This window comes from Camelus ferus, chromosome X, assembly GCF_009834535.1.
Source record: "Camelus ferus isolate YT-003-E chromosome X, BCGSAC_Cfer_1.0, whole genome shotgun sequence".
NCBI classification, from domain to species: domain Eukaryota; kingdom Metazoa; phylum Chordata; class Mammalia; order Artiodactyla; family Camelidae; genus Camelus; species Camelus ferus.
Window position 1 is genome coordinate 89,818,900 of NC_045732.1, and position 144,179 is coordinate 89,963,078.

Below are 144,179 nucleotides of genomic sequence, written 5' to 3' on the forward strand. Positions count from 1 at the left end.
ACGATAAAACCTGAGCTGACCGCTGTTCTAAACAAGCAGCTTTCACCAAGATAATTGCTCCCTCAGAAAGGAGAGGCCTTAGAGGAATTAATAGATTCCTCTCAGATTGTTGTTAACTGTCAGAAATTGTTGTTAACTGTTGTTAACTATCAGAGAGAAGCCCTGAATTTGGAGAAAAGATACCTGGGAAAAACTGCATAGAGAGAATACTTGGTACTCTCAGTATAGCTAACTGGTAGTGCCAAATCCTTTAACATTGATTTTTAGCAAGAATTCTTCATGATTTAGCTACAGCAGCAGAGATAAATTGGCCATGATGTTGTACTAACATTGGTGGGTTAGGGTAATTTTTAGAGATATTGTCAAAGATGTTTCCAAAAGATGTCCTACCTGCTAACAACACAATCCTGGTTAAACTATAAAGGTGGGTCACGGTCAGGAACCGAAGCCTGGAGGGTCCTTTGAATACCGCCATATGAACTTTATACAGATGTCTCTGCAATGGGCTATACATACATCTGGTTATTGTTTATTTTCTGGGTGGGTTAAAGCTTTTCCTGTCTGAGGGCTACAGCCCTCTGTGAGTTTGCTAGGCCTGCTGTAATCAGATACCACGGACTGGGTAACTTGAACAACAGGAATTGGCTGTCTCATGGTTCTGATGAGCTCGTTTCAATGTAACTAATTACATCTGCAAAGACTTTATTTCCAAAAAAGAGCACATTCTGAAGTATGGGGGTTAGGACTTCAACATATCAATTTTGGAAGTGCACAATTCAACTCAGTTTTCCTAAACTGTGGAAAAAAATAAAATCTTGATCTCATTTTTTTCCAATCTGGGCCATTCCAATTTATCTCTGTAGTGACAGAGGAACTCATTTTACCAGCACTGTTGCTAAGGAGCTCTGTAAATTTCTCTCTTTTACCCAGAAACTCCACTGTCCTTATCATCCAAAGTCCTCATAAAAAGTAGACAGAATTAATGGGATACTAAAAGTAAAACCAGCAACGCTGTCGGAAGCTCTGTAACTTCTGTGGCCTGAGTTATTACCACTAGCTGTAACGTCTGTAAGATCAACCCCCTCGGGAACCCACAAGTTATCTTATGAATTAATAAGGGTTAATAAAATAATAAACCTTATGTGTTTGGGAATTGCTCGCTCAGCCTCAGTTTTACCCTATTACAAGCAGATAGGATTAGTTAATGTGAGGGACTCATACAATACCTCTGGTTTTATCACCAACAGGTACCAGTCACATTTCCAAACTGCCTACCTGAGCAGCCTCTACCTACTCTGCAACCTGGAGATTTTGTCTTCTGGAAAATGCACCGGAGAAAAACTGGTCTTGTGCCTTGACAGAAAAGACCTTCTCAGATACTGTTAACTGTCACAGCAGTACAGCTCCAAGGTATACATCCTTGGATTCATGGTTCCCAACTCAAAAGATATATTGTCACTAGAAAACAAACTTATGGTTACCAGGGGGAAAGGGGCAGGGAGGGATAAATTGGGAGTTTGGGATTAGCAGATACAAACTACTGTATACAGAATAGATAAACAACAAAGTCCTGCTGTATACCACAGGGAACTATAGTCACTATCTTGTAATCACCTATAATAAAAAAGAATATGAAAATAGGGGGTATAGCTCAAGTGGTAGAGTGTGTGCTAAGCATGCATGAGGTCCTGGGTTCAATCCCCAGCACCTCTTCTAAAAATAAATAAATAAATAAACCTAATTAACCCCCCCAAAAAAAATCTAAAAAAAGAAATGTATGTGTGTGTGTGTGTGTGTGCGTGTGTGCGTGTGTGTGTGTGTGTGTGTGTGTGTGTATCTGATTCACTATGGTGTATACCAGAAACTAATACAACATTGTAAATCAACTAACCTTCAATTAAAAAAAAAGATACGCCACTTCATGCCAATTATGGGCATCCATTCCACTTGCAAGCCTGAAACTTTGGATTCTTAGAAATCTTCCATTGACACAATACTGTAAACTGACTGTGCTTCAATATATATATAAAAGAAATCTTCCAAAGCCTGTTGACTTGAGGTGGAAAGCTTCTACCCAAGATGACAGGACAAGCTGCTGACCTCAAAAGTGAACAGCTTCTGCCCAAGATGACAGAACAAGATGAATTTTCTGAGTTTTTGACACTCTTTTCTATTCCTTTATTCTTCCACTAAACTTGCCTGTTATTCTACTTTGATACCCTTTAGAACACTAATGTGACATCTCTTATCTCCATTCGATTATTTTTGCCTCCCTATGTCTTCTTCTTCCACTCAAGAAAAAACCCAAAACTCTCTTATGTGTTTTTCTCATAACCACTGCTCTGAATTTAACTGACTGCTGGATCTATTACCCCTTACCTAACCCCCCTGACAAAAATTTAATAGCTGCTCCTTTAAACACTTCAGGAGGTAGATTTCCTTTTAAAGATCCCTTCTGGTACCTGTTTTCCTCACAGCGTTAATCTCAATCTTTAGTCTTGTAAAAATTGGACCTTGACCTCACATCAACAAAATGCTTCTGCTGAAGTTAGTTATTATAAGCCTACCAGCAAGGCCTAGTCAACCAGGAATAGACACGAATATTGTGGATATTCTGATTGCAATGATCTGTTCATTCTCTTCAACTTGCTTTGTACGAACCACTAAAGGGATGGGTCCATCTTGAGAGAAGCAAATTGGCTCACTCTTATTGCAGTAAATGATAGTTATATTCCTAGTACAGTCTGTGCTCCACTCAGTACTACTTCTTATGTGGACGTCAGTCTTAGACTTTAAAAAGGACATCAGAAGCCTCCAAAATGAGGCAAACATAAGTTATTCAAGAGAACTTCCAAGAAGAGTCATTGAGTCCTTCTTTATGCCTACGCTATGACCTGTAATTCCCATAATGGGGATAATTCAACTAAAAAGGGGGTCTGAAACTTGTCTCTACCCCTAATGGAAGTTATAAATGGCACACTTCTGCCCTGGAAGCTCAACAAACTCATCTAAATTTATTAGCTAGAGTTATCATGGATAATCACATAGCCCTTGATTTCCTCTTAGCCAGCCAAAGGGAAGTTATTGCTATAGCAAGTATTACTTGTTACAGTTATGTAAGTACTACAGGGCAAGAAGAAGAATTTGTGACCAGGCTAAAGGAAAAAGCCACCTGCTTGTCTAAAACAGACTGGATTGGATTCTGGAACATGTGTTCATTACATGGGTTTTATTCTAGGCTCCTGACCTCAAGATCTGTTATTGACCTGTTTCTGATTATTGCTTGTGTTACAGTTGGCTGATACAAACTGTCCAGGGTCTCTTTATGTTGACTTCCTACCGTGCGGCCATTTCCATATCAGAGAACGTGGCAACTCATCCTGCAGCAAGCAGGAGAAACTAGCCCCAGTCCAAGTACAGACTACGTTTTCTACACAACCTCTTGATCAGCAGTGGGGAAATCTGGATATCATAGAGTCATGCCCTGCAGCCTGACTTCATCTGCCATGGGCCACACAAGAAGGAAAGAAATAACCCCTGACAGCCAAGAAGTGGTCTGATGCTCACAGCATGGGCCCGGTGTTGGTACAAGCTGGCCTGGTACTCACAGCTAGACCATGTTCTTCTCTTGGGAGACATAAACAATCTTACAGAACACCAGTGTCAGACAAGGTTACTTGAAGACCATGATCAAGTAAGACAAAACAAGGCCACTTCATAGTTTTGTCTAATCGTGGACAAAAACAAGGTCACTGTGCACCCTACAAAACGCCAAACATCGCCCTCTCCTGGCTAACCTGAGTGACCGCTGCTTTAACAAGTCTACCAATACTAGCTTTACCCTCGCTCTAGTCAGCCCTCCCTATAGATAAGATTTGCTGAGATATCCAAATGATAGAATTGTCCCCACTTTCTGAGAGCATGTCATCTAAAGCGAACCCTTGCTTTCTTAAACGCTCCCCAAATTACTCAACCAAAGCCCAAATCCTATAATAAATCTTTTCCACTCTCTCTTTTTTTTTTAAATAAAAAATTTTTTTTAAATTGAAGTCTAGTCTGTTTACAATGTTGTGTCAATTTCTGGTGTACAGCATAATAGTCATACATGTACATACATACATTCGTTTTCATATTCTTCTTCACTATAGGCTACTACAAGATACTGAATATACTTCTACTCCCTCTTACTGAGACACCTCATGGTTCCTCCTTGGTGTGTGTTCTCCTTTGTTGCAACAGGTAATAAACTCAGCTTCCTCAACTGCAGCTGTATTCCTGGTGGTCTTTAGCTGGAGGGCATTGGCACTAGAGAACTTTGATCGGGACCCAAGAGCTTCTAATGAGACTCATCCCCAAGACCTTGAAGGAAATATTTCAGAAAGCTAGACCTTTGCAGGAGGACTAACTGAAGGCATCTTACACAGACTTCCAGCTGGCTTAAAGGGTGTGACCTATCTGGATGACCTTAGCTCACAGTCAGATAACAAGAGGAAAGAAGTTATTATTGGGCTCCAATAAGATTTGGAGGACACTAAGGGAAGGGGCATGTTCTTACAGGAGAAGGCTCAAAGCTCAACTGAATGTCTTCCAATTAGCCAAGTCTACCTCCCTCTTCCCTGTGTCTCAGGCCCCTTTGAACTCTGACCTGCCCATATTCCCAGGGTTGTCTGAGCAGACCTGTGCTCTCCTGGAAGTCCTACTACCCTTGTATAATCTCCAGTATTCCAGTCCCCCAGCCTTGGGGATTCACTTAAATTCTGAGGCCAAGCCCTAGTGAACCTGAGCTTCCTGAGGCCTCATTCCAAGAGTCTAGAAATGTGACTGAAGGAGTGGCACTATGTTCCCATGATGGCCTTGAAGGGTGAGTAGAAAATCACCAGATGGTCAACGGGAAGGGGAACAGGCTTTGGAAAGGATATTCTAGGCAAAGGGAACAGCATTTGCAAAAGCATAGAATAAAACAGAATAGTGCCTTTGGGGAACTCTACATGGCTCACTATAGGCAAAGAATAGAATTTGAGGAATGGGAGCAGTGGGGGATGAAGGGAGAGAAATCCACAGGGACCAGGCCATGGAAGAGCTTTCTTTGCAACACCATAGGGTGTTAATGTTATAAATTATGTTATCTGTTGAAAAGTTTTGGTGAGTCACATGGTCAGGTTTGCATTGCAGAGAAAGAAGTCCACTCTGTTAACACCAGTGCATCTTCCTGCTTTCTCCTTAGTGCCTTTGAGTCCTTTTTCAGCCCAGCAGTCTGAGTCATCTTTTTAAAACATGTCAGATCATGTTATTTCTCTACTCAAAGCTCTGTCGAGACCCAGATCTTGGACTCTAGACTCGATGATCCACTAAATGGAACCAGGGATCCCAAGAGAAATGGTGGATTCCAGGTCTGAGGCAGGGAAAATGCAAGATAATCCTGGAGTATCTTGTGCAAGAAAGTAAGGAAGTGCTCAAAGACTCATAAGGATATATCAAAAGTACACAGAAGCCACTTTGAAAGAGTGCCTGTTGGACAATTTTTCCCCTCTAGGACAATTTGAGCATCAAAATAGTGATAGTAATAGATTGTAATCCACCAAATAAAATAAGAATCCATGAGTTCATATTGATAAAAACGAATGAATGAATGAATATGGGAGAAAGGAAAACTCTTCCTTTCTGTAGAAAGCTGACAAATAAATGTAGGAAAAATGATAGAAATAGAAAATTACCGTTTGGCCACCATCAGACAAAAATAAGCAATGACTGCTAGAACTACTGGTTGAAGGTTTGAGGAGTACTATGCACTGAATGTTTATGTCCCCCCCAAATTCATGTGTTGAAACCTAATCTCCAATGTGATGGTATTAAGAAGTGAGGCTTTTGGGAGGTGATTGGATCCTGAGGGTGGAGCCCTCATGAATGGGATTAGTGCCCCGATGGAAGAGGCCTCAGAGAGCTCCTGCACTCCTTCTGCCACGTATAGACACAGGGAGAAGACAGGAGTCTGTGAATCTGGAGGTGGGCTCTCACCAGACACCGAATCTGCTGGTGCCTTGATCTTGGGACTTCCCAGACTCCAGAATGGTGAGACTTAAATATCTGTCATTTATAAGTCACCCAGTCAATGGTAATTTGTTACAGCATCCTGAATGAACTAAGACAAGGGGAACAGGGTATTTACACAGACTCTATGATTATTTTCCCACAGGTCACTTACAAATTAGAAGTGGAAAAAATGATAACTTTTCCATGGAGAAATCTGTCAGATGTCACCTTAATCAAGTGACCATAGTTAACATCCTCAATAAGGGGACAAAATTCCATCGTGTATACCCTGATAGATGCACTAAGGACACGACATCACTTCTGTGCTCTTCCTGCCGTAAATATAGGACCTGAACTATGAGGAAAGATGAGACAAGCCCAGATTGAAGGACATTCTATAAAATAGCCGCCCATACACTTAAAAAATGCCAATGTCATGAAAGTCAAAGAAAGGCTGAGGAATATTTCCAGATTAAAGGAGACTAAGAATTAAAGACAGTTAAAGGCAGTGTGTCATCCTAGATTGGATCCTGGAGCAGAAGGAAAACTGCAAGAAAGGACATTAGTGAGACAGTTGGCTAAATGTGAACATGTACTGTATAAGAAGTAATATTACATCAAGTTAATTTCCTACTTTTCATAATTTTACTGTGGTTATGTAAGAACACTTTGCTCCACAATACCTTAGCTGGCATTTTCCTAAAAATATTACATGTTGTTAATGGGTGCCCACATATGTAGCAAAAGTATGAAAGTATGCACAGAAATGACACCCAGCAGGGAATTGGTTGGATGGTAGTATTAAAGGTAGCAAACAAATATAATCAAAATTGTCGTTTAAAATCTCTTAGGAAGTCACCAACACAGATGATTTTTCCTCCATCATTGTACCCTTTCACTGTTTTTTTTTTCCTTTTCCTTTTTTTCTTTTTTTAAGGGGGGAGGTAGTTAGGTTTTTATTTATTCACTTATTTAATGGAGGTACTGGGGATTGAACCCAGGATCTCGTGCAAGCTAAGCACGCATTGTACCACTGAGCTATATCCTGCCCCCCTCACCCTTTCACTGTTTCTATGGTTGAGCTCTGAATTCAGTAGCCAGCTTGTGGTTGGGGGCCATGTTGTATGCAAATCATCAGAATCCCAATTGGCCTGGTGGAATGCTCACAGCAGGAAAGAGGAGAGGGAATGATGACAGCCTGGACCTTCACCTAATTAAGGGTCTATTCTATTGTCAGAAACAGGGGCAGAGTCTCACCAAGCTCAGCACTCTGTGTGGGAGGACACTTAAATCAGCAGAGCCATATGGCTATCTAGACCTTCAACTTTCCAGGGATGGATGGCTCATAACATCCCGTGATAGCCTTTCCTGGTGTTTATCAACTCCTACCGTCAATAATCACTTATTTATGTTTACCTCATATCTCCCAGTGCAATTTCAATCTATTTTTCTATTACTCTGTAGATACAGAGAACAGATGGTCAGTGCTCTCCTTAATAACCTTCCTGAGAATGGAAGATCACCACTGAAGCCCCTCCTTCTTAGGTGGCACTATTCTTGACCAAAGGGTTCCAAACTCTTCATTGTTTTGCACGTTTCACTTTTGAGTCAATTATTTCATTTGCACTACATTAGATATTTTGAAAACAGTGTTTTTCTTTGAAAATGTGACACATACAGATGATTATAATTCTAACAGTACAAAAGCATATGCAGAGAAAAGTAAGTTTCCCTTCCATCCAAGACCTCTCAGTGTCTTTTTCTAGAATCAGCTATTCTCACTAGAGTCTCCTTCTAGAGAATTTTCTTACCATAGCCAAGTATATATAAATTCATTCTCCTCTAAATTCTTTTTCAATTCAACAAATGTTCATTAAGCACCTACTATGTGCCAGGCCCTGTGCTAACTCCTGGGGCAGAGCACGAGGAGAACAGAGATGTGCTTTTCTGTCTTTAGGGAAGAAAGGCATAGTCATTCATTCATCACATCTCCATTGAGTGCTCCCAAAGTATGAACCACTGCAGAACTTGGAACCCTTGCCCTTCCACAGCTCAGAGTGTATGGAGTTGAGAGGCAGCCCAATGAGCAGGCATAGTGTGAAAGATAAACCACTGCCAGGAGAGCATCAAGATGATCCTTAGCAATTGCCCCACATCCCCTTGTAAGCTGTGTGGACCCATATGGGGAGCAGGCCTCGAAAGCCAAGTGGAAAGGAGTGGAGTTCTTGGCAAAAGCAGCAGCACTGGAACCCTTGCCAGGCCCTGGGCTAAGCCCTTTACACACACTGTCTCATGTAATCTTCACAGTGATATGAGGTGAGTACCTTTATCCACGTTTTACAAATGAGGACACTGGGGGCTCCAAAGATGTTAGGGAGCTGGACCTGAATCACACAATTGAGGTTCAAACTCAAGTCCATCTTTTGCAAAGCGTGGGCTCTCAAACACTATCTTTTTTTTTTTTTTAAATTGAAGTACAGTCAGCTACAGTGTGTCAATTTCTGGTGCACAGCACAATGTCCCAGTTATGCATATACATACATATATTCATCTTTACATTCTTTTTCATTAAAGGTTACCACAAGATACTGAACTGAATATAGCGCCTTGCTCCATACAGAAGAAACTTGTTTTTTTTAAATCTGTTTTTATATATAGTGGCTAACATCTGCAAATCTCAAACTCCCAAATTTTTCCCTTACCACCCCTTTGCCTGGCAACCATAAGATTTTTACTACGTCTGCGAGTCTGTTTCTGTTTTGTAGATGAGTTCATAGTGTCCTTTTTTTTCCCTTTTATTTTTAGGATTCCACATATGAGTAATATCATATGGTATTTTTCTCTCTCTTTCTGGCTGACCTCACCCAGAATGATGATCTCCAGGTCCATCCATTTTGCTGCAATTGGCATTATTTCATTCTTTTTTATGGCTGAATAGTATTCCATTGTATAAATATATCACAACTTCTTTATCCAGTCATTTGTCGATAGACATTTAGGTTGCTTCCATGTATTGGCTATTGTATATAGTGCTGCTATGAACATTGGGGTGCATGTATCTTTTTGAATTAAGTTTCTCTCTGGATATATGCCCAGGAGTAGGATTGCTGGATCATATGGTAAGTCTATTTTTAGTTTTTTGAGGACTCTCCATATTATTTTCCATAATGGCTGCACCAAAATACATTTCCACCAACAGTGTAGGAGGGTTCTCTTTTCTCCACACCGTCTCCAGCATTTATCAACTGTAATCTTTTGAATGATGGCCATTCTGACTCATGTGAGGTGATACTTCATGGTGGTTTTGATTTGCATTTCTCTGATAATTAGGGATATTGAGCATTTTTTCATGTGCCTACTGGCCATTTGTATGTCTTCATTGGAGAATTGCTTGTTTAGGTCTTCTGCCCATTTTTGGATTGGGTTGTTTGTTTTTTTCCTATTAAGTTGCATGAGCTCATCTACCATCTTGATCACAGTTTCTGAGCTTGGGAGTGAGTAATGGATGATTCTGATACACCCCTTCCTTCCCCTTGTCCCCATGGAGAACCTACAAATAATAGGTTGACTCAGTCTCTTTTTAGAGTGACTTTTTCCATTTAAGGTGTGAGGTGTAAAGGAAAATGCATTGGTCTGGGAGTCAGGAGCCTTGGTTCTAGCTCCCGCTCTGCCTCTCATAATCTCTATGACCTTGAGCAAGTCCATTCTACCCTGTGGACCTCAGGGTCCTGATCTTGGGAGGGCAGAGGGCGGCAGAAATCATCTCTGGATGGTTGATGGGATTTGATCTTTCCATCATCCCAAAAGGGCTGTAATGACACCTCTGGGGCAAAAACTACATCCCCTATCTTGAGAATGACATAAAAGCAGCTCAGTAAATCTACTTATATTTGAGGTGATGTGAAGAATGGATCTGCAGTGAGGGTAAATAGCTAGCTTCCCCTTTCTGACAGTGTGAGATGTCAATATGTTAACACTTCCTTGGCCTCTGCTCTCTGCTCATAGTTCTGAACCCCACTGCCCCCTCTTCCCCATTTTCTCAATAAAATGAAATGAGCTTGAGTTAAGTAAGCAAGGACCTGTTTAGTAGAGCCAATTTAATTAAAGCCATAATCAACTAGCAACTGAAGAAATCATTAGAGAAAACTGGGAAAGAGCTCTAAAATTAATAAGTTATTGCAGATGTGTAATAACCCGAGAACTTTGCTCATGCTGATTTCATGCTCTGGAGAGCAGCCCCATGACGTGCTACAAGCCACGAAAAGAGGATGTGCCCCGGCCAGGAAGCCCCATAAAGCTAAGAGCAGAGAGGCTGGTCTGGTCCACAACGGAAGGTGACTGAGGCATGGCCAGCAGATAATGAGCCTCCTGCTTTTTTGCTCATTTCATTTTACATCAAACGTGGGGATTCAGAGACCAGATCTGATCTTTGGAAAAGCAAATCCTTCTTCTGGACCCCACAGTGACACAGGAGTGGGAAGCTAAAGGAGTCCAGTTCTCAGGTAAGTGTTTTCCTCTCTTCTTTCTTTCTTTCTTTCCTTTTCTCCACTTCCTTTAAATTTCTTTAAATTATAAAAGCAACAGAGATTCATCATTAAAAAAAAAACCCAAATTGCATTTAATTGTATGAGGCATAAAAGTCCTTAACCTCTTCCCTCCCTTTCTCTCTTTTCCTTTTCTTCCTTCCTTCCCTTCTTTCTTTTTTTTTTTTTTCAATTATGAAAGTAATGCATGCTCACTGTAATCAAACAGCACAGAATGGTATGAGGGATGCAGGAAAACTATTTAATTCCCATTCTTCCTTCCTATCTCTCTCTTCTCCTTCCTTCCTGTTTTCCATCCCTTCCCCTCTCCCTCTTCCCTCCCTCCTTTTCTTTCCCCTTTCCTTCCATTTTCAAAATTACTTAGGTAACATATGATAACTGCCAAAGAATCGAGCAGTACAGAATTGTATGGTATATAAATGAAAAGTCCTCCATCCCCACCCCCTCTTCCCCAACCCACCTTTTCATGCCTGATAGACATATTATAGACTTACCTTATTCCTTTTAATGGCTGCATAGTATTCTGTAGTGTGAATGCCCCATGATTTATTTATCAGGTGTGAGGTAAGTTTATGAAACATACCTTGGAATTGTTATAAAAGTTTAGAGGAAATGCAAGGAAGGTACGAATTGGATTGTTTGCTGCTGAAAATTCTATTTTATAGATAGCAATCATATCCATTTCTATAGCACTTTATATTCTGAAAATTGCCTTTGAAATATCACCTCATTTGATCCTCTTTTAGAGCAGCTCTGGGAAATAGGCAGATTATTATCTCCATTTTTACAGATAAGGAAACTGAGGCCCAGGAAAATGAAGAAACAGAAATACAGGCTCAAAGCTAGTTACGGATTCTCAGCCTGGTCCTCTTACAGCACTGTAAATTTAAGCTGCATTTCATCTTGCAAGTCGTAAAAGATTTAGACATTCTTTTACTTCTAAGCTTGTAGTTTAGAAAATCCATCCAAGTCATACAAATTCCCTTATTATTCTAATGAGAGTGGCAGTAGAACACTTGGTAAATATGAAGAGCTTTATTAATGGCTGGCACTCATAGCGAGCCCAAGACTCATTTGGTTTCCTAATTGGTTTCTGTTACTTTAAATGTAAAGTGAGTCTGTTTGCTCCCAATCCTGTTTAGAAGTGGAAAGAAATACAATATGTTGCATTATTCTATGGGGAAAAATGTTTAAATCAGTAGTAAATCATTCAGAAGTGTATTCTATTTAAAATCAGAAAATGCCCATCAGCATCTTACTGCCAAGCTCCTGTAATACGTTTCCGTGGGATTTGTAGTTTTAATACCATTTTAGTTGGAGAAAGGGGGACTCCCAGTGTGTCTCCCAGATCAGCAGTTTTAGTTATGATTACTTAAGGAGAGAAGCTGGGTAGACATAATGAGATGGTCAGATCGGCTTTATAATTTGAAATGAGATGCTAAATCGATCTGCTTTAAAATTAGAAATGATTTGATGAGTTACTTTTGTCAATAAGATCTTCTCGCATAATGCTTCTTCCACAAAGTTTAGGGTCATTAAAGCTGCCAGTTGTTGGGCTGAAGTTGTGTGCATTATGGTTGAATACATCACATTGTGTAATTATGCATTTAATGACTGTCTTCCTCTCTGGGCTAACAACTGCTTCATGAGGGCGAATATCTCTGAGTTGTCTTCCCAGCGCTGTATTTCCAGTGTGAAACACAGTGTCCGGCACAGAGTAGGCACTCAACAAAATGTGTTAAACGGAGATGCAAATAAATCCATTGGTGAGGTTGTAGCCAGGCTCAGGCAGGCGTCTATATTGTGGCTGGTTGACATGGCTTTAAGCAGTAGGGAAAAGCCTAGCGTGGGATGCAAAGCAGTATGGTCACACGCACTTGGAAATCGTTTGTTCTGAATCTGAGCTGGGCATATTTCTTTCTGAATGCAGGTTTAGACAATGAAAGAACACATCACATATCAGAGGCTTTTTGGATTGATTCTCATGTCGAGTTTGATCTTTCTGTCAGGTAAGAAAATGTATTTTTATTATCTCTTTCAATAGCTCATGTACAGTAGGTTACCGAAATAAGCCATTTGAAAAATTGCTGGTCCATCTGTCTGTAGGACACGCTGTAGCTTCAGTAAATGAATCCATTCACTCAGGATTACTCACGACTGATGGAGACCTGGCCCTCAATTATACAGTATCTTGGACTACTATCTTTGACATTTCTTAATGAAACTCTGAAAAGCCATTTGGTGGCTAATGCACACCTAACCAAAATGTTGCATTTTCTTTTCTTTTTTGGGGGGGGGGTAATTAGGTTTATTTATTTATTTATTAATTTAGTTTTTTTTTTTTTAATGGAGGTACTGGGGTTTGAACCCAGGACCTCATGCATGCTAAGCAGACACTCTACCACTGAGCTATATCCACCCCCTGTGCTTTGCATTTTCTTAGGCTGTTTTCTCTTAGGCATAATGCTTTATTTAAAGCTCCCAGGAGCATTAGGATACCGTCTTTCTCCATTATACATATATGGCAACAATCATAGAATATAGACGGGAAACTGAGGTGTGCTAAAAGCTGGTCACTGACTCACAGTGACAAACAGGCATCTATCTGTTCTGGGAGACCCAGCCCTTGCCTAGATTCTGTGACTGGAATGGGGATAGAGTCTGTCTTTGTTTCTATTCTGCAGTAAATAGGTGATTGAGACAGTTCAACTGAAGTAGCTAGTGATTTGGAGACTTGAGAACAAGGTTGTCTTGAAAGACTAAAATCCCATCCGTGTTAAATAAATTCAGTTGATGACGTTGCTCATTTAGCACATCAGTCTTTAGCTGAAAGGCCACACATGTCAATGAGTGAAATTCCTTGATGAAATAGACCCGGGGTTTAATTTGAACAACCCTCAGATTTGAGAGCTAATCTTCTGGAAATATACCAAATCATCATCACCATCAACAGCTAACACTGACAGGTGTGTGTAAGTCCTGATGGGAGACCATGTTTCTTATAACAAATTTGAAATGGGACCTATGGGGACCTATTTGCTGAGTTAATAAGTTAATGCAGTTAATGATGGTGGTGGTGTACATGACACAAATTCTAAGTGGATTTTTTTGGGTAAAGGGCATGGGGCATGGATAAGAGGGATCTAGGAACAGAGGGATCTACAAGTCTTTACTGTATCATGGAAGGAAAAGTGGAAGGGTGTCTGATATTGAAAGGTTAGAATGGGTTTTGTAAGGAATGTCATTGGTCAATGAAAATTACGATAGATGTGCAGATTTTAAACCTTCAGAGGTCACTTTAAAGCAGTCCCAGGTTTTCCAGACTGAATCTCAAATCCCCGAGTCAAGGAAATAATTTCTTTTAGGTTATCAAACAATTAGGTCTAATTGTCCTTTGGCTGGTGAGAAATTCATCATTTTCTTTCTCGAAAAAAATTTGGTTCTTGAAACAATGGTTCACTCCCCTTCAGGCTCCAGACTGTGAAGGTCATTGCGGGAGAGCAAGGGCCAAGCCTAGATCAGGCAGAGGGTGATTCAGATGCTGTCACTGGATGAAGCCAGAGTGTGGCGCAAAACCATGTCTGTGGAGGGAATACCAAGGGTCAGGAAAAGCAACCAGATCTCTCATAAGGACTAAAGGGTGAGAGCAGTGCCAGCAAGAAGGGAGGAAGACTGAGGTCAGGAATTAATAGTTGCAGAATGGAGCGGGGGTAAGGAATAAAGCAGAAATAGCCTCTCACCTCCCTGCTTTTACTCTTGCTCTGCGGTAGCCTGTTCTCAACACAGCAGCCAGGGCAATCCTTCAATGGATCAAGTCAGATCACATCACTCTTACTCAAAACTTGCCAATAGTTGCCAGTTGGTGCTCAACGACCACTGGGGAGGAGTAGGTAATTCCTCTACTCTTAATCCAAGAAGAACTCTTGGCAGGCTACATACATGGTCAGCAACCTGCTTACCGGAAGAGGGGACGTGTTGGATACCTCTGTGACTGGTGACTGGTGACTGGTGACAGAAAGGATGCTCAAAGTTGGATGCTTCTATATATGACAGGTCTGGTTTATCTAAAGGTTAGTTGGTTACTCACTAGACCAGTTGGAAGTAGAGGCAGTGGATGGCAGTAACTCCGGGTCTCTGTGGTTGTCCACATTATGGCCATGGTGATGTGGGTAGTGGAACTCCCCAGGATCAAGCACCTATCTGCTATATCTACTCAGCCATGAGTCTGCTAGATGAGGACCTGGTCTTCATCTTTTCAGTGCTCCTGGACATTCTTTTGCAAGGATCGGTGATACTAAGAGCCAGAACACCTTTTGCTCAGGTAAAGGTTTCATATAATATGGAAATGAGCATTTGCTCCCTCCCCGTTTATGAGTGAGTAATGACATCTCCTAGTTGAGGCAGGCATGGTGTACCCTCAGCAGAATGCTCACCTTCAGAATGAGCAGATTCTCCACAGTATAAATACAGCCAATGCCTCTGGTGGGCCCCTTCCCCGACATCTGCTCTGCTTCCTCTCTCTCCTCCAATAGGAGATTTCACCAAGATGTTAGCTGGGCCTTGAGCCTTATGGAGTATTATGAGTTGAATTGTGTCCCCCAAAATTAATAGGTTTAACTCCTAACCCTCAGCACCTCAGAATGTGTTCATATTTGGAAATAGGTTGATACAAATGTAATTAGTTAAGGAAAGATGAAGTCACACTGGAGGAATGTGGGCCCCTAATCCAGCATGACTGGTGGTTCTTATAAAAAAGGGACATTTGGACACAGACAGGCACACAAGGAGAAAGCCATGTAAAAACAAAGGCAGAGATTGAGGTGATGCCACAGAAGCCATGGAACACCACACAGTGCCAGGAAACCACCAGAAACTAGGGGAGAGGCATGGAACAGATTTTCCCCTGAGCCCTCAGGAGGAAACAACCCTGCTGACACTTTGCTCTCAGACTTCTAGTGTCCGGAACTGGGACAGAATCTATTTCTGTTGTTTGTGGTACTTTGTTGCAGCACCTGAGCAACGAATACACTCAGACACTGATGTGTCTGATGATCAGGGTCCCTGGACCAGAAATCTTGGATAAAGTAAAGGAAAACAGGTCACCTCATGGGGGAGAAACAGTGACCAGGTCATGATCACAGTGCTGCACGATGGACGAACATTATTTGTCCACTCCGCCTAAGGTGGTGCAGGGCAGTGCACCTAGAATCTCAGCCCCCTAACCTTTGATACATTTTCACCTTTCAAGGAGAAACTGCCAAGAGAGGACAGAAAAACAAGTATAGAATATATCTGATGATTACTAATGCTGCCTTCAGAAAATAAAGGGACTTTACTGACAAAAAAAATCATATGGAATGTCTGTCTCTTGGAATTCTAAGCTTTTTACTCACTAACTTTTAAGATGAATTTATTAATTTTGGGGTCTGATAGGGAGAGGGAATGCTCTCCTGATCTTTTGCCGAAAGTTCTCTAAAACAAAGGGCAGGGCCCAAATTCATTTTGCAGTTCAGAACCTCTTATCTTGTGTAGGGTGCTTCACCCACATCTCTGATACTTTTGTACTAAGGACAACTTTCCATCTGTCCACCCATCAGCCTCCAACTCAGTGCCCTAATATAGGGCAAAACCATTATATTCAGTAAATAGTGATAAAGGACCTACTATGTGCCAACCATTATGCTCAGAGCTGGAAACCGGCAGTAAGGGCCAAGACTCCAGTTATGCTACTATGCTGAAAAATCAGATAATACAAAATTCAGAGCATTCTGGGAAAACCTGGCTTTGTTAATGGCCAATCAATTCAATTCTGCTTAAAAATTGCTTAAGATTGGCATCATCAGGCAAAGCAGCTTTGGAATTTAGCAAAAAGTAAAATAAAATTACATATTGAGTAACTATTGTGGCAAGAGTATTATTTCCCCCCAGGCTTTGCCAGAGAAAGCCCTGGGGCATAATCTTTCCCTGTATCTGTCTGCTAGAGTGAAAAAATGGTAGCTGGCAGATAAAACATCATGAGAAAAGAAAACTACACACCAATATCCCATATAAACCTAGATGAAAAAATTCTTAACAAATTATTGCAGACTAAATCCAGCAGCATATTAAGAGGGTTATCTACCCTGACCAAGTAGAATTTTTACCAAGAATGCCAAGGTGGTTCAACATATAAAAATTGATCTATCAATGTAATACACTACATTAATAGATTGAAGGGGGAAAAATGATGATCTTAATTGATGCAGAAAAAAGCATTTGACAAAATCCAGTGCCCTTCATGATAAAAGCACTCAACACACTAGAAATAGAAGGGAACTTCCTCAACCTGTAAAGGGCATCTATGAAAACCCCATAGTGAACATCATACTTAATGGTGAAAAACTAAAAACTTCTCCCTAAGATCAGGAACAAGCCCAGAATGCCCACTGTCATCACTTCTATTCAATATTAAGCTGGAAGTTCTAGCCAGAGCAACTGGGCAAGAAAAAGAAATAAAAGACATTCAAACTGGAAAAAAAAATGAAGCAATCTTTAGTCACAGATAATATGATCTTACATAAAGAATATTCTAAAGAATCTGAAGAAAAGATATTTCAGCTAACAAACAGATTCAGCTAAGTTGCAGGATACAAGACCAATGCAGAAAAATTAGTAGTATTTCTATGTGCTAACAGCAAACAATCTGAAATGAAGTTAAGAAAACAACTTCATTTACAATATTATCTAAAAGAACAAAATATCTAGGAATAAATTTAATGAAAGAGGTGAATGACTTCTCCACTCAAACCACAAACATTGCTGAAAGAAATTAAAGAAGACCTAAATAAATGGAAATGATCCCACATTCACAGATTTAATATTAAGATGGCAATATTCTCCAAAGAGATCTATAGATTCAATGCAAACTCTGTCAGAATCCCAATGGTCTCTTTTACAAATATGGAAAAGCCAGTCCTACAATTCATATGGAATTGCAAAGAACACTGAATAGCCCAAACAACCTTGGGAAAAAAAAAACAAAGTTGGAGGACTCACACATCCTGATTTCAAAACTTACTATAAAGCTACAGTAATCAAAACAGTATGTTATTAGCATAAGGACAGACATAGATTAATGGAACAGAATTGAGAGTCCAGAAAGAAAGCCATAAAAGTATAGTCAATTAATTTTCCACAAGGGTGACAAGACCATTCAATGGGGAAAAAGAGTCTTTCCAGCAAATGCTGATGGGAAAACTGGATATGTAAACATATATCCATGGACACATGTATACATGCAAATATATGTAAACACATGTAAAAGAATGAAATTTGACCGCTACTTCACACCATATACCAAAATTAACTCAACATGAATGAAAGATCTAAATGTAAGAACTACAACTATAAAACTCTTAGAAGAAAGCATAGAGGTAAATCTTCATGACCTTGGATCTGACAATAGATTCTTAGAAATGACACCAAAAGAACAAGCAGCAAAAGAAAAAATAAATTGGACTTCATCAAAATTAAAAACTTTTGAGCATCCAAGACACTATCAAGAAAGCTAAAAGACAGCCAACAGAATGGGAGCTATATGCAGGTCGCATATCTCATACGGTCCTAGTATCCAGAATATATAAAGAATGCTTACAGCTCAACAACAAAAAGACTAACAACCCAGTTAAGAAATGGACAAAGGACTTGAAGACATTTCTCCAAAGCAAACATACACATGGCTAGTAAGCACATGAAAAGATGCTCAGTGCCATTAGTCATTAGGGAAATGCAAATCAAAACCACAATGAGATGCCACTCACACCCTCTAGAATGCTTTTTTAAAAATTCTTTTTTCTAGGGGTGGGTAATTACATTTGTTTATTTGTTTATTCATTCATTCATTCATTCATTCATTCATGGATATGCTGGGGATAGAACCCAAGACCTTGTGCATGCTAAGCACACACTCTACCATTGAGCTATACCCTCCCCCCAGAATGCTTTTAATACTAATTTTGAAAAACCAGGAAACAACAAGTGTTGACAAGGAGTCAGAGAAGTTGGAACCCTCATACGTTGCTGATGGGAATGTAAAATGGGGCAGCCCCTGTGGAAAACAATCTGGCTACTCAATAAGTTAAACTCAGAATTACTATACGACCCACTTCTAGGCAGATACACAAAAGAAATGAAAACATGTGTTCAAACAAAATGAATAGCATGTATGTTCATAGCAGCACTGTTCATAACAGTCAAAAGGCAGAAACAGCCCAAATACCCATTAACAAATGAATTAATTTTAAAAATGTGGTCTATCCATACAATGGAATATTATTCAGCCATAGAAGAGAATGAAGGACTGACACAGGCTACAACATGGATGGACCTTGGAAACATGATGCTAAGCGAAAGAAGCTAGACACAAAAAGTCACATATTGTAGTATGATTTCATTTACATGAAATGCCTAGAACAGGCAAATCCACAGAGGCAAAAAGCAGATTAGTGACTGCAAGGGGCTGAGGGGAGGGGCAAAAGGGGAGTGACTGCTTGATGGGTACAGGGTTTCCTTCCGGGATGATGAAAATGTTCTGGAACGAGATAGCAGCGATGGTTGTACGCCATCGTGAATGTACTAAATGCCACTGAATTGTACACTTTAAAATGATTAAAATGGTGAACTTTATGGTCTGTGTATTTTCTCAGGACAAATACAATGGTGCCTGGCACTCCTAGGGGCTGTAACATAGCCGTTTAAATGAGGTTTATGATAAGTTTTTCCTAACACGGAAAACACTTATGTCATAACATAGAAACAAGCAAAACCCATGCACAGAAAAAGAAAAAAAAATAAGCAAAGGAAATATTCTTAAGTGTTAAAGGTCTCTGGGCGGTGGGGTTCTGGCTGACTTCATTCTCATCTTTTTACTTTCTAATATTTTCCATTTTTTCTTTTAAAAAGCATGTGCAGTATCACTTTTATAAGGGGAAAAATACCTCTTTTTTAAGTGGGGGAAAACAGTCAATGTAATTTTGAATAAAAGGAAACAGGAGAGAGGCGAAGAGACACAGAGGAGCCAAATCAAGAGAGAACACGCTTCAGGGGAGCAATCACGTAATTTGAACTTGAAAATTGCCAGGGAACAGATGGCCGCGTCCAAGCAGACATCTGCAATGGATAGTTAAATCATATGCAAAGACACAAGTGGCCTTTGAAGCAGACCCTGGAGAGGCGCGGCAGACAACGCTGCTCGCCCGCCCGGCCAAACAGAAAGGCAAAGCTCCTGCCCCGCCTCGTCACAGCCCAGCCTCCTCCCAGCCCTGCTGGGGGTCTGGATGTGCTTGCACGCACGCGTGAGGGTGCAAAAGAGGTTGTGGGAGAAGAACGGGGCCTCTAAGAGTGACGAAGGCCAGCATGCAGCTGACATTTACCTGGGTCTCCGCGGTTTGGAAACTTTCTCACCTACGTGACCTAAACGTTAGTTATTGCGTCAGTTTCATACCTAACGTCCCTGCGAGGTAGGTGATTAGTACTCCCATCTTACTGTGAGGGACAAGGCACAGGGAAGTGGCCTGAGCTTGCTTATTTAACATTCATACAGCGCTCACTATATGCCAGGCACAGTCCTAAAACCTTTCACATGCATTCATTTCCCATGTTCACACAACTAGGAAGGGGCAGACCTGGGACTTAAGTATGGCCTTTTGGACTCCACTGCACTACACTTCTGCTCAGATCTAAGCAGAACTTCCCTCTGCCTGCAGGACCTCAAGAATGGCCACAAGTGATTTTTTTCTTTCTACCTACCAATCGATCTATGTATCCACCCATCTTTATTTTTCTGATTATGAATGTAAAACACTATTTATAAAAATGCAAATATCACTGAAATAAGTAACACAGAAATTAAAAACCCCCCTCAATCTCAAACCTAGAGATACTCATTCTTAACTGTTCGGTGTGTTTTCTCCCAGATTTTTTTCCTAGTATATGCTAACACACACATTTTTCTCTTATTTTTTAAATAGGATAATACTATATTTACACTTATGTAACTCCCATTTAACATAATATTAAGCCTTGGAAATCTCCCCATGACAGATCTACCTTGTTTGTTTTACTAGTCCATTGTATAGAGGTAACAATTAACTAGTCACTTATTGATAGACACACAGATTTTCCTGTTTTTTCTCAATTACAAACAATGCTGCAATAAATATCCTGTACTTACATCTTTGTACACATGTATATTTGCCTAGAATAAATTGATAGAAATGTAATTGCTAGGTCAAAAGCATATACACAATTATATACAATTAAAATTTTCATAGATATTGGCAAATTGGCCTTCAAAAAGAAAAAGACTGTATTAATTGGTACTCCACCGGCAGTGTTTTAAAGTGACTTGTTTTGACACACATTACTCTATATAAAATAAACAACAAGGACCTACTGTATAGCACAGGGAACTATATTCAATTTCTTGTAATAACATATAATGGAAAAGAATCTGAAAAGAAAATATATATTTGTATATGTATAATTGAATCACTTTGCCGTGCACGTGAAACTTACACTCTAAATCAACTACACTTCAATAAAAAATTAAAAAATAGAATGACTTGTTTCCCCATAGGCTTGCCAATGCTGGGTATTACCAGTCTAAAGTGTTATCATTCTAAAAGGTAAAAATGGTATCTTATTATCATTCCAATGTGTGTTTTAAACACAGTGAGAAGCCATCTTTTTATATTTCTGATTTAGGAAGTTTCTTCTTCATGTCCTTTGACAACTGGTTTTATATTAGCATATTGCAGATGGTAGAGGCCCTTGTAGACTATGTGTGATTATGATACATTCTCTTTTAAGGGACAAATAAGCCCTGGAGATTTAAGCTCACCATAAAACCCATTCTTAAATGTTGTATATGATGTCATTTTGGAGGGCTGAACAGAAAAGCAATGTTAACCAACCATAATTGAGACTTGGGTTTCAGACCAATTATTGCCTTGTGAGATTAACTCTCGATTTATTAGCCACATGAATGATGATAAAATAATATAATCACAGAAGCCAAGGACAGAAATGAGCACTAGAAATAGCTCCCTGGCAGGTGGATGCTATGAGTTCTGGCACCTGGGTGCGTGTCTGTGCAGGTGAGTGTGTGTGTAGGCAGACACATATTTGTTTGCTTTGGGAAGATGTTCAGTGGAGGAATGGAGGGAGAGAATACTGTAGGGCTAGGGACTAGCTAGAAGCTTTCATTTGGGGACATCTCCCAGAAGCAGGGAAGTAGTCACTGCCTGTCAGCCTCTGTAGTGTGCGGTCAGTTTTACAGTGGCAGTCGCAACATTACACCCTTAATTCAGAGGAAGGTTGGCGTTCCATTCCGCCGTAAAGCTCTTTTTGGTCTGTCTTGGGTAGTGCTGGGACTAGAATTAGGCTGATTTTCGGCAATCCTCAGATATTTCTCTAGTGGCCTGTGTTGTGAGGTTTGCAATGGTGATGGTATCACAATTCATCCATAGATACCTATGAAACGAAGGGCACACTCAATTTAAATTTTCACAGACATTGCCAAATTGCCCACCAAAAGACTGTACCAATGGATGTGTCCTTCAGCAATGTTTTAGAGCATACAGCATCTCAATCTTCAAACAGTCTCGTAAGGTCAGTAGGTAGGAGTGTTACTTGCCATAGATGATAGAAATGGCCCTTGGAACTGTGTATGTATATGACCCTGTAGCCCTGAAATCCCATTTTACTGAAGCAAAGGTTGAGGCATCAGGAGGTTATGTTACTTGCTAAAAGTTACCCACTTTTTGAGCGTCAGAGCCAGGATTCCAACCCACGTTGTCTGACTCCAGGGCCAATGGTAACCAGGCCCATGGCCATCTTGAGCCTCTTAAAGCTACTACAGCCCCCTTAGTGAGGAAATGGAAGGAGGGAATCAGGATACACCCCGGCAGGGCTGTTGCTCCCAGTCCTGAATGCAAACAGAAGCCCCGCAGCTTCGCTGTTGTCCATCTTTCAGGCCCCTGTCAGTGCCTCAGTGAGAAGCAGTCTCCAGAGACAGAATAAATCAGGTAATTTGGCTCAGGAAAAGGCATTGGAGAAATAAATTGCTGTTGCACCGTGAATATAATAAGGCAGTTAGGTAGATGGAAATAGTCATCTTTTTATTATATGAATGAGGATCATGTGCAGCAAATTTTAAGTACAAGCTGCCTTTTCCTTGGTCTCCCCCCCACCCCCACCACTAGCCACACACTTCTAACTGCCTCCCCAAACTGTTCAGTTGGTGTGTGCTCTGGGAACACTAATCTAACTTTTCATATTAGCCCAGGCAAAATATAATTAGAAAGAAGCTCTTCTGCCTAAAAAAGGTCACATGTCAATGTCAAATAGAGATGATTTTTGTATATTTACTATTTTGGCTTACTTGTACCAGTATTGATTCATAATAATATTGTACAACCTGGATTTGACTATATGGCTAAAGAAGATGAGAAAATTGATTTTTTTTTTGTTACTGAAATTTCATTTGTTTTCTCTTTTCCCTTCCCTTCCCCAAACATGGGCAGATGCACTTTCACTAAAAGGAAAAAGGCTGGACTTTTACAGAGGAGCTGACACCTATGTAAGCCTGGCTACCACCATTCCTGAACTCAGTCGATTCACCGTGTGCATTGACCTGGTATTTGTGGGTGGCAAATCAAGTGGTTGGATGGCCTTCTCCTATATTACTAATAACACCTTCCTGGGTAGAGAAGACATAGACCTTGGACTTGCAGGAGACCATCAGCAGCTAATAGTGTACAACTTGGGCAAGACCTTTTACATCCGTTACCAATTGACTCCATTTCAATGGCACACAATATGCTTGATATGGGATGGTGTGAAGGGCAGATTAGAGCTCTTCCTGAATAAAGAAAGGATACTGGTAATGATGGATCAACCACAACACTTGACGCCTAATGGGACTCTGGTTCTAGGACATTTTCTCAAGAAAGGGGACAACCAGGTTAAAAGCATGGTTCCTAGGTTCACCAACAGTTTGTACTACTTTCAACTTTGGGACCACATCCTGGAAAATGAAGAGTTTATGAAGTGTTTGAGTGGAAACGTGGTTAGTTGGGAAGAAGATGTTTGGCTCGTCAACAAGATCATTCCAACTTTTGACGTGAGACTGCGCTGCTGTGAGTAACTTAAGAATTGTCTTCCTTAGCAAGGGTACTAGTGACTTGGTACTCTTCTGCTCACTACTCCAAATAACCCACTCCTAGACCCAGGCTCTGTCTTCCTTGGAGGGGCTCAAGGTTGCGACAGTTTTGTTGTCTACTTTTTAACATAGAGCAAATAGTACTTTCTGCCCTGTATTTTGATATGATTTCAAACTTATACAAAAAATTGCAACAGGAAAAAGAAGCTCTGTATAGTCTTGCCCAGCTTCACTGACTGTTACATTTTCCCCACATGTTTTATCATTCTCCCTCTGTCTTTTTCTCTTTCCCTCTGCACAGACACACACACACACACACACACACACAGTTTCTTAATAATTTGAGATTAAGTTGCAGACATAATGCCTCATTTCTCCTATGTGTAATTTCCTAAGAAGAAGGACATTCTCTTCTATAACCACAGTACAGTTGTCAAAATCAGGAAATTTAACATTGATACAATATTAATATCTAATTCATAGTCCATATTCAAATTAGGCAATTGTCTTAATAATTTCCCTTTTTCTCACTTGGTCCAAGAGCCAATTCAGGATCATGCATTGCATTTAGTTGTCTCTTTAGATTCTAATCTGGAAGGAATCCTTAGTCTTTCCTTGTCTTTCATGATGCCAGTTTGTTCCATTACCGGTGATGATAACTTTGATTACTTGATTCAATGATTGCTAGATTTCTCTGCTGCAGAGTTACTATTTTTTCCTTTGTAGTTTGGAATAGGTAATTTCCAGGGAGATATTTGGAGGCTGTGTCAATATCCTGTTTTTATGAAACTTTCACCCAGTAGTTTTACATCTATTGATGATTCTTGCCTCAATCACTTATTACTATGAAGCTTGCAAAATGATGATTTTTAAAACTCCATCATTTTTTCTACATTTATTAATTGGTATTCTATTGTAAGGAAGAGTGTTCTCTTCTTGCACATTTGCTTATTTATTCCTTCAGTTGTTTATGTGTTTATATCAGCATGAACTCATTGATTCTTATTTTATTCAATGGGTTACAATCTATTACTATCATTTATTTTCATGCTCAAACTGGCCCAGATTTGGCCAGTGGGAGTCTTCAATCTGGCTCTTGTGTCCTTTTGACACCTTCCAAGAATTTTTCAAGCCCTTCCTTACTTTCTAGCACAGCAAGATGTTATGGGCTCATCTTGTACTTTTCTCACTCAGCCCAAGAATCGGCCCAAGAATTTTACCAAAGAGCCACATTCCTCCTTTCAGTGGGGAATGGTATTTATAAACCTATTCATTTTTTTTTTGAAAGCAATGATGATGTTGAAGAACTGTTTGGAATGGAATTCTTGTAAGAAAACTGGGTTTTGGAATTACACATGTAATCTCCTCCTTCTTTACAGTTTTTAGGAGGAAATGCAAGATTGTTTTTCTCTCTGCAACCCCACTCTCCCCTCAAATCCAATCTTCTCCATCAGCAGCAGTCCTGAAGCCTGGGTAAAGTCAGTGATAATAGCATCAAGACAGGATTATTTTTCTCACTTTTGGAAATATTCACTTATTCTTGGAGGAATATTATTTACTGTTCTTATGGATTTGGGAAGTGGGTACCAAGAGAATGGGGGCTGCATCCATGCCTAATAGATGTGCTTTCACCAACAGTCTGGATTCTGTTTGAGTTAATGGAAGAGGCACATTCAGGGGGTTTGGGGGTTTCTGTGTTTCTTTGAGACCAGAGTAATGCAAAGGAACAGGAAAGCTGCTCCTTTGAGCTACTACCTGAAGGTATTTGGTTTTTCTATTTTCTAAAGACTTGAAAATAAAAGAGAAGAGTCCCAGCTGGCTCTGATTACAACACTGAACTAGGGACTAGTAGGTTAAGACTGGACCACTCACTCAAAGCAGTTTAAAGTAACTTTATCTTTGATCTAAGGAACCAGAAGTATGGCTCCATTAAATCCATATGCTTAGCAGTTGTCTTTGAAAACCTAAACTGGCCAGTGAATTGCTGCGGCCTTTCCTACCGCTTTGCTGGTAAATGGCTAAATTGAACTGATGTGTTAAAGTGTTAGACAACCTTCATTTATTTTGCCCTTTTGTACACTTTTTTTAGTTTAAATTTTTCTATTGAAGTATAGTTGCTATACAATAGCATATAAGTTACAGGTATACAATATAGTGGTTCACACCTTTTAGAGTTTATACTCCATTTATAATTATTATAAAATATTGGCTATATTACCCATGTTGTTTTTGTACACGTTTTAATGTACACTCTATCTTCTTGGTCTGATTAAATCCTGGTAGGCATAATATACAAATAATACATACAATACAACAAACAAGCAAAAGTACTGCCTAACTCAGGGAGCTATATTGATACCTTGTAATAGCCTATAATGAAAAAGAATATGAAAAGGAATATATATATATATATATATATATATGTAAATCACTATGCTGTACACCAGAAATGAACACAACATTGTAAACTGACTATACTCCAATTAAAAAAAATCCAAACAAGTAAAAGAAAACACAACCTAAAATTACAGTCAGTAGAAGGAGTAGAGAATGTTATTTCTACTATTCGGGGTTTCTCCAAATGTTCTTTCCAAACCTTTGACCAGGGGTTTCTAACCTGAGGTCCAGAATGGCCTTGACGGGTGGGCAAAGCCCTTGAAATTGTATGCACCGTTCTAAAAATGCAAGGTGGATTTTTTTTTTCCTATAGAGAGTCTATAGTTTTCATCATATTCTAAAATAATATGATAATTGCTGCCTTTGACTAAGTTCTTGCCATTATCTCATTTTATAGATGAGGAAAGAGATGCTCTGATAGGTTCAGTAAATTGCTTAAGGTCAACCATCAAATAAGTAGTGGAGCTGGGATTTGAAGAAAAATTTGTCCGGTTGCAAAGCTCATATTCTTTTCACTTACACCTTGCAGGATTACCCCAAGGGAGTCTGGAGTCCCCAAAAGGTTAGGAGCCACTATTCTAGAAGCTTCCTTTGAAGGGAATTGCTGCTGCTGATAACCCACCTGGGGAAATTAGGCTACCAGCTGTAGTCATTACCTGCTCACCACTGCACATCTCAGAATTTCCTCTGCCTCCATCTTGCTGTATGACCTCTGGGAAAAAGAAGGCAATTATATGAATAAATAGGAGTGCTTTCAACATGTCTAGCTTCAGCCTTTGCCTAATAAATTGGTATTTATGGTCCACAGAAGGATTATGACCTTTAAAAATAAATTTTAATGAGCATATTGCTAGGTTACAAATCTCAATAAATCTATTTACACATAAATTATATATTATGTATTTATATATTCATGAGAACAAAGTTTTTGGGGAACATTTGCTGAAAACCATGATCCCTACCTGAGTTTAATAAACAAGTATTCACTATGGATGGAGATGTCGCAGGCATATTTAAACAGACCAGTGATAAATAATAATAACAGCAAAGGTGCTAGTCATTAGTCATTTAGTTTTGGAGTAGTTTTCAAGCATCTTTTGTTTATTTTAAAAGGTTACAAATGGAATACACATGGTTGTGAATAAAATAAACTCAAACAGTACGAAAGTACATGACGTATAAAGTAAAACATACCCTGCATCCTCTCCACAGAGGTGTTTTTTTTTTTTTTTAGAATTTTTTCTTGTGGATTTATAATAAGTGTGTTTATGTATGCATGGGTATGTATGGGTGTATATAGTTAAAAACCAAAAATAATATATGCATATGTACATATGGTTCTACAATTTGATTTATTTTAACTTAATATTATGATGGACATATTAGTACATTTATATCCACCTCATTGGTTTTGAGGGCTTCATATATATATCCATTGTATAGGTGTACTATTATTTATTTAACTAACTTACCATCAACGGGCATTTAAGTTGCTTCCAAATGTTTGCAGTTGCAAATAATTTTCTTGTACTCACATCTTGGTATGGGTGAGCTTGTAATTTCATAGAACATATTAAAAGTACAATTTCAAGAGAAAAGGATATAAGCTAGTATAATTTAAATTGATTTACCATTTTTGCTAGTGATTTTATTAATTTAACTATTCAGTAAAATGGATTTTTTAGTGTAAAAATAATAGACATGCACGGTCAAAATTTAAACAGTGCATAAAGATATACATGAAAAGTAAATGTTTCCTTTCTCTTCAATTCCTTATCCCAAGTACTTCTCCCTAAAAGCAATAATTGTTAACAATTTTTTATATATCCTTGCAGAAACAATTTAAAACTTGAGTTTGCATGTAAATATTCTTTTTCTTTTTCAAAGTTGGGATCATCATTATAGGCATAGTCCTCTGTCTCTTTTTTAATATTTAATAGTATATTTGGGAGATATTTCCATGTCAGAAATACAGAGCTATCTGATTATTTTCAGTGGACTTTGAAGGTGTTTCCAGGTTTTAGCTGTGACAAAAGACTAATGTATTTTTAAAAGGAATGGATGGTGACAGGAATTTGTTGAAGTGACCATTAGGGACTGATCACAAGCTAAAATTCCTCTCTAGGTATGTTGAACATAATTTCCTAATCTCCGCTCAGACGCATGATCCTACAAAGAATTCATTCTGACTTGTGAAGGCATGAAGACGAGTCTTCCTAAAGATTAAATTAGATGAAATCACTCTTGGTTATGCATTTGTGAAATTCCTTCTTGGAAAAGAATGAAGTAACATGAATTGAGTCCATCCTGCAAAATCAAAACATAGGGTCCCTGTTTGTGTGGAGCTATTGATTTGCTGAGATTTATTAATTGATCTAATGCTCCAGCTGCTTTGAATTACTTTATACACGAACCATTCTTAAAAATATGCAGAGATTGATTATACAGTTTATGTAATTCCTAAAGCCTTTGTCTGGCCCGCTACTAAGCCCTCTACTCAGTTATCAGCTCTGATAAGAAAGGCTCCATCATGATGGGCTCTTCTAGGTAAAAGGCAATCTGATTTTGCCCCTGTACATCAATTCTCTGTGCTATCCTCATTTTTCATCACGAAAGATAAGCAAGAGCTGTTTGTAGTTCCTTCAAACCCACTTATTTGTATTCTCCTGCACAGGGTGACACTCTCCTGTAGATTCAGAGATGGAAGCGCTAGCCTGTCTCTCTCCCAATCACAGGGTTCATTTTTCATGTCCTTGCCTGGAAACTGAATACAGACACCATTTGAGAAAAAAAATTTTTCTCGTCATCTTAAAGATGTTCATTTCATATTTTTTTCTACCCCACAGGCAGATGTGTCTCTGGCAGTTTCTGGTCACCATTATCTCTCACAAATCTAATAAACACACTCTGAATTATACTTCCAGAGGTCGTGATTGAAAGAAAAACCAGATGCAAAATGTGGCTAGAAAAACGCAGAGATTTAATATGAGGTGATATACCCAAATCACAAGCAGAATTTGGTACCTTAGCAAATGTTCCACTTAATATTCTGTTGGCAGGTACATCTGCAACAAAACGCCTCATAAATATTCAGCTACTCTATACCTCTGTCCTCCAGCTCCCAACAATTACAATAATACAATTTTGTCTAAAGTGAAGGAGCAAATGGCAATTAAGCCCACAGGCCCCTGTGGGTTAGCATGGGTTATCCCCACTTTATCGTACAGAAACAGTAACGTTCATGCAAATTATTTGTGCAAGTGATCACTTGTTCACAAATGGGAACAGAACCGATGTGGCAAAACACGTTTGCAAGCCCTTCAAAGATGAAGGCCAGATGCCACGGCTTCTGTGGTCCCTCCAATACAAATGGATATTTAGTAATCGTTCAACTACCTGCACAGTGTGGGGTTTTTGCATTTGCGTTTTTTAAATGAAATTTTTCTCCAGATAATTGTAGATTCACACGCAGTTGGAGATCCCTTGTATACTTTGCCCAGTTTCCCCCAATGGTAACATTTTGCAAAGCGATAGTGTAACAATCAGAATATTGATATGGATACAGATTTCTCTTATTCAGATTTCTCTAGTTTTACTTGTACTCATTTGTGTGTGTTAAGTTCTATACAGTTTTATCACCTGTGTAGGTTTGCATGCCCACCAACACAGTCAAGATACTGAATGGTTTCAACACCGCAAGGATCCGTCAGGTTGCCCTTTAATAAACACACCCACTTCCCTCCCTCCCTTTCCCCCCACCTCTGCTTCCCATATCTCTGACCTTTGACAACTGTAACTAATCTGTCTGTCCTCTGTTTCTAAAATGTTGTCATCTCAAAAATGTTAATAAATGGAATCATACACTATGTAACCTTTTAGGATTGGCTTTTTTTTTTCCCACTCAGCATCATTCTCTGGAGAGTCATCCAGGTCGCTGTGTGTATCCATAGTTCATTTCTTTCCATTGTGAGTGGGATTCCATGGTGTGGATTTATCAATTTGTTTAGCCATTCACCTGTTAAAAGGTATCTGGACTGATTCTAATTTTTGGCTACTACCTAAAAAACCCTGCTATGAACATTTGTGTGCAAGTCTCTGTGTGAGTATAAGTTTTCATTTCTCTGGGATAAATGCCCAGGTGTGCAATTGCTGGGCTTTATGGTAGCTGCACATTTAGTTTTATATAAAACTGTCTGACTACTTTCCAAAGTGGCTGTACCATCTTATATTCCCACCAGCAATGTAGAAGTGATCCAGTTTCTCTGCATCCTCACCAGCATTGGGTGTTGTCACTATTTTTTAATTTCAGCCATTCTGGTAAGTGTATAGTGATGTTTCACTGTGGTTTTAATTTGCATTTCCCTGATGCCTAATAATGTTGAACATCTTTTCCTGTGATTATTTGCCGTCTATGTAACCTCTTCAGTGAACTGTCTAGTCATGTCTTTTACCTATTTTTTTAAATTGGATTTTTTTTCCCTCTGGAGTCTTGAGAGTTGTTTATATATTCTAGTCTTCTGTTGGACACATGTTCTGCAATTATTTTCTCCTAATCTGTAGATTACTCATTTATCCTTTTCATATGGGCTTTCACAGAGCAAAAGCCTTTAGTTTTTATGAAGTTCAATTTGTCAGTTTTTCTTTTTGTGGATCAAGCTTTTGGGATCAAGTCTAAAAATTCTTTGTTTAGTGTTAATTTTGTATCCTCCAACCTTACTGAACTCACTTTTAAGTTCCAGGAGGTATTTATTTTTAGGTTCCTAGGAATTTTCTACATGGACGATCACATGATCTCCAATGCCTTTTCTTTCTTTTTCTTTTCTTACTGGAATACCTCCAACTTTCAGGACTACGTTGAATAAGCTGACGTCCTTGCCTAGTTCCCAGTCATAGTGGGAAGACATTCAGCCTTTCACCATGATGGTTGATGTTAGCTGTAGGTTTCTGGGTGATGTTCTTTATCAAGTTGATACAAATACCCTTCATTCGTAACTTGCCAAGAGATTTTTTTCATGAATGGATGTGGGATTTTGACAAATGATTTTTCTGTATCAATTGAACACGTTTGCTAGCAACTGTAATTAATTGCCAGATTTAGAGTTTGGAAGAATCTTTGATTCCTATGGATCCTGGTTAAAAAGCTACTGACTTAAGATCAGATTGCTTTTACTTGGGATATGAGCGATTAATCAAGGAATATCGTTTCAGGGCATGGCTGTAATTTGGGATCCCCACTGGCTTTCAGTGCCTCCCTCAGCTTGCAAGGGCGCCTTCGTGTTTTGGTTTAGCACCGTAATGCTCTCTTCTAAATTTTATGTCTCACTGTTTATTTCTTTATTTATTTTTGTCTTGTGTGGAGGTAATTAGGTTTGTTTATGTACTTATTTATTTTAATAGATGTGCTGGGAATTGAACCCAGGACCTCATGCATGCTAAGCACGCACTCTACCATTGAGCTATACCCTCCCCCTATGTCTTACTATTTTGAGTGATTGCTTTCTCTTGAGCTGTTCAGTATTTGCAGAACTTGACTTTTATTATCTGAGTTTGTCAATCTTTGGTTCTTTTAGGTAGAGTCTCTTATTTCTTCAGGGTTTGCGGTGGCATAGTGTAAATTGAGGGCATGCACTTATGGCTACTAGATGGGTACTAGATAATTGAAACACGAGCACCCACTGTCTTATTTCTTCTCTACATCGTTCACCGGTGGAAATCTCATCTTCTCAACCCTGCACCTCTCTGGGCCTAATCTCTAAATAAGGGGAGGAAATACAGTCTTTATTTCTAAAATTCTGTGATTTCATTAAGGAAGACTTGAGTCTTTATCAATACGAGTTTAGAGGGAAAACTTGAGACAGTAATCCCTCTGGGAAAAAACCTTTCATCTGAAAGATTCAATGGGAGGTTGGCTGAAATATACAAGTCCAGGCTTTAGGTTAAAATGAAAGTTGCATTATTTCCTAAGAGGTATCTGGTACTGAGAAATGTCAGCTGCTTGGCAATTTTGTTCAAGTCATTTTTTTCTCTTTTTCTAAGTCTTGGGCTTCTTTTTGAGATGCTTACTGAAAGTGTTAATAACAATTAACAGCTATAGCTATAGCTGAAATTCTCCTTTTACTTGTAGTTATGGACAAATTTGAAGACAGAAAGCTTGAAAAATAAATCTTGTGCTGCTGAAATATACTGGTTTCTTGATACAGCCTAACAGAATGTGAATCTCTGGTCATTGAAAAAAGTACTTTTTATATAACTTTGAGTTTTCTCTTTATAAATGTGTGTACTTTTGTCATCTCAGTTGCAGGTTTCTGACTGTCACTCATTCTACTTGCTAATGGTCACAAAATCCCAAAGAATATCCCACAGACATCTCAGAATTCCTACATATGCAAATTAAAAGTAATTTTAATGCTCAAGACAGTGAAACAAGCTCGTAGATTGTCTACACCATAATTATTCCTGCACCAGAGATATTATGCTTCCCAGGTAGATAAATTCAAAATGCTAATTTCCCAATTGTAAATATGCATGATTTCATTTTGGGCGATTTGAACTGGAGAAAAATTATGACTCAGTCTTGAATTTTACTATGCACCATTTTCACTTGGATGTTCCACCCATCATTTCAAATTCCACTTTCCTAAGCCTGAACTGGATGTTTTTCTTCCAAGTGAGGCTGCCTTTCCAATTTTCCTATATCTATGAATATCAGCACTTTTCTCCAGGTAGCCCAAAAGCAAAAGTTGAGTTCTCTGAGATTTCTCTGTCTTCTTCATCTCTTATACATCTTTGTAACAGAACCTGTCCCCATGCTATTCTCATCTCATTCCAAGCCATCATCATTTCCACTTGTTCAGTAAGCTTGTAAATATTTATTGGACATCTACCACGTGCCAGGCTCTGTGCTAGGCACTAGGGATACAATGGTGAATGAGCAAAGAAAGATGAGGTCCTTGTCCATACAGTGTAGTGAGGAAGACAGACATTAATAAGCACACACAAATGTAACACTGCAGCTGTGACAAGTACTATGAAGAAGGGGTATGTGATGTCAGAAGAGCCTAGAATAGATTGGTTTGACCTAGTTATGGAGGCAAAGGAAGACAGTCTTCCCTGAAGAAGTGATGCATGAGCTGAGATCTGAAGGATAAATAGAAGTTAATCAGCTGAAGAAGGGTGGGAAGATCATTCTATGAGAGGTGACAACACACACAGTGGTGTTGTAGTAAGAAAAAGAATGCCAAGTATTGGGGGAGTAAAACAGGGCTGATGGGCTGAAGGCCAGAAAACAAGGGAGAAACTTAGTACAAACTGAGCCTGGAGAGGTAGATAGGGACCAAACCATGCATAGCTTTATAGGCTCTGTTACTCTGTTAAGAAAGTTTTTTTTTTTTAATCCTATGAGTAATACAAAGCCACTAAAGGGAGCTGAGTTTGTGAAGGTGGTGTGTGTGATAAGATTGAATTTACATGTCAAAAAAAGATCATTCTGATTGCATTATGGAACAGATTGGAGGGGCCCAAGAGCAGAGGCAGAATCTAGTTGGGAAGCTACTGTAGTAGTCCAGGTGAGAGACTGATGATGGTTTGGTCAGAGCGGTAAGTGATAAAGATGAATTTGCAGCATCATGGATGGACCTAGAGATTATCATGCTAAGTGAAGTAAGTTAGACAGAGAAAGAAAAATATCATATGATATCACTTATATGTGGAATCTTTAAAAAATGACACAAATGAACTTATTTACAAAACAGAAACAGACTCATAGACATAGAAAATGAAATTATGGTTACCAAAGAGGGAAGGAGGGAGGGATAAATAAGGAGTTTGAGATTTGCAGATACATGCTGCTATATATAAAAGAGACAAACAAGGTCCTACTGTATAGTACAGGGAACTATATTCAATGAAAAAGAATATGAAAAAGATTATATATAAAAATGTATAGCTGAATCACTATGCCATACACCAGAAACTAACACAAAATTGTAAATCAACTATATTTCAATTAAAAATAAATAAATAAAATTTTCAAAAAGATGAAGAGAAACAAATGGAGTCAAGAGATATTTAGGAGATAAGATACATAGGACAAGATTATGGGTTGGCTATAGCAGGTGAAATAACATGAAGGAGACAGAGGGAGAGGGTTTTGGCTTGCACAATAGAATGTATGATGGAACCATTCACAGAGGGAATACTGAAAGAGGACCCAGTTTAGAGAAAGTTCAAGTTGAGGCATACTGAGTTAATGAGATATCCAAGAGATAGTGTCAAGTGAGCAATTGGTTATATAAATGTGGAGCTCAGAATAGAGATCTTGTCTAGAGATAGAACTTAGAGATTCATCTCTGTATAGGTGTTAACTGGAATCCAAGGCATGGAAAAACTATAGAGTGAGAAAAAAAAAAGGTGCTAGGACCAAGCTTTGGGGATCCCTAATATTTAATGACCAGTTGAAACAGGATGTGTCTGCAAAGGCAATAACCAGAAAGAGTGGCCAGAAAAGTAGGAGAAAAACCAAGAGTGCATTACATCATGGAAGTCAACTAAAAGAGCATTTTAAGAAGGAGGGAGTGATCAACATTAACAAAGGCTGGTGAAAGGTCAAGTAAGCGGAGGACTGAAAAAGTACGCATAGTATTTATCTACATGGAGGCTATTGGTGGCCTTAGTGAATGCTGTTCAGTTGAATGATGATGGCAGAAGCCTGATTCCTGTGAGCTAAAGAATGGGTTAGAGGAGCATGGAGACAGCCAATATAGATAAACTTTCTTTAAAGAAGTTTGGGTGTGATAGGAGGGAGAGTCATAGGGCAGTACCGCAGAGGGATGTAAGGTTTTAATTTTTTATTTCAAGAGACTGGAATATGTTTTAAATCAGGAGGGAAAAGCTCCTTAGGGAAAGGAGGGATGACGGCTGGTGTGAGCTTTCTGAGACGGTAGCACAGCTAAGTTTCTATCTGATGACTTCCATTGTTTTTTCCTATGAAGTCAGAGGTATGGCTACTTGACAAAGATGGGAGGGTAAAGTTTGAGAGTGGGGAAGATTTTCAATACTTATTGCAGAGATTAGAGGCATACATTGACCAGGTAAAAGTAGTAGGCTGGATCAGGAGTGTGAAAAGCTTCTCTGAAGTTTGGTGATCATGAATTTATAGAAACACTAATTCATCCTCTTGTGTGACCGTGGCTGCTCTAATGTAGATATGGAGGCGATGGATAGTTGGATTAGCCTACAGTTGGCGGGAGTGCGGTTGGGGAGAGGACTTTATCAGTGCCTTAATGAGTCTCCTTGCCTTCAGTTTCTTCCCATCCCTACCCATCATGTACACTGCCACAAAATTCATTTCCTTTAAGGACTACTTTTTATCAACTCATTCTCCTAGCTCAAGAATTTACATCTTTCCAAATGGTGTAGTCGTTAAGAGCATAGATGATAGATCTTGGTCTGAAATTCGAATGTGAATTTGAGCAATTCATGTAAAGTTTTTGACAGTTTCTTCAACTCTAAAATGTAGGTAATTGTAATATTTACCTTATAAAGTTGTTAGGTGCATTAAGTGAGATAGCAAATTGCACAGTGCTTGGCTTGTAGTAAGTACAGGAAAGCTGCTGTCTTGTCTTCTCTTAGCTGTCTCTCCACCCTTCCCTTCAGGTCTCATCCTAGTTGGACGTTCTTTCTCACCCTTATCCAACAGAATCCCTCCCAACTAGACTGTTTCACAACCTCCATTATTCATTGCTACATGTGCTTGCCTTCTGTACCCAAACTCCATCATTTCTCAAAAAGCCTAAGTCTTCTAAGAGAAAGCTTCCTCATTAGCTTGAAGCCAGTGCACTGATCTCCGATGATACTTTAGAGACGTGTGAAACCTGAGTATATTCCATTATTCACTTTATTATAAACTATATTATTTTATTGTGTTTTTATTGTTTAAAAAATATTATGTTATATTTTGTCTAAAAATATTTCAATAATGTAAGACTTTTCCAGTAAGCGTGTGAGCTCTTTAAAGGAAGAAATCATGCCATAAACTATGCAGTTCTCACAGGACCTAGAATAGTAGTCACAATATTTGTTACATTTAATTGGACTTGAATTGAGACATAAGCTAGGCTCCAGTAGTCTTCAAAGTGGGGTGCACAATTCTAGGGGTACTCAGACAATACATTAGAGTGCAAGGAAAAAAATATTGTGAAACTTCTATTTATATTTATTTTTATCGTGTTATTTTGCCATTTATATTTTGTGTATATTTATAATGTACATAACATAAATTTATTATATATATTTATATACATTATTGATAAATGTATATACATTAATGGCATATGTTTAAGAAATTTTAATCTTGAGGTTCCAGATCAAAACATTTTCAATCGATAGTATTGAGATGAGTGATAGAGATTTGACAACAGGTAATCATTTTTGAGCACTTACTGTGTGCCAGATGCTATGCTAAGTGTTTTACATGCATTAAGTCAATGCTCCAAACAATTTTCTAAGGTCTGTGTTATTATCTCATATTACAGAGGAGGAAATTGCCGCACAGTGAGGTTAAGTAACTAGTCCCAGATTACATAATGAATAAGTGAGGGAGCCAGGATTTAAAAATACATCTATTTGAATCCAAAGCTTGTCCTCTTTTTTGGAAGATTTTAACTACACAATCCAATTTCTGGAATAGATATAGAACTCTTCAAGTTACCTAGTTCTTCTTAAGTTAGTTTTGATTACTTGTGGCTTTCAAGAAATCAGTTCATTTTCCAAAGTTAGTCCTAATCAGTGTACTACTCTAGCATGCACCCCTCTTTTAGGAGTGCCCATATTTTTTAGTGGAGACATTATGGAATGGATGTCCTACTTGTTACTTAACCAGGACATTATGAGAACCATATATAGATTTTGGAAAGTAGAAAATCATCTTAAGAAAAGCTAAGTACAGTTGACCCTTGAACAAAGCGAGGGTAAGGAAAGTCAACCCTCTTGACCAGTGAAAATCCCAGCACAATTTATATCTGTGGTTTCTCCATATTTACTCTTCTACATCCAAGGATTCAACCAACAGTGGATTTAGCACTGTAGTACTTACTATTTAAAAAAAAATCCGTGTATAACTGGAGCCACATGATTCAAACCCTGTTATTCAAGGGTCAACTGTAATCACATGATTTGATTTATATCTGATACTTCTTTCCTTTTAAAAATATGAAAAAAAAATTATAGAGCTCTTTCTTAAAGAATTGTCTCCGACCTCTAAAGTTGAATCCAAAATAACACATGCTTGGTAATTTTTCAGTTGTTTATGAAAATATAACAATTCAAGAAACAAGTACAACTCTTTCACAACAAATAGATTTGACAACTCCATCCCAAGTTACTGAACTAAAACCGCAAAAGACTGTCTATTTTTCCACAATGACGTCTAAAAGCATGCCTGTATTTGCAACTGATTATACAACTAGATCGTATTCCAATACAATATCTCCACCTCTGGAAACAATGACTACACCAAATTCTTTAAAGACACCCATAGCTGAGACAGCTACATTTGCAGCAGACATTTTGCCTACTTCAGCAGCCATTGCTTTGTCTACCAAGAGTACTTCCATTGGCCCTACTACCAATTCTGCGAAAATAACTAAATCCACATCTTCAGAGAGCACAAGGACAGCAAGAATGGCTGAATCAGTTGCTACTGAGACCTTTCATCCAACTGTAGCTACTAATTTCCTGTACACATCTGAATTTACCAAGAATTCAACTGTATCCAAAACTTCAGTAACTGGATCTCAGTCGGCTGTTATGAGGACAACATCTTTATTCTCATCTATTGAGTCCACATCCATGCCTACAACATCTCGGCCCAAACACAAATCCACAGGTATTGGGGCATCTACAGCTTCTGGAAGTGTACCTTGGTCCACTGTGGAACAGACCTCAGCTACAACTACTCACATTGGGACTGCATCAACACTGCCACCTGAGTCTGTGCTCATCTCTACAGCCACTCCAGTGGATTCTGTATTTCCTGGAAATCAGACAGCATCTATGTTGGCAACAACTGATATGGAAATACCCTTTACAGTTTTTCCTACTGAGTCTATTGAGATGACACCTGCGTTAAGAACAGCTGAAATAGAATCGACATCTATAAATTTCCGGGATGTCTCTTCACCCAGAATGGAAGATACAGTATCTACCTCCGCGCCAAAAGAGGCCTCTTCTATGGCCCTTTCTTTCAGGACATCGTCTCCATTCACCGGAGCTCAGAGTGTACAGACAGTTATTGATGCTGAGACTACACACACAGCCGGGACTCCCGGAGTCACACTTGCACCTACGGTGGCCCAAACTATGCTTTCCCCCACAATCACTGGGCCAGAGTACACCCAGAATACACCCACAGGTGGTGAGAACATGCTTCCTTTGATTTCCACTGAATCAGCTTCCACATCCAAGGCATTTCAGTCTGGTCCCACATCAATAACTGATGAAGATGACCATCTACCTTCTACCAATGAGATCACTTGGACTTCCAGGCCAGACCAGACCCTGTTGACATCAGCATTCCATGGGAGTACTTCTAATACAGAACATGCATCCACAAATACTAATACTATCATCCCACCAGAAACATCCACAGAGAATGAGGCTACCACTACCGCTGATGCTACCACAGACAGATACACAACAGTTCTATCCAATTTGACATCTCCAAGGTTTGCTAACTTCTCCACAGTTACTGGAACCACAAGTGTAACCAAACTGCCTGAGTGTAAACTTACCACTTTACTACTAAAAACCACTCCTACGTCCACAGTAGCTGAAAATGAACTTCTTTCAACACCAAGGGAGACAGTTGTTCTGCCAGTAGATATAGTATCTACCCTTGCTGACGTTGAACCGAATTTTTCTACTGAGGAGAGTGCTTCTGAGAACACACAAACAGAGACAAATGGTATAATTGCATTTGGAGAGACAACAGACCCTGTACCAGAGTCTGCAACAACAGAAAGATTCAAGACTCCTGTGACAAGGGAAGAAACAACTTCCCATTATCTTAAGGGAAAATTGACTCTAGCAGCCACAACCGAGGTTTCTCCATTTGCAACAATGCTGGAAGCAACAGATGAATCTGTTTCCCCTTTTCTTGATTTAGAAAAGCTGACTGCCCGGTTGGATAACAAAACTGCAACTACTGAGGTGAGAGGAAGTTGGTTTTCTACAAAATTGGTAAAAACCACACCTAAGAGTTCATACAATGGAACTACAGAAATCTTTAATTCCACCCACATCTACACAGCAAACTGGACTTCAGAGACTCTACCCGAGGGGAATCCAACTCCATCTCCCACTTCTGGGAACACACAGTCACTTCCCAAATCCCTGGATGCTTCCACCACACTGGGGACGAGTTATGTCACTATCCCTAAAGACAGGACAGCTGTGTCCTTGTCTGCTGGAACCTTCCCTCCACAGCCTGCAGCTAGCCATTCCTCAGCACCCCTTGTGCCTAGTACCCATATGTTCTCCCTGCCAGTTCATGTCTCTGCTGTTGCCTCTATGGTGGTGTCTGAGGAGACTAAGGCTATCACGCCTGAGCCTTCTACACTGGCCAGGGCTTCCTCCACATCTATGCCCTCAGATGTCTCAACTCTGTCATCAGCTATGGTGACCACAGCATCAGTGCCACCATTGGATCAGACTGCTTCCACCACCAGCGACACCGTACCTACCCACAGAGACTCTCTTCACACGGCTTCAGAGGCCACAGTGATCTCTGTCAGGATGACACCCACACCAGTTCCCTCTCTGACAGAGACTCTCATCCCCTCGCTGAGACCTCCCACTCCTGTGGCGACTAAGGCTGAGACCACCCTTCTCTCCACCTCAGCTGATGCAGTAACCCCTTCCAGACCAATACTTGCCTGCTCTAAATCTCCTCCTGACAACACTCCTGTGGTGTCCTCCACTCATGTGACCTCAAGTCTGTCTACACCATTAGCAACCCAACCCATATCTCAAGCAGAGGAGACTTCTACCCATGCTCTGAGCTTTCCATATACTTTCAGTGGTAGTGGAGATGCTGGCTTGGCTACTGGCACCACAGAAACTTCTGCTGTTGATGAGACCGTGCCCTCACACATCTCTGCCAACAAGCTTATTACTTCAGGAGATGGGTACATCTCTCAACCTTCCACACGTCTTGTAAACACACGGGTCCCCACCCTATTAGTGACTGACGATTCTACCTTATCCTCTAGCAAAGAGCAGATGACCACCTTCCTGGGAAAGACCCCTAGAACTCCAAAGATGACAGAAATGCCCCCACCAAATAATCTTTTTATTTCAGTCTTCCACAGTACATCATCCTTAGAAATGACAGATACAGGATTTTCTGAGACCACAGAAGTTTCCAGTCATCAAACACATTCACATTCAGAGATTCCATTTGTGACTCCACCTAACAGGAGTTCGGCTTCATCTCCCACTTCTGGGAGTACACAGACTATACCTACCTCGACCTCAAGGAACACAGTAGATGTCCACGTTTCAGAAATGTCTACTAGTCTTGGGAAAACAGCTCTCCCTACACAATCTCTGACAATCACCTCACTTTTGTCTCCTGAAAAAGAAAGCCTGAGTGTCCCCTCAGTATATATCCCCAGGACTGAAGAAACGATAGTAAGCCCCACCCCTGTGACTCACCCTTTCTCACACCGCCAGGATACTTCATTTGTAGAGCCCATAACTTCCGGGACCACCAGAATATCAAATTCTGTAAATGTCAACACAACTCTTTCACACTTGCTTTTACCTAGGACGCAAGCTGATGTGTCTTCAGTTGCCTCTCTCATTTCTGAAAGCACACAGACCTCCCCCGAGTCCCTGTCTCTTTCCACAGCTCGGCTCTCTAGTGCCAGTTTTACAGCTAGCTCCCCTGACAGGGTTGCTACAGCCCTTTCCACTCCAAATGTACCCACAGCACTTCGTGGGGAAACCTCTATGGCAACGTCCATTCCTATCTACCAGATGTCCCCACTGCCAGTTCGTGTCACTGCCTTCACCTCTAAAAGAGTTTCGGACACTCCCACAGCACTAACAACTAAATCTTGTGAAACAGCACACCCGGATTGTTGGAAAAGTTCCTCTGTAGTCACTTCTGGGCCTATGTCTGAGATGTCCTCAATGTCAGTTCATGACTCTTCTCTCTCACCTCCAGCTGTTTCTTCTGATGCTTCCACAATGGTTGGATCATTTTATACTTTATTGTCTGCAATTATCCCTAGGACTTCTAGGACCACACAAACATCAACATTGGATGTCACACCTGGGACATATGCTGGACCTACTTTAAAAACCACAGTGGTTTCCTCTGCTTTCACTTCTTCAGAAATAACAGACGTGTCCTCCAGGATCACACCTACATCCTTTTCCTCCTCAACAGACCCAGCTTTTCCCTCTGTGAAAACCATTCCAACCACTATTATGGCTGAGATAGTGACTCCATTCATAGGCACCACTGCCTCCTCTCTACTCAGTTCTAAGAACATTGAAGCTATTTCTTCCATTCCAAAGACCACATTTTCACCATTTCTATCAACAACCCAACAATTACCCCAAGGAGATGAGGCCACCACTCTGGGCATATTATCTGGGATTTCTAACAGCTCTCTAGCTACTGTAAACAATGGTAAAGTGACAGCTCTTACAAATACTTATTCCAGGCCTGTTGACTCTGAAAGTGTGCTTTCATCTACTCCTTCAGAAAATCTCCATACTTCCTTAAATATTCAGGTTTCTCCATCTTTGACTAGCTTTAAGAGCACTCCTGGACCCACAAAAAGTGTAAAAGCCACCATTTACCTTTCTTCGAATACAGAAAAGACGACTTCTTTGTCAGAAAATACTTCAACGGCTGAACTAACAAAAGATGCCATGTCTGTGAACACACCTGTTTCATATCCTCCATGGATTCCATCCAGTACAACTCCACCCTCTTTGACGTCGCTTCTTTTTTCACCTCATAGTCCTGAAGCCGAGTTCTCCTCTCCAAAGACTTCCCTTCCTCCTACGTCTCAAATGGTTGAATTTCCAGTTCTGGGAACAAGAACCTCATCTAGTAACACCCAACTTCTGCTTACGACTTCCTGGAATACACCTACAGCTCAGTTTTCAATTTCCAGCGCTACTCATGTCCCAACACCTAGCAAGATGGAAACAGAAAGTTCTTACCCTGTTCCAGAGACTTTGTCAACTCTCACAGCCTCTCAGACTGGTCTTGTGTCTGGAGATGTTATGGCAATGTCAGCAGTTTCCACAAGAGGAATTCTTCCCACCTTGGGGTTGTCTGAGAGCCCTTCATTGTCAATATCTTCAAGATCTATCCTTACTACTTTGGCTGACATTAAGCACACGTTTGAGAAGACAACCACATCTGTAACTCCTGGGACAACGCTCCCATCACATCCTTCTGGTGCTCCTTCAGGATCTATAATTTCAAAGGTTACTACTTCACCTATGCTGACTTGGATCTTATCTAGTCTCCCTTCAGGTTCCCCTCTGGCAACTATGTCAAATGCTCCTCACTTGATAACTTCCTCTACTGAAGAGGTGCCAAAATCCACAGTTCTGACTTCTGACATAACACCAACACACCCGTTCACTAACATTACAATACTACCCTTTGCTGGTTTAAGTGCCATACCCACCAGAACTATCCCTACACCTGTAGTGGGCAGTCTCACTACTGGCTTCCCAACTTCTTTCCCTATGTCTATAAAAATCACAGATGACAGTGCAAACATTTCCAAGTCCCCTGAAGAATTTGCCAGAATCACTGTGACTGCTGACTCCAGGACCGTGTCTCAACCTCTATTCTTTAGCAGAATGAGTAAATCACCTCCTACAATTGACTACACCCTATCTGTTGGTTCCATGCTTCTCCCTAGCTCTACAGCAACATCTGCATGGAGCAGAATCCCAGCTGCATCAGCATCCCCTACTTTAGTTCTTCCTAAGCCCACACAGGACTCCCTTCTAAACACAGCCGCCATGACATCCACTGCTACTGGAGCCTCATTTCCACTTATACTCACTGGAGTAACACATCCTTCTACAGCAACTGTGTCTTCACTACCCTTTTCCTCTTTTGAGACAACCTGGCTGGACTCCACACCTTCCTTTTTGTCTACAGAAACTTTGACTTCACCTATTGCCGCTATGGCCAAAGGTATGTTCCACGATGTGTGTGGCATAACAGAATGTGTGCATAATGGGACATGTGTTCTCCAAGATAGCCAGTTCTCTGACGGCAGAAAGGGAAAAAGAAGGTACAGGTGTTTCTAATCTTCAGACAGTGGGTACCTTGTCCAAACATAGAATTCTCTAGCCGTGTTGCTTACCTTTGCTTTATTGAAATGTAATGCAAATGTACCTTTTCACTCAGTATGACATTTCTAAGCCTTCTTTCTTTCTTTCTTTTTTGCAGGTGGGGAGGTAATTAGGTTTGTTTGTTTGTTTGTTTGTTTGTTTGTTTATTCAGTGGAGGTATTGGGGATTAAACCCAGGACCTTGTGCATGCTAAGCATACGCTCTACCACTTGAGCTATACCCTCCTCCCCAAGCCTCCTTTCCATCCTTTTCTTCCTGATGCTCTCACTCTGACTCTGTCAATGTGAACATGGATCAGGACCCTCATCCCCTTCCCTATAAAAGGATTATATGCCCTTACATCTGACGTGTTGACCACATACCAGAATACACCAGAAAGTATTCTAGTTTGCTATTTTTGAATTCTTTTCATGTAGGTCCAGTCTCTACCTCCAGCTGGCTTCAAATGCTCATCTGTGGCCAATGAGTATTTGGCTTCCAAATTATTCAAATATGGGATAGATACTCATTCAACTTTTAATATTCCAAAGTTGAAATTTGATAGTACAGATAAGAGAAAGAAGGAAATAAAGAAAACCCCAAAATAATAAAGAAGGACACAGGAAGAAATGAATATTTTCTCAGTACAAATGAACTTGTGAGATAATGTTCAGCTTGGCCATTAAATGGACTGGAAGTCTGTTGGCCAATGAAAACTAACATTTGGGGGATTTGTAGAATGTCTATCAATTGTGTAGAAGTCAGGGAACAGCCCAAATAATTAAAGCAAAAATCCGATGGTACATCCTGGTTTGCTTTTTGTATATGGACCTGAAGGTACTGGTTCTTGACCTTGGACCTAAATTAAACAAAGTTTAAGAATGAGACTTCATTATTTGGTTTCTTCAAACTGAAGAGCATTTTAACCAAACTTACAGAAATTAAATTTCTTGAACTAAATCGATGAAATTAATCTCCTTATTTTTAATTGCAGTTTCCTTCTACAATACTGAAATGAGCTTGTCTGTCTTTGATGAAAAGCCAAGGATCCTTATCACTGATGTTGTAAAGGAATTTGCAGAAAATTGGGTAAAATAATCTTTTGAATATTTATGGTACATATAAAATATGTGAAAAAATATATATTAAAGACCAAGTAGATTAAAACTAGGCTGCACTTTTCTCTACCCATAATACATTTCACAGAAAATTGGTTCTGATTCTTTTTGTTGCTGCAAATCTATCTAATCTGTAAGCGACACCATAAGGATGTATGTAGTCTCTCTTTCATAGTGTCAATGCTGAAAGCTTTTATGGGATGTTATTATTTTAATTTGTTTAAAACTGTACATTTCCTTGCACCAACACAAATTCTGGGTCTTTGCCAAATTTCCCTTATTTGGGGGATGTAGGAGAGCAGTGATAACATAGTCTACGCCATAGTACTTAAATATTTTTGTTTTCTGCATTTTGATTTCTTTTCTGTCCTACGCAATAAATGTTTTATTTATTTTTACATTTTTCTAATAATAAGAGCAATACCTACTGTCTGTAAAAAAATTCAGACACTGAAAACTGAAACCCAGAAAGTAAATGTCCTCTCTGTTATCCCTTCTTGTATTAATTCCTCTTAACAGTCTGCAGTATATTCTTTCCGATTTTTTTCTATACATATAATAGCATTGATGCATGTATTTTTTTTACAAAAATAATTGAGCTCATACTAAGTGTGCTATTCCTCAACTTGCTTTCTTTTCACTTAACCACGTATCTTTAAGCGTATTCATGCTGATAAATATAAATCTACATCATATACATTAACAAATGCATAGGAGTTCACTAGATGGTTGTGATGTAGTATTTCTTTTTTTATTAAAAATTTTATTGAGTTATGGTCAGTTTACAATGTTTTGTCAACCCTTGGTGTCAGCATGATTCTTCAGCCTGTGTTTCTTTTAATCCAAATATCCTTTGGTGAACATTTGGGTTGTTTCTATTTTTCTCTTTATTTGGAAACAATGCTGACAGTAATGCCGTTGCAATAAATTTGGGGGACACTTAAGTATTTCTATAGGATAAATCCTAGAACTGAAATTGCTGGCTCAAAGGACATGAATATCTCACATTTTAATAGCTATCACTAAGTAGCCTCCCAGATAGGTGATACCAGCTTGCATGCGCACCAACTGTAAATGATGTCTGTTTCCCTCCTCCCCGTCAGCATTTATTTTCAAGTGTATACGGCATGATTATAAGTGCTTGAAAATGGATGGGTATATTCATCCACTAGGCTTACCATAATAAAATAGGATGCATTGGGTGGTTTAAACAACAGGCATTTATTCTCTTACCATTCTGGAGGTTGGAAGTCCAAGATCAAGGTGCTGGCAGGGTTGGTTTCTGGAGAGGCCTCTGTCCTTGGCTTGCAGATGGCCACCTTCTTGTGTCCTCACACATGGCCTTTTCTGTGTGTGTGCACACAAAGAGAGCAATCTCTGGTGTCTCTTCCTCTTTTTTGAGGACATCAGTCTTATTGGATTAGGGCTCCACCCTTATGACCTCATTTAACCCTAATTACTTCCTTAAAGGCCCTATTTTCAAATACAGTCACATTAGGGGGTTAGAGCTTCAACATATGAATTTGGGGTGGGGGTGTGGTGGGGGACACATTTCAGCCCATAACAATAGGTAAAATGTACATTGAAAAACTGAGTGGAGTGGGAAGGGATAAACTGGGAGTTCGGGATTTGCAGATACACACTACTATATATAAAATAGATAAACAACAAGGTCCTACTGTTTAGCACAGGGAACTATATTCAACATTGTGTAGTAACCTATAATGAAAAAGAATATGAAAACAAATATATGTATGTACATGTATGACTGAAACATTATACTGTACACCAGAAATTAACACATTGTAAACCGACTGTACTTCAATAAAAAATGTGGGAAAATTATTTGAAAATAATTAAAAAAAAAGATGAGCAGAACAGTTGGAAATGTTGAACCAACTGACATAATGAACAAACTTAATGATCACATCATCTCAGGTTAACTTTGCTGGATTAAGAAAGACACACAGAAATACTATAACTGATATGTTTTGTCTTTTACAGTTGAATTCTATATTTCAGGACAGTGAATTTGCTCTTGCTAATTTGGCTGTTCAAATTAAAAGCAGGTATGTGAGTCTGTGGGTCTGTTCTCATCCCGAGAGGATTTCCTTTGTTTTTGTCTGAGCCTTAGAGACTGCTACATTTTGAATTGTATCTTCCCTTCTGAGTGAAGGTTCTCTTCGGAATGAGGAAGAAGTTTGTATTATTACTGTAGGGAGAACAAAACATAAGAAAATAAATAGGGGAAACAGTGGAATTGGACTCAGTTACTCCTAATGCCCCCCTTATCTTTAAAATGTTACGATTCTGTGACTTAGAAAAAAAAATCATGCCTTAAAGGGATGAAAGGCTAGGGCTGGCCAGTGCGTGAGGATTTATAAGGACTTTTATTTTTGGATAATGCACTTTCAGGAATTAGAAATTCCAAGGGAACTTGAAATGTTTAAAGTGAGGAATACTGACTAGTTCAAGACTTGCCTGGGGCACAGATCTGGAGAGGTGATTGCAGTGAAATTGGCAGGCACTGAGTAGTATCAAGAAGACCATGACAAAGGCAACTGGTCATCTGAGGAATATTTTCTCTGCTCTTGCCCTGCACATATACTAGTCCTCTGTTAAAGGAACATCCAGAAGAATCCCTTTGAAAAATAGGCGTGGCTCTGGTATACCATGGTTGGCTGATTTTTAAAACATTAAACATGACTGCCTGTCTTCCATACACTGGGATTTGGTTTCTTTTGAATGTTCAAATATAAATAGGTTCAGGAAGGTTCATAAAAAGTAATAGAAGTAAAGCCATGATAGGTTATTAAAAGAAAATTGGAAATGTCTGGCGTGTACATTCTTTAAAAAACAACTGTGTCTATTATTTTTCCCTATTACAAAGATGATATGTGGCCATTGCAGAATCTCAGACCTTTACAGAAATGTATAACATGGATAGCAAAAATCTCCAGAAACTTGCCTTTCCCCGCCTACTTTAAGAACTCTGGTTAACAGCTTATTTTGTATATTCTCCTAAATTCGTTGCCATGCGTTTACTAAGAGAATGGGATCCTACTCGATATACTGTTTTACAACTTTCTTTTCTTGCTTTAGAACACATCATAGCCATCCTTTCAGGCCAATACATATAGATTTAGCTTGTGCATTTTAATGACTGCATAAGATTCTTTTGTGTGGGTGTGCCACAGTGTATTTATCCAATTACTTAGTGATGGACATTTCAGTTACTTCCACCCTTGTACATATATCTTTATTCATCCCTGCTGGTACTCTTATGGGGTAAGTTACTGGAAGTGTGATTGCTAAGTTAAAGGCTTACCACCATTTTGGTATGCAAATAATGACCCAGCTCTTTTAAAGTGTCTTCTTGGAGCCCTAGTATTGTTCAGATTCCAAGCTGGGGGATTCTACTGTTCTGCCTCAGAGTTCTCTTTCTCCTGAACTTGTTCCTTCATGTATTTGGTGCTATATTTAATTTTTTCTATACCTTTTTGATGCTTTTGGTACAGAGACACTACTGAGGAAGAAATAATCATGGACCGAACGTTTGTAAGTAATTTTTCAAAACAAATATACTTGTAACCGATCTTAAACCTGATTAGATATAAGTGAATAGCTCTTCCATCCAAGTGTGTATTATCAGGCAAGGTTCAGTTGTGATAACTGAGGGTCAAATTACATTATTTTCTTTGGAATCTGCATAAGAACCCAGTAAGAAAACCATCCTCAAACAACAAGGTCCTACTGTACAGCACAGGGAAATATATTCAATACCTTGTAATAACCTATAATGGAAAAGAATCTGAAAAAGAATATATATGTATAACTGAATCCCTTGCTATATACCTAAAACTAACACAACATTATAAATTAACTATACTTTAATTTTTTAAATGGTTAAAAAATAAAAAGAGAAAAAAATCCAAAAAAATTAAAATAGACAAAAAATTTTTAAGTATATAATCTATAAAAGTTTAAATTATATAGACTATGACCAACAAGAAAGTAAAGATTGTTTCACTAAAAGCTATGAAAAGAACTTCTTTTTACTTTAATTAACTATTTGAAGTTAGTAAACATTTCACAAGCCAAATGTTACCAATTTTTATAATTTCAAGGAGTAAAATAACTAGATAGGCACTGTTTTTTAAATTGCAGTTATAAAGAATTTATTAAAGAAATCTTTATTATTTAACCAATTAGATAGGAAGAAATATAGCTTTCTATTTATTTTATTGAGTGGGAGCCCCTGTAAAATTAGTGCATTAAAACTATAATTATTGGTAATAACAATTATATTCTAACAAACTAAAACTGTAATTTAAAGTTAAAAAAAAAGAAAACCATCCGCTCCTTTTCTGAACTATTCATATGGCAGTTTTCTGAGCCACATTTTGTGGGCTATGGGAATGTGGAATGATTTGGGGATTGTAAATGGCAAATGGAATTTCTTGGTTGTTGACATCTTGTTAAAAGAAGCCTGTTTTTTTCCAAGAGTGACACAGTTGTTTGTAAGACTGGCATTCACATAATATATCTACTTTTTTATGTGTATAGATTTAAAATCAGAGTGTGATAAAACTATCTCCATCATCTGTTCAGTACCTCAAATCTTTACAATGTTAGACTCTGAAAGGCTTAGTAAGCACATGGGTTTTAAGGTATTTAAATCTGAGATAAATATTTTGACTATACAAAATACAATCAAGCCTACAGTGCATTCCGAATTATCTACCATCATTTAAAATATTTCCTGTAAATTCCTGAGTCGGAATTTTAAAAGTTAATGCATTATAGATAACATGACACAACTAAAATTCTTCTCAAATAATAAATATAAAACTCTTCTGGGGATAATGTGGTCCCCAGAGTCAGGCTGCCTGGGTTAGAATCCCTGCTGTTCCACTCCTGACTGTGAGACCTTGGACAACTTAATTAAACTCCCTTGCCTCAGTTTCCTCATCTGTCAAATGGGAATAATAATATTACCATTCCTCAGAGGGCTCTTGGAAAATGGAATGAGGTAATTTACATAAAGTGCTTAGCACAGGACATAGAGCATAGTAAAATCTTGGTAGTGTTTAACATTGTCATCACCATGCTTAGATCCCAAAAGCTTTGATTCTGCTTCCAGTTCTGTGACTCATCAGCTATAGGATATTGGACAGATCATTTAAGTTCTCTGAGACTAGAAAATGGAGTGACAATCCCTGCATTACCCACCCTAGAGTGTGGGTGTCAGGACTAAATACGTTGGTGTTTTTGAGAATTGATTTGTAGGTGGCAATGGGTGACATGAATGTAAAGTGTAATTAAGATTGTGGTTGTTAACGATAAGACCTGTAGTCAATTGTGACATTTGTTTAAAGATTTCAGTGACTATGTACTGTTCTTTTGCGTTATTTGGAACAGAGAGAAGGGCAAGGAATGGCTACAATTTCCCATGTACCATACAGGTAGGAGCTGAGTTTATTCATAGCTGGTACATTTTGTTCTGATTTTCCTCCCATTTAATTCTGCACATGCATCCTTTTGGCCAGAGTTGTCAGAAGGAGATCAAAGTACCTGGTGGTTATTTTACAGATGCTGTAATTGGGCTCTTCCCTTCATAAAATAAGTTGTTTTGGTTGGTCACGGCACAGCCTAGCAGCCTGCCTGCTGCCTCTTTGTAGTGAAGAGAAAATGGGGTCCAAAGTGGTCATAATTTGGGGATGGGGGAAATAAAGTGTTTGCTGTCGTCCACAGAGTCCATGAAAGACGGAGCAGGGAAAGTGAAAAACAATGGGGAAACAGCTTTGGTCTGGTTCAGACTTGTGGTCCAGCTCCTCCCGGAACACTGGCTGTTGTTGGTCTGCTTGATGTAACTCAAGAAGGACATATCCGGGTAGAAGGCTCGTGGAAAGGTCATTAAAACGTTCAGGGTGCTAAGAGGAGAGGGTCTGTTGCAGCAGATGGAGAGGTTTTAACAAAGAAGAGTCCTCTTCAGACTGGAAAGATGAAAGCTGAGAAGAGATAAACTACAAATGGAGTGGGTAGGATGAGCAGGGACCTCACCAAACACGGGTCAATGGAGGGGGAGGCTTCGATTGCACATAGAAATTTTGAGTAAACACAGGCATATCTAACTTTCAAGGGCTGATAGGAAATATGGAAAATGTGTTCTTCAAAAAGATGTCTACAAATGGGAATGGAGAAAATGTATAGGTAAGTGTGTGAATCTGAAATGTGCTCTGTAATGAAAGAGTAGAGGAATTTAGAATGTTCGAGAACTGTGCTACAGAGGTGGAGGTTAAAAACAGCTCTATTCTATTTCTACAATATATCTTTTAGTGGACAGAATATTCAGAAATGAAATATTAGGTTTTTGTGACCTTGGCTAAGCCTCAGTTCCTTCATCTGTAGAATGAGGATAATAATAGCACAATCTCATAAGGTTTTTGTGAAGACAACATGAATTAAGAGGGGGGAGGGTGTAGCTCAGTGGTAGAGCATGTGCTTAGCATGCACAAGGTCCTGGGCTCAATCCCCAGTACCTCCATTAAAAATAAATAAATAAGCTTAATTACCCCTCCAGTAAAAAAAAAAAAAGAAAAAGAAAGAAACTGTCACTTTAAAAAATTAAAAAACATGTGGAACAAGAGCTCTACAAATGTTGGCTACTATTATTATCATTATCGTCATATTATTCTATTATAGAAACAGGCCTTCTGCAGAACACAGCTTTATAGATTAACTGAGCATGTACCTCTTTGCCTTATTACTAATGATGGATAAATTAGAGACCAGAAGGATAAAAGGTTTTCTCTGAAGTAATATATCCTGAGTACTCCATCTTCTCATTAATTATCACAAACTCCTAGAAATCATAAGGCTAGTCGATTTCAACATAACGCAAATGTTGCTGACTGTTCTTTTGAAAATGGGTTTTGAGTTGTTTGTTTTGGATACGAGAAAATTTATCAGAAGACTTCAATATGCTGTCTTCTATCGTTTCTTAAGATGTGCCACTTAATAGCTGTAAAGTACCTGGTATTTATGGACTACCAATTAAGTCATCTGCACAGAATTACAGCATCACCAGCCAAGACGTACTCTGTGGCCATAACCGCAACATCTTTCTTTCTTTCTTTTTTTTTGCTCTGCTTTTTAGCTGTGCTTGTCAGGTCATCATAAAGGCCAACTCTTCCTTAGTGCCCACCGAATTGATCAGCAGGATCAAAAGTAAAATACATGGCAACCGCACGCATGGAAACTTCACACAAGATCAATTGACGTTATTAGTAAAGTCTGAACACGTTACAGTGAAAATACTAGGTAATTTGGTGGGGGGGTCCATATGAGTTTACTCCCTATAGCTCAAAATGCATACATAGTAGAGACCCCGAGTTCAGAGGGGAAACAAATTGTCTTCGTGTCCCCTTTCCCGTCCTCATAGCTCACGTGCCCTGACAACCTAGAATGGTAAGAACTTGTTAAAAAACAAACAAACTGAGTACCAGAGGGGTTACCAGAGAGCAATTGATCGGCTCTGGATCGTAGCAGTGGCCAGCTCATCAATGCAGTCGGAAGACCTGGAGAGCTTCCTCATTACACACAATAGCTGCCCAATAGATACTTGTTAGTTTATTGATTGATTCAACCAGCTTATTCATCTTGGAAAGTGATCTGGGAACAGTTCAGAATTTCTCTCATGGGCATTTTCTTTTCAGATTAGCAAAGCTTTAATGGTAAAGAGAAAGTCTGCAGGGCTACTCTGCATCCTTCCCATTGCTGCCAGCATTCTTCCTATTCCCTAATAGACTGAGGGGGAAACGTGGAGCTAACCCAGATAACACACAGAAACCTGTAGAATGCACAGTCCTTGGCAACAGATGTGTTAAGTAGCAGAGGGCAGGCTGTGATTGCGAAAGGATGAGTGGGAGATGGGAGGCAGAGAAGTGCTGAAGCCGCAGGCAGAGCCCACCATGCACACGGTGCTAATGAAGATGTCCTGAGAGGGAGAGAAAGGCGCCTTTCAGCCTCACTCCGAGAGAAGACTGGGATGGCTGGGCAAGGCTGGCTGGCCCGCTTCTCTGGCCATTTTGTCAACACCTGATGGAAACATTTCTAGCATCAGGGTCACAAATCCAGTAGTGAGTGAAAACTGGGACATTACCACATAAACTTAACCCAGGTCACATCTCCCTTAAGGTGACTACCCTTGGCAGCAAAACCTTGCCCTCAGCACCAACATCCAAACAGAGCTCCCTTGACCATATTGGTGATGACAAATACATCGAGTTCACTAGAACCAGATCCACCTGAGTCCATTAAGAAAGGAGAAACTATCAGAAATAGGGGCCAGCCTTTAGTCTCCTGTCACTGCACCTCAAACTATTAACAATTGCCCTCAAAAGGAGGGCGGTTGGCAGGTGGAGACTCTGAATTTTTACTCTACACCCCTTTGTATAACTTAATCTTTTTTCAATGCATTTTTAAAAAACAAAAAGCAGAAAAACTGGTAGTTTTAATGCAAAGGATCATATGTGAGGTTGTACTGGGAGCCTTATTTAAAAAAAAAAAAAAAGACTCCATTTAATGCTATTTTCAGCCTGGTTTAAATTACCTAGTGGAAGTTTCCCCTTTTACTTGCTGATGTTTATGTGCAGGGTGATAATGATGAGTCGTAATGGATGTTCATGAAACTTTTAAGTGCCTTTTGCCCTTTCAAATGGGCATACATTTTCTCTGTAGAGCCGGGAAAGTGCAAAGCCGAAGAAACAGCCTCTAAATACAAAGGGACATATAAGTGGCTCTTAACCAACCCTACCGAGATAGCCCAAACTAGATGCATAAAGAATGAGGCTGGAAACGCCACTAGAGTCTGGTATGTACCATCCAAGATTTAATAGTTCAGATACACAAAGATCTGCTTAACTGGGGGCATGTTTCCATGTCATTTGTCTGAAGATGCTCCCTCTCTCCCCCTCTACCGCCCGACTGTTTGTCTTTCTTTCTTGCTTTCACCTTAAGAACCTGCTTACGCATGCACATACAACATAATGACATTCCAGGAAAATTTTCAAGAAGACAAAGGAGAAATCCCACCACCTGAACAGCGCTGCTTTTAGATTGTCGTGTTTTTCCATCTAGCCTTTCACTGTATGCCTTTCAAATTTTGTGTAGTGGTATTCACCGTCCTTATAGCAATAGTGTCATTTACCCTTTCACTCAATGGTTGAGCAAACATTTTCCATGTTTTACATTCATCTTAATGACCATTTCAAAAAACTACCTCAGAAGCTATCTCCTTGATGGGCCATAGTAATTTACTAAATCACTCTTCTATTGTTGACTGTAACATTTTCCTTTTTCAAATCATCAGCCCCTCTTTTATGACTCTCTGCTAACAGTTTATGCCATTAACTTAAGTGGGCAGGCCAGAGGGGCAGCACGTTTTCACAAAAGCTTAAAAGCTCTCTTTTGGAAGGCGACATCTTGGACCAGGTCCTACCTCTTCCTTCCTCCGTCCAATCAGTTCGTAAGTCCTGCGGCTTTTACGGTCACAGTCAGAGCTCGCATCTCCCCTTTCCTTTTCAACCCCACTGCCACTCCCTTGGTGCCACTATTAGAGAAGTCTCTTTGCCTTCTGCCCACTACCCCCAGCTCTACTTCAAACCGCCGCCAGTGTGATTTTCCTAAAGGCTGGCTACCACCATGTCAGTCTCGCACTCCAGCTCCATGCTGCCTCAAGAATTAAGTCCAAACCCCTAAATAAAGTACTTAAGACCCCCAGGCTCCTTTCCTTATCGGTACTCCAGCCAAAAAGGGCCATTGCTGTTCTGCTCTCATGTCTCTTTCTCTGCTTGTGCTATTTGCTTTGCTTGATTAGGGCCTGGGGGGTAGGGGGTGGGGGGGCGCTTCCTCCATCTCTGCCCTTTTCATGCCCAGCTCAGCTCAAAAGCGGCAAACAGTTTTGGGGAAAGACCCCTGTCCTAGGTTTTTGGTGCTTGCATTCATTCGGGATTCCAAATCACTTGATTTGGAGAGAGGAAGGGGCCTCACCCAACTTTGCAGTTGGCACTTAATGCTTTGGGGTCCTTTATTTGGCAGGGAGAGTTGGTAAAGTGAGGAATACATGATTTTTTGGAAGATAGCCTGGACAGTTTGAAAATGGGCACAGCGTTTAACCCTAGAATTGCACCTTAACAACCAGCAGAGTAATAGAATATTCTGTTGCCCAGGGGTCCACTGAAATTTTTAAGCAATTCCAGAAGACACTTGAGTATGGGCAGCTGTTAGGACAGTATAGTTTCTTGACCTGGGAGACCCAGAGACCCTTCCAGGGTCCCTATGAGTTGGAAACTTGTCATAATAACACTAAGATATGACTTGGCCTTTTTTTTTTTTTTTACCATTCTGAAGTAAACTGAATTTTCTAACAATGAGTGGAAAACATCTGCCCATGAGAACTTAGATGTCTTATTAAAGAGATCCACATCTTTTTCTAATGTATTCATGAATGATAATAAAGATGATTTTATTAAACAAAGCAAAACAAAACAAGTTGCAAATAAGTTCTCCTTGCTTGGTGGTTCAGTTGATTCAGTTTTGTTTATACAGTTTTTCATCTCATATCTTGCCTAATAAATGTAGTTATATCAACAGTCTCAAAGCACCAAGTTACAAGCTCCTCAAAGACGAGACCCTGCCCTGTTTGTCTACAGAACCTACTACCAGGCCTAGAACAGAGAAGGTTCTCCATAAATGTTAAGTGATTTGAAATGCGCTGGCTTGCACTGGATGGAGCATAGAGAAGGGTGGATGGTGAGGCCCAGTGAGGTCAGAGGTTGCTATACTAACTGCCTCGAGTAAATTCATACGCTGAGATAGAGACCATAATTTTAACAGGAATTTCATCTTAAGATGCAGGAAGAAGCAAAACTGAGGGTAGGAGTCATGTCCAGAGGGGCAGAATTTCTGCCTCAACTCTCGGTCCGTGCCCCATCCCAGGCTTTCTCGCCTGTTTATACCTCTTGCATGGGGACCCTAGATTCACTCGCTCCCCAAGAGTAAAGTTTTCTTCACTGCACAAACACTGGGCTCCCACCTTTGCAATGTCTGCAGGGAGGCTGCGGGTGGGCAAAGAGGAGGCCTGCCAAGGACACAGCATTTTCCTTTACCACTCGCTTTCAGACTATTCCGGCCTCATCTTCCAACGATGAAGCTCTCTCCTCTCTTTTTCAGCTCAATCAGTATCAACACCGGCAAATCTCACTGGGAAAAACCAAAGTTTAAGCAATGCAAATTGCTTCAAGAGCTTCCTAATAAGATTGTGGATCTTGCTAATATTACAATAAGTGACGGTAAGACTATTCTGTACACAGTAGAAAAATAACGGAACCTCAGTTAGTTCGTCTACTTGACCTGAGACCAGAGAGAGTACAGGCAAACGTCACGTAGGAAAATCTACCCAACAACAAACCAATTTCAGAAACTAGGTAGTTAATGATGGTGGAGGTGGGAGTGGGGCATGAGAAGTTAGGACTGTCAGTGGTTTTGCTTTATAATGCTTATATGTATAATTTTGGGCTACTTACGATTTTTTGTTTTATCTCAATTTTAAAAACTGTTTTAATAGATAATACTTTACATAGTTCAATGCTGAAAAAACAAAAAAAGGGTATGCAGTGAAATCTTTCCTTCCCATTGCTGACCTCAGTCATTCAGTTAATATACACAGAGGTATCTACGCATCTATAAGGAAATGTGTGTGTATTTATATGTATACACTCTATCCCTTTTTGTACACAAAGCAGAGCGTGCTATACATGCTGTTCCTCACCTTGCTTTTTTCTCTTAACAAATATTGCAGAAATTATCATATTAGTATATGAAAAGCTTCCTCCTTCTTTTTTCCACTGCGTTGTATTAACCACATGAATATGCCACAATTGATTTCTTTAACCTGCTTCCTATGGATGGGTACTTAAGCTGTTATTATACTTCATTTAAAAAAAAACTGCTGTAATGGATATGACGCTTATGTCATTTTGTAGGGTATACTTGCAGCATAAATTCCTAGAAGTAGAATTGCTGGGTCAGTCATTCTTCTGATGATGTCAAAATGCTCTCTGTCCTTGGAGAAAAAAAAATGCTGTCTGTAATAGTTGCACCAACTTATACTCCCACTTGCAAGGTGTGAAAGTCCCCGTTTTAGAACATCTTCACCCACACAGCATGTTATCAGACTTTCGGATATTTGATGATTTGAGAAGTATACATTTAAGTCTTTTAAATCCACTTTGAGTTGATTTTTGTGTGTGGTGTAATATAAGGGTCCAATTTCATTCTTTTGTATGTGAGTATCCAGTTTTCCCATTTGTTGAAGAGATTCTTTTCTCCCTATTGTGTATTTTTGACATCCTTGTTGAACATCAGTTGATGGTATATGTGTGGATTTACTTCTGGGCTCTCTATTTTGTTCCATTGGTCTATATGTCTGTATATATACCAGCACCATACTGCTTTAATTACTGTAGCGTTGTAATATTTTGACATCAAGGTGTGCGATGCCTTTGTTCTACTTTCTTAAGATTGATTTGGCTGTTCAGGATTTTTTGTGGTTCTATATGAATTTTAGAATTGTTTTATTTACCTCTGTAAAAAGTGCTATTGGCTAGACTAGTTCAGTGAAGTCTATTTCCCCTGAAGTGTACATCCTTTGATGCTGCTCCGTAGAAGATGCAGCCTTTGGAAGGTACCTATTTTCTCAGACCACCAGGGATGACTGTGGTTCTAGCTAAGTTCCCTCTCTAATTTCCCCCACTAAGATTCTGGCTGGTCTGCCTCTACTGGTGTCACACCCAGCTGGTAGCCTCCTAATTTATAGTTGATTTCTGTGTTGTTTTTGACAAAACCCTGGAGCGTACATTGCTCCACAGTTTGATCCAATGAAAGTCTGTCCCCTTGTCAGGGAAAGAATATTAAGTCTTTGAGGCTTTCTCCTACCGTCTTCTGGGAAAAATATCTGTCTTATGGGGCAACAGCTTGGGGGTGGCAGCGGTGGTGAATATGCCCTTCACCAGGTGCCTCACTAGGGTCTCCCGTCTGGAGCAGGAGCTGTGCGTGTGTTTGGGCAGACATTCAACTGCTGCCCTTGCCCAGTATAGATCTTCCACAGCCCAGAGATGGAGAGGTGGGAACCACTAATGTTCACTTGCCATCAAATCCACTCAGGATTGTTCTTCCACCCAAGGGACTTGGGGGAGATGGCAAGTGCCACTTGGCTGCCTAGTCCAGTGGAACAATTCTTCCACAAGCAGAGCTTGGGGGGGTGGGGGGGGGTGGGCGCACTTCCGATCTCAAAGGCCATGGCCTCCCACTGCACTTACCACGTTTCTGTAGATTTTGTCGAATAAATGCTTCTCAATCTGTTGTCAGATCTCCCATCAATCTCCAGAGGCTTTGAATGATGGTTTTTTGCTAATTTTGACCAGCACAATAGATGTTTGGCTTGGTGAACTTTTCCCCAAGCCTCTTTTTACAGCCCTGACCCTGAAAATCCCGCTTCTCCTTACCAGTGTTTTTTTTAAAGTATGCATATAGGTTTTCCTCCCAGAATTTCAGTTTGTGCGCACCTTGTCAGGCACAACTCTATTGCATAAACTGAGTTCCTCCCATAATGAATAGTTGGAAATTGAGGTACAGGCATTCCTATGCTTTGCAGAAGAGCTAGGGAAGAGCCTTGAGGCAGTGAACTTCTGAGACTTGTCTTTTTGCAGAAGATGGAAACTTGAGATCCTTGCCAAGGAGTCTCTAGAAGAATTAGAAAAGCAGGCACAGCTCTGATGTTTCTAGATCTGAAATCATGAGTCAGGGCACTAGAGAGGGTTGCAGCTTGGAGTGGGCGGCAGGACAGAGAAGTCTGTGTTTCCTGCTGACCTCCCTCTTTCTGAGTGACACATTTTTCTTAGACATGCTAATAGAATGTTCTCTCTGGAAGAAAAAATTAACAAACAACCATAACAACAACAAAAGCATTGCACTGGGTTGAGATTTTTAGAAACTTAACTGTCAGAAGTCATTTAGTAAAACAAAATCTGCAGAGAAACGGAACAGTTGGAGGGTGGCCATAACGTATATAGCTGAAAAATAAACTATCACATTTACTAGCTTTGGAGGAATCTTTCTCTTTTTCTCGTAGGTTAGGAGCTTGACAAAAAATGAATACAGTGGGAAGGAAAGAAAAATGTATTCACATTGAAATAATTTTTCTTTAGTTTTCAATCTTGCTGACAAATATTAGCATGGTTGGAGAAAACTTATAAGTACCCCCACTTAAATCCTCAATTCATGTAACTCCTTAATATCACAGTTAGAAAAGGTACCCTTGTTTCAAAGTTCTGTAGGTTCTTTGTTGTGCTCTGTTTTTGTTGCCTCCAAGATACTGAAGATGTAGCACACCCTGAAGTTGGCTAGAACTTTTCACAAAACTGTCTCCTGCCTGTGTTCATCCCACCATCAGGGCAGCAGAGAGTGTGACTGAGAGAGAACAGTGTAATTCCCAGGATGTCAAGTAGAAGGCCTGCATAGTACAGCTGTTCCAAACCCCAACAGCAGGCAGAAAAGGGACAGAGGCACAGATGCTGTAGTAGAAAGTGATATTGAAGAACGCTAGCTTTGGAATCAAGCAGGTCTGGATTGAAATCTGGGTTAGAACCTCTGTGTCTTGGAGGGAAATAGCTCAGTGGTAGAGTGCATGCTTAGCATACGTGAAGTCCTGGCTTCAATCCCAGCACCTCCATAAAAAAAAGACAGAAATTCTGTCTTGATTTCTTAATCTGTATAAAGGGAATAATATTAGTACCCACAACATAGGGTTATTTTGGTAAGTAGATTAAAAAAGTGTATATATAATGCCCTGCTGTGGTATCTTGTCTCCAAAACACCCACCATTGATTCACTCCCTCCTTGTCCACTGGGAGTTAAATCATGGCTGGCTTGTGACTGCTTAGTCCAATAGAAGTGGGCAGTAGTGATACTGTGCCAGTTGTGGGACTAACTTTTAAGAAGACTGAAAGCATCTGCTTCCTTTCTCTTAATATGCTCTCATTTGAGATTCTTCCTCTCAGAACCCAGACACCATGCTATAAGAAGCCCAAACAGTGGTGTGCTGGAAAATGTTTAACAGCCAGCTCTACTGAAAAAAAAAAAGGTAATAATTTGTAGCATTTGCTGATTTCTTTGGTGTAATTCTCCTCCCATGGCTGAATACAAACATCAACATGTAGTCAGTGAACTTGAATTTGGTAAGAGATGCATGGATACAGTAGATATAAACAACCATAAGAGCATAGATTATTAAAATGTAGTAAAATAATTAGGAAGTGATGAGCTTTGAGCATCACCATTGTTTTTAATATAATTTATTTAATTGTAAGTTTATATAATTTAACATTTAATAATGACTCACAAAGTTCCTGAAAATGTAACATTTGGTTCTCACAAGTTGATACAAGCTGGCTCCGGCACACCACAAGCCAGTGGGAAAGGCCATGTATAGGAAAGAACCTCAACTGACCCAACGGACCTTCAAATGCCAACAGCCCCGACTGACCAGCCCATCAGTTGCCAGCCATGTGAGTGAGCCATCTTGGACTTCCAGCCCAGTCCAGCTTTCAGATGACTCCAGTCCCAGCTGCCATTTGATTAGACCTGCATGAGTGGCTCCATGACTAGCTGAGGCTAGTCAACACACAGCACCCTGAACGATAACAATAAATTGTCTTAAGTCATTAAGTTTTGGAGAGGTTTGTTACATAGCAGTAGATAACCAGAATACTGGCTTATAGAAATTGCTCAATAATAACAGATGTTATTATTGTTTTGATTGTTGTAATTACTGGCAGACAAATTTTAACCATTTCAAGCAACGGGGATCTATTTATTCTACAACTAATAAGGGAAGATTCCTTTGATTGCTTTTGCTTGGGGACTTAGAATTTTTACACAATGAGTGTAATTTGTCCCTGAATTTTTCTTAAAAATCATGTGACTCCTGATGAAAAGTCTGTAACTACTTTCCACAATATAGTTAGTTTTCCATTGGCCTGTTCTTTACTTTCATTCTGCCACAGCTGAGACTGCATGAAGTGAAGTCATACCACTGAAGCCCAAAGAATAATGGCTCCAGGTAGGCAGCTCTGGCTATCCCATTTACAAGAAAGCCTAAACAATTTAATAAGAGCAGTAGAGAGATCTGTGAATGAGCACACTCTATTTTTCTTTCATCCCTAGTCTTATTGTTTTCTCAGTTTCTTTAACTGACCAGAAGATAGATGTAGTATAGATAAAATATTAATTTAGAAGTAATTTCAACTTATTCAGGCTTCTCCCTTCTTACTGTCTCCTCAGAGAGAACTCTCTTTGCTGCCTCGGGTCCTGCTTAAGGCATTGTTGGGCAGATTGGAGTAATGGTTGAGGAGAGAAAATTGAGAGAGTCTCAGTTAAGATTGCTTAATTTACATTGACTAGGACAGAGAGTTGTTTGTGAGGTGGGGGACGACTAAAGCAAGAAAATGAGAGGAAAAGAGGAGAAACAAAAACCACAACAACCTGTGTGGGCTATGTTGGGAGTAAAGTTGTGCGGGGCTTGGGGCAGGAGAGAGATTTAGGGCGATGCCACCAGCTGTGGAGGACATTGAAAGAGAAGGAGAAACAGAGGGAGAAAGAGTTGGTTATTTGTAATCTAACCTGGGTTAAGTGTGTTATGGGTGTTATCTCTCTCTGGAATTTTTCTCAACTGATTGTATTTTTTGATTATTTTCCATTATATTTTAGTTATTGGACTTGAATGTGAGTGCTTGAAGATAGGAAGGCACCATGAGGGAGCCCAGCTTTTTATGGGTTATATGGAACTAGAATCTAATTTTGCTTAATTTTGTATTTGTTTAATGAAGCTCTTAACTTTAAAAGTAGGTGATGATTGAAACCAAAAACTATTTTAAAAAATCATTTATGAGATATAAGGATATTTGGGCACTGGCTGGATATTTGATGATTTTGAGTATTATTATTAACTTTTAGAAGATACGATACTGGCATTGTGGTTATGACAAACAAAGATCCTTTGTTTTAGAGATGCATATGGATGAAATGATATGATGTCTGGGAATTGCTTTAAAATCATCTAGGGTTGGGGGAAGGTGGGTGGGATTGTAGATAAAACAAGGTTAGCTCTTCTACTTGTGGAAGCTAGGTGATTCATAGGGTATATGGGGATTCATTATACGATTCTTCGTACTTTTGTGCATATTTTTAAATTTCCATAATAAAAAGTGAAAAAAGTGGATGAGTTAATAGCTATTGTTCTTACTATCTAGAAAAATCTAACTTAAGTTGCTTTTTTATTGGTTATGTGGCTCATATTTGCTATTGTTCTGTGTGTTGCTGGTTCTTGACAGAAAAATATAATCACCACCCTTGATTATGAAAACATAGACTGAGTGCTGATATTTGAGTACAGGTGGGATCTACTTAATTCAATCCAATACTCAAAAGTCTTAATTAGAATCTAATTGCAAGATAATCTTTAGCAACAAGAAAGGTTTCTCTGGGGGAGTATTTAAAAAAAGAATTTAATGAATAAAAACTTGACTTATGTGCTACTTTCTGGGACTCCATCGACTGTAGAAATTGAGGCCCAGCATTTCCGTCTGTAAATTTTGTTAACTCGGTGTGTATTTCCATTTCACTGCCTTTACTTTTTAAAGGGAAGGAAGCAGATCAGCATGGCCTCAAACTAGGTAATGCAGGTTTTACGTTTCAATTTTCTTTCCCCAGAGAATGCAAATGATGTTGCAGAGCACATTTTTAATTTAATAAATGAATCCCCTCTTCTGGATGAAGAAGAAACAAAGACTATTGTTTCTAAAGTATCTGATATTTCACAATGTGATGAGATAAGTATGAACCTAACCCAGACTATATTACAAATAATCGATGCTGCTTTGGGAAAGCAAAACAATTCATTATCTGATCTACATGAAGTAAGCAATGAGTAAGTACTAATACTTTGGTAAAATAAATTTATTTCAAAATATTTAAAACATATATTATTAATTCCTTTGCATACCATCATCACCAATTTTAAAGGTCAGGTAGCTTGGCATTGACAATAGGACAATACAATGGGGTCATCCTACTGAAATTCCAATTGTGAAAGAATGCATTCAAATTTTAACTGAACCTTCATGATAGCAACTTTCCAAATAAATAGTTACCCCAAACCAAACCTCCAATTTTTTTCCAGTCGTGGTGCTCCCCCAATATTCCCCATTTCTATAAAATGCATCCACTCAGTGCTCAAGCAAAAAACTTGAGAGTAACACTAATTACCTCCCTCTACCTCACAGCCAAACAATAACCAAGGCTTATATGAGTCACTGTACATAATTTTTGTTGTTATTGTTTTTAAAGTGAATATAAATATATATTTATGTATAATTTCAACTAATGCAAAATTTTGTGTTTTCTTGAAGTATAGTTATTTACAATATCATGCTGTGCATCATTTTTTAAATCCCTTAAATATTCCTGAAATGTGTCTAATTCTCTCCATTGCCACCCTAGTCCTAGCTCCATTTCTCTCAGCTGATCTTCTACAATAACCTTTTAACTGGTCTCCCAGTCTCTGCTCTTGCCTCTCTATGGTCTATCTTCTACATAATTGCCAAAATGATCTTTTAATGTATATATTAGATCATATCATTCTCTTGCTTTTAAAACCACTCAGTGGCTTTCCATTACATATAGAATAAAATCCAAATTTCTTGAGGCCCTGCAGGATCTGACTTTACATAATATATCAATTTCATTTAATCCTTAAAACAATCTTTTAAGATGAGTACTCACATTAACGCAGACTTTGCAGGTGAGGAAACTGAAAGTCAATGAAGTCATTTGACTTGCCCACACAGAAATTGGAGGAGCTAAGATTTAGACCTCAGCCAGGCTGACTCCAAAGTCTGTGATATTATTTACTAATTTCTGAGCAACATAAAGATAGTGATTAAAATGCAAAGAAAAATTTCACATTGAGGAAATCTTATAAGGAGGATGAGTTTTACATTAAAAAGCTAGGGATACTATTCTTTTCCTGTCATTTCTTGCAGAATTCTGAGGATAATCGAGCGTGCTGGTCACAAGATGGAGTTTTCTGGAAGGACAGCAAATCTGACGGTGGCCAGGCTGGCTTTGGCTGTCCTGCGGGTGGACCACACATTTGAAGGCATGGCCTTCAGCATTCGCTCCTTTGAAGAAGGCACAGACCCTGAGGTGAGTTCAGCTCCTTTGGTCACTTTTGGCCCTGTGACCCCAAATCATCTCAAATGTCGGTTTATTATTAGTTACCATTTATGGAACACTTATTATATGTTGGGCATTGGGCTACCATTACATCTGTACAGATAAGGAAACAGAGAAGTTAAGTAATTTGCCCAAAGACACACAGCCTAATGGCTGAGCCAGGAGTCAAAGTTATGTCTGTCTGGATTTACTGTCTGGGCCCTTTCCCCTACTCCACACTACCTCAGCCTTTGGCAGGCCATAGGCCACCAAACCTTGCTTAGAACAGTTTGGGAGAGCAGCATTTTAAAATTTATAGTTAAAAAAATTATAAAATTTACATACAGGGAAATGCACAAATTCTAAGCATACATTCTGTGATTTTTGACAAATGTGTACATCTGTGTGATTCAAAGCCCTATCAAGATATAGAACATCACTATCACCCCTAGAAGTCCCCTCATGCCCATGGCAACCACTGTTCTGATTTTTTCATTTTTACTATAGTTTTGCCTATTCTATAACTTTATATAAATGGAATCATATAATATGTACTCTCTTGTGTAAGGCTTCTTCTATGTACTATAATGGTTTTTTTTTTTTGTGAGATTCATTCTTTTGTTTCTGTAGTTTGTTCTTTTTATTGCTGAATAATATTCCATTATATGTCTTATACCACTGATTATCTATTCTCCAGCTGATGGACATTTGGATTGTTTCTCGTTTTTGGCTATTATGTTTAGTTCTGCACTGAAGATTCATGCAAAAGTCTTTGTGTAGACATATATTTTCATATATCTTGAGTAAAATACCTAGGAATGGAATTGCTGGCTCATAAGATGTATGTGTAAACTTGTAAGAAGTGAAGATGTATGTTGAAATTTGTTTTCTAAAGTGAATAATGATGTGGAGTGATTTTTGATTTTTGTACTGACCATTCATATATCTTCTTTGGTGAAGTATCTGTTAAAAAATTTTCAGCCAATTTTAAATTGGGTTGTTTGTTTTTTTATTATTGATTTGTAGGCATTTTTAAAAATAAGTTCTGAACACAAGTCGAATATATGTTTTGAAAATATTTTCTCTGGCTTGCCTATTCATTTGTTCAGTGGTGTCTTTTGAAGAGCGTACGTTTTATTTTGATGAGGTATAATTTATCAGTTTTTTTCTTCTGTGAATAACAGCATATGACTTGCCTATGAAATCTTTGCAGGTCATAAAGATACTTTTTCCTTTAAAAGACCTATGGTTTTAGTTTTTTACTTTTAGGACTATAATCCTACTTAATTGAATTTAATTTTGTGTATAGTGTGAGGCATGGTGTGGTGTATGGTTTCGAGTTAATTTTGTTCCATTATTGAAGACTTTTCTTTCCCTTGGCTTGCTCTGGCAATGTTGACAAAATAGCAAATACTCTTGTAAATGCAGGTCTACTTTGGAACTTTCTATTTGGTTCCATTAAGTTTTTTGTAGATTCTTATGCCATTATCACACTATCTTTATTCCTGTAGTCTTGAAGTCAGGTAGTGTGAGTCCTTCAACTTTGTTCCTTTTCAAGATTGCTTTGGTTATTCTAGGCCTTTTGCACGTCCATGTGAATTTTCAAAATGTCCTTATCAATTTGTATTAAAAAAAACTTGCTGAGATTATAACTGGAATTGAGTTGAAGCTATTGATCAATTTTGGGAGAATAGATTTGGTAGGATTTGGCCTCCTGATCAGTTTGTCAACATCTCTGATCTATAAGAGTAATCCCTCTTTCATTCTTGATAATTTCTTTTTCTCTCTTCTTTTCTTGATCAGTATAGCTAGGGTTTTTCAAGTTTGTTTATCCTTTCCAGTAACCAGCTTTTGGCTTTGCTAATTTTTTTGTTTATTTTCTATTTTGTTGATATCTGCTCTTTATTATTTCCTTCCCTGTATTTTGGGTTTTCTTTGCTCTTCCTTATCTAGGTTCTTAAGGTAGATTCACAGACCATTGATGTTAGATCTTTCTTCTTTTCTAATTTAGTTATCAAAAGCTATAAATATCTCTCTAAGCACTGTGGTAGTCTACAAATTTTGATATATTGTATTTTCATGGTCAATCAGTTCAAAATATTTCCTACTTTCTTCTTTGATCCATGGATTATTCAGGAGTGTATTCTTCAAGTTGCAGATATTTGGGAGATATCTAAAATATATTATTGCTACTGATTTCTTGTTTATTTCATTTTAATCGTAGAATGTACTCAGTATAATTTCAACCCATTTAAATTTATTGAAATTTGTATTATAGCCCAGTGTATGATTTATTTTTGTGTTTCATATGCACTTGAAAAAATATGTGTTCTACAGTTATTGAATATATTGTACTATGAATATCAGTTAGGTCTCAAGGTGGTTGATAATGTTCAGATCATTTATATCTTTATTCATGTTTTTCCTTAATTGTTTCCTAGTTTAGAGGGATGTTAAAATCTCCAGCTTTGATTGTGAAATTGTCTATTTCTCCCTTTAGTTGTGTGAAATTTTGCCTTGTTTATTTTGGGGCTCTGTTATTAAGTGAATACACATTGATGTTGTTTTGTCTTCCTAATAATAATTCTAATCTTAACTTATTTATGAAATAGCCCTCTTTATTTCTGATAATATGCTTTGTCTTTTTTTAACTGATTTTAATATAGTCATTTCAGCTTTCTTATGCTCACTGTATATATATATATATAAAATGTTTTTTCATCCACTTACTTTCTATTTGTGATATTCATATTTAAAGTGTACTTCTTATAAATAGCACATAGTTTGTATTTCACTTTTTTGTCCATCCTGAAAGTATTTGCCTTTTAATGGAGTGTGTAGTCCTTTAATATTTAACATCTTTTTTGATACGGTTGGATTTAAGACTACTATTTTTTTTTTCTATCTGTCCCTCTGTTTTTTTTCTCCTTTCCTATTTCCTTTTGGTTTATTTAAATTTTTTTTTATAATTGAATTTTTTTTTACTGTCTCTTTAGTTATATCTATTTGCATTATTTTTTAATGGTTACTCTACAGATTACAATATGCATCCTTATATTTTTGCAGTTTACTTAGAGGTAATATTGTATCACTTCATGTAGAAATGTAAAATGTAGAAACTTTAACCATATTTATCCATCTATACCCTCTGTCTTTTATGTTATAGTTGTCGTATATATTGTAACTAGGCAGATGAGAAACCCCACTAGACAATGCTATAATCATTGCTTTAAAGAGTCCTATGAAATTGAGAGAAAAAAGTAGTCTATTCTGTTTATTTAGATATTTATCATTGTTAATGTTCTTTCTTTCTTCCTAAAACTCAGCATTCCATCTGGTAACATCTCCCTTCACCTTGAAGAAATTGACTTAGTATTTCTCGTAGTATAAAGTCTGATGGTGATGAATTTTGTTAGTTCTCATCTATCTGAAAATGTCTTTATTTTGCCTTTATTCTTGAAGAGTATTTTTGTTTACTAGAAAATTCTGGATTGGCAGCATTTCCACCCCCCACCCCGCAGCATTTTAAAGATGTTGCTCCATTCTCTTCTGGCCTCCATGTTCTCTGGTCAGAAATCAGTAATCATTTGAATTTTTGCTCCTCTATGATATGTAATGTGACATTTTTCTCTGGTTGCTTTCAATATTTTCTTTTTCTTTTTTTTTTTTTTTTTAAAGCTTGACTATTATGTGCCTGGGCACGTTCTTCTTTTTATTTATCTTGCTTGAGGTTTGCTGAGCTTCTTGAGTCTGTAAATGTATATCTTTCACCAAATTTGGGGAGATTTCCACCATTATTTCTCTAAATATTGCTTCTTCACCATTCTCTCTCTACTCTACTTTTGCGATTCCAGTTACATGTATGTAAGATTTTTTGATGCTGCCCCACAGCATCCTGAGATTCTGCTCATGTTTTCAATCATTTTACTATCTAGCCTTCTGATAGTATAATTTCTATTGATTTCTCTTCAAGTTCACCAGCCTCTGTCATCTTCATGTTATGATTGAACCTACTCAGTGCAAGTTTAAAATTTTAATATTGTATTTTCAGTTTTAGAAAGCCCATTTTGCTCTTTTCTTCTTCTGTTTCTCTGCTGTTACTTCCTCTTTTTGCATTAATTGCAAACATATTTCTTTTAAATACCCGAGCGCAGTTATACTAGCTACTTTAAAATCCTTGTCTGCTAACTAATATCTGGGTCATCTCAAGGTTGAGCTTCATTAATTGTCTTTTTCACTTGAAAATGGGTCCTATTCATTTTATCAACATATGGGATAATTTGGGATCCTGTCCTGGATTTTGTGAATGGTATATTGTGGAGACTCTGGATTCTACTATATTTCTCTGAAGATTATTGTTTTTGTTATACCAGACAATTAAGATTCCATCTCTTGGATGGCAGCTCAAATCTCAGTTAACTCCTTTATCCTTAGTTGGAGTCTGTCCTGTACATATGCGGTTCAGAGGTCAAGCAGAAATTATACTCAGGATTTTGGCTCCCCATCGCTAGCTCTTTCCTCTCAAAGATCTCCTCCTGAGCTTCCAGTAGCTGTGGTTACACTGACCTTTGTTTTCTGCTTCTTCATGCCACAAAGACTGCAGGTTTTCTATCAGAATTTTGAGTGTCCTTCACAGTGTTTGTTTCAGCTGCCGTCTGGCTAAAAGTTCTAAGAACAGGTAACTCACCTTGTGATGTCACCTTTTTCCAAGTGTCTACTCTTCTCCAGAATCTGCCTGCTTTTGTTCATTTTCCAGTGTCTTCAGGTCATTGCTATTTTGTGAAGTTGTTATATGCAGGAGGGTTGAGTCCATTAGGAGCTAGTCAGCTGTACTGGAAGCAAATGCTTTCTCACTGCATTTTGTTTATGTGTAGGTTTTTTTTTTTTTACAGTTAATCATTTTATTTATTTTTTCATATTCTTTTTCATTAAAGGTTATTACAAGATATTGAACATAGTTTCCCATATGTGTAGGGTTTTCTATTATAAATCTTGGTGGAGAAAAATAAGCCAACCAACCCCAATGACATTGTTGGTGCCAAAGTGCTCATATGTTGAAGCTAAATCATAACCCATGGCTTTGGGGCTCACAATTCATTTTTAGAAATATTACAAACTTTCATCTCCCCATGATATAACCAGCTAGATAATAGTCCCTTGAAAGGTAGCATGGATAATGGGGAAAATGTGGGTCCAAATCACATAAATCTTTGTTCAACTATATCTCAGCTGTGTGACCCTAGATAAGTCATTTAACCTTTCTGAGCTTTCATTTCCTGGTATGATACAACATTCTTTTCAGAGTTAATAGAGAGATTAAATGACAGAATGCATGTAAGGATGCTCATATACCCTGTTTTTCCTGGGATAGTCGAGGTTTATGACTGTGGTTCCACTGTAATTATTGGTAACGCCCTCTTCTTCTCTCAAAAATGTGCCAGTACTTATCAAATGCTATTACCAATCTAATCAGCAAGTTCTTCTGATACTGAGCCTCTAATTCCTAATGGGTAATGCCTCACTTCCCTGCCCCACTTTTTTTTTTAATTGAAGTATTGTTGATTTACAATGTTGTGTTAGTTTTTGGTGTACAGCTTAGTGATTCAGTTATACATATATTTATATGTATTCTTTCTCATTATAGGTTATTACAAGATAATGAATATAGTTCCCTGTGCCATACAATAGGACCTTGTTGTTTATCTATTTTATATGTAGTTGTTAGTATCTGCTAATCTCAAATTCTCCATTTATCCCTCCCACCCCTTTCCCCCTGGTAACCATAAGTTTGTTTTCTATGTCTGTGAGTCTGTTTCAGTTTTGTATATAGATTCATTTGTGTCATTTTTTAGATTCCACATATAAGTGATGTCATATAATATTTGTCCTTCCCTGCCTGACTTATGTCATTTAGTATGATTCTCTAGATCCATCCACATTGCTGCAAATGGCATTATTTTATTCTTTTTTATGGCTGAGTAGTATTCCATTGTCTAGATATACCACATCTTCTTTATCCAATCATCTGTTGATGAACTTTTAGGTTACTTCCATGTTTTGGCTATTGTAAATAGTGCTGCTATGAACATTGGGGTGCATGTATCTTTTTGAAGTAGAGTTTTCTCTGGATATAGGCCCAGGAGTGGGATTGCTGGATCATATGGTAACTCTATTTTCAGTTTTGTAAGGAAACTCTATACTGTTTTCCATAGTCCTGCCCTACTTTTTAACAAAAGCATTGTTCAATAAACTGTGAGACAAGTGCCTATTTACATTGTATTGGTTCCTTTCTGGTCCCCTCTGCCCCAGAACTATATGGGAGAAGGTGGCCTGCCTTTGAAGACTAGCCTTTATTTCTGAGAATCGTGGCAAATCACGTTATTTGTCAGTCTACTCTTTCTACCTCTATGAATACCCAGGTGGAAGCAGATTGAAGGGAGAGAAATTCAAGGATAGTATGAGAAAGGAAAAGGTGGTATGTGTGTGTGTCTTGGTCTGTGCCCCTGAGTCACATCTTGGCCTGTGATTTGAGTGCACATGGCGTGCATGTGTGCATGTAAAAGGTGTAGCATAGCTGGTGGAGCTAGTTCCCACCCTTCAGCCCCCCGTGTGGTGCTATGGGGCTGAGGCTGGGGGTAGAGTGGGAGGTGGGGAGGATTTTGAGTTGATGGGTGATGACTCCAGTTTTCATTTTCTGGCTTTTTCTTTTTTGGCAGATTTACCTAGGTGAGGTCCCTCTGGGGAGGGTTTTGGCCTCCATATATTTACCTAAATCACTGAGGGAGAGAATTCCTCTTAGCAACTTACATACCATCTTGTTTAATTTTTTTGGCCAAACTTCACTCTTTAAGGTAAGTTCTTGCCTCTGGTAACTGTCATGAAGTGACAAACGGTGACTCACTATAATTACGTACTCTTGCTATTTTCACAATGTTCTGTTTATTTTAGAATATGCTCTCTGATTTATTCCACAAGTCTCCCAGCACAACCCCTGGCCCTCAACATGAATCAACATCTGCTTTAATGATGTTCCACGATTTTTTTCATTTTCACAGCTTCTCAGCTTTAGAAGGGACCTTAAGGATTATCTGGTGACCAAACAGAGGCCTCAAGATTTTTCCAAACCAGAAAAGAACAGCGAGTCCTCCTGATGAAATGCCATTTCGGCTTGTCAGTTTTCCCCTCCCAAATCTTCCCTGGCTCCTCAAAGCCAATATGCCCATCTCTCAGGGCCAATTACTTGAAGCTGAGTGGTGTCCGGGAGGACACTTGCCTACAGATATTTTTGCTCCTTCCCACCACCTCCACAGAACCTTCTCTGAGGGCTCCTGTTGTCACCCATTATTAAAACAGAGAGGCAGTATGATGTGGTGGTTAACAGCATGGACTCGGGCCAGGTGCTGACTTCAATGCTGGCTATGCCATTGTCTACCTGTGTGAACTTGTGAGCAAGTTACTCAACCCCCATGTGCTTTAGTTTTCTTCTGTGTAAAACAGGAAACTGGTAGTACCTCACTGAGATGCTGAAGGATTAAAGGAGTTAATACATAATACTAATTAAAGTGCTTAGAATATTGCTTGGCACATAATAAGCCCCATATAAATGTTTGTACTGCTTTTATTATTTGCCTCTCTTGGGGCTCTGCCTAACCCAAAGCTCATTTTTTTTCAGCCTGCTCTGTCTCGTCTCACTGTCAGGAAGACAGCAGTCAGAGTTTTTGCATGACGTTGTTGATGATGATCCCTATTAATTGTTAGTATTTACACTTAATGTCTCACCTGCTTCTCACAAGAAACCAAGACAAAGAGTGCTGTGGTTTGAATGTTTGTGTCCACCCCAAATTCTTGTGTTGAAATCCCATCCTCCAACGTGGTGGTATGAGCAAGTGGGTCCTTCGGGAGGTGATTAGGTCATGAGGGTGGGGCCCTCATGAATGAGATTTAGTAACCTTATAAAAGAGGTCCTAGAGAGCTCCCTTACCCCTTCCACCATGTGAGGACATAGTAAGAACGTGACACCTATGAACCAGAGAGTAGGATTTCACTAGAACCCAACCATGTAGGCATGGTTGATCTTGGACTTCCAGCTTCCAGAACTGTGAGAAATAAATTTCTGTTGTTTATAAGCCACTTAATCTGGACTTTGTTATAGCAGCCCTAGCAGACTAAGGCAAAGAAGTTAAGTAATTTTGCCCAGAGTCACACAGCTAGGAAGTGACATAGCTAGGAATGAAACCCAGGGCATCTAACTCCAAAGTTCAAGTATTTTAAGTGGTCCATACATGAATGCCCTAGGGTGTTTGCATTTTCTAGAGAGGTTATCCAAATAAATGAATTTCTAATGGTTAAATGTTCACAGTTATTGGAGGTGGGGGGGCGGCTTGTACTGGACCAGCTTAAACATATCACATACTAACTCAAATACAACACATTATCTCCAGCTATATCTGTAGGGTGTTCCATTCTCCTGGAATTCCGTAGCAGCTCCCCTTTCTATCTCAATTATATTTGTTCCTGTGGGGTTAGCTCAAATCCCATCCAGGAAGTTTGCCTGGAGTTTGTGAGCCCCTGCTCTCCTCCTCACCCCTTGCTTGTATTCTTGTCTTACACCTCTGCCTCATTTCTAGGTTGATTTTCTCAAGGAGGTTGTGGGATGTCATGGCTCAGGCACGTTTTATTTTCATGGCAGCTAGCCCTGTGCTAACATGTTTTCAGTAGCTATATATTTATTAGACCTTTTTAATGGAAAAAATTAGGCTGGACCCAGGACAACCCAGTTAATGAATAAATATTTTAATCAAAATTAAGAATGTGGTTCATAGCACTCAGATCCTTTTGGTAAACTTATAATTTCTTTGTATCATCTCAGATGCCATTGTTTTGGTCTTAGTTTATCTCCTTTCTTCAGAGAGCTGTGCTTGTTGTGTAGAATAAAAGCTAAATTTGTTTTGCATAGATTTCACACCTAATAACTAATTTTTATTCACAATCACCTTCCACTGAAAGACATTAAAGATCTTTGCCAAAATTAGCCTTTAGACGTCATAGTGCCAGATGAAGAAAAATTGGAACTAGCCTACCTCAATTTCAGAAACGGAAGGGTCCCTATAGCTCATTGTGTCCCATCTCCTCATTTTACCAATGAAGATATTGAGACCCGGAGAGGGGACAGGACCTGCTGGAGGTGACACAGTTTATTCGTTTATTCACCCAGTTATTAATCAGTTAGCAAATATTTATTAAATTCTTGTCTTATGTGGTGCTGGATGGGGGGGTTCTCACATGGAAGGGGGTGACCCAAGGCTGGGACCTGGGTCACTGGTGGTTGGGGAGTGAGCACTTACAAGAGATGCCACCGTTTAACTACCTTTCCCCCTGAGTCTCACAGCCTTGCTTCCACACTGCTGCTTCTAACATCTTTTGATTCAAACCCTAACTGTCATTACAACATACTACCTTAAAATCATTGATAAGACACCACTCTTGGAAAACACATACCTCCTCCACCACTCCTCCACTAGCGGGCAGTTCTTGGGGAGAGGGACAAAGCACGAGGCAAGTATGTATGGCACAGGGGCTCTGGAAGCACAAGGGAGGGCACCTGCCCCCAACTGGGAAACTAGGAAAGGCCTACTGTAAGAGAGGCGTCAGCTGAGACCCAAGGTTGAATACCAGCTAGATGAAAAGGGGTGAGGAGAAGGAGGGAGGAGTGTTTCAGGCAGGGGGAACTGTTTCTGCAAAGGTTCAGAAGTGACATAGGTACAACATGAGCCTAGAGCCAGAGGGCGGAAGAGTGAGCAGTGGTTTAGTTCCTTTCCCTGCATGGCCGCCATTTTGCAAATCTGGAAACTAAAGCCAGAGAACAAGTTCATTCAGTCCTGGGTCACTGTGTGTGTGTGTCTCCTCCCTTGGCCTTTTCACTACAGACAACTGCATCTCTTAGACTGAGTTGGAAGGGTGGTTGGGTATCATCTGGTCCACCTTCCTTCATGTCATCAACATCCCAGAAAGGGGAAGGGACTTTCAAGCAACAAAAGGGCTTGGGCTAGGACGTGGACTAGGACTTGGGCTTTTGACTGTCAGGCGGGGCCCTTTCTACCGTATCTTGCTGCAGACCCTCCTCCCCTCAGACTGCCCCAGGGGAATCCCTCTGGGAAGGGAGCACTGCACCGTCAGGCTGGCTTTGGATGAACAGAGCTGGTCAGGGATAGGAAGTGGGTAGCTTCCTAGTGGAGCTCCAGGCTGTGGTCACAATCCCTCAGTTGTCAGCAGCTGCAGGGCTCAGAAGTACGAGAGCTTGGCACCTTCTAAAAGTGGCCCAGGGGGCTCCTCAAGGGACATCATCTGGGTTCACCTCCTCTGGGCATTCTCAGCAAGTCCTCAGAGGAGCTGCATCCTCTCCCTCCTGTCTTGCCCCTGCCCCACCTCTCGTCTCTTCGGGCGTGCCCTGGAAACGGCACTCTCCCAGCTGCCTCGCCTCCTCGAGCCTTGGCCCAGGCTGCTTTGGCCCTGTTAATTAGCAAGCTGCGCGCCTCGGTGGCTACATTCTAGTTCATTTCTGTTACACAATGTTTATTAAGGATCCCTGCCCTATCAGTCACTAGCTGTGCAACTTTGTGCAAGCTTTTGAGCCTCCCTGAGCCTCAGCTTATCTGAAAAAAAATGCCTATATTGTTTCAGTGAGGACTGAAGCTAGTTTGTGGGAAACACTTAAGAAAGTAACAGGCTTACTGTGGTTACAAGATAAGATACCTGCCGTGCGCTGAGCCATGTGGGGGACACCAAGACACACAGTGCCTGTGCTCTGGCCTCTGAGTTCATGGTGGCCTAGGGAGGAGACTTGTTCCAACCTGGATGTTAATCAGCCTGCTTCCATCTCCAGTGAGGATGGAACAGGAGGAGGCTTATAACTAATCCATGATGGGTTTATGTTCCTTATAAGGAGGGGCTCCCTAAAAGTTAGTGAGGATGGGTGAGGATTAGAACTGAGGTAAGCTGGGAGATGTCAGGGTCTGGAGAGTTATCAAAGTAGGCAATAGCTGCGCTGTGTTGCTAGGGCTGTACTTTGCTGTGGGTGAAAAACCAATGCTTGTTAGATAGATATGTGGATGTGTGGATGTATGGATATATGAAAGAACTGGTCTAGCTTGGTATGATTTAGACCTAATGTAAAGACAGTAGATGAGCTAAATTACCTCTAAAAATTCCTTCTTAGCTTGTGATTTTATTTTCCATATCTCTATCCCTTATGCTGTGTGGTACTTCAAAATTCTAGACTGATAATTAACATGCAAGAAATTAGAAATTTAGGACCTGAATGCCTCTTCCTTATATGTTTCATCTGCAGACCAAAAACGTTGCAAAAGCATTAACCACGTATGTTGTGAGTGCCAGCATTTCAGATACATCCATTCAGAACTTGGCAGACCCAGTGGTTATTACTCTGCAGCATATCGAAGGAAAACGGGTACCATTTCCATTTTTGTCTCAGAATGAAAAAGCCTCAGAACCGCTCCATGATTTTCCTGTTAAAAATAATTGGCTAGTTAACAGATGTGCTTCTAAGACTTAATGAAGATTGTCCCATTCCAGGTAGCAGAGGTGTATTGTAATTGGGGCCTTCTAGAAATAATGCCTTAGCCTAAAGGGCTAACAGTGGGTTTCCAGCATTGTAACAGATTGAAAGAGGAGTGGCTGCGGGGCAGGTGGATCTTTTGGTTGCCCCATCACTCTAAATGACATTTAATTCCGTTTATTTTTGAGTGATGCAAACAACTTCATTCAAAATAATTGAACATTTTTCTTTGAATTTCCATGAAATTCAAGCATTAAAATATGTATCAATTATCCAAAGGATTAAAACCATAGTCATATGGTATAACATAAGGTATATATTACTAAATGATCAAATTTAGCTGTGGTATAAGAATGAATTAACTATTCCACTCTTTGATGCTAATGTATGTCCAGTGTGAAGTCTTAATAGCTTCCTTCATTCCCAATCTAAAAGACCATATGTTACAGCATATTTTTCACAGGTCTTAATTCTAGAAGGGAAGAAGGAAGAGTGGGAGAGGGAGTTTAAAAAAAAATAGATACTAAATGAAACATGTTAAATGGGTAAGATCTCTTAATTCTGGCTGGGACCACAGCTCTCCAAGCATGCCCCATAACCAATTTCTCATTGCCCTCCAGTTCCTTGGAGCTTGAGAAGCTGGTGAGTCCTCAGCAATGCTCAGTAGGCCTAATGAGAAGGCAGGTCAACCTTGTACCCATAAAGCTTGATCTCAGCTGTGAGCCCCCAGTTCCAAAGTTCCACAAGAAATACCACCCAGCAGACCTGAACTGACCATCTGCAGCCTCCTCCTGGACTTTGCACCAGGAGAACATGGCAAATCCTTATGTCACCAAATATTTTTAAAGGACACGTACCAGATCACCACGCAGTAGTAACATGCTGTTTTCACCCTTGTGACCCCTAAGATACTTGAAGCTAGACTTAAAACCAGCTCACAAATGGTTGGTGTGTATGTGTGTCTACTGTTTGAAAAAAAAAACATTGAAAAGAAAACACTTGTGTGTGGCTGTCATTGTATGGTAACTATCACAAGGAAAGGTATTAACCTCTGAGTTTTTTTTTTTTTCCCTTAGAATTACGATCAAGTTCAGTGTGCCTTTTGGGACTTTGGGAACAACAGTACGTATTTTTCTTAGCAAGCTTTGTCTTTGGCTTTCAATGAGACTTTGCCCCTGACCATTTTCCTATTTGGCAGTTAGATGAGTCGTACTGAAGCTACTGTCTTATCAGACCTTACAGGGAACTCTGAATGACCAAGATACCAATACGAATTTCATATCTAATTAAGGCATGGGAGTGTTTTATTTTTTTTTTTAACTTTCTTTTTAAGAGGAGACTTATTTGGGAGATGAGAAAAATCACACATCAGCTAGCTGAAAGAAAGAAAATTGGAAGACCCAGTGGAGAGCAGCCTTGAGCTGTCTGAAGGAAGTTGAGGGATGAAGATCTGACTCTTTATCTGTGCTTACCCACGAGATGCGACATGGCTACTGTCTCCTTCCCTTTTTCTCTCTTGTCTTCTACACTGACCGTGTGACCTTGGGTAGTCCATTTATTCTCTAGGGGCCTTGGGGAGTCCATTTACTCTTTTTAATCTTTTCATTGAGGGGATAAGCCTTCCTGCTTGGTTAGGTATGTGTCTTTGGGGACAATAAGATTGCTGAATGGGTTCCTCTTAAAATGCCATCTCCATTGGTATCTTTGGGGATATAGGCACAGCTCAGAGAATTCCTGTGCAGAATCAACTGCCCCTGGAATGCCAGGAGTGGCTTTGTGACCAGTCCTTCCACCTGTGGAAGCTCTGCCTGGGATGGTTCCTTTTTCAGTATCTTTGAAATTCTGGGAGAAAAGGGAAATCCCTTTCCCATTCAACTCCCTGTAATGTGGGGATACTACTGCTTTCTTATAACAGAGCTAGCACTGTCCTTTTCTGGTCCCTTCCAAGTGGCCCAGGGTAAGATTCTCAGAAAATGATAAGCTTTGTCCCCCACAGCCTCAATAAGTTGATCTGCATGTTCATTAATGCCAGTTTCTGGGCTCCTCTCAGGTCTCCTTTTGCCCCCACCCCTCCATCCATAGATCCAGAACTTCTGGAATCTAAGGTGTTATCCCAGATGGACAAACTTTGACCACACTTAGCTGTCTGCTCTAGGATAAGCCCGCTGGCTAGTACTACCCTGGAAATTTTACTCTAAATCTGGTCTAGTACCCAAGATCGACAGGTTATGGAGGTACGCAGGTTGGTTCTAGAACCCTGAATATGAATATGCTCAGGAGTGAGAAACTAGGCAGGTGGCAAGTAGCTCAGAGGCTTTAACTGGCCCTAAGGAGCACCAGACCATGATCTGGCTCAAGTGCAAAGACCATTTGAATTCTGGGTTGAGCTGATTGTTTCAGATGTTTATTCCAGTCCCACCGAGGAGGCTCACGTGTCAGCCTATTTTCAATAGGTCATGTCCTTCAAAAAGTTCTAGATTTACCTGTTTACTCTTCATGCTACTTGAAAAAACAGTCCTTACTTTGACATTCAATCATGATAGCAGGATTGTCGTTCATCATTCGAGTCTGTCCTAATCTGTAGGAATATGGTACAATAACAGGAAAAGTGAGAACAGAAGTTATGCCATTCATGATGTCCCCAAGAAGTCAATTTAGCCTATTAGACTTAACTTGATTTCAATATTCAATTATACCTCTATCTTGCTGTCTTAACAAACAGTACTAATTATAGCACACGTTAAGCATTTCTTAGAAAAGCATAATTGCTTTGAAATTCCTTTCTCTCTCTTGCAGATGGGCAAGGTGGATGGAATTCGTCAGGCTGTAAAGTAAAGGAAACAAACGCAAACTACACGATCTGTCAGTGTGACCACCTCACCCATTTCGGAGTCTTAATGGTGCATTTTCTCTTAATCAGTTCTTGATAGAATTTTGGCAACTTTTTATTAGATTACAGACCAGGAATATATGTATGAACTAAGTTATGGAAAAGTGGCATGCAAGTGGAAAAGAGCCTCCCACCTCGTTCATCCAAAGTAGAGCAGATTGAAACAAGTATTTATTTTTTCTCCTTATAAAATTAATGCCTGCTTCTCAAAATTCAACCATTACAGAAAAGGTCCCTATAATCCTCCTCCCAAGAGATCACCACCTATAACATCCTTCTGTATATTCTTTCAGATTCCTTTCCTATGTGTATATTAATATATGTTTTTGTTTTATAAAAATGGGATCAAATTACTCATGCTGTTTTTACCCCTTGCTTTTCACCTAACAATATATATCGGACACCTTTCAGGTAAACACACATCCATCCACTAAAAATTTTTGAAATATTTTAATAGTATTCCATTGTGTGGATTTAATACAATGAATTTAACCAATCCCCTATTGGTAGGCATTGTAGTTGTTACTATTTTTCTCCATTATGAACAATGTGTAATACATATTTTTATCCATTTATCTTTTAACATTGATGAAAGTATTTCTGTAGGATAAATTGATGAAAGTAGAATTGCTGGGTTAAAGGTCATTAAGATATTTAATTTTAATAGTTACTGTCAAATTGCAGTGTAGGAAAGATGTACTTTTTTAATACTTGCTATACTTAGCCAAATAAGAGTTCTCTGATTGATTTTCATATCCAGGCTTAGAGCCTCAGAGTCATTGTTAACCCTTCCATCTCCTTCATTTCCTATGGTCCCCCATAATATTGGGACTTGATGAGTTTTCCTTCAAAACGGATCTCAAATGTGTTTCCTTCTCTACATGCCCCAAGTACTTTCTTAGTTCTCTTAAATTACTTTATCTTATATATTATATACCAGTATTTGAATGTGTTGTGTATGAATTATTTCTCCTCCTAATGGTGAGAGAATTATTTCACCTCCTTGAGGGGTGAGAGTCTGTTTTATATTTCTTTTCTTTTTTTTTTTTACCATATCTGTTCAACAAATAAGAGGTGCTCCATTGATACTTATTGAATTGTAAGAATTTTGTTTACCACCCTCCAAACTGGTTAGAACATTACAGCAGGAGCCAAAAGACCAGGGCTCACAGTCCAGCTCTGTCACTAACTGGCTATGTGATCTTGGTCAGGTTGTTTCACTTGCTTGGACCTTAGATTTGTCTTCTGAAATGTGGAAGATTGGAGTGGACCAGGGTTTCTTAACCTTGGCACTATTGTTATTCTGGGCCAAATTATTCTTTGTTGTGCAGGGCTGTACTGTGTGTTGTAGGATGTTTAGCAGCATCCTTGGCCTCTACCCACTAGATGCCAGTAGCACTCTCCCTAATTGTGACAACCAAACATGTCTCCAGACATTGCCAAACGTCCCTGGAGGAGGGGCAAAATTGTGCCCAGGTGAGAACTACCAGAGTGGACCAGTGCTTCTTAACCTTTTATGGGTCATGAATCGCTACCATTATCTGATGAAAGCTATGAACCTTCTTCCAAGAACAATGCACACATATATTCAAATAATTTTGCATACAATTTCAGGTCTTTTATGGTCCTCAAGTTAAGAAATTACTGGCTTATGTCATCTCTAAGGTCCATTTTGTCTCTTAGTTTTATGAAAATTATTTAAGGTCTAAGGAAAAGGAACATTTTTTTTTAATGTTCTGTGCAGTGTTTTGGGACGCTCAGTTCAGATAATGATTCAGTTTGCATCCCAAATTCACATCTATTAGTTTGGTTATATTTTAAGTGTGGAACATGTTAATGACAATAAAACCAAGGACTAAATGTTCTTCCAGTGCTGTTGACGGCTCTCCACGCCCTGTACACAGTAAATTACACAAGGCATGCTCAACAAAACTTATACAGTCTTATCATATATCCATCCACATACTCTGGTTTTATGAGAGCTATAACAGAGGTGCTATACATCCTGGGAACCTCCTGTTTGTGAGCACTGAAGGGTTTTACCACAAACTTGCCCTGGCGAATGTATAAAATACAACACATTACATTCCCTAGGATTTATCCAGGTCTGCAGTGGATGCAGTGAATGAACGGATATTAGTGCTTATAACATACACTGGATGTGGAATCTCCTCCATCTTCCTGGGAGTTGCAATGGTGACATACATAGCTTTTCAGTAAGTTCATAGACTCTTGCTCTAAGTTTATTTAATTTGATGGATGCTATTATCATTGTAAACTTGTTAATTTCACAAAAAGTTCGTATTCATCACAGTAAGAAGAGGTCAGATTCATTAGATTATGAAGTGGGCAGGTTAAAAAAAACAACAATCAAGGCTCCTCTGGAAAAAATATTGTAACTGGATTTTTAAAAAATCAAGAGGTTGGGGGAGGAAAAGATTTCTCTAACAGGATACAAAACACTAACCATAGAGGAAACAGTTGATAAATTAGACTTCATTAAAATTAAGAATTTTTTTCATCAAAAGATATCATGAAGATAGTGAAAAATCAAACCACAGATTGGGAGAACGTATTCATGAGGCATATATCTGACAAAAGACTTGAATGTAGAATATAAAAAAAAAAAAAAAACTCCTACAAAGCAAAAAAGCAAAAACAGACAATACAACTAAAAATGGGCAGAAAACTTGAACAAGCGCCTCACAAAAGATGTCAATGCCTAGTCCTAACCCCTGCCTAAATGGCTCAAAACCATAATTATACTTCCGTGCATCCACCAGAATGGCTAAAATAAAAATACTGACAATAGCAAGGTTCAACAAAGATGTGGAACAACAAGTGGCACAGACGCTTTGGAAAATTCTTTGGCGATACTTACTAAAGATAAATATCCATCTAGGTGCTGACCCAGAAATTTCACTCTTAGAGAAAACTAAGTGCTTATGTCCACCAAAAGATATATACAAGAATATTCACAGCAGCTTCATTCATGGTGGCCCCAAATCAGAAACAATCCCAATGTACATTAACAGTTAACTGGTTGAATGGCTTGTGGTATATTCGTAAAATGGAACGCATCAGAACAGTAAAAATGAATGAACTACAGTCGACCCTTGAACAGCATGAGCTTGAACTGTGCGGGTCCACTTATATGCAGATCGTTTTCAATAGTAAATACTGTGGGACTACATGATGTGGGGCTGGTTGAATCCGAGGGTGCAGAACCTCAAATAAGGAGGAAGGACGACTATAAGTTAGATGTGGATTTTCAACTGCTCAGAGGGTCAGTGCCTCTAATTCCCACATTGTTCAAGGCTCAACCATACTTCTGTACAATATAGCATAACATCTAAATCTCATAGAGAGTTGAGCAAAGTATGTGAGAAAAAGAAAAGAATTTGCTGTGTGGTTCTTTTTATATGAAGTTCCAAGTACAGGCAAAACTAAATCTAAGGGGATAGAAATTGGAATATTGGTTACCTCTAGTCGGGGTGGGACATGAGTGGGAGAAGGAATGAAGGAGTCTTCTTTTTTTCTTTTTGAAGGAGCCTTCTGAGATGTTGAAAATATTCTACCTCTTGATCTGGGTGGAGGTTCCTCAGGTGTACTCATTTGTAAAGATTCATTGAGTTGTACTCTTAAGATTTGTGTACTTTAATATCTACCTCCATTAAAAATATCTACTCCACATATCCAAAAAATGAAAACTGTAAACTTTAAATCAATAAACATTTCATAAAAATGAAAAAAATAAAAGGGAAAAAATATATTTTTTTCACTTAGAAAATACTGGGTCCATTTCCACAAAGTATAATTGTGATCACTTAATGAAACTTAAGGTCTTATTTCCAAGATGCTAAATGTCTGGATCTTTGGAAATACCCAAGTAACTACCTGAAATGGTTTCCATGGTCATCCTGCTATTTGGCCATATGTAGATCCAGCCTTGAGTCTGCTGAAGGAGTGATAATAGAATTGTATCCAGAAAACTCCTTCCTTCCTTCTCTCCAAAAGAGAAAAACAAAACAAAACAAGACAGAAAAAAAGAGGCTGCTTAGCTGAGAGATGCTATTACTCTTCGTGTTAGTGAAGGTCACCATATTTAGGATACTTCAGCTCTACCTGGAAATAGGGTGGGGGACTTGGAAATTCAGTGCATATACAGTAATATGAGTAACTTAATTTTAACAGGCAGTTCTTTTATTCTTTGACGTATTATGCAGCTAAAACATGGCAATGCTTGATCAAAAACAGAGACCCTACCTAACCTGACTAAACATTGTGCCTTTTCCTTTAGCAAACTGCGAAAAGATCATCCTTCCAAAATCCTGATCAACCTGTGCACAGCACTACTGATGCTAAACCTGGTGTTTCTGCTCAATTCCTGGTCATCGTCATTTCCACAAGCAGGACTTTGTATCACAGCAGCTGTGGCTCTTCACTACTTCCTGCTTGTTTCTTTGACTTGGATGGGCCTGGAGGCGGTGCACATGTATTTAGCTCTAGTCAAAGTCTTCAACATATACTTTCCCAATTACATCCTTAAACTTTGTCTGGCGGGTTGGGGTAAGTATCTCTGCCATCATCCTTGATATCTCTGTTCCCTGCCTCCTGTGTCTGTCTAATCCCAGCTCCATTAGACAAAGTATTCGGGATCAAATTCTGCTATTATCATAGGTAAGGAATTAAGGATTGCCTGACTGGTGTTTGGGTGGGCATTTCTTGTTCTGCCTGTATTGTGCTATAAATTCAACTTTTAACCTCTGTTATGAGGAATTGGTCCACAAATATTTACTGAGCCCCTGCTTGTGTGCTGTGCTACAGTCTGGATCTACAGTAGTCAACCTGTCAGATTTTATGCTTCCCTTTACTGAAGTTACAATCCTAACAAATACTCATGGATATAACAGCCGACACTGAGGTAGCACTTCCATGTGCCCAACACTGTTCTAAGGGTCTCATTTAATCTAAGTGTCTCATATTCATATATTCTTTACAATATCTCGATGGGAAAAGTTGCATCATTATTCCCATTCAAGAGATGACGACACTGAGGCACAGGGAGATGAGGTAATTTGCCAGAATTTACATAGCTGGTAAGTAGCAGAACTAGGCTTTGAACCAGGGAGTCTATCTCCATAGTGTGGACTTTGACCTCTATGATCTAGTTACGTTGTTTAAGGGCCAGGGAAAGGACTTGCAAGGTACGAGAGGATGCTGTCTCCAACACATCCTGATTCGCATCATGCCACATGACTGTCACCATCACTATGGCCCTTATAGAAGCCAGAAAGGAACTCAGCATGAATAGTTCCTAATTTAAATGTCATTTCATTGGCTTGCTTTCCTGTATTTCTAACTGACGTGGTCGACTCAGCTCCTCCCTTGCCTTGCCTGTTTGAAACAGATTTGGGGTTCAGAAAATGTGTTGGATCCACAGGAGATGTGTATTAAGTGGGATGGACAGAATATCCAGGCAGGGAGACTTTATCTTCCACTGCCTTTGTGAAGACAATAGCTTCCCAATTAGCTACTCATCCTTTTAATGAGTTCATTAACAGAGTACGTGCTTTCTTTGGATACACAGTGCTATTATCCATATTAGTGTGGGGAGCAGAGACAGACAAATACTAAACAAAGCGTGATCTGAAAAACTGGTTGTAGTATTCTTGGAAATCCATCAGAAACACAAAGCCAAAAGCCGTCAGTACACTTCCCTCTATGCCCGGTGACCCTAGCCTCGATTCAGCTGGAAGACTGAAAAATGTCATGGAAGACGCTTCATGAATAATCCAAAAAGCAGCTAACCCACATCTGGCTAACGGCGAAGGGGCTGGAAGTAGCACTCACTCTCCGTCATCATTCATTCTCAGCTTCCTCCTCCGAGCCTTCCTCCTGCACTGGCTCCTTCCATGTTGGTATTCCAACATCCCCAAGGCTGCCTTCTGATCTCTTTGATCTTCGATTCCACACACTTGCTGGGGTGCAGGGAGAGGCGGGCAAGGCTAAGGCTTGGTACTTGGAGGCGGAAAAACACTTGGAAAGTGTCAAATACACACCCAAGCCGAAGCCAAAGCCTGACCAGCACAGCCAGTAAAGATGCAACAAGCCTCTTTCTGATTCAGTTGCTTACATATATAGACGGTGAAAAGAAGAGTAGCTAAAGGTGCCAGCTCCCGAGTCCTTGTCCCACACACTCTAAAGAATGACACCAAAACCAAAGGGAACAGATGGCTGCCTCACGATTGTGGGATTCCCTGCTATGCGGTTTTATATTGGGCAGCTCTGTTCCGAGGGGGCTGGGTGCCAAACTCCACACAGCCTCAGAACCTAGCAGGGGGTGGGAAAGTGTCTCATCCCAGCCACCCAGAGGACAGGGAGATGCGTAGGAGAGGACCTCGGAGCACCTCCTCGCAGGCCTGTAGGTACCTGCAGGGAGGACCAGGGAGCCACTGCGGAGCCAGCCTGTGACAGGGAGTTTTGGAGCCTTTCAGTATTAGACAAATCCAATCAAATGTAAGGAAAATAAATATTAGCCTCTGTTTACGTTTGAAGTTCTGTCTCCCTAGTGCCAAAGCACCCTATTGAAAAGGTTTTATTCTTTTATTGAAATCCCTGTCCAAGGGGGTAGATATATTTGCCCACATTTTTTAGCAACCAGTAGGGATCTTTTCTGTTTTAGTTAGCAAAGTGTAAACATAGTTTGGGGACTGTCTCACAACTCTCTTTCTAAATGAGCAGACTTCATTCCTCCCTGCTGGCCTCCAACAGGTGTTTTTTTCCCACATCAACATAGCGCTGGGCACTGTGTTAGGTGTGTCGTGTGTCGATCCGAGGGGATCGTCCTGTTAATCGCAGAATAGGACAGTGGAGGATTTTTTCAGATTTGGCACTCTGCGGTTTGAAACTGCTTTGGAAAGTATTTTACAAAGCCCCTAAAATACGTGCGGGTGTAATACTCCTCGTTTAGGAGAAATACATTGCTAGGCGTAAAGAAATCATGTAAGTTTTGCAAATGTCCATGTAATTGGATTTTGAAACCCTGTGTCTATACTCACGTCACGTTTGACCACTTTGACTGAACTGATTGCTTTATTATACTCTGGCTGAATGGACTGGTCGTTAAGCGGTCGATCTAGTCAAAATGTCAAACTAGTAACGAGTGTGGCAACAGCTCCCCTGTCAGAAAAGCACTGAAGGCTGCAGCTGATTGCCTGTGCCCTTCCTCCAAGGTGACCTAGACAAAAAGATACCGGGAACTAATGGGCAGTATTGAAAGGGAGACAAATTGGCAGCCCATCATCTGAGAAGAAATGCTTTATGTGAACTTGCATTCCCACGTACTAGATACTTCTCTTGCCAAGTTGATTTCTTTTGGCACTTGTGCTATTTTTAATAACCAGTGGGTGTTGTATTGGAGCCATTGGCATGCTGTTTAGTTTAGCAGATTGGAGAACTCCTAGAAATGTTTAACTTGAAAGAATTCATAAACATTTTGCAAACAATGGTATTTTGATGCCGCACATCTGTGGCTCATTTAAACAGTGTCTTAATGTATCAGCGCCCACAGTCATCGATCAGGATCTCTCCCTGCTTCCTAATGGGATGCCTTTGGCTTGCTTCCTGACTCTAGGAATCCCAGCGATCGTGGTGGCGATCATACTCAGTGTGAAAAAAGATCTGTATGGGACTCTGAGCTCAACGACTCCATTGTAAGTACCAGCATCTCTGCTTCTCAGATGGTGATGCTCCTGACCACCAGGGTCTGGGGCTTGGTCTTGACCCTGACTTCAGGGAGGAAATCGTCCTCAGCCTTTTTACCCTAACACACTCATGGGCACACTGATATAATGGTTAGGTGTCTGGGCTCTGCATGACCTTGGGCAACTTTACCTCTTCCTTCCATTTCCTCCTCTGGAAAATGGGGATAATAATATTTTCTCTCAGTATTGGGTGCAAATCAAAGTGACATCATGTGTATCAAGTGCTCAGCATGTGGCCTGTTCCATGGTAAGTGCTACATAATTATCAACTTTTACTCATTTGTTTGTTTATTTATTTATTACTATTTCTTGGCTGCTAAAGAGCTCTCAGATTTATTAAATGGGACTATAATAATGATGTCAATATAATGCAAGTAAACATGATAAAGGACATCTACGTTATAGACATCTTGGCAGCTATTATGATTAGAAAGCTAATAGAACGTAGGAGGGGTGGCCACTATAAAGAAATACTGAAACAGGTGGGAAAACACTTCCTGTGTTTCAACAAGGGTCTCCCCTGAAGAAAACTCCACCACGTTCCTTTGTAAATTGGTTCAGCTTTGTTGTCCTGTTGTTGCTTTCTTTCCTTCTTTTTCTTTTTTCTTTTTGATGTATAAGTCCATCTCTTTGGCTCTCTCACCGACAGGCATCAGAGAGTAGTAAGCCATTTACTTCACTCCACCTCTCCAGAACCTTCTTTTACAGGCCCGTAGATAGCACGTAGTCCCTCAGACTTTACAACCTCATTTCACCCTTGGGATCGTGTTTTTACTTACTCGTATCCATTCTCTGTATCGTAGCCTCTCAAGCTCTTTTCCGCTGTAGATTTCCTCTCCCACTGGACTGGAATGCAGGGGTCTTGCCCCCCGGGCTCCTCCGTCTTTCATACTGAGATGACAGTTTCCAGAGGGTCAAAATTATATTGCCCTTGCCAGCATACGCTTTCTAATTACAATTTGTTATGCTTTCTTTCTCTCCCTCTTCTCTTCCTCTCCTTCTCATCTCCTCCTCAATCCTGCCTCCTTGCATGTTTAATGACTTAAAGTATCCCCAATGTCTATCTAATGGCGAGTCTTCTTCAAAGATCAAAATCAAAGCAAAATCAGAACCAAATCAACTCTACTCCTCCTGAAAAGAGCCCTTTCATATGGGAATTGGTTGGTAAGAGGCAGACTGCTCTAAGAGATTTTAAAAAAATAGTTCTATTTTGAAGAAGTAATACATGCACATGGTATAAAATCCAAAGGTACGAAAGTGTAGAGGATGAAAAGTAAGGCCCACTCCCAACGCCCAGCTCCCCAGTTTCTGCTCCTTGATGCAACTCTTTTTTTTTTTTTACCAACTATTGAATTGGTGTAGATAGTCTCTTGCACACTTTGTTATCCAAATGGTAGATGTACACTGTTTTATACTTAATATGTCCTGGAGGTGATTCTCTATCCAAACATATAGCGCTGCCTCTTTTTAAGAGTTTTCTGTAGCCCTTCCTAAGGCTGAAAATGATACTCAGGGAACCTTAAGTATTAGGCTCTATTAGGGAAACTGAATGCTTCCCCACCGCCCCCTCCTGACACACACAAACTCCCATCTATGAAAATATCCACACCAACGTGAACAATATGACCGCAGGGATTTTCCTGGTTCTAGAAAAGAAGTCTCAGCTAAGTTGACACATGGTTAAATTAGTGAAAGCTTGTCTGTGTTCAAAAATCAGCAGTAATAACTGCAGTAATTGGAGATATTATTAGATGAATTATCTGTTCATATGAATCATTGCATATTTCTTCTTTAATAGAAATTGTAGAGCCATTATTCAGTCCAGTGGCCAGTGTTGCCTTTTGTAGTTCAAGCCTGTAGCTGTGGTGGGAGGTTGAAAATAAACATCATATTTTAAAGCAATACAGCTGGAGCTGCCCTCTTTTTGTTGCAATTTCATTAACTCTGATGAGCTAATCCTTGTTTAATATAGCATTCAGAAAAGCCAGTCGTTGTCCCTGTCCTTTGACTGTGATATTTATCATGCAAAGCAGAATTTAGTCTGCAAATAAAAGCCACTTTGGGGGGAAATACATAATTTGTTTTTCTGCCATTGAGGAAGAAAATAGCTTCCCAGGAAGTTGGACTGAAAGGTTTCTGCACATGTAGGGCAGAAATATCCTCTAGGATTTCCAGCTTGATGCTGGGAAGAACCCTGGACTGGGGCTTAGGAGATTGGGGTTCTGGTCCCACCTCTGCCCCCAGTGAGCAAGAGTGAATTCTGTCAAGTTGGTTTACACTCTAGGCTTAGATGTTCTTATGTGAAATGAAACTGACTCAGTGATTTTCTGAGTCTCATTAAAAATATGAGTTCAGGCAGGTGGGTATAGCTTAGTGACAGAGTGCATGCTTAGCATGCACAAAGTCCTGGGTTCAATCCCCGGTACCTCCATTAAAAGAAAAAAATATATATATATAGAGGGACTGGATAAAGAAGTTGTGGTATATTTATACAATGGAATACTACTCAGCAGTAAGAAATAATAAAATAATGTCATTTGCAGCAACATGGATGGACCTGGAGATTGTCATTCTAAGTGAAGTAAACCAGAAAGAGAAAAAAAAATACCATTTGATATCATTCATATGTAGAATCTAAAAAGAAATGATACAAATGAACTTATTTACAAAACAGAAACAGACTCTCAGACATAGAAAAGAAACTTATGGTTACAGAAGAGGAAAAGGGTGGCAGAGAGATAAATTAGGAGTTTGGAATTAGCAGATGCACACTACTACACATAAAATAGATGAACAACAAAGACCTACTGTGTAGCACAGGGAACTATATTCAATATCTTGTGATAACCTATAATGAAAAAGAATATGAAAAGGAATATATGTATGTATATGTATGACTGAACTATTATGCTGTACACCAGAAATTGATGCAACATTGTAAACTGATTAGACTTCAATTTAAAAGTGAAAATGCAAATATATACATATATATATATATAAGTTTATGTTTCTCTACCTCACAACTGCCTTCTCTCCTTGGTCTCTTACAGTTGTTGGATTAAAGATGATCCTATGTTTTACATCTCAGTGGCAGCTTATTTTTGCCTCATATTTCTCATGAATCTCTCCATGTTCTGCACTGTTCTTGTCCAACTGAATTCCATGAAAACCCAAGGCCAAAAGACTCGCCGGAGGATGATCCTGCAAGACCTCAAAGGCACAACCAGCCTGACGTTCTTGCTTGGCCTCACCTGGGGCTTTGCCTTTTTTGCCTGGGGACCTGTGAGGATCCTTTTCTTGTATCTTTTCGCCATTTTGAATACTTTGCAAGGTAACCATTGCTTCTCTGTACTTTCTGTGGCTAGCTAGACCGCCACCAAAATTTTTGCTGCTTTGGGAAAATCTCCCCTTTTGGGAACTCAGAGGAGGAAAAGATACTCCACGAGGCCTCTCCTGTCAATGACTGACCGGCAGCCATTAGAAACACTGGCCAGGTGTTGGGGCTTCATTAAATGAGCCCACATGGAAGGAGAGAGTGCTATCTAAGCAGGAAGCCTGCATGGGTGGATGCAGAGTCCAATGGGAGATCTCCTGAGAACTAAAACCAAAGCCCCATAGATTCAGCATCAACAGAGCCAAGCTGTCTCTGTCAGACATGCTTTATGTCAGTCAAGCACCAAGCATTCTTAGTTCCTAGTCCTGCCTACAAGGTAGGATGTACCATCTCACAGAGAGGGTGTTTTTGGAGCTCTGAGTCTCAGACTCAAGTTACATAGACACACACACACACACACACACACACACACACGACCCAAATATTCAAAAGAAGAATGCAATGAAACAAGTGAACAGATTAGCCATTAAAAAGATAGTTGGCAAGTTTGCAGTTCTGGCTCAAGGGGGTTGCCCTGTGGTCAGGCGTGAGAGAATGATGCCCTTGATGAGGCATTTCTGAAGGAGGGATGCACACATAAAAATACAGGTGACAAAAACCTGACCTCTTCCTTCATGCCTGTGTTCTAGTGAGTAAGCAGATCAATCTGTTATTGGAAAGAAAAAAGGAAGGCTGGCAGGCAGAGAGGGAGAGCTGGCAGGCAGCTCATTGGAATTCACAGAATAACCTTTAAGTCTGAGAACTAGCTAAACTCCACGCGGGAAATCAGAGCAGTCATAGGTGCTGCTTGTCACTGTTGCCCCTTGTTCATGCTGCAGCTGGAGGAGTTTCGCCTGCTCAGAGGCTGGGGTTTGCTCTCATCAGGCTGCTGCACCCCCTTCCAGGTGGCCGCTGCTCAGAAAAAGAGTGAACGCTGTTGGCTTCATCAACATACTTGTTCAGTTACAAATGGAGATAGAGCCCTCTGGAGAGGTGATGAGACATGTCTTCCTGTTTAGCCTCTAGATCACTGCCTCTACTCTGGAATCAGAGAGTCTCAGGACCGGGGCCAGAGAACTCAGATCTTCCTAATCCAACCTCCCATCGAGTGACAGGAAGTCACATGACTTCACCCAAAACTTCCCAGAGACAGAGAGCTCCCCATTCCATAAAGCAGAGCATTTAATGCTTCTTTTTCTTCTTTCTTTTTTTTAAATTGAAGTATAGTTGATGTACAATATTATATAAGTTACAGGTGTAAGATATAGTGATTCACAATTTTTAAAGGTTATACTCCATTTATAGTTGTTATAAAATATTGGCTATATTCCCTGTGCTGAATAATATATCCTTGTAGCTTTTTTGTTTTATACATAGTAGTTTGTACCTCTTAACCCACTATGCCTATCTTGCCCCTCCCCCTTTCCTCTCCCCACTGGTTACTACTAGTTTTAACATCTCTTTTTTTAAAAATTGAAAGATATTTGACATTGTGTAAATTTAAGGTGTACAACATGCTGATCTGACCCATTAAATAGTATAATATGATCACCATTGTAGCTTCTAAACAGCTCTAAATCTTATCTGGGTCATCCTTTCCTGACGGGAGGGAAGAGAGAGACCACAATGTCTTTTATTACCTAATCTTGGAAGTGACATGCCATCACTTCTGCTATAGCATCACTTCTGCCATATCCTATTGGTAGAACGTGAGAGGAGACTATATAGTATGTCAATGCCAGGACGTGCAGATCATTGAGAGCCATCTCAGTGGCTGGTGCCCAATGCAGACCTGATGTCTCAAACTCTAGGATGGACAGCAGTCCAGGAGGAAAACTGTGGTTGACATGAAATCTTGATACAGACCTTCTTATCATCACTTCCATTGGGAAGGAGGCCAGAAAGGTGACCTCAGAAAACCAGTAATGGCCTTGGGGTTCCTTAGAAGGAGTATAGATGGTGACAGGAGTACACTTGAGTCTAGGCATTGGCAACAGTGCATGAAAGAAGCTGAAAAATACTGCCCTTCTTCTCTCGGTTTAGGATTCCTCATTTTTGTGTTCCACTGCGTGATGAAGGAGCGTGTCCGCGAGCAGTGGCAACTGCATTTTTGTTGCGGGTGGTTGCGGCTGGATAACTCTTCTGGTAAGATGCTAGTTTGGATAAGGTTTTAAATTTTGCAGATTTTACAAAACTGATCAGATTAACTTGTCTCCTGACTGGAGTTCATACTGCATCAGTGTCAAATGGAGGCTGTTTCCATGTCAGGAAAATGCTTTGTACTTTTGTATAGAGATGAATGAAGTCAGGTGAAGGATGTGACTTGGGCCATATTTTAACTCAGTGAAGCTTCTCTTCTGGCCCAGATTCCTTGGACTGCTTGTCCTTGCTGTCACCTGAGTCTCAAGTCAGTTAAAAGAACACTGAGTGCCTACTGTGTTCTAGGCACTGGGTCACAGGGGCTTTCTGTCCTGTAGCCAACAGTGGGTTGAGTGAAGTGATGGTGGAGGTGGAGAGAACTTCTCAGTATCCCTAAGATGCCCAGCTGGTGGACTGCCCAGATGGACCGATGGCCCTTCCTGCACAGTGAGAGATGTAGTGGACTCTGGTGTTGCCTCTGAGAATATCTCAAGTCCAGGCAAACTTATTTTCTATGCATCAAAAGGCTCTTCCATCCAATTCAGGTAGCTTTGCTCAGTCTATTGCCTTTAGGGAAGATGGTGCTTGAACCGGAAGATTCTATGAGTAGCACAGAGATCCTGCTTCTTTATTCTGGGCTTGTCAGTAACCTGCTGGTCCCTGTGCTGGGCTCTAGGGAAAGCAGGTATCCTTGGTGCAAGAATTGGCTCTGCCTGTCCTACACATTATAGTTCGAAATTCTCACAACTTCATAGAAAATCTGACCCTTTGAGGTACCCAGAACGCACACTGTGTACATTGGGCTTTATATTTTTAACAGGATTGTTGAGGTCTCATTTACCCATTTGAAGTGTAGAATTTGATGAGTTTTATGTTTTTAACTGTTTTGGGTGTCATTTCAGATGGTAGCAGCAGGTGTGGGTTCCATGTTGGGAGGAAACAGGAAAGACTGAAGAAAACCTTTGAGCGCACCTTGTTGCCACCATCCCTCAAGTCATCTGCAATTAGTTCCATTTTCAAATCTTCAGGCTCTGTGCAAGGCACTCCTTCAGAAATAAGCTCCCCAAATGGTAAGAGAAAAAGCTGTGCTGTCAGCACGTACATCCCAGAGGTATTGAATTAATGTGAGGCCACAGATGTGGTCTTGGGAAATGATTCCTCCTCAAAACTAAATGCACGTGTGCTGGTGTCGATCTGGGCTCATGCTTGGCTCAGAAATTTGCATAGAAGCACCTAGTGAACTTAGTAGGTACAAATCAGTGGGTTATTAGATTAATGGAGGACAGAAGAGACTAGAGGTCTGGAGGTGAAAAAAAAATCATGGGTAATTAGAACTAATTGTCACAGACTGTTAAAACCAGACAGAACCTTATACAATATCTAGTGCAATCCCCGCCTTCTGCAGATGAGGAACTGTAAACAAGAGAAAGAGAATACCTTATGGATAGTCACTCAGCCTATCAGCAGCAGAACTGGAGCCAGAACTCAGGTCTTTTGGCTCTAAGGCTAGTGCTCATCACACCCCACCCCACTGAGCTGCACATCACTCCCAGATGCTCACTTTCTTCCAGAGGAAGCCAAATTTCTAGATACAGAGACAGATGTTGAGGTGATCGGTGTTAGGAGGGAAAGTGTAGGGCAAGGATTTGTCTAAAGGCCTAAAGTAAATAGAAAGGCAAAACAGAGCAAGAACTTAAGAACTTCAAGGTGATTCTGCAATGACTCCCTGTTCTGTGCTTCCAGGTGGACCATAGTGTAGTGGCCTTTGGTTGCCTTTCTTAAAGCCCAAAGTAGACTCCAGGTCACACACAGAACATCTTTGGTGGCCTGGCTGTAGTCATTCTCCCACCATCTCAGTGCTGGTGGTAGAACCACCTCATCCACTTGTAGTTTTCATTATATTGGCTCCATACAGCAGTTTGACTTCCAAGGGTTGCAGCCAATGTGGAAACAGTATAGTGGGTAAAAAAATAAAGAGCGCCCAACTTGGAGTCAGAAGGCTTTGGTGCAAGTCACTAACTCTGTGACCTTGGGCACATCACTTCCCTACTCACAGCTACATCCCCTCTACTTTGAACATGGTTGGGACCAAGATGGATCACCTCCAAAGTGTCTACCAGCTGCAGGACTGTATGAGGCAGCACCATTTTCTAGTTAAGGTGCATTGACTAGTGTTGGAATCTCAGTCTCTATTGCTGCATGGGAAAGTTGGTGCCCATGAAGAAAATCTTTCCCTGGCCACAGGCATCCATTGGACTCTGGCCAGCCAAATTGTAGATATGTTGGTGCTCATATGGAGGCACTGGGGGGCCATGGCATACAGAGGGCATGAGTTGTGGAAGTTCCTTAGTAAAGAATAGTTGGGGCTGATTGGGAAATATTTTTGCAAGAAGGTTCGTTAGTCTTGGCTCCCCTACTGTCCCCAGTGGGTATCATTTCATTAACAAATATACAGCCCCGATGTACATATTTTTTCTTTGAAAGAGCAGTAGCAAATACCATGTCCAGGATTTTAATGTCATTGGACCAAGCTATAGACCCGGAGAGCTCAGGGAGATGCTCCCCAGTTGTGACAGGAACTCAGCCTGTGGGGCAGGTAGTCCAGCTACATGGGCCATAGGTTCTAAAAGTGCAGTCTGGATGCTGCCATCAGATATATGGCAGCCATAAACTCAACTCCATTAGTGCCAAGTGAAAAATGGCACCCTCTGTACCACAAGGCACTCTCAGGCTTGAGAAACAGGTAAACCTTAGAGCAAGAATATCAGATTCATAGGAGATACAGATGGGTGTGTTGCAATTTTATGTTGTCTCTTCCTGAAGGCCTCCAGTGTTTGTCCATGAACAGCCTCCCCTAGGTTAAGGTAACTGTGAACAACGCAGCCCACTAGTCACAGGGCAGGAGGAACATCTGTACTTGTAATTGCCTCCCAGTGCCATCAGGATGAATTAATTCACCCCAGATTTAGCTTAAACTATCCCAGGAAAGCACTGCAACTTTAACTTCCTTTCTAGTTCTTCTACTCATTCCTTCATTCGATAAACAGACCTCATGATTCTAGTGCATGCGAAGTCCGTCCTGCCACAGCTGAAAGCGCTCTTTGTTTCCTTTAATGCAGATAACTTTGATGAAGATCCCAACTGCTTCTCTCCCGTGAGTTGCGAAGCTGTACCTAATTGTGTGAGAAGACTATTACCTGTGGAAATCAAAATGAATTCCATTGACAAACAAAGATTTCTTCACTAAATCCTGGCAGAGATACCCACCTCCCCCTACCCTCAGATTGGGGAAAATGTTGAATTTGTGAAGCCATCTGCTCCAACTTTGTATTCTAAATATTGTTTTGGAAGAGGCAGAATGAGATAGCATTTAGTGAATATTAAAGTCAGAATAATTCTACTATTCATTGTAATGTTTGCTTCTTACTGTCTTTGTAGGTAAGATTTGAGCCTATAGTTAGGATATATTAGAGGAGAGCTATTTACAGCTTTGGAGATTTTGTTTCAAAACCTCCAAGTGTTCACATCCTGAAAGAAAAAAAGATCAAGATCAGGGTTATTACTGCCCTGAGAGTCAAACAATTTCAGGTGGCCAAAGTTTCCAGGCACCCAGGTGGCCGGACACCCAGAGCAGAAGCAGACAGGAAGAGCCACAAGGTCATATCTCTTGGGGGGAAAATATGCTGGCCTATTGGCCTGTCATGACGAAGCACTTGAAATCCCTATTATTCAAGTCACTCTTTTGATTGAAGCCCCTTGTTAAAACGTCAACATATTTTGTGAAAAAGGTGGCTCATTAATCTACAGACACCCATAAATTCTTTAGTGGGGTTGAAGTTCTCAGCCAAGACTGTGCCTGAAGGCACAGCAGGCTGGGTCCCGAGTTAGGGAACAGAACAGGACCTGTCTGAAGCTGGCAGGAAAGGACAGGTCAGGGTGAGCAGGACAGTAGGGGGATGGAAGAGAGAAGAGTCACCCAAAGGCAACAGAGTAACCCCTGAAGATGAATTTTGCCTGCCTTAGGCTCTGTGGCTAAGCACGATGGGTGGCCATCTTCATCCCATCCCAAATGTCACCATAGCTTCCCAGCCAGGCAGGCTGTTCATATTTGGCCTTAGGTAGAAATGAGTAAAGAGATGAACATTCTGGAAGGATACACAAGCAGCTAGTATCAGTGGTGGCTTTCAGGAAGGGGAACTGGGCATCAGGGGACAAGGGAGGAAGAGGGATTTACTTTTTGCCCTATACCTCTTTGTATCTTTCGAATCTTGTACTGAAAGAGTGTACTAACTCTTCAAGAAATACATACATGAAAACAAATAAAGACAATTGGACCCTTACAATGAAAAAGAAAAACTCCTGGGTTTCAATACCATAAATCTAGTCCCCATTCCTCTTGTGAATGTGTATGCCGAGGTGGGCTGTGGAGACAGCAGAGCTGAGTTCAAATCCCAGCTCTTGTCAGAGCTGTGACAGAGATTCCTAGATGTGATACTTGAAGAAGTAATAATAATAGTACATTTATTCTAGAGTTGAAGTGAAGCTTAAAGGAGCTGAGCACTGTGTATTTTCTAGCACAGTGCAACAGAGTACGTCTTAACCCCTTTCTCTTTCTAACTCCCACTCACTCACCTCTCACTCCCTCATGGCCCACCCACCATGTCTACCCCATTCAAGGTATGACATTGGACTCTCCAAGCCAGATTAACATTAACTATTAAACAGACAGGAGCACTGGTGCCAGTCACTGCTATGAGGCTCTTAGACCCCTATTTGCCCCTCTACCATCTCACGTTACAAAAGAACTTAGGTGGGCCCTTAGACCCCTGGATATCTGCCTCAGAATCCATCCTCTTGCTTTTGAAATGTTCTGATGTAATCCCACATCCATTGTTCCCTGTAGGGCTTTATGTGCATTTTTTTTTTGTAGGGGAAAGTGAGTGATGGAGAGAGAAAGGACTAACACAAACGATGATCAAAGTGTTTTGAATGGTAGACAATGTCTTTGAACTGACAATATTAAGTCACCTTCATTGAAAAAACAGATTTAGGGACAAGACTTGGGTGGAATTAGCAAATCTACAAATATATTCATTCTGCAAATGCTTTGATTTGGGAGGATCATTTCTGGCTATGAAAATGCCCATGATTGTATTTATTTTCAGTGAGTAATAGGACTCTGATTGTTCAGCTGCACTGGATGACTCCGGTGTGAATAATTCTAAAAGACCCAAAAGAAATAAATAATAAGCAATAACTTCAAATATTGACAAAAAAGTTCATCTCATCTAAATGCATAAGAAAGCTACAGATGTTTCCTTAACATATGCGGTCCTATGCAAATGATTATGTAAATTAAACAAAAAGTTAGGACTGGCAAATTCCCAAGTTTTCAAGATTTACTTATGTGAACCTAGTATTCATCATCAAAACAAGGCTGAAGGGTTGTGCTTACACCCCATATCACTTAGATGGGAGGGGAGGCAAGACTGAAGGATGTGCTACATTAATAGGGGAGAGGCACTCAAATCAGGGGACATGCTAGATAGATGGTCAGATGGATAGACAGTTTTCACCTTCAAAATGTTAGCCAGCTCATCCATCATGCTTAGTTGGTTACAGGCAGCAATGGGACTAGAAATGGAAATGAATCCGAGTAGCAGTGAATTTTGATGACGGCCTAGTTCATGCAAGAAAGATTTTTAAAAAATTCTCAGCCCACAAATTCCCAGAGGAATGGAAAACTTTAGGGCAATTATAGGGGAAGAACAAAGACCTAGTGTAACAGACTCCATCAAATCTTCAGACAATGGCCCTTTCAGGGGTAGAGATAGAGGGGTATACTTTATAGTGGATCAGACTTCCCTAGTCGGTGGACCTAAAAAATCAGGTTGTGAAGACTGACAGCGAGCTGAATTGGCTCTAGCGGTCTTCCACCCAGAAAATATTCTCCCAGTCCTTCTCCCCGTCCTTTACTAACTAGCTTCAACATGGTAGTGTAACATACCTACTCCTACTCCTCTGCACCTTGACTATTTTAATATTGTTGTTGTTTTACATTAAGCAATATACCAGAACATGAACAGCTTTTTTAAAAAAGACTGCATGGTATTCCATTGTATGGTTATACCATAACTTTCTATTTATCTATTTTTAATTGAAACTATATAGCACAGGGAATGCATTCAATGTCTTGTAATAGGCTATACCATAACTTTTTAAACAGAATCCCTAATGATGGTTTCCAAAGTTTTGCTATTTAAGAAAGTGCTGCAATAAATAGTCTTGTACCTGCCAAAAAAAGAAAGGAAGGAAGGAAGGAAGGAAGGAAGAAAGAAGAAGGAAGGAAGGAAGGAAGGAAGGAAGGAAAGAAAGAAAGAAAGAAAGAAAGAAAGAAAGAAAGAAAAGAAAGAAATAAAGAGAAAGAGAAAGAAAGAAAGAAAGAAAGAAAGAAAAGAAAGAAAGAAATAAAGAGAAAGAAAGAGAGAAAGAAAGAAAGAAAGAAAAGAAGAAAGAAATAAAGAGAAAGAAAAGAAAGAAAGAAAGAAAGAAGAAAGAAAGAAGAAAGAAAGAAAGAAAGAAAGAAAGAAAGAAAGAAAGAAAGAAAAGAAAGAAAGAAAGAAAAGAAAAGAAGAAAAGAAAGGAAAAGAAGAAAAGAAAAGAAAAGAAGAAAAGAAAGAAAGAAACTGGGCTGTGGACTTGAGGTTGAGGAATATTTCCTAGTTGGGGCTAGTGGCCGTGCAGCTAGTGAGTGGTAGAAAGCTATCCCTCTCTTCTCTGCCTCCTTTTGACCTAAGTCCAGAAGCGTGACCAAGTATAGTCTTCACGGAGGTCTGACATTCTTTTAAGCTGTTTATCTAACAAAGTACAGCATGCTGGTCATTACAGGTGCTTCCTCTGACCCTGGTTCTACAATAAACGCCATAGAAGATGCAATGTTGTATAAGCCACGGTGCTACCCCCAGCAAACTAGGACTGGCCTTTGGAGGGGGGAGGGTAATAAAGCGCCCACGCCTGTAACAAATTGTCCCCAGTAATATATGCTAACTCTTCCAATTGTGTGATAGAGATTGTTATGCATAATAAACGGTAGTCACTTAATTATGAGTCTAATTCCTCAAATACTAATTAAGCATCCACTATGTTTGAGGTACTGAATAAGACAATTCCTATAATTGCCTGAGGAGACAGAAAACTAAATGTGCAGCTAATAAAAAGAATAAGTTATATCAATCTGATGAATAATGTAAAGATATCTGCAATATATTTTACACTGAAAAGCAAGTTGCAAAACAGTACATACAGTATGACAAAGAATGTGTAAAAACAAAACTTTGTGTGTGTATGCATATCGGCAGATATATGTCCCCAGAAAAGTCTCTAAGGATACACGCTTTCTCGTTAACAGTGGTTTACGCCTGGGGAAAGTGATTGGTGGGGACTTTCACTTTTTATTTTATATACTTATGGATTGTTTTAATTTTTATAAAATTAAAGCAGCTGTACTTTCTGTAATTGAAAATTTTAGTAATGATAAAAACATGTGTCATAAACAGAAAGAGACTCACAGACAGAAAATAAACTTATGGTTACCAAAGGCACACGTGGAGGTAAGATAAATTAGGAGTTCTGGATTTGTAGATACACACTACTATATGTAAAATAGATAAACAACAAGGTCCTACTGTATAGCACAGGGAAGTATATTCAATACCTTGTAATAACCTATAATGGAAATGAATGTGAAAAAGAATGTGTCTGTATATATATAAAATATATGCACGATTGAATCAGTTTGCTGTACACCAGAAACTAACACAACACTGTAAGTTGACTATACTTCAATTAAAAAAAAATATGTGTAGTGCTTTGAAGTTTCCCAGGCTTGGGAAATCAAATGACTGATGATGCCATTCACTCACTGAGATAGTAACAGTGGCAGTGATCATAGGGGAATTATTGAGAAAGATGATAAATTCAGTCATGGGTATCTAATTTTGAGATGCCCGTGGGACATTCAGGTGTAGATGTCTAGAAAGGAGTTGGAAACATAGGTCTGGAGCAGAACTACGTGGATAAGGATGGAGATAGAGATTTGGGGGAGATGGATGGCAATTAAAGCCACTATAGGAATCAATGGGATTACCAAGGTATAGTATATAGAGGAATAATGGAAGCAAGGAGGCCCAGAAATGAGGACCACCAAGGGGCAGACAGAGGTGGATAAGCCTGCAAAGGATATCTTGAAGGAATGTCTAGAGAGATAGGGAGGAAATCGGGAGCATGAGGTATCATGACAGCCAAGAAGAGAGAGGTTCACAGCGGAGAAAGTAGTGACAATACGCTGGTGAGAATGAAAATATGATATGATAAGGAGAGAAATGTGTCTTCTGGTTTTAGTGACAAGGAAACTTTGGTGAGATCCAGGAAGTTGAGTGTGTATGGGGGCAAATGGAGCTCTTACAATAAATTTCATTGCTACGTTGCTGGAGTTGGGGGTAGAGATAGAGGTCACTGGAGGGGATCGAGGTTGAGAAAGATTTTTAAAAATAAAGTATTAAAATAAAAAAGACTTGAACACATTTACATGATGATGGGAAATAGCTAGTAGAAGTTACAGAGACTGAAATATTGAGGGGGAGAGAGTACAATTTAGCCAACCAAGCAAGAAAGGAGGGGACGGGCAGCACAATGGAAGGATCCCTCTTAGACAGAAGGTGGGGCACTCCGTTGTAATAAGAAGGAAGGAGGAAAAGGTGGGTGTGGATGCAAGCAAATGTGTAGATTTGGTAGTAGGAGTTTAAGGGAGCTCTCATCTGATAGCGTCTATTTTCTCTATGAAGTAGGAGGTGATGTCACCTACTGAGAGTGAGGGGAGAAGAGATAAGATGGAGAAGGCTTAAAATTGCTGCTATGGAGAACAGTAGGAAACACTGTGTAGGGATACAGAAGAATTTGGAGGCTTCCTTTGAGCTTCACTTGAGGTCAAAGACCATGGTCTGCATCACTTGGGGGAATTGTGTGAGTTCATTTCCTGGGAGTGAGCATAGAGGTGGAGGGTCAAAATCTATGACCAACTGGGTTAACTGATTCAAACAACTAGTCAATTCAGTGAAGAAAAACTGCTAACATAATTACTTGGCAGCACACAATCCCAGATCGTGATTATTGCCCCAGCTGAAGCATTTGGATTGAATTCCAACACTTGAGGCTCTATAGCATGTTGGAGAAAAGGAGACCCTAACACAAGCGCCTCATCATTCTAGTCACAGCTCAGAAGCAGCTGCCTTTCCTATTCGCACCCTCACCTACAATTCTTTTCTAAATTGGAATGCTTCTTTTGCAACATTATTTATGGTGACAGGGAGTCAGAGGCAATCTGGCATTCATCACCCAGAGAGCAGAGAGGCAAAATGTGATGGACACATGTCCTGGAGCCGTTTTCAGCAATTAGAAACAAGGGGTGAAATGTACATAGAGCAACATGTATAGATTTTTAAAAAGTAATGCTGGGTTAAAAATAGCAGGAAATAGAATAATATATACTGTAATACCATTTATAGAAATTAAAAAGACATCCCCTGAATGATAATACATATTTTGTAAGAATACATACAACAAAAATAGAGTAATTAAGCAGAAGAGAATGGTGGCCAATGAGGGAAGGAGGAGAGTGTGACTGAGATGTGGGGATGTCGGGGAATAAATAAATTCAACAAGATACTACCAACAATGATAAATGTGTAATGTGCCGTGTTTGATTAAGTCAACCTCTTGTGCCTAAGGCACTAACTAAATACAGAGAGAAAGAAATGAATCGAACCACTTCCTAACCTCTTGAAGACTTCGTTTCAAGCAACATCTTTATCTCCAACCCAGAATAATCATGCTCAAACAGGATCAGTCTCAAACAGGAGAAGAGCATGCAGGTCATCCAGGGCTGCCCTTGACCTCCCCACTTATTTTATGGAGGAAGAAACTGAGGCCTTGAGAAGGGAAATGACTTGGCCAAAGTAACACACTTAATTGCAAAGTTTAGACTAGACTCAGTCTCCCAAGTCCTGTACTCCTTCCGTTGTACGCTACAGAATTCTCATTTGTTTTGTTGTTTGCATCTTAAATGAACTCAACTCCACCCTATGTTTCTGCTCCCTTCATAATTTTTTAAAATCTAAAAGTAAAAGCAGGAAAAAATACTGGCCTGTTTTGCTAACACAGGGAAAGAGCGGTTAAAGCCAGTGAAACTTACCTGATTGCAAGGGTTCTCAACATTTTTTAAAAAATTGATGACACATTTTTTAATACTAGAATTTTCGGCAGCAAGCTTGAAGGGCTTTCAAAAGTTTACTAAATAAGTCAGTAATAATAATAATGTAGTCCCTACTGCACCACAACAGTGCCTCACAGGGCCTGGGAAAGCGCGGTGATGTTCATCAACGTGTTTATCAACACACGTCAACCCTGTGTCATGGTTTGCGTAGAACAGTTCCCTACCCTGGCCACTCTCATACTGGTGGTTATATACCTATGAGGCCCCTGAACATGCAGTCTTTCTGGACCTGGGCGATATTGTTCTGTGACATCCATTTGATGCCGTTTGATATTGCCTTGTGCCTCTTCCCCCCTTGCAAGTTGAACTCCAGTCTATTTGATATCATATGGTCTACAGAACACAATATTCTTTTTTTTTTTAATTTTTAAAAAAATTTTAAAAACTTTCCCCTTAATGGAGATACTGGGGATTGAACTCAGGACCTGGTGCATGCCAAGCATGCGCTCTACCACTGAGGTATACCCCTTACCCCACAATAGTTTTTATGACAGTCATCATCATAACTTTTCGCATATTGGGTCAAAGCAAAAGTACATTGCTTCCTTGGCGCACCAGAAGGGTTCAGGGCATACTTGCTGAGACTCACTGTCCCAGGCTACAATGGGAGGCTGTAGAACAGAATCATTATTAGTATCAGAGAGGCTGGAGTTTGAATGCTAGACCTGTCACTGTGTAACCTGTCACCAGCCTTTGGCAAGATACCTAAGTTTTTTGATACAATCCAACAAATATCATGGGCCTGCTATATGCAAGGTACTGGTCTAGGTGCCTGGAGGTACAGCAGCAAACAAAACAGATGAAAATCCCTGCCCTCAAGGAGCTGACATTCCAATAGGGGAAGATAGACAACAGCTAACTTAAAAAATGAGTAAATTACGTGATGTATTAGAAGGTAGGGAGTATCATGGACTAAGCACAAAGTTGAGAAGGGTACCTGGGCATTGGGTGGTTGGGGAGAGGGTGCAGGTTACACTATTAAATAGGATGGTCAGGGTAATTATTGACAAGGTAACATTTGAGCAAAGAGGAAAGGAAATTAGCCATATGGCTATCTGTAGGGGACAGAGGTATTCCTGGCCAGATCAAGAAACAGGGAGGTGGCAGTGGAGGGGGTAAGGAATAGTTGAATTCTGGATATATTTTGAAGGTAAATCCATCATGATTTCAAGACAGATTGGGTATGGTGATTGAGAAAAGGTAAGATGTGAAGCACGACTCCAAATTTTTTGGCCTGAACAACCAGAAGGATGGAAATACTGCCTACATCTGATGAAGGGCTTAGCTACTGACTACATCAGATGAAAGGTAGAGGTTGGAGCAGGTTTTCCATCTTTATCATTTGTTGTGGAGAAAGATCAGGAACAATGTTTTGGACATGTTGAGATGTCTATTAGAAACCCCAGTGGAGATGACGTTGAGTAGCAACACAAGTCTAACGTTAAAGGAAGAAGTCAGGGCTGGAGGTACACATCTGGGAATCGTGGGTGTAGAGACAGAATGAGACTAGATGAGACCACCTGGGGAAGGAGCTGAAATAGAGAAGAGCTCCGGGGACTGAGTTCTGATGTCCCACAGCATCAAGGAGTCAGAGATGGGGCACAACCAGCAAAGGAGACTAAGGAGTGATCAGTGAAGTTGGAGGAAAATCAAGACAGCCAGGTGTCCTGAAAGCTAAGGAAGGAAGTGCATGAAGGAGGAAGGAGTGATTCGCTGTGTTAAGTGCTTCTGATGGGCCAGGGAAGATTATGACTGAGAACTGACCTGTGGATTGGGAATGTGAAGGTTGTTGGTAACTTAACTGGAGCAGGTTTTCCAAAATGTTGGAGTCAAGAGCCTGACTGGAGGTAGCATGGGGAAAAAATTGGAGACAGGGAGTAGAGATAGCTCTTTAATAATATTTGCTGGAATGGGAACAAAGATATGTGTGGTGCATGGCAGATGATGCCTTAGGGATGGATAGTATTGCCTATCTCCCAACATTAATGAAAAAATTAAAGAAGATTCAATAAAAAAATTTTGTGTACTGAGATATTGCATGTAACGTGTCTATCATGTATTTGGCATTCAGTAAAAGGTAGTTATTGTTTTTATAATGTTTGCACAGTAAACATTATAAAATTAAAATAGAATTAAAAGCATATTCTAATACCTTTTAAAATAATACAGATTTTTAGTGTCTTAGAGCCACAGATGAGTCATTGTGTGGGAGAACAAAAAATCTCAGAATAAGTTTTGCTGTAGAGCACATCAAACCACGTCTTACAAGATGACCTCCAAAGAACACATCTGCTGAGTTTTCATCACATTTGTGTTCCCTAGGATGCAGTAATTATATGTAACTACCAGAGGCCTAGGGAAAAAAGCTTCTTTCAAAAACACAATCTTCTCTCAAAATGGGACAAGCAGATCCATTAGCAGGCGTACCTGTTGAGTGTGACAAGGCCATAAAGTTGCCCTCCTTTTTTTCCTGTATATATATTATTTTTTTTCCTCTCTCATCTCCTAATTGCCAAGTTAAATGTCACAGAAGTAAACTAACATCTGAGAATTTTCTCCTGTCCAAGCCAATACTCCTTCTAAAATCTTTTTAAGATGAGGAACAAACATTATTACTTAAGTTACAAGTTAAGGAGCCTGAGCTGACCTGAAAAGAGTTTAGTTGTGAAAGAAAATAAAACTTAGAAACGAAGTTAACATGGCCAATATGTATTGGTATGAATGATAGTCAGTGTACCATATGTTAGTCGGGCGTAAGTGGTGAGCTGTTAGCATGAATGACGCAAATTAATTATTCTTTCACACAGTCAAGCCTAATTGCGTCTTTCCTCTTTGCTAATGTTCTAGGCACTAATATTTCTATTAATGATGCTGTTCTTCAAAACATCACGTTCTGCCGTGTTTATTTGTTAATTCCTTCCTGTTTCAAAGGAAAGGTGTTCTTCCTTTCTAAGACACACTCTTCCATCACCTCCTCAGGGACCTATCCTCCATCAGTTCCCTTTTGTCCATTATCCAAATCTGTCCTCTGCTCATAATGCCCAAATCTCTAGCATACTAAAATTCCTTCCCCAGAACCTGTCTCTCTGACTAGCCAGCATCCTATTCTTTTTTCCTACACCAAACCCCTCATAGTCCCCATTTCTCATTTTTCAGTCATTTTTCCCCCCTGGCAAGCTAGCTGCTTCTTCCCTTGCACTACTAAAACTGCTTTGGCATAGATCACCAAGGACCTACTAACTGACTAATGTAATGATTTAAGGGCTGAGAGGCCCTTATCCTCTTCAACCTCCTGTAGCATTCCAAATTATTGACAACCCCTCCATCATGAAACTTTGTCCTCCCTCAGCTTCCTGGACCCCATTCCGTCCTGGCTCTTGTTGGGATTTCCCTGGGTTCGCTCAGTCTTCTCCTCTTCTTGCTTTGTCTCCCTAGGAGAGAGAATTCACTTCTATAGCTTTTGTTAGCAATAAAATGCTTATAGATTTCATGTCTGTATCTCTTGCTCAAACCTCTCTACTGAATGCCAGACTTATATTTCCAGCTCTCACCGGACAGCTGTACCTAAATGACTCAGAGACACCTCAAACTCAGTGTGTTCACGCCCAAACTCATTATCTTCATCCCCTCTGCCCCAGCCTATGCTATTGCCCCAACTAGGAATCTCAGAGTCATAGCCTGCCCTGAAAAATCCACCAATGTTTTACACTAAGGAGTAGAGTCTAACTTCCTTATATGTCTGCGATGTATTTCTTATATTGTAGAAAATGCCATCTGCGTTCAACCTACAGTCTATGCAGGCTCCAAGCCAATTATGCTGCATAACTGAATATTCATGAGAGGAGGTTCTGCCATTGATGAGCTGCAATGTGCTTTGTTGTAGTAACAGAGCCCAGATGAGCCCCTTTGGGTCCCTGGCTTGCTGGTCTATGATTCCCTCCCTTTGCCCCTCCCTGGAAGTGTAAGGCAGGTTATAAAACATAGACTAATGACCGGATTTCATTCAGGGGACTCCTGCCTTATTTGTGTAATGAAGATCTGTCAGAGGAAAATGCCCATTCTCTCACCTCAAGCAAAATGGAACCCCACGGTGAGCTGGAAAAAGCAGGCCTAATTCCTGGCAGCAGCCGTTCCCAGTGCCCACCACTCAACCCATTTGGAGAGAATGGATCTGATTGCGGTTCGCTCAGCTCATTGTTAAGGAGTATTCAGATTTAACAAAGGTGTATTTTAAGAATATCTCCATCTCATTGTTACATTTTTCTTTCAGACAAGAAATCTTAGCATAGTACAGTATTTCTTAGACCTTTCCCTCATTTCTTCTGCCATAGCCCAAATGCAGATCTTAACCACGCATTCCTAGGCAATTATAAGGTCTCTCCACCTCCCGTGTTGGTCTGTGTGATTCCTCTTTCCAAAGCCATTCACTTATTTATCCAGTCAGCCTATCGGTTCATCAGTCACTTAACAAGCATTAATTAACAGTTGTGCACGGGCCACTGTGCTTGGCCCTGGAACAAGGGAAGGAGAGGGGGAAGATATAAACTAAACCAGACTCTCACAAAAAGTCCACAATTCAGTGAGGGAGAAAAAACTTCTCTGCCTGGAGAGACACCCTTCTTGCTGTGTGAGCAATTCCTCGTGTTTCAACTCTCCTCTCAAATATCACAAGCAGAGGCGTTTACTGCTCCTCTGCGCTCCCCCAGGGCTTTGTTTATCTCGTCACTAGGGTGCCTATTGCATTGGATTGAATATTCTCTCTTATTTTGAGATGGTGACCTGCCTGAGAACAGGGATTATGAGCTCTAGATGTGTAGGGCTTGATGCATCAGCGATGGTGCAAACAACGTGGAAGGAAGTGACACGGGAAGAGTACAAGTTCCTGCCACACTGAGTTCCGAGCAGAGCACCTCTGTTGGAGGGCAGGGGCTCTTCTTTACTGAGTGCCCTCTTCTGCAGCCAGACGAGCCTTGCCAGTCCACGAATAAGCACTGATTCGCCTGTCTCCAACTCCCAGAAATCCCATACCTGGCCCACCTCCTCTTTGTAGCCTGGAGCTTCTTAAACATAAATATGCACTGTGCACACAAATCAGTTGGGCATCTTATTACAATGCAGATTCTCAGTCAGGAGGTCTGGAAGAGGCACTTGAGATTCTGTCTGTCTAACAAGCTCCCAGGTGACACCCATGCTGCTGGTCCAAGGACCACACTTTGAGTAGCAGAGACTCTAACCAGCTTTCCCTATTCTCAGGATTTCGAGTCACTTAAGTTAGAGCCACCAGCTACGGCTGTGTAGAAACGCCTGGCCCCTGGGCACCCAGCAGAAGAAGATAATGAGGGTAGAAAGCTAAACTGTGCTCACCAGACCCTGAACCCTGGTACTGGCCACATCTGTTGGGAGGAAGGGCTACTTCTCACAAAGACTCTAAATTCCACGCACTTCCTACACCGCATCCATCAGAAGTGAACACCTTTATTTCTAATTCGTACAAAGCTGTCATATGGTCTAGCAGCCTTGGTCATGAGTGACACCCTGGCCCACTTCACTCTTGTAGCTTTTGTTCCTTTCTGACTGTTTACTCAGGTTGCTGATTCCCTATACAATTTGATTTTGCTCTGTCACTTCCAAGAGTGCCCCTGCATTTGCTGATATGTGAGAAGACACAGGATGTAAAGGAGCACTATACTCTTCATCACAGAACTCAGGCTCCAGCCCTGGGTCCTTTTTTAACCCACTTCATGATGTCAGGCCAGGCACTTAAAGCCTCTGAGCCTTGGTTTCATCATGTAACAAGTGAGGATTGGTAAGACTTGCTTTTCTGGCTTCTCTAGGTTATTGTGAGGATCAAAAGTGATAAACTAGGGGAAAGCCCTTTGTAAATTGTAAGATTCTGTACAAATGTTAAGGATTATTATGAAAGGGTTGGGTGGCATATCTCTAAATCCCTTTGTAATTCTCCCCAGCTCTGAAGCACAGTGCCTTGCACATGGCAGCTTCAGAGCATACTACTGGTCGACCGACTGACTCCAGAAGAGTGCACTCTCCAGATTCTCTCTCACAAACCCAGCGACCTTGGCGCATGCACTGTGCGCCAAACTTGGAAGGAGCTGTAATTCAAGTCAGCAGAGTCAGCAAGAAGATAACATCTTTCACGCAATCACAGTGGTTTAACGGGAATTAGGCCGTACAGAAACACCAAAGTGAAGACACCAAATTCCAAAAAGTTGCTTCTAAGAGTAATCTTTCACTGATAATTTTTTTTCAGATTTGCAAGATTGACTCACCTGTTTATATGCTAAAAAGAACCCCTTTATTTTGATTTCTGAATACTTTCTCTCCTAGTAGTCAAACTTATTATGGAATAAAACATTTTGATAATTGCTTTTTAATATGATGAAAGGTTGGAACCTTTTCCAATGACAAGGAAATGAGAGAATATAATGGAATGATGTCTTGTAATTTTTATAACTTCCAAATAGCAATGAGAGAGTCGTTCATTTGTTCACTGAAGTTTCCTTCCAGAATCACAGAACTACTCCTACACAGCAATTAGAAGGGGGAGATGAATGTTTAAGCGTTAGCTATAACTTGTCTTTCTGGGGAGGAGGGGACTAGGTTTAAGCTGTTGGCAATGGGAAAAGTTAATTAACAAACAGAAAATTTTAGTTATTACTTCCCTAGATTCTGAAAAGATTTTCTAAATTGAGAAGTTAAATAAACCATCATGGTAATTTACAACGGTTTTCTCTAAAAAAGGAAGTCAAGGCAAATAACCTAAATGTTTGCATTTTAAGAATTAACCTTTTCTTTTAAAGTGTAGTTTTTGGAGGAAGGTTTCTTATCTATCACTTGTCAAAGTCCATGGCTGAGCAGCTTGGTGGGTAGGAGCACAGAGCTAACAATTCCACATGTTCAGAACCCCGTAGGCCTCTCAGCTTCCCTTGTTCTCAAGGTCACAGCCAACTGTGCCAGTGTGAGTCACAACTCATATAGGGCACTGGGCAAAAGAGTGGGGAAGGTTTCAAACAGAAACTCCTGGATCTTCACTCCTGGATAAACAGCAAGTTTTCTTTAGACAAGGAGAGATTTGTAGGCCCTCATGAGTTATTTTCTCAGTTGCCAGAAAGGTCAGAAGAATTTCAACATTCAGTTGTGGTAACTTTTCTATCGTCCTAGTCCACTCCTCTTCCTCCTTTCCTGACGGAGTTGCTGATTTTTCTTTCTTATCTTTCTTTTAGCTTACCTGGGTATATGTTGTCTCTATCTCTCTGTCTCTTAGTCTCTGTCTCTCTGTCTGTCTCTCTCTCTCTCTGTCTTCCTCTGTTTCTCTCTCTTCCTCTCACAGGAAAGCCCCTTCGGATCTTCTTTAGATGTTGATGGCTGTTAGATTTAAGAACAGCTGATTCACTTAACAGCATATCCCAGTGGGCAAAGGTTACTTCATCTTTTACCTTGAATCTTCAATTTTTTTTGACACTTCTCTTCTTCATCTCTTCTTGACATTTGTTTTCTCACCTTTGTACTTTACCAGTTAGTGCTGAGAAAAGAATAACAAAAAATTAATGAGAAAGGACATGTGTGTTAGTATCCAGCATATTCGATCTCTTCCCGGAGTGTGACTGTTTTACTGAGAATTGTGTGCTTCTGTCAAGAGTGTAAAAGCAGAAAATGGGTTTTCAAAGATCGATACTTGTTTCTCATTGCTTTAAACCAAGAGACAAGTTGTTACAACAAAATCACTCACTTGATGTTCTCTTCAGCAATGTCCTAATTTTCCATTTGTCCTAATCTAAATATGCGTGACTTTCAAGCCACGTCAAGTCCTTTTTGGAAAAAGATGGTGTGTAAATAAAACAGGTGGGTGTTTTTTGCCTTGTCTGCTGTTCTAGTGTTTTCTATGCCCTGGTTTGTCTCCAGAATTCATTCATTAACTCCTCATCCAACAGTCATTCATTCATTCATTCAATAAACATTTAGCAAGACCCTCACTTTGTAACAGCTCCTTGGCTAGGCCCTGGGGACACAAAGATAAATAGGACAAAGATTAAAAAAAAGAAAGTGTCTGTCCTCCAGGAACTAGATATAAGGAAGAAACAGAATTGCCCCCCTAGAACTTACACATTAGTAGGAGATGCATACATGTTCACAAATAACCACAACTCACAAAGGGCACTGGCCAAGAGAGTGGGGAAGGTTTCAGACAGAGCCTCACTCCTGGGGAAATAGCAGGTTTTCTTCAGACAAGGAGAGATTTGTAGGCCCTCATAATGATAATACAGAGGATGTGATCACTAATTTTAAGGTGCAGAAGATGAGGTAGGCTTTACAGAGAAGGAGGGTTTTAAGTAGATCCTTGAAAGATGAATCGGCTTCTCTGGGCCAAGGTGTAGAATAAAGGTATCCCAGGCTGAGGGACCAGCATATGGGAGACCTTAGGGATGTGGAAGAACTGGCTGTGCTTACGTGGTTAGGTGTGGGGAGGATGGTGAGAAAGGAGGCTGGGAAGGAAGTGTGAGCATTCAGAATGCGAAGGTGTTTGTAAGGACCGCTCAGTACTCAGGGACCTTTTCAATCAGCTTCCAACCTTCTTTCCATTCTGTTCCCACTGTTCTCTTTCATTTTCCACCCTGCTTCTGCTGTATAGTGACAGCGCTGGTTTCCTTAGCTTGATTCTCAGTACCCACTAAGGACTTCTCGATGCCAGAAGGACTGGTACTTCTGCCTCTTTCTACTCCTGGCTGCTTTGAGTAATTCCCCATCTGAGCCTCCAGTCCTTGGGATCCAAATCCAACCACCTTTGGCCTGTATCCTGGTTAATTTTCTGCCCCCAGACCCGACTGACCTACACTCACAAGGAGGGGCAGCGAGCAGTGTATACAGACAGGAATTCGGCTAGCAGAATGGGTTTGGGGACTGATTAGTAGTTTCCTGTGCAGCCTGACTGTGGCTAGAGGCTGGCGCGGGGTGGGGCGGCGGTTCTTGCACCGTGATCACCTCAAGAGGCGAATAAGACTGCAATTAATTTGATATTTTAGGAAATTGAGTTTTGAAACCTCAAATTTCTAAACATAGGGACAAGTATCACATCAGCATGGCACCAGTGAGTGGCTTCTTGGAAAAGGAAAAAGGAAAATGTGGATGATTGAGGAGCTGTACAGATGGCCTAATTTTCATCTGAAATATATTTATTTGTCCTGAGCCTTTCAGTTATATTGGGGGTGGGAGAAAATTTGGAGACAAATTAGTGATATCTTCAGGCATTTCAGTGTCATAATTTATGTTTTACCCGTTGTCATTTTTCTTCACTTTCTTTTGCCTTTTTTCCAGGTTAGCAGAGTGAACAACATACAGTGTGGATTTGGGTAAGGCAGATCTGCATTTCAATTCAGGCTTTGCCACATGTGAGATATATGACCTCAGGTAAGTCATTTAATCTCTTGCAGCCTTCATTTCTTCTTCTGTAATATGGACAAGAAAGGGAGGATGGGAGGAAGCCAAAGAACTGAGATAAAGCAATGGAGTAGTGAATTGGAGGTCTCAATGAGGTTAAAGAGTGTAGATGTACCTGGGAGAGAGAAGCAAGATGGCAGAGTAAAAGGACGCTTGTAGCTCACCCTCTCCCACAAATACACCAAAACTCACATCTACAGACCTACTCAGCCAACCAGAGCACCTGCCGAGCTCCGACAGAACATCGCCCTCTTCAAAAGACAAAGATACCAAAAATCTGGTAGGAGAAAAGGAAAAAAGAAAGAAGAAAAAGCAAAACAGTGCGGGACCAATCCCGCGGGAAGGGAGCAGCAAAGGAGGACTGGCACTCGCTCACTGGGTCTCCCCCCTCCACCGGAGAGGCCAGCGGGATGGAGAGGGAGCCTCTGAGGCTCAGATCTGCCCTGAGCACCCCTTGACCGACAGAACTGAGTTAAATGGGCACAAAGGGTCCCCGCAACACCCAGCCGGAGACGCGAGCTGGCAGCTGGGGCCGGGACAGGCCACCTGAGCCAGGCGAAGGACTGGGGCAGCTGCACTGAGGCGGCCCTGGGGGACTGCAGAGGGCTGCACGCCGTGGCTGGGAGGGGATATGGAGCAGAACAACCTTGGTGCCCCATAAATAGCGAAAAAAGCAAAGCAACAGGGCTGGTGTGTCCTAGGGGGAGGGGCACCGTAGCCTTTGTCTCCTCAGACCTGCGCCACCATTACTGGCACTTCTGATGAGAAGAGGGGCAGGGCGCAGCCACAGCCGCCACATCCTCCTGTGCACAGCACCCGGGCGGGGGCGGGGCCAAGCCCTGAATCCGCACCCGGGGGCTCCGCAACCTCCTAGGCAGGACTGAGACTTGTTTACAGCCTGAGGCAGATAGGATCTTTCTGCCCTGGCACCTCAGAGAACTTGTGCCACCAAGACAAACAAGGAGCTGAGATTTGGCACGGAGCAGGGGCAGGGCTGTTCCGCGGTCTTCCCCGAGCCCGCCTTCAGAGCGCTGACCTGAGGCAGAGCGGGCAGCTGCACAGAGCAGTGGAGCGACCGGCGCCGGGAGAGGGCGGGCGGCCTCCTGCCTTCCTGGCAGGAATGCAGCAGCTGACCACGGTGCTGGGAGGGGGCGCAATCCGCCCACCTGCCTCCCCTTAAGTGCAGCACCTGACTGCGGCATCAGGAGGGGGAGTGACCCACCCGCCCACTGGATAAGGGCTCAGCTCCTGACCTGACGCAGTGTTGGGGGGGGGGGGCGATCTGCTAGCTGATAGCCACTGGGAGCAGCACAGATGAGGGCGCCAACAGAGGGCCTCTGGAAACAGCAAGCTGAGTACACAAAACAGGGCGAAGACACAAAGACCTCTCGATAAAATCATTAAGAACACACTATCTCCAGGAGAACTATATAACTGATACTCCTTAAGCCACAGTGCCAGAGAGATATGAGCAATATGAAGAAACAGAGGAACCACTCCCAATTAAAAGATCAAGAGAAATCCCCTGAAAGAATGATCAAGGAAATAGATATTGATGGCCTACTAGATCAAGATTTCAAAAAAGGACTGATCAAAGTACTGAAGGAACTAAAAGAAATAGTGTTTAGAGATATAAAATATGTCAAAAATGAAATAGAAGCTATAAAGAAGAACCAAGTAGAATTAGTAAACTCATTTGCTGAGATGAGAGCTGACCTACAGGCTGTACAAACGAGGGTAGATAATGCAGAGGAACGAATAAGTGACCTAGAAGACAGGACAACAGAAAGCACCCAATCAGAACAGCTAAGAGAAAAACAAATAAAAAACAATGAAAACAATATAAGGGACCTATGGGATAATATAAAACTTGCCAATCTACACATAATAGGGGTTCCAGAAGGGGAAGAAAGAACAAAGGAGATTGAAAAAGTATTTGAAGAAATCATGACTGAAAACTTCCCAAACCTAAAGAAAAGAATCAGATATCCAAGTACAGGAGGCTCAGAGGGTCCCAAACAGGAAGAACCCAAACAGACCCACACCAAGACATATCATAATCAAGATGGCCAGAGTCAAGGATAAAGAAATGATCCTAAAGGCAGCAAGAGAAAAACAAAGAGTGAGTTACAAGGGAACACCCATAAGGATCTCAGCTGATTTCTCTACACAAACACTACAGGCCAGAAGGGAGTGGCAAGACATATTCACAGTCCTGAATGAAAAAAAGATGCAGCCTAGATACTCCATCCAGCAAGGCTATCCTTTAGAATAGAAGGAGAGATAAAGAACTTCACAGACAAGCAAAAACTAAAAGAGTTTAGGAACACTAAACCCATGCTAAAAGAAATATTGACAGGTCTACTCTAAATAGAAAAGAAGCAGGATGCTACAAAAATGAGAAACTCATAACTGGAAAGGAGATAACTGCCATGAATTACAAAAAGAATAAACACAAAATTGTAAAAGAAGACATTTAAATCATTAAGAGTGGGAGAGAGAAGCAAGGAAAGCCACTGTGGAAAACAGTATGGAGATTCCTCAAAAGACTACGAATAGACTTACCATACGACCCAGCAATCCTGCTCCTGGGCATATATCCAGAAGGAACCCTACTTCAAAATGACACCTGCACCCCAATGTTCATAGCAGCACTATTTACTATAGCCAAGACGTGGAAACAGCTTAAATGTCCATCAACAGATGACTGAGTAAAGAAAATGTGGTATATTTATACGATGGAATACTATTCAGCCATAAAAACTGACAACATTACGCCATTTGCAGCAACATGGATGTTCCTGGGGAATGTCATTCAAAGTGAAGTAAGCCAGAAAGAGAAAGAAAAATACCATATCAGATCGCTTATATGAGGAATCTAAAAAAACAAACAAACAAAACATAAATACAAAACAGAAACAGACTCATAGACATAGAATACAAACTAGTGGTTGCCAAGGGGGTGGGGGGTGGGAAGGGACAGCTTGGATTTTAAAATGTGGAATAGATAAATAAGATTATACTGTATAGCACAGGGAAAAATATACAAGATCTTGTGGTAGCTCATGGGGAAAAAATGTGACAATGAATATATACATGTTCATGTATGACTGAAAAATTGTGTTCTACACTAGAATTTGACACAACATTGTAAAATAACTATTACTCAATTTAAAAATGTAAAAAAATAAATAAATAAGTAAATAAAAGAGGTGAACATCAAAAAAAAAAAAAAAAAGAATGTAGATGTGTCTGAATCCTAGCTGAGATTCAAACCTGCATGGCTCTCCCCCTACACACATCCTATTGACAGAGCCAAATCCTAGCCCCTACCCAGCCAATTGGATCCATTGTGTAGCAATTGTTATGACATTCATATAATGGTTGATACAGTGAAATATTCTAAATTCACTGCATAGTTACACAGCCTTTGGCTTTAGCTATATAAACACAAGGACTAAAGACCCAAGGACCTTCTAAAGTCTACTGAGGGTGGACCTTGGAATGGTCAAATCCATTCAGGTTGTGCAAGTGTTGTTTCCTAATGTCCCATCAAACTTTAGGACAATCACAAAATTTGGCTCTGAATCCTTGCTCAGTTTTGATAACTGAAATTGCCAGACTCAATTCCCTGCTTGGCAGTACACTTTGAGGAATCACAGGTTCTTCCCAGGATCTGGGCTAGAGAGCATTTGATTGAGACCACTCTGGGTCCCAAATGCATTCTTTGATCACGTCAAAGTCAAGACCAAAGACACAAGTATGTTCTCTCTCTCCCTCTCTCCCTTCCATCCTTCCTCCTTCCTTCCTTTCTTTTTTCCTATCTTCTTCCTTAGAACAAGTCCTCTGTCTCCGTGGGGCATTCCCCTAATCCCCAGCCAGAGGTTCAGGCACTCTTTGCCTTCCTACTTCGTCTCAGAATTTTAATCCTAGTACGGGAGACTCAATCTCTAAATCCCTTTTGTGATTCTTCTCAAGAGGCCCAGAGTTCACCAGACAGATAGGAATCCTTTTCTTCTGGCCTGTTTCTCAGAGTTTCTGATGTGATTTCGCAGATTAGGTTCCTACCATTACTCTTGCTTCGCTTTTTAAAAAACTGTCAAAATACCAAGAGATTCTTTTTAAGCCAGTTCCCTATAACTGTATGTTGGCCAGTTAGTTGGTTATAAAGTCTTTGTAAGGAGAGTTGTGAACATGGATTAGCACGTGATCTCTGCAAGTGGACAGATCTGGGCTCTGCCACTCACTAGGTATGACCTTTGGTAAGTGCCTCACATTCTCCAAGTCTCAGTTTTCTCATCTGTAGCATAGGACTCATGACCACTGTGAAGGTTAAAAGAGACCATGACCCATGTGTAAGACACATTGTAATTGCTCTGCAAGTGTTTTTCATTATTATTCTAGCTCTACAAGAGCAGGGATTTGTTTTGTTTTGTTTTGTTCACTGCTGGACACAGTTTGGTACATAGTAGACACTCATTAATTATTTGTTGAATTATTCAATATGTGTCTTATATTGTCTTCTGTAATTCCCACAGTGCTAGGTACATGTAAATGTCTATTAATATCAAGAATCTTGAAATAGCATAGCTATAAAACCCCGAAAGATCAAGACCAACATTTTATTTGATAGCTGAGGAGACTGAGGTTCAGGGAGATTGAGTGAGTTGTACTAAGTTTTCGAATCAGTGAAAGGCAGTGTGGATAGTTAAGAGCCTAGACTGCAAAGCCAAGACACATAGGTTCAGATTCCTACTTCTACTTACTAACTCTGTGATTTGGACAAGTTACTTTACCTCTCTGTACATCAGTTTCCTCATGTATACAGTGAGGATAATGAATAAAACACCTAACTCATAGAGTTTTTATGAGCATTAGGCAAGTTAATATATATGCCTGGCATATAATACATGCTTCATGTATTAGCTATTATTATTTATTAGTTATAGAGTTGGGAGTCTTCCTACTTTCAGTTCAAGATGCTCGCCAGTACATTGGTTGGTTGCATTAGGTATTTGTCCGCTGGAATGGATTTCTCCAGGTTTCTGGAAAGTATAGAATTTTTCTGTGATAGGCAGAGCAAGTTAGCCTGCCTCAGATCTTCAAGCTATGTCTGGTGGCTTTTCACTGTGATATTTAGATGGCAGATGCACTGTTGTTTACCTTGTCACCTGGAATGGGTCTATGTACTTTTCTTGGTGCTGAAAATGTGTCTCGTACAAATACTTTTCAGGGTCCTCATCATCTTTTAATTCTTAGTATCTGGCACATATTTGAGATCAGTTAGACATTAGTTATTTGTTGAGACAATATAACCTCCTTTAGATCTTTTGTCATATGATCGTGCAGAAATAGCAAGAGTCAGTAAAGTTTTTCTGTAAAGGGCCAAATAGTAAATATTTTAAGCTTGTGGGCCACACAGTCTCTGCCACAGCTACTCAACTCTCCTGTGAAAGCAGCCACAGATATAAGCAAATGGGTGTCTCTGTGTTCTCATAAAACTTTATTCACAAAAACAAGTGACCGGTCTATGCATGGGTTGTAGTTTGCCAACTCCTGGTTTATACAGTAGCAAGAGATGTAGAGACAAAAATGGATAAAAGCCGTAAATCTAGTTAGGAACATGTACTCAAATGAATTTTAATCATTTAATTTCCATTAAGTCAATGAGCCAAGGTTTAACGCATAAACAGTTTCATTTGAATTCTAAGCTTTTCTATCAGATGTTGTCTGGACCTGTTTTATCCATGTTGGTAAATGAATCAAGCAGCAAAGACCAAAATAAAATTAACAAGGTACAAATTACTGTGGGGACCAAGAGCGCAGCGGTTTAAAGTTAGTGCTTAGTAATCCTTTGGGGTTCTTACACTTTTTGAGTGCCAGTAGGTGTAGACCATAGTAGTTGTTGACCGACTTAGGACATGGTTGGTCAGGGGCTCATAGGGACAGTACGGCACTCCCGGGGGGTCCTGCTTTCTCTGTGCCTATTGCTTCTACCCCCAAACCTACACAATAAAGTCTCTACGTTTGCTTTTTAGAATGTTGCAGAAAACAATGGGGCAAGGGTACTTATTCATTCATTTGACAACCAACTGAACATCTATTCTATGCCAATGATTGTGAGAACCTAGAGGAGGAAGCTAAAAGGATGAAAATATGCATGATCCCTGCCTTTACAGAGCTCACAAGCTAGTGGGGAGACAGATCAGCAAATGGGTGATAACACTTGCAATTGAGTGTGATATTGTTAGTGTCATTGGAAAGCATCGAGTTGTAGAGTTTTAAAATCATATACTGGAGACTTACATTGGATTTTGAGGATGTTCAGAACTAGTAGCTAGTTAAGCAAAATTAAATACTAGTATAATAGTTAATTTTATATGCATATGGATGTGCTTTAAATCATATCTCATCCCTAGAAATAAGACACTCAGAAAATAAAGACTTTTTCTCATTTGGTTAACTTATGAAGTAGCCAATAAAGATTCCAATTTGTTTGACATTTGTCTGGAAGGATAACAAACCAAAACAGACCTGGGGAGAGGCAGAGTCCTTCATTCTCTAATTATCAATACTAAGCTGCACAGAACTTGGTGCTGACAATAAGGCAGAACTATCACTCATTATAAATATGTCATGACTAAACCCTATCTGATGTATTTGGCATAGGAGAATAATTGGAAATTCTGTTTATGGTCCTATTTACACTGCTATTGTCAAAATTAATGATTCACCATAAGTGAAAGGTTTTACCTATATTCATCACTATCAGCGCCTATGACTAAATTAAAATGTGTTTCTATTTCTACAAACTTTGATTTTCGTTGCAAAGCCCCAGACTCAAACTTTATGTCCTAACATTTATGACCAATAGCTTAAAGTCTTCTCTAAATTGACAAAGCCTTACTCTTCAAAATAAACATTCATTTTTAATAGATTTTATTAACTACTGAACAGATAGACACGTGTAGCATACGTCTAAGGAATGACAATGAAACAAACTCTGAAGTATCCACCGTCAAGAGACAAGAAACAAACATACATTAAAAAAATTAACTTAACTTTTGTATAAGTAATGCGTTACATGCTACAAATTCAAAATTTACAAGAGGGTAGACATACATTGAAAATTCTATCTTTTCTTATTCTTTTTATGGCTGTGTAGTATTGTATTTATAGATTTAACATCAATTATTTAACCAGTAACCTGCTGATTTATATTTTGATTGTTTCTAATGTTTTGCTGTTATTTTAAAAAATGCTGCAGCTACTAACCTTGGGTGTCAATCATTTAACACATATATGAGTACATCTGTAGAATAAATTCCCAGAAGTAGAACTGTTTGGTCAAAAGGTATGCATATTTTGTTTTCTCTTCTGTTTTTTTCTAGGCATGAGTATTTTTATACAAAGAAAATGTATGCTTCTACCAGCAATGTGTGAGAGTGCTTGTTTCTCCATACTTTCATGAATGAAATGTGTCATTAAGCTTTTTCAATGTTATGGGTGAAAAAGATGGTATCAGGGTAGAATTTAAATTTGCATTTCTCTTACGAATACTAAGGCTGAGTATCTTTTTTCTGTATGATTCCATTTATATGAAGTTCTCCAAGAGGCAAAACTAATCTATGATGACAGAAATTGAAGTAAAGGCAGGGGTCAGAGATAGACTGGGAAGAAGCAGGAGAAATTCGTTCAGGGCAATGAAAAGATTCTGTATTTTGATAGACGGTCGGTGTGAATGCAACCTCGGTTTAGATAAAAGGTAAGCATGTAAGCACCGCACACAGTGTCTGGTTTGTAGCAGGTGCGTGTTAAGTGACTGCTGAATGGAATGACCTCGCCCTAAGTGACGTGGATGTAAGAGAATGGATTCGCGTAGGACTTCTTGTTGGTTCCACCGCCTCCCACGGACAGGAACTAGCCAGGACCCTAGAGTTGCACTTAGGATCTACCTGAGCATCTTTTCATATGTTGATAGCCATTCGTATTCGCTCTTCTGTGAACTATTTGTTCCTCTTCTTTACGTATTTTTGGAGGCTTTTTGGTCTTTTTCCTATTGATTTGCAAAAGCTATTCAGTTAGAGAAATTTGCTTTTTATCTGTTATTAACCCCTCTTATCCCCAGTTCATTTGTCTTCTTACTTTGTTTAGTGGTTTCTGTCATGCATACATTCTTTATTGTTGTGTAGTCAAATGTTTCAATCTTTTCTTTTATGGTTTTGGGGTTGTCTGACATATTGAGAAGGTCTTCTTGACTCCAAGAGTAAAAACAACAGACATTGAAACAGAACCATGATTCCTGAGTCTTTGTGCTATAGAGTGTAAATACGATTTTACCAGTAGCATCTCTACATCTGACCTCAGACACTGAATGGAATGGATTGCATATAAAGAATTCTGCATGGTGACACTTCAGAAATCCAGTTGCTATGGAAATGTGATCCAGCTCTGTTGTATAAAAAAACACTCTTCACTTGTCTATTATGAGTAAAACACTGTGCCAGGCACTTTGTGGGATACAAAGATGAAAGAGAAAAAAAATGGATCTTTCCCTCCAAAGAGCTTGCAATATAGTGTGGGAGACAAGTATGGTTACAAATATGGGGGTGGGGGGAAAGAAGAGGAAAGCGGTGTGTAGGGATGAAGGGTGGGGCTAAGTGTAGGTTGAGTTTAGACCTAACTAGCTTTTATTGGCCTCCATATTGGATCACTGATGTTCTTACCATGCAAAGCAGGGGTTGGCAAACTTTACTGGGGAGGGCTGGCTAGTAAATATTTTCAGCTTTACAACTATTCAATTCTGCCTAAACACTGAGAGTATCTACATTCTAATGAGAGTTTATCTATGGACACTGACATGTGAATTTCATGTAATTTTCATGTGTTGTGAAATAATATTCTTTTTTAAAACTTTTTTCAAGCATTAAAAAATGTAAAAACAAAGACTAAAACACTTAGCTCGAGGACCATCCAAAAACAGATGAGAAGCAATTTTTGGCCCATGGGTCATAGGTGGCCAACCTTGATGTAGAGGAACGACTGTGAAATTCTATACCAGGAGGAAAGATGATTTGGGAGAAACCTATGAATTATTGAAATACACAAAAGTAACTCTGAGTTCGTCACTTCATTTAAGTTTGGCAAAAGGGATCTGGAAGCAATGAATGGGGGAAGCAGTGAATATGTGACTTGCTCCTGCTCAGCTAAACACTGCTTCAAGCTGAAGAGGATGGAGTTCTTTGAATCAAATTCACAGAGTCCTTCCGTTAAACTGCCTTTCACCTAATATTTCTGTCAGAAGATCTAGAAACTATGGTGATTGATGCCATAGAAACACACAGTGAGCGAGCAGGGTGATGAGCTTGTGGATTGCGGCATGGCTGAGAGGGAAAAAGCTTTTTAGCTGCCAATCTTCAGGTAAAGTAATAGAATAAAATGGAATCCGCAGTTAGCATGCGGGGAGCTTTGCTGTTTACAGAGCACTCTTCACATATATTATCATCTCTAATTTTACTCAAAACTCACAATAACCCTATGTGGTAGTTAGTTTTATGATTTTACAGATAGGAATCTGATTCTTCTTACAGCGGTCTTCACATTGCCCTAAGCATAAGGACCAGATGCTCCTCAGTGCCAAGGCTAAGACAACAATCAGCAAATAATACGTGTCTTCCTTCACTTACAATGGGGTTACGTCCTGATAAACCTATCATAAGTTGAAATATCATTAAGTCGAAAATTCAGTACACCTAACCTACTGACCATTATAGCTTAGCCTAGTCTACCTTAAACAGGCTCAAAACAATTACATTAGCCTACAGTTGGGCAGACTCTTCTAACACAAAGTCTGCTTGAAAATGAAGTGTTGGCTATCTCGTGTAATTTATAAACTACTGTACTGAACATGAAACAGAATGGTTGTCTGGGTGCAGAATGGCTGTAAGTGTATCAGTGGTTTCCCCTCATGATCGCCTGGCTGACTGGGAGCTGCAGTGGTTGCCACTACCCAGTAATGCAAGAAAGAGTATTGGACCGCATAGCACTAGCCTGCAAAACAGTCAAAATTCAGAATTCAAAGTAGGGCTTCTACTGAATGCATATCGTTTTTGCAGCATCCTAAAGTTGAACCATTGTAAGTCAGGGATCATCTGCAATGATGAAGATGATGATAATAAAAGCAGGCTAGTCACTGGATGTTGGTTATGTGCCAGATACTAAATTAGGCAACTGACACATGATGCCTCATTTTGGCCTCACAACTGCCCAAGTATGGAGCCATCATGGCATTGTGTTTTCAATCACAAGCTTTGGAGGCAGATAGATTCACATTCAAGCCTTTGTTCTGCTCCTTATAGCTCTGTGACCTGGGACAAGTTACAGAACTTCTCTGATTTTCAGTTTCCTGATCTGTAAAAGGCAGGTAACATAATGCTACCTATTTCTTCTGACTACAGCATGAATCAAATGGGATAATGAATGTAAAATGCTTAGCACAGTAGTGCACGTGTAGTAAGTGCTCGATAAATCTTTATTATGACTACACAGAGTTTTATAATAACTCTGATGACCCTGACAAAGGTGATTAAGACAATTTAATGGAATCCACATACGTGGCATTCAGACCTTTAAAAAAAAAACTTCGAAATAATTATAGACTCACAGGAAGTTGCAAAAATAATAGAAAAATCCACATACCCTGCACCCAGCTTCCTCCAGTGGTGACATTTTATATAACTGTAGTGCAATAACAAAATCAGAAAATTGACATTGATATAATACCATTAACTAAAGACTTAATTCATTTTTCACAGTTTTTAAACCTGCCTCATCTAAAAGTATGCTACATAAGACCTCTTTGCCTCGCCCTGGTTATCAGAGATTTTCTCCTATGTTTTCTTCTAAATTGTTAAAAATAATATTGTTTTTATTTAAATCTGTTATCGTTTGGAATTAATTTTTGTGTATGGTGTGAGGCTTAGGTTGAGAGTTATTTTGCTTTTGCGTATGGATGTCCAATTGTTCTAGCATCCTTTATTGGAAACGCTATTCTTTCTCCATTGGATTGCTTTTGCAGCTTCATAATCAATTGAACATATTTGTGTTCATCTAGTCTAGGATCCTTATTCTGTTCCATTGATCTACCTGTCTATTTTTTACACACTGTGACTCAACTATTTTTTTTTAGTAATCAGAATGCAAACTTGCACAGATCTAGTGGCTCATATTCAAGGAGGAAGTATCAGAGCTACTGATATACCAATACCATACCATCTTGGTTACTAGGTATATAGTAACTGTTAACATTACATAGTGATTCCTTCCCCTTTATTCCTTTTTGGAAATGATTTAGCTATTCTAGTTCCTTTGTCTTTCCGCATATATTTTGGAACAATCTTGTCTATAGATACAAAACATCTTGCTGGGATTTTGATTTGCATTAAGTCTATAGATCAATTTGGGGACAATTAACATCTTTACTGTGTTGAGTCTTCCAATCCATGAACAAGGTATGTCTCTCCACTTATTTAAAGTGGTATTACATCTCCTTCAGAGTGATTAAAAATGATATTGTATTTTTAATTTCCTTCCACATGTTCGTTGCTTCTATATAGGAATGTGATGGAATCTTGTGTGTTAATTTTGGGTCCAGCAATCTTGCTAGCTCAATAATTTTACAAGCTTTTTTTGGTTCATTCCTCGTTATTTTTTACACACTGTGACCCAACTGTTTTTTTTTAATAATCAAGATGCAAGTTTGCACAGATCTAGTGGCATAGGAGGAAGTATCAAAACTATTGATATACCAGCTCATAGTCATAACTCTACCTCCTCACACACTTAAGTCTTCTGAGGGCACAACACACACAAGAAATCTTAGTTACAATAATTTATTTTAAAGTTAATATTAACTCACTAATATAAAGACAAAAGCCCTGTCTTACAGGTATGCATTCTTGAACTAGAATATTTCTTAGCACCTAAGCTCAGCTCCATTGATCAGTGTAGGGAGCCATGTTCATTTATTTCCTTCCTTCGTTCCTTCATTCAACAAACAATTCCCGAGAGCCTACTCTGTATAAAGCCACTGGAATAGATGCTGTGAACCAGAACTAAACAAGACACACATACTCTCAAATGTATTTGCCAAGTAACATCTTGAGCTCAAAGTAGAAATTTTAAAAAAGGATGTTTATGCAGCTTCTAACTTCCTGAAGATTGAATTATTCATTCAATTAGCCAGTGAGTTCCCAAAGTGTCTTATGATGTGGCATTTCCACTGGGAAAAGCATGAGAAAGAACACTGTGGTTAGAGTTCTATTGACATAATGCTGTATCTTTAAAAGCAAAAAGAAACGGAAAAGGAAGCAGCCATCCACCTTGTAGTTTGATCAATGTGGTCACTTACTGTGCCCCCAGCCCTACTTTAAAGGCCCTCACTCAGTCCCAGGGTCTGCAGGCTGCCCTTCTTGCCAGCAATGATCGTTTGACCCTCAGCTGCAGACTTAAGAACATCTCCAGGCCCTAATATTGGTCTCAATCCTTGCTGCACATTAGAAATCACCTTGTGAGATTTTTTAAAATTTTAAAAATACAGATTTTAGGGATCCAGACCAGACCAATTGATTCAGAGCCTCCGGGGCTTGGGCCTAGGCGTAGGAATCTTTTAACAGCTCCCCGGCCAATTCTGAGGCATAGTGAGAACTCAGAATCACTGTAAATCTAGTCCAACCTGCTGATTATGCTTAAGTCCAGTCTTTGCGAACAAAACTGTATAATTGGATTTTGTGAAGGTTTCACTCACTGTGTTCCAGGCACTGCAGCAAGCACTTGACACATTATTTTGCTTTATCGTCACAAAGTGGCTTGTGGGGTGCAGGGGGGTTGAGGGGGAGGAAAAATAGCTTTTATTCCCCATCTCCATCATATCCCTGAAAACAACTCCAAATAACTATATACATAAAGAAAAAACACTGCTAGGATATTCAAGATGAGCTCCCCGAGGCTGTCCCCTCCAACTAAACTGTGCCTAAGTCACTCCTGTCTGGAAATCCAGGAGCTGCCACTGCTTCAATACAACCGTGTAAGGTACGTATCACCCTCCCTATTTTACAGTTGAGAAAACTGAGTCACAGGGCACTCAAGTGATTTGCCCAGGATCACAGAGCTAGCGGTAGAGCTGAAGCCATTTCTGTTCACCAACCTTAACCAGCGCTGGGACCACCCTGCCTTAGTTGTCACTGTATAGCCAGCACCTAGCCCGGCACCTGCCCCAGCACGTGACAGATGCTCTAAATGAATGGAAAGGCTGCAAAGTCGTGCTCTTTACCACTTTGCACACACCTTGTCCCAAGGTCCAGGCCCCTTTGTACCCTTGTTCTAGTCACTGGATCTATGTTTCTTCCCCGAGGACTCCGGTCGTTATGGTCTGACTCAGCTCGGCGCCAGGTCTGCTGTTCTCCCCAGCTTACAAGTATTGAATGTTAAAACACAGCATACCACAGCCGGTGATTTCAGGTAATTCAGAAGTTTCTTATATATATGTCCCCAGAACCAGGTGTCTGCCTGTGCCCTGCCCTCTCTACCCCAGGGATTCCCCTTGCTTGGCCCATCCCTGAGTGAGAGGATCCGCTAGTTAGAGGGCTCTCTGATGTTCAAGTGGAGGGAGAGAGAGCACACCCGGTCCTAGGGATACACACACATGCGCGCACACACACACACACACACACACACACAGACATACATGACAAGAGCCTGCCTGCATGATTTTTAAAATAATACCGGGGCAGTCATCCCAGTGTAGGGGTCGTGGGGAGATCAAAAGAAGCAAGGCAGGTAGCCTTGTAAGGAATTTATCGGGCATAGTGAGTACAGCTGGGGCTTCTGACAGTTTCTGACCTGGCCAATGTCAATGGTTTGGCCAAATGTCACTTTGCTCAGAGTGAATTATTGCGTTCAACTTTATTTTCCCACAACTCAGCCCTGACACTAGCTTACCATGCCAGGACTCTTGCAAGTATACTTGCACGTAGGTGGTACTGGCTTGCCATCCCCAGCTCGGTATGGAAAGTCCACCTGCCAGCAGGAGGGGCCCTGGAACGAGGTGCACAGCCAGTCACACCAGGCTGCAGGGGATGCCCAGGAGAAAGGTCTGCGGGAGTTCCCGGCACCTCATGTAAAATTTAGTTACACTGTGAAATGTTTTAGTTTGATGCTGCATCTGTCTGGCTATTTGTGTGGCCAATTCTAAGCTAGCCTGTTGTCCCAAGATTGTTTTTTACTGAGGTTTATTTAGCTGTTGCAGAAGGCTGGATCTTTCTGTTCCTAGTACCAGTGAGTCTGCTGGAGGTCTTGCAATGTTGAGGTCCAGAGGGCCTTATCGGCACCATTATCAGTACTCCTCTGTTTAAAGGGTTTATTTTGTGTTTCAGCTTGGTAGATTGCGGTATCAGGATGTGTGGCCACTCATAAGGCGCATCCCTCCAGGGCCTCTTTTACAGGAGCTGCTTGTCCAGTTAGGGGCAGCAGGCATGCCCCGTAGTTTGGGGAAGACTCCTAATAGTGCCTGGTCTAGGAGACTCTTCAGGGCTCTGCCTTCTAGGTGTTTGCCAAAATGGTAGACCTAGGGGACCACCTCATGTCTATCCAACAGTTCTCCGCATTCTTCCATGAGGTCTAGTTACTAAGGGCACTAGTAATGAGTCCCACTGTGCTGGGCTGGGCTGGGTGTCTGTCAGGCCGTGAAAACAAAATATAGGAGAGGAAGAGGTAGGGCCCTCCTTCAGAGAATATTGTATTCTGGATGGGCCCCCCTTTTTTTTCTTTTCTCTCTTAAATTTTTTTTAATTTCAAAATAATCTTAAACCTAGAGAAAAGTTGCAAGTACAAAACAAAGACTTTTTTTCTTCAGTTGACACTCAGTTGCTGATCTTGTCCCATCTATCATAACCATGCCTTTTATTTTTTTGTATTCTAATGCCCTGACATCTGGGGCCTTGCTGACCCTGGAGGGACTGCCACTCTCAGGGTAGCCAATTCCTGGAGATAACAAACAATTTGCCAGAGAGGTGGTTTCAATGCAAATCAGCCAATCCAGAGTCCACCCGCCCCCAACTCTCTACTCCAGCCACCATCCATGGACTCTAATCACATCAAGGCCAGGTACCAGACAACCAGGGACAGCCCCTGTGCCCAGAGCCCACAGAAATTATTCAAAGTAGCCAATCCTAAGCCTACTTACCCTGCCTTGTCTGTTCCTTCCTATGGGAACCTCTGGTATCTCACCAGGTTCTGCGTTGCTGAGGTGCTCCCCTCCGCCATCTACCAGAGCCTCCCATTTTTTTTTTCTCAGCACAGATATTGACTCTACTTCCGACACCGATTACCTGTCATAGTCATTTCTTTGCCTGCTGGTCTGGCCTTTGCGCCACGCCTGAAGTAAAGAAAAGCCCAGATGTTTCCATCAAACACTTCCAAGTACCCCCTGCTCCTGATTATCTCTGGCCCTGCCTGATCCCACTGTGTCTGTGTGGGCAGATCGTCGTTCCAGGCTCCCCAACCCCCCCGCCCCACTTCCGTACCCATGAGTGTTGTAATTCCATCTTCTTTTCAAAGTCTTCTGAGAGATCATCTTTGAGATTATGTAAGTAACTTTGCATATTGATGTGCAGCGAACATGGGGTGTGTGTGAGAGGGACATAGAAAACAGTTCATTTCGCTACCCTGGCACAAAAATTCCTAAGTCAGGCTGCGTATATATTCTTAAAGACAGGAAAATTGGGGGTGGTTGCGGGGAGTCTCGCTTTGGCAGCCTTTTTCTCATCCTGCCTCTGTTAACCAACCTCAGGTTAATCTGGGGATGTCTGTTCCCCAAGCCCATGTCCGCCGTGGACCCCCAGTTAGCCAAGGCTGTGAGACTCAGACTCAGCATCTAAGTCCATGTAACCACCCCGGTGAGTCACCTGGGACACCGAACCTTCTCCCAGCCTCACACCACTTGAAGGAGCAGGCCTGCCCAGCGCCTCTCAGCGTCTGTCAGGCGTACTTGAATTCCAGACAGGAAGGAAAAATGAGAACTTTGGTTCATTTAACCAATGGCACTGGGAAGCCATCTCCCGGGTGAGGTCGGCTTTGGAGCGGAAAGGCCAGCTGTGCGGTGAGCTCCCGGCTGAGTCCTAACTGTCCCCTGCTGGTGCCGGGGCGACATGCTCTCCCCCCATGGAAAGGGCTGCCCCCTCGCTCTTTCACATGCCAGGTGATGCGGGGACTCTGCTGGAAAGAGAGTGGGTAGTGTGAAACTGATGGAAGAGCATTTCAGAAGGAACAAAAGAAGGAAAATGTGAACTGAAGCACAACCGCAGATCCACAATGGCACCGTGGTTTGCTGTGCTTGTCAGGAGCTCTTGGTCTACCCCTTGTTATTATTTATGTGCATCTCCAAAGCTTCAAACTATCATGATTACTCACAACTATCATCTCAGCTCATCTCCATGTTTGTATTCCTCGGGTTGCTATTTGGTTTGTCTCATGGTGTGGGACGCTGTCTGTATTTCTGCTACACCCAAATATCACTGGGTAGTAAAGACGCCACAGGCCTGGTCCCTCGAGTCTGAAGTCTACCTTCTGAGAGGCAGATGTTCTGAGGGTAAGCACTGGCCAGGAAAGGCACTGTTTTCTTCTCCCAGACCTGAAGCGCTTCCTCTGGCCTGTGAGAGGGGCAGTGCAGACCCTGTCATATTCTCAGACTGTCACATCCTTGCGTCTATTCCTGGGACCGTAGGATGCTCACCTGCGTTCAGTGCCAACTCCCAGTTCATATGACCAGCACTGGCTTTGAGACAAAGGAGAGTACAAGGAGCTCCAGCCATCATCTGGGGCTCGGCTCCAAGCTGCCATTTTTGATTTCGTGGTCCTGCCTTTGCTTTTAATTTAGATGACTTCAATGCTCCCTTTTTCCTACCTTATCTAAACTTGGGTCTGAGTCCTTCTCTTGATAAATTTACAAAATACACTTCATTTTCCTCCTTGCATTGGAAGTTCTCTTGTTTCTTGGTGGGGGGGCAGAGGTGGGCAACTCATAGGTTGGAATGTTACTGTGAGGTTCTGGAAGAATCCCTGAAACTGCTCTGGTCACTAATCCTTGTCCTCCCCCTTCCACATATCCCATCTTCTCCAATTTACATACCTCCCCTTCCTCCTACAGTCACTCAAGAAGCTCTAGCTGCTTAGCCTCATTGTCTATTTCTTCCCCAAAGATGAACCCAACTTGTAGAAACCAGACCAAATCCAGCTAGTCAGGGCTGCCCACAAGGGCCTGGGGTGTCCCAAGGCAGTGCCAAAGGAATCTCGACTGAAGATCATCAGGTCACTAATCAGAAAGTCCAGGCTCCTAGAGAGTAGATCTAAACAGCCTCACCTGCCCCTAGAACATGCGCCAGGGATCTGTCCAGAAAAGAGCTACTCCAGCACGGACTCAACTATCAACAGCCTGCATTCTGCGCATCTGATTTTGTTCCTTCTTCCAGCTTGTCCTTATGCTTCCTCCTTTTCTGTCTAGTCTTAAAGATGAATAAAAAAAAATTGACCTTGGTAATAGAAGGCTCTGGAATTGAATTCTGGCTCTTCCTCTTACAAATGTGTGTGACCTTCAGCAAATTTTCTTACCTTCTGAGCCTTAATTTCTTCACCGTTAAAATGCAAAAGCACATCATCGACCTCTCAGAGCTGTCTCCAGATTAAATGGGATAATGTACATGAAGAACACATCATAGCACCCAGTGCACAGTAGGTGCTCAAGCTCACGGTGACTGTTATTCCACTTCTGAGCGAGCCACTGAGGCAGCATCTGTTCCACCTTGTGGAAGGCTGGTTGTGGCCCAATGTGCGTATTCCGCTCTTCATATTTGAACCTAGCGACTCCTCAGCTGGAGCACTTCCCTCCACAACCATGTGGGTTCTCTGCCTCAGCCTCAGCTCTGGCAAACCAGCTTTTTCTTAATGGGCGTGGCCCTTGGAACCTCCTTTTGAAGCCCCTCCTCATTTCCAGCCCTTCACTGTGCTTCAACAATCACTGCTTACGCTGGGCAGGCCCGGAAAAACGGAACTACAAAAGCTAAAAAAGACCAGATCTTAAAACCAAAGACAATTGGAGATTATGTGGTCAAAGATAAGATGAGGTATGGGCAGGTCAAGGTGAAGTTCAGAAATGATTCCAGAGCCACAGCAAGTCTGCCATAGTACGCCTCTTAGGTACGGTTCAGTACGCTTCTTAAGGGACAAGGTGTGCCTTGTGTGTTCTAAAAGGAGCCAAGCTAACCTGGACACCCGCTTTCATTCTCTTAAGTGCAAGTGTAGTGTGGCGGCTGGACCCCTCAATTGTCAACCAAAATATATGAGAATGCTCCCTGGGAATCCGGTCTGAGATTGTGGAGAGGGGGTCTGAAGCCATCACTCTTCTGCTCGAAACTTTGAAATAACTTCTTATTGCTTATTGAATGAAATTCAGTCTCAGCCCACAACATTCAAATGTTTTCCACAAGTTAACTTCAACCCACTTTGCCAGGATTATTTCACCTTCTTCCCTATTCACACCCACACTTCAGCCAAACTGGACTGATTATCCCCTGAACATGCTCCCATACACTCCCACCCCTGCGTCTTTGCTTTTTATTTTTATTTATGACTTCTTCCCTGTCTCCCATCACTACCTACTGAAATTCAAGTCCCTCTGAAAAAATGGACTCTCCCACGAATCCTTTCCTGATCCCTCAGCAACCCTCCAACTGGATGTGCAGCTCTCTCTTCCCTGGGAACCATGACGGAGTTTATTTTCTGTCTCGCTTCTGGCGTGGATTCTAGCTAGAACCTCGGTGGCAGCCCTTGCTGGGGTTCAGGCATACTCGCAGTCTGGTAAATTGAGGGAACGGTGGTAGGGCTAAGGGCCTCTGAGGAGATAAATCCTCCGGAGGGGAGGAAATAACAAAGCATGATACAGCTGACTCAAGCACAAAGCCCAAGTCCGCAGTAGGAAGGTGTAAACTGGAGTCCAAGACAATGGCTGTTATCTGAATCGGCCCAGCCCTGCCTCCCTGGATGTCTGCCTGTGTCCTATCCAGGTACCTGTTTGCATCCAAGAAGGATTTTCATGGCAGCAGGAGGAATGAGATCCTGACCGGCTCTCCCTCACACAGCCCGCTGAGGCTCAAAGGCATAAACAATGTCTAAAGGCCTGAGGTGGTCCCAAACGAGGTCAGATTGCTGTGAAGGAACAAGGAGGGTGCTCCCAGAGTAGGCTTTCCGTGAAAGGAGAATGTGGATGGGTGATCAGAGTCTAGGTCACTGGAAGGGGTCTGGTTCAGGACATGCAGGCATCCTGGATATCTTGTACATGAGCCTCCAAAGGAAGGAGCTACATGTAAGCCACTAGAGAGTTAGACTCCTCCAGGGCCCAGGCAGTTTTCCTTTAGGACACTTCAGACCTGAGTCTGACGGAGTAGAGATGGCTCCCTGAGGAACCATCTTGATGAGGATGGATCAAGTCAGCACTCTGTGCTGGAACCAGTCCAATCTGGTGGTCAGGTTGGGCCCATCTCTGTTTGATGAGGGTAGTGGTTAGGACCAAGGACTCTGGAACCAGCTACCTGGGTTCAGCAGCTTCCTCATACATAAATGAGGAGAACTTAATCAGTCAATTGAGAGCAGCAAGTGGGACTACCTTGATGTTAACAGCTGTGAAGTCCATTTCAGGAGGCAAGATTAGGTCGCCAATAACCCAGTGGACTAGATCAAACAAATAAAGTGGAGGACCGATTCATGCATATGTGGAAGCAACCCTAGAGATTCTTGGGTCTATTGAAGGAGGAGAACCATTAGAATTCTTGTCAGAAAAAAATGGGTATGTATGGGGGGATCTGAATTGCCACTGTAATCTGGATATTGAAAGATGAAACTTTTTTTAAATTAAGGTATCATTGACTTACAACATTATGTTAGTTTCAGGTATACATCATCATGATTCGCTATTTGTATATATCATGAAATGATCACCACAATAAATCTAGTTAATATCCATCATTATGCAGAGTTTAAATTTTTTTTCTTATGATGAGAACTTTTAAGATTTAAGGGGATCTTATTTTTAATTTGCAGGCTTATCATACCCTGTCGTGCTGGCAGCACCTCGCAGATCAGTGGTGATCACTGGAGAGGGACTGCAGTGCTCGGTGGAGCAGTGGAGAAGACTAGGAAGCCTGGTAGAGTGATGCAGAGACTGCAGGGCAGAAGTTGGGGCATCCAGTGGGGCAGCCACCGTGCCTGTGTTCATGAGCACAAGGAAGATGCTATGAAAGACTATGAAGGGTTAAACCATTGCCACCACTCTTAGCACAGCCTAAGTCCCAAACTACAGGTAAGACCCCCACCCCCATCCTCAGGGGCTGCCAGAAATGCTTGGGGTGGAGAACCTGGCAAGAAGCTACAACCGAGAAATTCAGGTTTCTTGGTTGTATCCTTACCTGCTCTCTCTCATTAAGTTCTTTGAGGACAAGTGCTGAGTTCTACTCATCTCTGTATCTCCCGAAAGCCTGAGCCCTAGTCCTGGCAAAACGCTGCAGGGCAGAGTCTGGTGTCTGGTGGAGCAGCGCAGTGCCAGCAAGAGCACACGGGTTCCCAGCACAGGCGAGTCTCCTCCGCCTCACCCTCCCCAGTGCTGGAAATGTCTTACTCATCTCCACCCGCCAACAGCATCGAGCCTGGGACTTACTCCTTTTTTCCCTCATTTTTCAGCTTTCTTTAGATATCATTTACATACCATGAATTCACCCATTTTCAGTGTCCAGTTTGGTTTGAATACATTTCTACAATCCCGCAAACATCATCACATCACATCATTATGCAACACTCCCATTATCCCCACATTTTTCTTTGTGCTCCTTAGCAGTCATCCTTGCCCCAACCTCCAGACCCAGGCGACCACTGATATGTCTTCCATCATTATAGTTTTGCCTTTTCTAGAAATTTCATATTAAGGAATCATACAGAGTATCCGGCGTCTTTCATTGCCTGTGCTTGAGATTCACCCATGTTGTAGCACATATCAGTAGTTTGTTCTTATCTGGGATCAGTGGCCAATTTGAACTCATGAAAGTTTAGTGCTAATATGGAGGAAAACCAACTCTCCCAAGTTATTTCAATCCTACAGTGAAGGTGAAAGGGGAACAATGAAAATGCATTTAGTATGCAATTTCCAGTTTGCAACAGTCACCATTTTTACCTGGGACAAATCCCACTACAGATAATAGATCATGAGTTTTACATTGCTAACTAAATAGCCACAAAATGGTAATATTCATGTCTCATAAAAAGGTAAAATTGATAACTGGGTTTAAAAAATAAGATTGTTCTTTTTCAGTGGTGACTAGTGTTCCACTGTATGGAGAAGTCACATTTTGTTTACCCAGTTGCTAACTGATGGACATCTAGGTTGTTCCTAGTTTGTTTGTATGAATAATGCTTTCAGGTACATTTGCACACAAGTCTTTGTGGGGACATATGCTTTCATTTACCTTGGATAGAGACCTAGGAGTGGAATTGTGGGGCCCTATGGTAACTGTATGGCCTTTATCGATTTGAAGCACCTTAGCAGGGATTAAGCTTGTAGGAAGCTGAAAGTAAGCCCTGTGGAAATGGGACACATGATTAGGAGTTTGTGAGAGAATTCTAGCAAAAGGGAGATTACTGAGTAGAGGGGCAGAAATGCACTAAGAGATAAAATAATCTACTTCATAATTTGTACTGCAATATTCATCAAGCCTAAACATTTTATCAAATGCAAAACTGCCTCAATTTATTCTAATTGTAGAACTTCACATTGACTGCAGCATACAATATTAGGCACGTGTGGGTGGACAAGTACAATGATCAGGCATAGAAAGGCACCTAAAAATCTGAACAGCTGACATGGATGTCCACTTTTAGGGAGCCATTGACAAGAATTTGCTTTAACAAGAAATTCCACTTCAAAATTCAGTTGCAATTTCTACTCTTTGGAGAGGCTACCATTGCATTATTTGTATTGTTTTTCTACCTGGTCTCTGCAGAGGCCATTCTGAATAGTAGTCTCCTCTTGAAATATGAAACTCTACCAATAAAGTTTTGGAGCAAGAAATTATGAGGGAGAACAGGGAAGTCTGTGATGACAGGAATCACTATTACATAGATCCAAATACACCCACAAGTCAAATTTGTCCTCTGAAAATTGATCTAACCCAGTTAATTAATAACAAAGAAATCCATCCTTACCCAACACAAGAGCATAAAAAAAAAGAACCTCCGTTGTTGAAGACTTATAGATGGAGAATTCTGGTTATTCATTTTTCAGTTCTCAAATATGCAGACAGAATTTGTGCTTGAGTCATAGGCAAAAAGTTTAACCATTTCATCTCCCTCTCATTGGAAAGATCACCCCCAAGCACCCTGAGTGATTTGAGCATAGGTACCCGATGGTTCAGTAGACGTGGTTTACCAGAGACTGAGACACATAGGGAGGATTTTAGAAATGTCCATCGCATTACAGAACTCCTTTTTCTTTAATGAATATTCACAGGAATATTTCTTTGACCTCAACATCAGGAAAGCCATGCATCTCCTGAACAACTGGATTATTTTTATTTTTATCCTATGTACGTGGTTCTCAGAGTGTGGTCCCCGGTCAGCAGCATCAGTATCACCTGGGAACCTGTTAGAAATGCAAATACTCAGGCCCTTCCCCAGACCTATCAAATTAGAAACTCTGGAAGTGAGACCCAGCAATCTGTGTTTTGATAAACCTTCCTGGCAATTCTGATGCAAGCCAAAATTTGAGAACCACTGTCCTGTTCAACTGTTGGCTGAGAACCTTGGAGCCAAATTTGCAGCCTCTCTCTAGCAACCGTTTTCTAATCCCTCTCCCCACCACCTTAGGGGCAGAGAAGAGTTCTTCAGCACCCTTAGCGTCCCAGTTTCACAAAGATTTTAAAAAGATTTTGCCAATGCTAACTGAATTGGACTGAAACCAGGAAACCCAACTTCAGAAAATTGGTAATTTATTTGTTCAATGTCTAACCCAAAAGGCTACATTAAGGTTGTATTACAATTGCTTAATCTGTAACCAAGTAGTTGGTTTTAAAACCCTGGATGATAATATTGGCCAATTATGCACCAAAACCAAACAAGAAGTGATTTTATCATTTTGTATAGGCTAAATGCCCTGCAACTTTAACTACAAATGATTAACTAGACATGGGTGTATTTTGTGGGTGAATTATAGGGTAAAAGAAGTAGATATAACAGCAGATACATTTAAATTACCTATCATGATTTGCTTGTTAGCCTGGAAATCTCTTGTTTTTTAGTTAATAAGACATACACAAAACCTAAGTCCACGATGCCAAATGAGCAAATACGGCTCATTGTCAGGAACGGAGTGTTTTTCAGCTCTTGACGCTAATTTTTAACCTTTCAGAGTCCAGGAAGAACCTGTTTCTTAGCTCTGCTACGGAAAGCTTGTGTGACCTTGCATGAGATAAGGTTCCCCACTCTGAACCTCATTTCTGTCTCTGAAGAAAATAGAGGATTTGATTTCCTCATCTCTAAGGTCACTTTCAACTCTGATCCACTGGGATTCTAGAATCCTAGAGGTCCCAAAACACCAGAAGCACCCTGGACATGACTGCTCTCTCCTGACTTCTGACCAGAGGGCAGAGGAAGCGGGAAAGGCACACTGGTAGCCGCAGCCTGAGGCAAGCATACCTGAGATCTTCGGAATTCGAATAATTTTAGACATCACGTGCTTACCAAACAGTGCTGTGTGGCCATCAGCTGAGGTGTGAATTGGGAGGTACTGTTTGGTCTTCGCTAAATGCTATGCTGGAATCCCAAAGAGATTTTATCATTAGCTCTGTGAGAACAAGATATGAACGGTATAGAGCCATTTTCCATAGAGCCGGTCTTAAAAGAGCCAGCCCAGTGCATAAAATTACTTAACGGTATATACTTAAAAGCTAAGGGATTTGGGTTTCTCCAAACATTCCCCCTCCTCATTCCCATCAAAAACAATTATTTAACTGGGTAATTCAACCTCTGGAGATCATTTCATAAAGGGTGGTGGATAGGTGTGGTTTGGGTTGCTCCAATTAACCAGGTAATTGATTGAATTCATCCAATTCACTTTCCCTGGAGAATTTATTGCGCCTGTTATTTCTGTCGGTGTGAAGAGCCGTCTTTGTTTGCGCCTCCCGTTTATTGGCCAGATACTTTGCTGCTTCTCATTCCACTTCCCAGACTAATTCTAACATGGATATGCTTACATGCACCTTACTACAAAAAGTTTCTCCTCACTGAGACGTTATCCTTCAAATGTGACCATTTCAGAGACTATTTCTTAGCAGGTTATGTTATCAAATGCTTTTCAACTGCTGGCCTCCCACTCCCAAACAACCCCCTACCCGACACATAGACATCAAAATCACATACTTACATGTTCTGTAATCAGGGGCATTTCTTGCTGGTACTAAGGTAATTGCCTTAATTTTCTGCTTCCTTCAGTTGATGTAAACATTATCTACCTGCGCATCACCTTTGGAGTAACCTGTGGGATTTTCTCATTTGAAAAGAATGATTTTCATTCTTCCAAGTCCTTTGGGGTCAGGATCTTGAGCTGTGTTCTGCATGATTTTGTTTTGGAACAAGGCAGGTTCGCCTTAACCATTTCTAAAGAGAGAAACCCTCAACAGCATTTTTAAAAATATATGGCATTAAAACAGACACTTAAACAATAAAAAAGTGTTTTATTAGGACATTCAGAGACAAAGCAACTGGTGGTTTGCCTGGGTTTTTCACCTTGTAAAGATTGCTTTGATATTGTGAAGCACAGCCCTGGTAATATGCAAGGTTGAGAATTACCATGTATCAGGGCTAGGTGATGAGCCCAGGTCACCTAAATTATTCCTCCTTAGAACTAACATCAGTCCTGTCAAAATGTGAATGATTTCTTACTTCGGCAGCCATCTGATATTAAACCTTGAGGACCAGATTCAAGTTTGTGTTTCAGGGGACACACATACTTATTTGCCATGTAAAAGAGAATGCATTAGACCATCTTCTGATTGCAGAGAAATGGGCGCATTCTGGGAGAAAATTGACAAAAATCTATAGGAATCTTCGTGCTTGGATATGGAAACAGAGTGATTCTAATAAACAATAAGCATGATTTAATGACACCTAGGTAGTCATAGGATTCCCCAACAAAGAAGAACAAGCAACTGCAGAGCATTTCCCAAACCCCCCTCCTTCTGTCATGGAAACACCAATAAAACTCCTCCACCTCCCACTCTTCAAGTGCCAGATCAGTAAGCATTTAGCCAAGCATGCTGGGAGACACAGCACAACTGAAGGAAAGGAGTATCCGGATGTCTTGAATTTGCTTGCCATTCTGCTCTGTTCTCCTGCCATCTCATTACTAGACGTAGGCATTAGACGTGACAATCAACCACATTTGAACTGAACAGAAGAAATATTAAAGGCATAGGCTTCAGAAGAAATGTCTCAAAGGCAGTCACCTAATCAGACTTCAATTTCAACCACAAATGACACAGAATCATCAAGCTCTCTCGTTCCTAATCATACCACAAATAAAGGAAGGACCGGAGACAACTCTCCAGGAATAGAAGCATTGTGTGCCATCTATATCACTTATGCTGTGATCATTTCAGTGGGCATCCTTGGAAATGCTATTCTCATCAAAGTCTTTTTCAAGACCAAATCCATGCAGACAGTTCCAAATATTTTCATCACCAGCCTGGCTTTTGGAGATCTTTTACTTCTGCTAACATGTGTGCCAGTGGATGCAACACACTACCTTGCAGAAGGGTGGCTGTTCGGAAGAATTGGCTGTAAGGTGCTCTCTTTCATCCGGCTCACTTCTGTTGGTGTATCAGTGTTCACGTTAACAATTCTCAGCGCTGACAGGTGGGTTTCTTTTCTCACTTATATTTGCCAGGATGTGAAATTAGACAAAAAGAAAGGAAAGCTTGTACTTAGCATTAACGGGCTACTGTGCTGCTTTTCTCACACTCTGTAACCTGTATGTAAGATTGGAAAATGGGGGGGTGGGCATTTTAAATAAAAGTTGGTGTAAAAATCCTGTGTTAGCATCGGAGGACAGATTGTAATTGCGTGCTTTAGGGATCATTTATTCTCTTTGAAGTGTAATTGTTTGAAAGAATACTGAACTGTGTCTCCCCCCCCCCCCCCGTTTACTAAGTAAGAGAAATTATTCCAGGTGTAAAAGAAAAACAATCCATGCTTTATACATTAGTGCAGCCTAGTGGTGCAATATTGTCAACATTAAAACATCCGCATAGGTGTGAAATTGACCACATATGCATTACTGTCTACCGGAAGAATGGTAAAAAGATACGTGCATCTAATGTATTTGAAATGCATCAAATTAATTAACGGCAGCAAAACAGGGAGGCTTTCGGCTTCCCGGTAACTCAGCATACCGTCATCACTTAACTGTATTTGTTTTCTCTATAGACATTCAATGACATTCTCGTTTCCAGAGACATACATTAATCCCGGTTGACTTTTAGAGCTCTATGGATGGAGCGTGTGAGAACCGCTGGCAGTCAGGGTGTTCAGGCTCTGTTAGGATATTTTCAGTCTAAGTAGTGTGTTTTTCTGTGTTCCTATTGTAGAATGATAACCGTGAAAGCATGGAAAAAAAAATTGAGGCTGCAAATGTTAAAAGTGATGCTTTAAAAAGCCTGCAAGAAGCCTGTAAATAATCAATGCCTGGCAGTACCAGGAGGAATAGCTTCTTCAGATTCTAGAATCTGAGAGGAGGAAAAGCTTTCTCTGAGTCTTTTATGGGATTTTGCTTTGACCGGTTTTATATTCTCTTTGAGGGCAGATTTGCTTAAAGGCTATAGATTCTGAGGTGGATTTGTCAGAATAAGGAGACATCTTTGCACAGGTACAGGGTTTCCAATTTCACCCTTGCCTTGCCCTGAATCTACCTGCAGATCAGCTTGGGCAAGAAATTAGCACTTATGAACAGGGAAGAAATTAACCCTCTCCTCTTTCCTGCATAAACTTAGGGAATTCTTTTCTCAAAAAATTGATGACTGCTCACTCCCGAAGAAAGGAGAATTAGGTTTAATATGTCACTTATACTAAAAGGAAGTCTTTTAGAACACTTAAGGTAATACACAGGTAATGAATTACTCTCAGTCACACACAAAATCATGCTGGAAAATATTTATTTGCCCTAAATAGAGGATCTAGAAGAAAAATTATTTTAAAAATGCAAATCTGGACAATCTTGTTATAGTGAATAAAGGACGAGGTGATTAGCATCAATAGAGGATACCAGGAGCTATTATGTGTATTTGAAATCATAATCCTTTCCAGTTGGTTAGTGTTGACTTGGTTATATACACATATGGATAGGAGGTAGAACTGGATGACCACTAAGGTCACCTCTAACCCTACGAGTCTGTAATTTTGATATTGATTTCGACCTTCACTATGATTCTGTGTTTCTAGATACAAGGCAGTAGTGAAGCCCCTGGAGCGTCAGCCCTCCAATGCCATCCTGAAGACCTGTGCCAAAGCCGGCTGCATCTGGATCATGTCTATGATAATTGCTCTACCAGAGGCTATATTTTCAAACGTTTATACCTTTCATGATCCCAACAAAAATGTGACAATTGAAGCATGTACCTCTTATCCTGTTTCTGAGAGGCTCCTGCAAGAGATACATTCTCTGCTGTGCTTCTTAGTGTTCTACATTATTCCACTCTCGATTATCTCTGTCTATTATTCCTTGATTGCTAGGACTCTCTACAAAAGTACCTTGAACATACCTACTGAGCAACAAAGCCAAGCCCGCAAGCAGGTATGTATTAATCAGGACTCATACATGAATTTAGAAGTGAAATGCCTGCTTTTGCACCTGTGAGCAATAGAGGCAATAGCACTATGGTATTTTTGTTATGGTCATGGGCTCTGGAGTCTGTCAGACCCAGGATTTAATTCCATACTAGCTGAGCAATCCTGTGCAAGATACTTAACCTCTCTGAGCCTCAATTTCCTCATGTGGAAAACGACGATGAGGACTGGATGAAATATATGAAATGCTTAGCATAGTTCCAGCTGCACTGTAAACATTCAGTAAATGGTAGGACGACTATCATTAGAAAGGGGGCAGCTGAAGTTTAGGATCAGTCAAAATCACCCCCTGGAATAGTGAGGAACATTGCACAAGGTGAGACTCTAAAGTGAAGCACCTTTTGTTTTAGACGGTTACAGCGTGAGAGAAAAACACAGGATGGTAGGACTGGCAAGAAGCCAGAACATTATTCAATGCAAACCACTTGCACACAGATGAGCAAGCTGGGGTCTGGAGGGGCAAAGTGCCAGTGGTGAGAGAATGCAGTGACTCCCAGAAGCTTAAGACCACTGCAAGACCCAGATGTGCTCTCTTCTCGTAAATATGAACAGAATAAAAAGAATATTAGCAAAACATTGTTCCACTTGATTAAAAAAAAACCCAACACGATTTCTATCTTTCTTGGTTGGGAGGAGATAATTCCATTTACCTCTTGACCAGTACATGGAGAATTCAGTGCCTTTTCTGTTATGTTTTAATTTTTATTTTTTATTGAAGTGTAGTCAATTTACAATGTTAGTTTCAGGTGTACAGCAAAGCGACTCAGATATATATATCTGAGTATATATATATATATATACATATATATATGTATTTCAGATTCTTTTCCATTACAGCTCATTACAAAAAAGTGAATATAGTTCCCTGTGCTACACAGTAGGTCCTTCTTGTTCAGTGCCGTTTTTTTTTTTTTTTTTTTGAGCTAGTCCATTCGTTTGGTTCAACAGGGGTGCTCAGGAGGCTAAAATTGCATGTTAATGCCCACATGAAGTTATCTTTGCTCTATCTGTGACCACAGGCAGTATCTTCACTTAATCTGGTTCATTTCTCTTATTAAGAGGTGTAAGTTGGATATTTTCACACATAAAGGATGGCACATTGTTTTTTTTTTTTTCTTTGACTACATACTTAGAATTCTTATACATTAAAAACAATCTTGGGTACCAATTTGGCAACTTTCAGGAACCCCAGAAGACAATTCTAACCTAGTCAGCCTCTGCTGATGCAGTGAAAGCAATTTTGTATAGCATCTATTTCTTAATTAAAATAAATTTTCAATAATTCCACAACACTCCCTGAGAAAATTGGAGACAGCCTAGAGTATCTTAAAACCGGGAATGGGAGTCTGAATTAGAGCTAACGAGACCAAGATCATGGGTTACCATGTCAATTAACTTGCTGTATTCTATAACCACAGGCTGCCTTCCTGGACGTGCCAGCCAGTAATCTCACAGACATGTTCATAGGCACACCAGTGTGTTAACTGTAAATTTCTATGTAAATCTAGAGAATGGCTTTTAAAAATCAATGCCAGCTAAATATTTTTGTTTGTGTTTGTGTTTGTTTGTTTTGTTTGCTTGTTTGTTTTGGGGGGGGTTGTTGTTTTTGCCATTTTTCTTCCCCCTACAGATTGAATCCCGGAGGCGAATTGCCAGAACGGTGTTGGTGCTGGTGGCTCTGTTTGCTCTCTGCTGGTTGCCAAATCACCTCCTGTATCTCTACCGCTCATTCACTTCTCAAACCTACGTGGACCCCTCTGCCATTCATCTTATTGTCACCATTCTCTCTCGGGTTCTGGCTTTCAGCAATTCTTGTGTAAACCCCTTTGCTCTTTACTGGCTGAGCAAAACCTTCCAGCAGCATTTTAAAGCTCAGTTATTCTGTTGCAAGGCAGGGCTGCCTGACCCTCCTGCTGCTGACACCCCTCTTGACAACCTGGCTGTGACGGGAAGGGTCCCGGGTGCCGCGAGCACTCAGGTGTCTGAAATTAGTGTGACCTTGTTCGCTGGGTGTCGTGTGAAGAAGGAAGAGAACAGAGTCTAGCTTTTCAATTAAAAATGGTATTTTTCCTCCCAGCGTGTGTATTCGACTCTGAGCTATGTGTGGGTATATGGTGTTGAGAGTTTTGCTGTTTATGAACTGTGCTGAAATCTGAGGAGGGGAGGATCCTTACAAGTAAAAGACAAACCATGATTTTCTTCGGTGTACAAACATGAATGTTATTGGGCTTTCTAAATAAAATGAAGCCCCACTAGGTATAGAAAGACACATCTGTATACATCAGTGGGTCCTAAGGGAGGTGGAAGAGGAAGGAAGGTGAAATAAACAAGATGACACTTAAAAATCTAATTTGTTTCCATCACATCTATGACGCTTCTAATTTCTCATATACTCCTGTGATTTGCATAAAACTGTGTGTTTATTATGTGGTGTAAATCTAGAGATTATACTTTGCATATGAAAGGGGATCAAAGAGAAGTAGAACACCTCTTTTCTGTTAATCTCTATTCCATTCATTAGAACTAAAGCTGTCCAGTTGCAAAGAAAATGTTTTGGGGTTAGCGAGTATAAAGTACTGAGTAAGGATCTGGGGCAGGGTGCTTGCCTTACTAGGTCAGCGCTTACTGACTTAATATAGTTCTACTTGTAACTACTGCTGATTGATAACTGGGCAAAGTTATCTTTCACAAATATTGGGAAGAACTTGCCTTCTTCACAGGCAGAGTAAGTGGCCACGATGGTGTCATTTGAGGGTTCCAAAGAAGGACCCCTTTCAAAAAATCTGCAGGAGCCTGCCATTGTCTGAAATGCTTCCTTTAAAGAAATGCCTTTCTTTCTGGTGAGCAGTGCCCTCTTTCTAAAAGATGTAGAAGTACCACGTGAAATCCCTAACACCTAGGTGTGCAGTTGTTATCTGATCTTCTTCCTGCTTGACTTCCTTAAGCCCGATGTGTGCCTAAGTCCTGTAAGAGTATGACCTAATTAATTTCTGCCCTTACGAATCAGGTAGAAGGTTCTGATTTTCTATCCTCTGCTCCTACTTGCTAACACTATAAACTTGTTAACAATTGTTCTTGCAAACAACTGTTGTCAATAGACGTGTCAGATTTAGATCTGTGGTTTCAGACAATGTTTTCTTGGGGCAAATTAAAGCATATGTTTGGCACTATTGATAGTTAAATCTGTACTTTCTAAAACTTGATTTGGGGATGTGCTTTTGGTAGCTTTGAGCTCTCTTTAAATGCCTTGTGTAATTGTGAACTTTTGCTTAAAATGTGGCTTGAAAAGGGAATATATATTAACACTAGACTTTACATTTCTGTAAAATTGGTTTACTTAAAGTGGGGGGGTGTTAGTATTGTATTAGTATTGTTTTGATTGGACATTGTAATAAGTGGGGAAAAACAAATAAATATGAAATAAAATTTTAAGTGACTGTGTAACTTTATATTCTAAAAATAATACTTCTGACAGAATATCACTGAGAATCCATTTTTAACTCCAAGTTTATTTTCAAGTCCCAAAGCTCCAAAATATTTTACTATTTTCCTCACTCTGGGTAAAAATTACTTCTTTACTCTGCTAAGCATAACATTTTAGAAATAACTTGATAAAAGGACCAGATTACAAAAACTAAGAGAGCTTAGCAGTTGATAAAACTAGAACTCAAAGAACTTTGATTTTCATTCTCAGTAATCCCTAGGTGACTTAGGGATCGGATATAAAATCATTCCCTAAATGGCTTCATAGGGCATCAGCCTCCCATCCAGAGCTGAGGAATGGGTATTAAAATTCATGGCTCTGCTTTGTTTTATTTTGGGAAGGGGATGGTCTCCTTTTTTAACAGATTATCCACGTGAGAGCTAACCTTACAAACAGGCCCAAATACCCACAATTTCTCCAACACTGCCTATTGCAGTGTCAGAAATGGTACTATGGAATATTTCATTTCTTTGGAAAGGGACCTAAATGGGGAGGGGGTTGGTGAGGGAGTGCTGGGACACATGAAAAACAAATTTCACATACTTCTCAATTTTGCTCAGGGTCTGCCCTGACCCAAGACTTAGAATAATGGAGCATAATAATATAATATGCTACAAAGCAGGAAAACAAAGTCACCAACTGAGGTAAGTCTTTGTCATTGACATTGAAAGTATTACAAAACATTCAACACCGGCATACCTCTGGAAAATAGCAAATTTGGGTTTAAAGAATTTCTGCAGTTATAACCATCCTAAGTCAGGGATCCATCAGTCATTTTTCAAAATAAGTTATTTTTATTTCTACTAAGTCTTGAGATTGCAGGAAGTGGGGACAGGAAAGTTCCCAGAGTGAGCTTGAATGGCCACTGAAAAAAAAAAATCTAGTTTTGTATAGTTCAGTAATTTTCCAAATGGTTCCTAGGCCAGGTAGATGACTTCTCTGGCCAGGCAGTCTCTGCTTTTGTAGGTTAATGTATTTTTATCCACCAAGAAGGCCATGGCCTATTAGGCCAGGAGTACAGCACAGATCACCCTTCACAGAGGTCAAAGAGAGAAGAATGTACTTGATACTCAGGGAGAAGCTGGCTGTCTGGATTCTGTCTTCCTGGGTCCAGCAGACCCTCACACAGCCCATTTACATTCCAGTCCTGGAGTTTCAGGAACTACTCCCTATCTTTA

The 144,179-nt window shown here is 40.4% G+C and overlaps 2 protein-coding genes across 2 annotated transcripts; both read left to right on the forward strand.

The window, feature by feature from the left end:
- Positions 1-12,389: 12,389 nt before the first annotated feature.
- ADGRG4 (adhesion G protein-coupled receptor G4) lies at positions 12,390-95,134 on the forward strand. The gene is given in 23 exon segments (XM_006195387.2): positions 12,390-12,583; positions 23,138-23,752; positions 37,472-43,408; positions 44,543-44,637; positions 46,671-46,735; positions 48,185-48,224; positions 50,052-50,131; positions 51,826-51,989; positions 53,409-53,541; positions 55,902-56,020; positions 62,499-62,715; positions 63,830-63,992; positions 70,718-70,852; positions 75,349-75,468; positions 76,653-76,698; positions 78,373-78,476; positions 80,561-80,682; positions 82,767-83,035; positions 86,103-86,181; positions 89,283-89,563; positions 91,649-91,750; positions 92,647-92,814; positions 94,864-95,134. Coding segments are annotated over 23 exon segments (9,252 nt in total). The 5' UTR covers positions 12,390-12,513; the 3' UTR covers positions 94,992-95,134.
- A 41,816-nt stretch (positions 95,135-136,950) lies between these two features.
- BRS3 (bombesin receptor subtype 3) lies at positions 136,951-141,746 on the forward strand. Its single transcript, XM_006195468.2, has 3 exons — positions 136,951-137,531; positions 139,113-139,464; positions 141,148-141,746. The coding sequence occupies exons 1-3, from the start codon at positions 137,104-137,106 to the stop codon at positions 141,559-141,561; spliced, it is 1,194 nt and encodes a 397-aa protein (XP_006195530.1). The 5' UTR covers positions 136,951-137,103; the 3' UTR covers positions 141,562-141,746.
- Positions 141,747-144,179: the final 2,433 nt, after the last annotated feature.

What these genes read in the sequence shown, in the direction of transcription:
- BRS3 (XM_006195468.2), top strand. Translation starts at nt 137,104, where the DNA reads ATGTCTCAAAGGCAGTCACCTAATCAGACTTCAATTTCAACCACAAAT. An exon ending in ACAATTCTCAGCGCTGACAG is followed by an intron (nt 137,532 to 139,112) that starts GTGGGTTTCTTT and finishes CTGTGTTTCTAG; the next exon opens with ATACAAGGCAGTAGTGAAGC. An exon ending in AAAGCCAAGCCCGCAAGCAG is followed by an intron (nt 139,465 to 141,147) that starts GTATGTATTAAT and finishes TTCCCCCTACAG; the next exon opens with ATTGAATCCCGGAGGCGAAT.